This window comes from Anomaloglossus baeobatrachus, chromosome 4 (genome assembly GCF_048569485.1).
Source record: "Anomaloglossus baeobatrachus isolate aAnoBae1 chromosome 4, aAnoBae1.hap1, whole genome shotgun sequence".
NCBI classification, from domain to species: domain Eukaryota; kingdom Metazoa; phylum Chordata; class Amphibia; order Anura; family Aromobatidae; genus Anomaloglossus; species Anomaloglossus baeobatrachus.
The window spans coordinates 455652377-455796555 of record NC_134356.1 but is presented as its reverse complement, the minus strand read 5'-3'; the positions used below and the strand labels follow the sequence as shown (position 1 = coordinate 455796555).

The 144179-nt window shown below is 45.9% G+C and overlaps 1 protein-coding gene across 1 annotated transcript; it reads left to right on the top strand.

Moving 5' to 3' along the window:
- Positions 1–58043: 58043 nt before the first annotated feature.
- Positions 58044–106757, top strand: RBPMS2 (RNA binding protein, mRNA processing factor 2). Its single transcript, XM_075342687.1, has 8 exons — positions 58044–58393; positions 93951–94028; positions 95012–95050; positions 95134–95196; positions 97024–97174; positions 97944–98092; positions 105575–105651; positions 105833–106757. The coding sequence occupies exons 1-7, from the start codon at positions 58343–58345 to the stop codon at positions 105635–105637; spliced, it is 594 nt and encodes a 197-aa protein (XP_075198802.1). The 5' UTR covers positions 58044–58342; the 3' UTR covers positions 105638–105651; positions 105833–106757.
- Positions 106758–144179: the final 37422 nt, after the last annotated feature.

Here is a 144179-nt window from a genome sequence, read left to right as displayed (position 1 = left end):
TTAGGGTGTACTCATTTATGCTGATTACTAAATAATTTTTTTGATTTCAGGCAATTTGTTTTATACCATATCACCATCTATATTAAAAATAAATCTTTCAATGTCCATACTGGCCACTGGAGATTTTTCAGACTCCAACTTTTTGTTGTTTCAGGAAATAATGCATGGGCTTTAACCAAAATGAAAAGACTCTGACACCATTTTTCATATTGAAGCATCTAATGGGCAAAGATTATTGTGAAGGGAGGAGGAGAAGGGTCAGACTTATTGTGATTAGTGGATTTGTTATTATCATCTGTATATAGAGGTGTTACCTGCCAGGATAATACTCCCCCTGCAGATAAGGAGTCTGCTGATAAAGAACCTACTGAAACTCTTCCTGAAATCACAGAATGGAAGGTCCTTGGAGGGGATAACGGAAGGGGCCACATGGGATTGTGGCACCTAAATGAGTATGAGTGTGACGCCCTGGACTAGCCAGGTTGTCACAGGTAGTCCCATACACACACGCCCCCTCCCCTTAGTTAGGTGACAGCAGCCAAACTACAAAACCCTTGTCACCTCCCTCCGGGTTTGATGTTCGCACCAGGGGAGCGGAGCCAGGCAGTTGGCTCTGCCCACCAAGGAGTTCACAGGCCCGGAGGCGGGAAAAACGTTAGTTAGAGTTGAGCTTTGACAGTGGAGTGAAGTGGAGTCAAGTTCAAGGGCAGACCTGTGCCCAGGCCTGCCAAAGTCTACACCAGGTGTCTGGGTTGGAGCCCAGTCACCTCTGGCAAGGAGGCAAACGGTGGTGGCCGCCTGCAGGAGCTGGGATTACAGCCGGTGGAACCGTAGGGACCGGGGACGGGCGGTGGCCCGCCAGTACCAAAGTGGGGAACCGATTGGAAACCGGAGCACCAGGAGGGGTACTTAGACCCAGTACGAGGCCCAGAAACAATCGGGCTGAGTCAAATCAACTGATTGAGGACTGGACTTTAGGACCTGTCCCACCTAAGACCCGACTGAAGACAACAGCCCAACCATAGGGGTAAAGCCACCGCCAAGGCATAGAGACCCGAGGGGCCAGCGTCTGCGGGCAAAAAGGGCTCTCCCGACACATCAAACCGGGGAGCGGACTACCGTTGCTCAGGCATAGGAGTCGTGATTTCTACATAGTGAGGTGCAGGAGAAAGGCGGAAACCATCAACTTGCTAAGGGGGAAAACTGCAGCCGGCTGCGGGCACCGTTCACCATCTTGTTTGGTTTACCAGAGACTCTAGCGTGATTGTAATAATGAGTACAACAGTGCCTTCGGGCTGCGCCACACCGCACCGACATCCCAGCACGCATCCATTCCCCTGCCTCAGCACCTCCCTTGGGCCCCTGGGACCATTATCCCCCCTACCCACGGAGGGGGTCAACACCAATCTGTGCAACACCGTCCCCGGGAGCCTAGTCAATGGCAGCGGTGGTGTCCATCCATTCACCACAACCCGTGGGTGGCGTCACGAACTTAAATCACCTACAAACAACCGTGGCTCCGGCCATGGACCTCCCCACCGAAGTCCTTACGTGTAGCGCCAACCCCCTTTCAGAGCGACGTGACCCCCGGGTCCGTGAAGAGCTCGAGCCACCCACCGACGAGCACGGATCCAAGTGGCTCGGCAGCCGGCCGAGCCCCGGGGCGGTACACATCGATTCCTCTGGTGTCACGAACAAGATTGAACTCATCCACTTACCTGTGGAAGTGCGCCTTAAAGTTATCGTCAGCGGAGTCCCCGTTGAAAAATTGCAGAATCCGCCATCTTGTCACTATCCAGTGGCGCGAAGTTTCCCGCCCAAGCCGTCTTCTCCAAGCAAAAAGGGCGCGAAAGTGAAGCCCCGCTCCCTGAGAGCAGAGCGGTGCAGAAAGCGAGCAGAGTGCCCCGAAAAGACCAAGAGGGGACGGAGGAAAGATGCCCGTACCTACCGAAGATGGCGAAGGGGCGTCAGCCGTGGGAGTGGCGGCACCCGAAGACGGGAACGTGGTGGCCCTCGCTCTGGTCGCAAGAGCGGGGGAGGCCGCGGGTCCAGCGGTCACCCAGGTAATGCCGATCTCCTTGCTCTACGTGCCCGGTGCTACCTGGCTACCACAGTACGATGGGAGGCCTGATGCCTTGCAGGTGTTCCGGAAAAAGATAAACACGATCCTTGACTTGTATGCCATGACTGGCAGACAGCGTACAACGGTAGGGCTAAGGCAGCTGACCGGCGCGGCCGAGCAGGAGACGGAGACCTGGGCAGACGCGGACCGGGCCTTGGTGACCACTATCTTTGAGAAACTCCAGACCGCCTTTGAAACCCGCACCAAGGCTGAGTTGCGGATGCAGTTCTACCAATGTCGGCAACGGCACGCGGACAGTATACGAGACTATGCCTTGCGCCTGCAGACAGCCCTCCGGACGCTGAGGCCGACAGCAACAAGATGCTAGTGGAGCAGTTCTTGCAGGGACTGAAGTCTGCCGAAGATCACAAACAGCTGTTGTTATGGACTTTGGAGCACGCCGACCTAGACTTTACAGTACTAAAGGAGCGGGCCATTAAGGCCCTGCAATCACCAACCGTTGGCTCTCCTGATGCGACCCCTTGGCCGGCCGAAACCGCTCCCGTCTCGGTAGCGCCCGACCCTTGGCTCTACCGGCCCCTGCCGCACCCATCGGGATGATGGAAGCGCTGGCCTCACAGGTCCGACGCATGAACGAAGACCTCACCCGGATCCTCGCCGCACTCCAGCTACCAACGAGAGCCAAGCCCCAGGAGAAGATCCAGCTCACCGACAGTCCGGAGGATGTCCCTTGGATGCAGCGGAGGAAGAACAACGACCCGCGGTATGGGCCACCTGTTTGCTACAAGTGCAACAAGCCTGGCCATTACTCTAGGCGATGCCCATTAAACGAGCAACCCCTGAGGCCAAGGGCCAATCCTCAGGAGTAGATCCTCATGGCCCGACTGATTGGCGAGACTGGTACGTTGGAGGTCGCCCCACATCTCCCTGGCAGTGGATGGCGTCCCGACCATGGCCCTGTTGGACACCAGATCGCAGGTAACGACTATGCCTTTTTCATTTTACCAGCGATACTGGGCCGATAGTGAACTTGCCCCTCCCGATGATAGCATGACCATTATTGCGGCCAATGGGCTCCCTATGACCCAGTTGGGATTCAAAGAGGTGACCCTGACTGTGAGATGGACCCAGCTGAAACGCCAAGGGATGATTGTGGTGCTGAATGAGTCCAGTGACCGTAACCCGAAAGTGGTCCTAGGGACCAACGTGATTAAGCACTGTATGGGAGAAGTGTTGAGCCTGTTGCAGCAGCTGTCTGCCACTGCAAGAGGGGGTCGGCAGAGGGCATTTCAGCATGAGATCCGGGCCCTCCTGCATCGGCAGCAAGTGAACCTGACGGGTGGAGAGATTGGTGGAGTGCGGGTGATGGACGCAGCCCCTTTAGTGGTCCCACCAAGGAGCGAGATGATGATTTGGTGCAGGGCAGCAGTAGGCTCCCAGGGACGAGATTACCCGGCGTTGGTGGAACCCTCGCCTATAGAGCACTGGCCCACAGTAATGGCAGCCAGGGGGTGATTGACGTCAAGAGGGGGAGAGTGCCTGTGAGAGTGCTGAATTGCAGGGACGAAGAGGTTAGGCTCCCCGCTACGCCACCATAGCTAAGCTGTACACCATAGACGCCTACTCCATCCATGAAACCACCCCCACTACCCCTGCACCCAACATGAGCAGTGACACCCCATCCATGCAGATAGAGAAGTGGTGCCGGGAGTTACATGTCGGCACTGAGTCTACCCCGATACACCACAAAGACGGGGTATACAGGGTGGTACAGGAGTATGGGCAGGTTTTCAGCAAGCACCCTTTAGACTTCGGGAGGATTAAGGGGGTTCAACATCATATCCCCACAGGCACGCATCCACCCATTAAAGAAAGGTATAGGCCGATCCCACCAGCACACTATCAATGCGCCAAAGACATGTTGATGAACATGAAGGAGACAGGGGTCATCCAGGATAGTTGTAGTCCCTGGGCAGCTCCATTGGTGCTGGTAAAGAAGAAGGATGGTACCATGAGAATGTGTGTGGATTACCGGAAGATCAATCAGATCATGCATAAAGATGCCTACCATCTCCCCCGCATCGAAGAGTCGCTGGCTGCATTAAAAACTGCTAATTATTTCTCTACCCTTGACCTTACCAGTGGATACTGGCAGGTAGCGGTTGCACAAGAAGATCGTGACAAGACCACATTTGCTACCCCCATGGGACTCTGCGAGTTCAACAGCATGCCGTTCGGGCTGTGCAATGCCCCCGGGACCTTCCAACGGCTCATGGATTGCTACTTGGGGCATCTCAACTTCGAGACTGTTCTACTGTATTTGGATGACGTGATCGTATATTCCAAGACGTACGAAGCCCACCTGGAGCACCTGGCAGACGTGTTCGCGGCCCTTTCCAAGTACGGGATGAAGCTGAAGCCCTCCAAGTGCCATCTGCTGAAACCCAAGGTGCAGTACCGCGGACACGTAGTGAGCGCAGAAGGTGTAGCCCCGGATCCTGAAAAGGTTGCCGCTATCCAGAGCTGGCCACGACCGACCACGGTAAGGGAGGTAAGGCAGTTCCTGGGCCTGGTGGGCTACTACCGCCGTTTCATGAAGGGGTACACGAAGATGGCCGCACCCATGCAAGACCTCCTTGTGGGACAGACCAAGAACGGGAGAGCCCCTGGGCCCCCGTTTGTCTGGGGCGAGAAGCACAAGGAGTCTTTTCACCAGATGAAGTTAGCCCTGACAGGGGAAGAGATCTTGGCCTACCCCGATTATGGCCTCCTGTTCGTCCTCTACACCGACGCCAGCAATGTGGACTTGGGTGCGGTTCTGTCCCAGGTACAGGACGGGAAGGAGAAAGTGATCGCCTACGCTAGCAGAAAACTCCGGCCAACGGAAAGGAACCCCGAAAATTACAGCTCCTTCAAGCTTGAGTTCTTAGCCCTCGTGTGGGCAATAACCGAAAGGTTCAAGCACTACCTCGTGGCGGCGAAGTTTACTGCCTACACGGACAACAATCCGTTGTGACACATCTGGATACAGCTAAGCTGGGCGCCCTAGAGCAGCGGTGGATGACTCAACTGTCCAACTACGATTTCACCATCAAGTACAGGGCTGGTCGCAAGAACACCAACGAGGATGCGCTATCACGGATGCCGTACCTACCTGACGAAGGGGTGGAGGGCGACAACCTTGAGGAAATTGAGTTAACTGCGTTCCATCGCCCACGGGATAAGAAGCCCTGCATTAACCAACAGCAGGTGAACCTTGATCCGCTGCCCAGCCAAGGGTTGCAAGAAGCTCAGGACCAAGAACCTGCAGTCCAACTGGTCAAAACGATGATTGCGCAGGGCTCTTCCAGGATGGACCCCGCAGCCCCCTCAGAAGCTCAGCGGTTGTGGAAGGAGAGAGACTGGCTGTACTTACATCAAGGGAAGCTGTATATGGAGCTGATCAACCCGAAAACCCATGAGAAGGTTCGCCAGCTGGTGGTCCCCCAGGCCAGCGGGCCCAAGGTCCTGCAGGCCTACCATGATGGCGCAGGGCACAAACTTAAATCACCTACAAACAACCGCGGCTCCGGCCGTGGACCTCCCCACCTAAGTCCCTACGTGTAGCGCCAACCCCCTTTCAGAGCGACGTGACCCCCGGGTCCGTGAAGAGCTCGAGCCACCCACCGACGAGCACGGATCTGAGCGGCTCGGCAGCCGGGTGAATCCCGAGGCGGTACATGAGTTTTATGGATTAGGATCCCTAGTTAGTATAATTGTCACAGTTTTTTATCCCATTAGGTGTAATGTTTGTGAGGTAATTTCTGCTGGTCACTCAAGGGGGCTCGGCCTTAACCTTAATAGCAGTGGCTCGTAATCCTTGATTGACTAAGTGTAAGTTCACACAGTGCGTTTTTCGCGGCGTTTTTGCGCGTTTTTCGGGTGCGTTTTTGCTCAGAAAACGCTGTGACATTGCTTCACCAGCAAAGTCTATGAGTTTTCATTTTTGCTGTCTGCACACAGCGGGTTTTTTTAGCTGCGTTTTTGTGGTGCCCACAAAAACGCAGCATGTCAGTTATTTTTGCGTTTTTCGCTGCGTTTTGCACCCATTGAGTTCAATGAGATGTTCAAAAACGCAATGAAAAATGCAAATTGCAAATATAGCTGCGTTTTAGTGCGTTTCTATGACTAAAAACGCAGCTATAAACGCAAGGGGTGGCTAGTAAAGGGACATGTACAGGAAGAGGATTCCTTCTGTCAGTAAATACAGAAGCGTGAATCCTCCCGGTACCGTCACCGCCGCTTCCACCTCCAGTCCTGTGCATGTCTGCTGCCGTGCGGCGCCATGTCTGGGCGGCAGGTGGAGGCAGCTGCGAAAACACAAGTGAACAGTAGAAAAAAAAATGTCATACTCACCTGTCAGCAGACTCCCGGTGCCATGCCCGCTCCCAGCTCCTCTCCCGGTACCGCCGCTCCGGCTGTGTGATCTCAGGCACGTCCGATGGCTGCAGGACCTGGCGGTGGATCACCTGATGCGGTCATCTGACGCATCAGCTGATCGTAAGTCTCGCGGTGACGCCGGCGCCCGGCCGGCTTAACCTATCAGCTGATTCTGCCGTCAGGAGACTTCATCACTGATTACCGGCAGCTCCTGCAGCGATCAGACGGGATCAGACTCCGCTCCAGGAGCTGCCGGTAATCAGCACATGAGTATTTTTTATTTTTTTTTTGCACTGATGCATCAGCTGATTGTATAAACGGCTTTTATACAATCAGCTGATGTGTGATGTGATTCACGTCCTTGAACCTGACACATTATCTGATCGCTTTGAATTCCAGCAAATCGATCAGATGATATTGGATCCGGATTGGACGGCGCAGGACCCTTGACCCAGGATTACTGCGGAGGGGGGTTCTTTATTTCAATAAAGATGGAGTCACTAATTGTGTTGTGTTTTATTTCTAATAAAAATATTTTTCTGTGTGTTGTGTTTTTTTTTTATCTCTACTAGTAATTCATGGTGGCCATGCCTAATATTGGCGTGACACCATGAATTTCGGGCTTAGGGCCAGCTGATAATATACAGTTAGCCCTAACCCCATTATTACCCAGCGAGCCACCCGTCACCAGGGCAGCTAGAAAAGTTGGATACAGCGCCAGAAGATGGCGCTTCTATGAAAGCGCCATTTTCTGGGGTGGCTGCGGACTGCAATTCGCAGCGGGGGTGCCCAGAAAGCATGGGCACCCTGCACTGTGGATTCCAATTCCATTCCTGGCTGGACTCAAAAATTGGGCGAAGCCCACGTCATTTTTTTTTAATTATTTCATGAAATTCCTGAAATTAAAAATAAAAGGGCTTCCCTATATTTTTGGTTCCCAGCCGGGTACAAATAGGCAGCTGGGGGTTGGGGGCAGCCCGTACCTGCCTACTGTACCTGGCTAGCATACAAAAATATGGCGAAGCCCACGTAATTTTTTGGGGGGGCGAAAAACTCCTGCATACAGTCCTGGATGGAGGATGCTGAGCCTTGTAGTTCTGCAGCTGCTGTCTGCTCTCCTGCATACACTATTGCATGTAGTATGCTGAGCCTTCTAGTTCTGCTCCCCCTGCCTCTCCCTCCTGCATACAGTCCTGGATGGAGGATGCTGAGCCTTGCAGTTCTGCAGCTGTCTGCTCTCCTGCATACACTAGTGGAGAATGAAGAACATATTTAAGAAGGAAATGATATCAGACCTTTTTTTTTTTTTTTCAACAATCTTTAATGGCATTGTTCACGGAGAAAAAAAATGCATAAAGACGCAGTGAGCAAAAACGCAGCAAAAAACGCACCAAATCGTGGCAGAAACGCATGAGTTTGCCACATTTTTTGCCGCGGGTCCGTTTTTGTGCGTTTTTTGCGGCAAAAAAACGCATAAAACCGCAGCGTCAAAAAAACGCAGTGTGTGAACCTAGCCTTAGTCGTCTGACTGGAATTTGGTGCTGATTGGATGCTACTGTTTCGCCCGGGGACCAGGGGTACTCAGATCCGGGCCACAGAGTCACTTCAGCGGGTATCACGGTGGCGTGACCCGGTCTGTGATCCCAGGCTCCACAGTAAAAGGGGTATTTGGGTGTTGGGATATTGTCCGTGACGCCACCCACGGTTGTGGTGATGTGTAGCACCACCGCTGCTCAATACGGGGATCCCGGGGATGGTGAAGCGGAGCAGCTAGGTGTTGTGTTGCCCCTCCGTGGGTAGGGGTTGGTGATCCCGGGGCCCGGTGATGGGGTAAGCAGGGAGCAGGGCGCAGTGCTGCAGTGCGGTGCCCGAGGGCACGGGTGTACTCACAAGAAAGTCACACGGAGTCACTGGTAACTAGGAATTGCCGGTGTCCGCAGCCTTCGGTACGGGGGTGTTAGTGTCCCACACACGGTGCAGCAGCCCTTGTTGTTTCCTTCCCTGCAGCAAAGTGCCTTTTTCTCCTCTCTCTCTTCCTCTTTCTCCTCAGCCGGGAACGGGGAATCCTCTCCCCTGTAGTGATCCGGGTACCCAGGTACCGAGGGGCCACCGCCCGGCTCCGGCTACCTGTTCTGGCCCCTTCCTCACTACGGCCTGTCCCGGCCCTTTTGGAGAACGCTTCACTCCCAGCCTGGGAGCTAACTCCAGACCTCTCTCCTGTCTCCTCTCCACACACTGTCTGCTCCAGCCCCTCCCCTCTCCTCTGCTTTTCCCTTCACACTGGGGGCTGTGCTTGTCTGGCTGCACCGGTGTGAGATCAGATTACCAAGGAGGATTAACTCTTTCTGTGACAACCTGGCTATGCCAGGGCGTCACACACCCCCTTGGTAAAACACGGCCCGTCCTCGGGCCGGCTAGGCACCGACATTTATTAAAACTGGAAAAGAATAAAACATTTTAAACATTTTCAATCTTCCCACAGCGGGATGCACATTGCTCCAACGTTGCAACAACAAATAACACTTTTAATAATGTTAACGTAACGGGTCCTTTAGTCACCCACCCAAACAACCTAGCCTTGGTGCTGCCCCTAAAACCCAGGCAGCACCCCTTGACCCCAGTCCAGGAACGGCTCCAGATTGGTCAACGGGACCAGTACTTTGCTGCCGTTGCGGCCGGGCGGACTGCCGGAGCCGTCGTCATCTCCGTCGCGGCCGGGCGGACTGCCGGGGCCGGTGGCAGGGTGGTGACAAAGGTGAGGCCTGGGGACCCCAGGTCTGGGTCCTCCCCAACAAGCGCTGCGGGCTCCGCTACCGGTAACAGGGGTAACGGGTCGGTGCATCGCTGCGGCGGCCTCTCCAGGAACCAAACGTTGGCAGAGTCCTGGCGTCCCTGCCTTTACAGTCCTTGTCACATAAGCTGCGGTTCCTTCCTACTGCTCCCCCTTGGTACTCGGGAGCAGTCCTTCCAGCAACTTTAAAGTTTCTCTTTCGCTTCCGGTCCTCCGGAAGCTTCACTTCCGCCCGCGTTCTCAGGGGGCGGAGCCTCTTTTTCGCGCCCACCGCTTGGGGAAGAAGGCGCTGGGCGGGAGATTTTCGCGCCCAAAATGGCGGCAAAGATGGCGACTTTCAAGATTTTTGCAGCGGATCACCGCTGACAGTCCAGAATAAGGCGCACTTCCTCCAGGTAACTGGATGGGTTCGATCCTGTTCGTGACGCCAGATGTTTCGCCCGGGGACCAGGGGTACTCAGATCCGGGCCACAGAGTCACTTCAGCGGGTATCACGGTGGCGTGACCCGGTCTGTGATCCCAGGCTCCACAGTAAAAGGGGTATTTGGGTGTTGGGATATTGTCCGTGACGCCACCCACGGTTGTGGTGATGTGTAGCACCACCGCTGCTCAATACGGGGATCCCGGGGATGGTGAAGCGGAGCAGCTAGGTGTTGTGTTGCCCCTCCGTGGGTAGGGGTTGGTGATCCCGGGGCCCGGTGATGGGGTAAGCAGGGAGCAGGGCGCAGTGCTGCAGTGCGGTGCCCGAGGGCACGGGTGTACTCACAAGAAAGTCACACGGAGTCACTGGTAACTAGGAATTGCCGGTGTCCGCAGCCTTCGGTACGGGGGTGTTAGTGTCCCACACACGGTGCAGCAGCCCTTGTTGTTTCCTTCCCTGCAGCAAAGTGCCTTTTTCTCCTCTCTCTCTTCCTCTTTCTCCTCAGCCGGGAACGGGGAATCCTCTCCCCTGTAGTGATCCGGGTACCCAGGTACCGAGGGGCCACCGCCCGGCTCCGGCTACCTGTTCTGGCCCCTTCCTCACTACGGCCTGTCCCGGCCCTTTTGGAGAACGCTTCACTCCCAGCCTGGGAGCTAACTCCAGACCTCTCTCCTGTCTCCTCTCCACACACTGTCTGCTCCAGCCCCTCCCCTCTCCTCTGCTTTTCCCTTCACACTGGGGGCTGTGCTTGTCTGGCTGCACCGGTGTGAGATCAGATTACCAAGGAGGATTAACTCTTTCTGTGACAACCTGGCTATGCCAGGGCGTCACACTATTCTGGCAGCAAAGTGAATTAGTTATACCCCCTCATGGGTTTGGATCACCTCAGAAGCTGTTTATCACCTGGAAGAGACACACCCACCCGCCCGCGCCTTTGTGTATTTTCAGTTCATCTTTTTATATCATCTGGTTTTATTGGAGGGACCCATGTTTTGGGGTGTTTTTTGTAATTATTTTGTTTAGTCAAGTCTTCGGCTAAACTGATTGAGTTGTCTAAGGTGTTTCAATTAATAAAGAGTATTTTTAGGATATATACAGTAGGTAACTCTCAATAAAGCCTTACAGCCATCTCACACCAAAGCATTGTCTTTAGTCTTTATTATGGCTGTTTAGAGTTAAGTTCTAAAATGGGGTCTACAATCCCATGTATGAGTCTGGAAAAAGCCTTAAGGGCACTTTACACACAGCGACATAGCTAGCGATGACGCTGGTGAAAGCACCCGCCCCCGTCGGTTGTGCGTCACAGGCAAATCGCTGCCCGTGGCGCACAACATCGCTAACAGCCGTCACACGTACTTACCTGCCTAGCGCCGTCGCTGTTTCCGGCGAACCGCCTCTTTTCTAAGGGGGCGGTCCGTGTGGCGTCACAGCGGCGTCACTAAGCGGCCGGCCAATTGAAGCGGAGGGGTGGAGATAAGCAGCCGTAACATCCCGCCCACCTGCTTCCTTCCTCATTGCCGGCGGCCACAGGGACGGTGATGTTCCTTGTTCCTGCGGTGTCACACATAGCGATGTGTGCTGCCACTGGAACGATCAACAACATCATACCTGCAGCAGCAACGATATTTGAGATTAGAACGACGTGTCAACGATCAACGATATGGTATTTTAGATCGTTAACGGTCGGTCCAGCGTTTCACACGCAACAACGTCGCTAACGAGGCCGAATGTGCGTCACGAATTACATGACCCCAACGACATCTCGTTAGCGATGTCGTTGCGTGTAAAGTGGCCTTTAGTGTGAAAATTTCAAGAATACTTATTTTGTATTTTAATAAAAACTGTAATATTATAGAAAAAACATTGCCACAGTTTTTTAATAAATAATTGTAATATAAAAACCAGATTTAAACAATAAGGCAATTTTCTGCCCCATGCAAGATAAAATGCATTATGTACAGAATGACAATGCTGTATTCGAATGTCTTTTCAAATATCAACAGCACCCAGTAAGCCGGCCTTCTTGAGTCTGTCCATATGTTCTCAGTTATTCACACACTTATAAGCCACCAACACGTCCCAGATCTCTTTCCACTTCCAGCTATGCTTCCAATGACTATTTAAGGCAAGTGTTATCAAGAAATGTTAAACAAAACACAGACCCTCTCATCCCTTATACTTAAAATAACTAGCCAGCCAAAAGCATGGATAAACAGATATAAATCAGACAGTGTGGTTCTATTGAATTAAATTTATAGAAACAGACCTGTTCAATCTTTCTATAAACTCAAGGTATACTAGCCCCGTGCCAATGACGTAATTGCCTTTGCTTTCATAGGATGTTCTATGGCACATGGTAGACCTGAATGTATATGGTTAGGAAAAGAGACGGAGCTATCTTGGGAATTAAGATGAACTGATATGCACACAGAAGTAGGTGAAAAACCAGACCAAAACATGGAGGGAGTGATGTGCCACATTTGGAATCTCATAATTATTAGTAGTGATGGGATTGGCATTCACTGATTATCAGGGTAATAACACCCACTAGTGACATGGCCAGAAACCCCTCTCTGGCCAGCAGTTGTTTCAGTGAAGAATGCTTTGCAATATAAAGTTTTACGATTACATAAGCAATCAACTGGTGTTCAAGTCCCCAAGTGAAACAAAAAGGGACATTATTTCAGTCATGTTTAAATTCACGTTGTGTCGATTTTACAATCTGATTAAAGTTTATTCCAATAGAAATTGTATTTTTCTTTTCCAAGTAAAATTGTATTTTCTTATGCTCTCCTCAACCAATTCCAGATTTCATCCTTTTGTTGTTGTGTTGAAGGGGTTGTCCAGCTAAAAAAAATACATAAAATTGGTTATTATAATTAAAATGTAACTTTTATTTTAAGTATTTTATATATATTTTATAATATTATATTTTAAATTCTAAGTATATATACAGGCATGACAGAAAGTGTTGGCACCCTTGAAATTGTTCAAGAAAATTATTATTATTATTATTTATTATTAAAGCGCCATTTATTCCATGGTGCTTTACATGTGAAAGGGGTATACATAATAGGGACAAGTACAATAATCAGAAACAATACAAGGCACAGACAGGTATAGGAGGAGAGAGGTCCCTGCCCGTGAGGGCTCACAGTCTACAAGGGATGGGTGAGGATACAGTAGGTGATGATAGAGCTGGTCGTGCGGCGCTATATCAGACTTAAGCCTGCTTTACACGATTCAATCTATCGTGCGATAGCACGAGCGATCGTACCCGCCCCCGTCATTTTTGAGTCACGGGCAAATCGCTGCCCGTGGCGCACAAACTCGTTTAATCCCCGTCACACGTACCTTCCGGACGACCTCGCTGTGGGCGACGAACATCCACTTCTTGAAGTGGGAGGGACGTCACATGGCAGCCGGACAATAGAAGCGGAGGGGCGGAGATGAGTGGGATTTAAACATCTCACCCACCTCCTTCCTTCCACATAGCTGGCGGGTGCCACGGGACGCAGGTAAGCTGTGTTCATCATTCCCGTGGTGTCACACGGAGCAAACTTGTGATGCCACGGAAATGATGAACAACCGGCGCCATTTTAATTAAACAATTTTATGAAACCTAGTGACGAGTACACGACTCACGATCTGTGAGTGATCCTGCGTCGCTAGGAGGTGTTACACAAGACGACATCGTGTACGATGCCGGATGTGCGTCACGAAAACCGTGACCCCGACGATGCATCGCACGATTGGTCGTCTCGTGTAAAGCCCGCATAAGAGGGTTACTGCAGGTTGTAGGATTGTCGGAAGAGGTGAGTCTTCAGGTTCCCTTTCAAGCTTGTCAAGTTAGGCGGGAGTCTGATATGTTGTGGCAGAGCATTCTAGAGTATAGGGGAGGCACAGGAGAAATCTTGGATGCGATGGTGGGAAGAGATGATGAGAGGGGAGTAGAGAAGGAGATCTGTGCCACCAGTGCAGCGGTCGAACCGCTCGGATCTGGGATTGCTGTGGCTCGAGGGTCTTTGGACCTGGTGGCTTGCGGCCACTCAAATGTAAAGGGGGCTATTTACAGGGGAATAAGGCGGGCTTTGCACGTTGCAACATCGGTAACAATGTGTTACCGATGCTGCAGCGATAGTCCCGCCCCCGTCGCACGTTCGATATATAGTGAAAGCTGCCGTAGCGATTATTATCGCTACGGCAGCTTTACACGCACATACCTGCCGTGCGACGTCCCTCTGGCCGGCGACCCGCCTCCTTCCTTAGGGGGCGGGTCGTGCGGCGTCACAGTGACGTCACACGGCAGGCGGCCAATTGAAGTGGAGGGGCGGAGATGAGCAGGATGTAAACATCCCGCCCACCTCCGTCCTTCTCATTGCAGCCGGGAGGCAGGTAAGGTGAAGTTCCTCGCTCCTGCGGCTTCACACACAGCGATGTGTGCGGCCGCAGGAACGAGGAACTACATCGTACCTGTCGCTCCCCCGGCATTATGGAAATGTCGGAGGCTGCAGCGATGATACGATGACGACGATTTTGCGCTCGTTCATCGTATCATCTAGGATTTACACACTACGACATCGCAAGTGACGCCGGATGTGCGTCACGTTCGATTTGACCCCACCGACATCGCACCTGCGATGTCGTAGTGTGCAAAGCCCGCCTAAGAGTTTGTGACGCCATCTGTGGTTCACAGTAAGGGGCGTACCGCCACTGCCGATGGGAGTACCTGGGGGAGATGGAGCGGGGCAGCCAGATGACGTTCCCTGGGGTAGGGGACACCCCGGGACTCTGTATGGTGGGATGCTGGTTGCAGGGGAGCGCAGCCCTGGTTGGAAGCAGGGGAGGACCTTGTACTCACTCAGGCAGTATTGTGATGATGCGACTGCAAAGCAGACTCTGACAACAAGGTAAACCAAGTCTCTGGATGCCGCTGCCCTCTTGGGGGAGCCCGTCCGGTATCTGTCCCCTATAGTACTGCCGGGTGGTCCGGAGCCTGCCTCCGTGCACAAATTAGAATGGTGGCCCGTTGGTGTAAAGCTGCCCAGGCCTCGCTCCCTACTTGTTGTTAGTGGAGCTGCGCTCTCAAGGGCTCATACTTGGGATTTCTGTGGGCTGCGTGGGTTGGAAAGCCCTATCCCCCTCGCTGCGCTAGTGCCCCTGATCTCTGAGTTTCTTGGGGACAGTCCATGAATTCACTATCCTCCACAGGTTAATTGCTACTCCCTACTATTGCTACTAATTGAGTTGGAGAAATGAAAAAAAAGAAGTATTTCTCACAGAAACTTATTACACATTTGGTCATACGCACTTGTTTATTTCCTTTGTGTGTATTGGGATAGGAAAAAAAAAAACAGAGAAATAACGTTGAATTGGACATAATTTCACACAAAACCCAAAAATGGGATGTACAAAATTGTTGGCAGTCGCAATTTAATATGGGGTTGCATACCCTTTGGAATAAATAACTGCAATCAATCGGTTCCTATAATCATCAACAAGCTTCTTATGGAATGTTGGACCACCCTTCGTTTGCAAACTGCTACAGGTCTCTCATATTTGATGGGTACCTTCCGCTCACAGCAATTTTAAGATCTCTCCACAGGTGTTCAATGGGATTTTGATCCAGACTTCATAACTGAATAATAGACTAAGTGCCCGCTGCGAGGCAGACGCTAAGTGCCACTCCCACGGCAGTGACCGTGACTGTGGCAGCTGAACCCCAGGGCAGAGAAGGACACAGCACAAACGGGTCAAAGTCTAGTGTGGCAAGGACCACCGGTGTAGCTGAGGCAGATGGCACGGCTGAGGTGGATGGACACAGTCACTAGTAAAGTTGGGACCACCGGGGTAGCTGAGACACTGCCATGCTATGTGTAACACTCGCCACTGCAGATGGTAAAGCAGCGAGTAGGAGTGAACTCACTATATCACAGGGGAACCCCAGGCTTACTCTTTAGTGGGAGGAGCTTGAGTAAGTGCCTGCTGCGAGACAGACACCAGGTGCCACTTCCAGGGCAGTGACTGGGACTATGGCAGCTGAACCCCAGGGCAGAGACGGACACAGCATAAACGGGGCAGAGTCCAGTGTGGCAAGGACCACCAGTCTAGCTGAAGCAAATGGCACAGCTGAGGTGGACAGACACAGTCACTAGTAAAGCTGGGATGACCACTGAGGTAGCTGAGACAGATGGCCCAGCCAGGGTGGATGGACATAATCACCGGTAAAGTTGGGACCACCAGAGTAGCTGAGGCAGATAGCATGGCCGGAGTGGATGTACACAGTCACTGGTAAAGCTGGGACCACCGGAGTAGCTGAGGCAAAACACACAGTCTTAGTGGATGGACACAGTCACTGGTAAAGCTGGGACTACCAGAGTAGCTAAGGCGGGAAACACCGCCAGGGTGGACGGACACTGGAATACCATTGGGACTAGGAGACCGGCAAGGACACTGAACACTGTAACGGGGATGCACATCAGGCAAGGGGTCCTGACAACTAGCTTGCTATGAAACAAACCACTAAGTAATAACGTTGATCAAGCACCTCCCCTTTTGGGAGAGTGCCTTAAAGGGGTTCTCCCTTCTTCAAGTTCCTATTAAAATATGAAGTAGGTATAATAATAATAGCAAATACCTCCAATTAGAAATGTAGTATAGTTCTTTTAAATCACTATGTCATTTACCTCATGTGCAGGGCATTACAGGACCTTAGTTCTCCATGGTTATGACCATAAGTATGTAACTAACGGTGACTATATATGTAGTTGTAACCATGGATACCTAAGGTCCTGTAATGCAGTGAACATGAGAAAAGCAACATATTGATTCAGGAGAACAATGCTACATTTCTAATTGGAGGTATTTCGTAATATTATTATTATTACACCTACTACATATTAGGATAGGATCTTGGAGATGGGAATAAGCCTTTAAGCACTCTGTGCCTCTCAACGATAAGCTGAGAGGCACTCCCAGGGAATGACATGCTGGCCCTTTAAGAGAATGGCAGCAATGCGCGTACACACCCTTGGAGCACTCCCGGAGGGCGTATGGGGCGTTTACAGGTTCAATGGAAGAGAAACAGGAAACACCTACCTGGAAGACGGCAAGGAAGCTATGCACCATGGGGCGGGCTGGCCGCGGTGGTGAGTGAGTGGACATGCCTATAGGGAGGAGGATGAGTGGTACATGGATGACAGTGCTACACTATGATGGAAGTTCTGCCACTGATAAGAAAACCTAAACCTGAGTCATAATGTCTAATTTGAGGCTCCTGTGTCTATTTTATTTTGTATTCTGGTCTTGAGTCTGAACCAATTTAAAGGCCTGGTGTAGCAACTGAACTTATTTTGGAATATGAGCCGTTTTGAGGTGTTTTAATAAATTTTTGGGTCTGGTCATAGCACATCAACTATTCAACATCTATTCAATCCTCTTTATGCCCATTCAATCCCATTTTTCAGGACACAGGCTAGTTAGTTTAAAATCAGAGCTTCACAGATGAAGCTATCTTATTTTTGGATGTATATAATGTAAATTATTTTCTTCTTGATTCATCAAAATACACAATTGTTTTCAAAAAAACGTATGTCAATGACACCTGGGCTTTTCTAGGACCTGATAGTATGGCAGAGGAGGGTCATTGTGGTTCTGGGAGGCAACTAGTGAAACAAGTATTTTCATCGCTGCTCCTGTACAGGTTTCGGGGGGTGACTCCTTCACAGGGGTCTGTTCTCTTATGGGCCAGTCCAAGCCTGGGGGGGAGGGTGGTTACATGGCTGGCCTGTCTTTTCCTTTTATATTGTTTCTGTCAGTCCATATCTGTCTTTTCTTTTTTCCTTCTTTAAAACCAGGTCAATTTCCAAGTGCTTTTCACTTCTCACATATTCTCACCTAATGTAACTCAACTGCTCCCTCACATGCTTCCTTCTTTCATCTTGAGATCTTCCAATCAATACAGTAACCTCTTTCAGGACCATGCTTCATTTCCCTCCTGATCAGACTCCACCTCACTAAATCCTTCTCGTTATTCGCCTGGATGAGCAGCAGTCAGCAGACTCTATCAACCGAGAGCTCAGAAAATGTCTAATCCATCCTCTATATATATGGCATACAAGGCAGATGTCGTCTTTTCAACTGAATATGAAGAAATTATGCTTATTACACTCCAACACCACTCCAGATATTTTCATCCTTCTATTTATTGGTGATGTTGTCCTAGCAGGATCTCTACATCAGTAATTTTTGTCACAACTTTTTGTTATTTTTGTAATCATTGCCAATCTGCACCATTTTTTTTTTTAACAAACTACCCCACAAAGACTTTTAGAGAACAGGATTGTTTTTTATCAATCTTTATATATCAGTTTCTTATATTTTAGGTGTGATATAATCTATGTTTAAACTCATTTATCTATGCCTTGTTATAGTGCACAAATGTGTTGAAATCTAAAGAAGATGCCAAATAACTGCATGAAATATGACTGTCTCCAAGAATAGAGATGTTCTATTATTGCATAAATTTGGCAGCAGGAGCGAAGCAAAAATGTTTATTAAACTGTGCACTTGTACAACTTAATAGGGTAAGAGCTGTCGTTTTCCTAGAGCCAAACAAAAAATTAAATCTTCATTTTAGTATTCCATTTATCTCTACGCTTGACATCATGCAGAGTTATTTTGCAGACTTTTTTTCATGTATTTTTTCATTCCTTCGTGGTGTTTTTTATGCACCCCTTTTATTTATTCAAAAGTCTTTGCGAAAATGAGTGAAAATAACCCTATTAATAGAATATACTGCATTTGGAAAATAAGACCAGACAGCCAAAAGTGTTTAAAAAAATACCACATAACAGGAATGTTGTAGAGAAATTCATATTGTTTTGTGGAATTACAGCCCAGATGACACATTTTACAAAAAAGACCTGGGTAAAGTGCTGGGATTGTCACTGCTAATGGAATCAGTAATCTCGGGCGGCTGCAGGTTGCTATTTTTAGAATGGGGGTCCTCCTAGTCTGAGAATACCAGCCCCCAGCTGTAGGGCTTTATCATGGCTGAGTATCAAAATTAAGGGGGGGACCGCACACTTTTTTTATTATTGATTATTTTTACTGTACTTTAATGGCACATACACATACGCTGTCACATAGGCTGGGGGCGTGTCTGACAGCAAACAATCACAGACACTGGTGGGCGGGGAAAGCAGTGCATGTGTAATGAATGTAATGGGCAGCCCCTAGTACTACACAAGTATTACCTGAGTGGTGGATCCGGATCAATACCCGGAATTCCCTGAGAATTCCGGGACCGAGCCCGGCACTTGGATACCTTTGAACCCGCACGGGTCGAGATTCTTACAGTCCGGGTCCAACCATCACTATTTTTAGCTCACAGCTGCCACTAAGCCCTAGATTAGTAATGCAAAACGTCTATAAGACCTACCCCATTACTAATCTGTAAGTGAAAAGAAATAAACACAAACACCAAAAAAATATTTTATTTGAAATAAAAGACAAAAAAACACCCAGTCATAGAACAATGACCACCCGCTGTGAGCTTCAGGCAAAGAATGAGCTGCTCAATGAGTGGTGATGTCACTCAGGTTATTTCCAGTCACAGCTGGAGGTTCCCACGGTCCTCCACCTGTAATCGTAGGTTACCTGACCTCAGGTGACCTAAGTAAAGTCACAGACCTGCATCATGCGGTTTTAATGCGTTTTTTTGTATTTTTGGGCCAAGAGATACAAATTTGGTGATTACATTTTTACACCGCATCATACCACATGCAATTTTGATGCCTTGTTTGCCAGGAGGTGTAGACTGGGTGCATGAATATGGTGAAAAAATTTCATCACCAAATTTGCATATCTTGGCCCAAAATTACAAAAAAAGTTTTAATTTTCTGCCTGGAGGTGCAAATTTCGTGATGAAATATGGTGCAGACATTTCATCATCAAATTTGTACCTCCTGGCAGAATACTGCACCAAAACTATGTCAAAACCTTTTTTGTATTTTTGGACCAAGAGATTCAAATTTGGTGATGAAATTTTTAACCATATTCATGTGCCTAAGCTACACCTCCTGGCAAAAAAACGCATCAAAACCGCAGGCTGTATCATGCAATAGTGATGCGTTTTTGCCAGGAGGTGTAGATTGGATGTGTGGCACCCAGGGGGCAGGGGGTTAACCTTACTAGTCGCCAGGCCGGTGATGTCGGGTCCGAGATGTCACGGGTGGCCTTGCCCGGCTTCGTGCCCACAATAAAAGGGGGAAATGGAGATGGGATGATGTTTGTCACAGCGCCACCTGCGGTACTCGGCCAGATATTAGCCGCTGCAGCTGTTCCTGTCCTCTGGGGAGGATGGTAATAGCAGCCAAGATGGTATCGCTCCCCACAGGTGGAGCAGGCCCCGGTGAAATGGGGCGGTGGGGGCGGTTGGTGGTGCCGAAGCGCGGGGCGACGGCAATGACGAGGACGACACCGGGGCTGCAGTTCAAAGTTCTCTTTACTCACAGTTCATAAGATGCCTCGGTGGTGCCCCTCTCTGCCGCGATGGGCTCCAGCCAGTCCCGAGTAAATCAGAAGCAATCACCGGTGTCTGTGGAGTGTGAGACCTTCCTCCTCTGTGCTTACTTGTGGATTACCATGGCTTGAAGCAACTTAGGGACCCCGGTGTTCTTATAAAGGGTCCCGTCCCGTATGCAGATGGCGTGGATCCGCCATGGGGCCTGATCGTGATCTTGACCCCGGACCCTATGTGTCACTGTGCTCCAGGAAAATGGGTGGTGGGCGATGGGTCCAACGTGAAAAATGTCCCACCCCAGGGCTCTGAACCCTGCCTGCGCTGGCACTGTGGGAACGGTTAGGCTCGACCTCCAGCTACCATGTTCACCACTGTCTCACTAGCTCCACCGGTTGCCTCTCGCTCTTTTCTAGTCTTCCCAGTTCTAGCAAGAGAAGGTCTCAAGCACTCTCTCCTGCGACCGTGTTGTTCAGAGTTTCAGACTATTCTGAATTGAAACTGTTTGTGTGTTCCTACTCCCTTAGTGCAGCCCCCACCTTTCTGATAACTCACTAATGGTTGTCCCAGCAACCGTGAATTTCCCAGGCTTTTTGAGTTGTGTAACTGGCTGACTCACTGGCTGGATGTTATGTAAGTGAAAAGACACCAATGGTTAACTCGTTCATCACCTGAGATAAGCATTGCACCCTAAATGAGATGCAATACCCTGTGGCGCCTGAAGCAATCGCATCACTCCGGGGCTGCAAAACAAAATACAGAGTATACTGCAAATTTTTTTATACATATCAACAGGTTAAACATTCTTCCCTTTCTGGGAGGTCTATCCTATAATGTTTCAAACATCCTAACTTCTATCAGTTCTATAAATCCTTACACACTTTACACGAAAAGCGGAGAGAAGCAGTATTGAAAAAAAAATAGCAGGAAAGCAGAGCAAAATAGCATATCAAAACTCTATATCTGTACAGTAATAGCATCAAGCAAACATTCAGCCGTCAAGGCCCAGAAGCAGACAGCGGTGAGAATAAGAATGGGGGAACGGGCACAGGTGCCCGGCAGCTTGCGGACTAGTTCAAAATAGAGAGATAGGCCAAGAAATAGTACCCCAGAGAAAACAGCAGCAGAACAGTAGGAGTGAGGCTATGTCTGTCATAACAGTGAAAAGGAATATGTGTATGCCCTCTGTGTCTATTAAGGGGACCAGCTGCGGGGTGATGGACACAATCCAAAGAAAAAAGCAAGTGTCACACACCCCACTCGAAGACCTATACACACACTAACTCTCTTTGGTTAAGGAGTGTGGAGCTCTCACGTCCTAGCGTCTGTACCATCCTTCATATGTAAAGAAGGTGAATATTGCTAATGAATATGCCACTACTTACTGACAACCAAAATAAGACAGTTAGATGCAGATTATAGAACAAAAGCAGCATAGAGAAATATCCTGGCTGGTATTCCACTGACTGGTAGAAACTAACAGAAATATGGCTGGACTTCAAAATGAGACTATCATCAGCAGTAAATACCAGTGACGCTCCCCAGGACCTAGGGTACTCGGTTCCGGGCGTTGGATACAGGGGGGCAATGTCACTCAGGTGGACGGTGCCCGGTTCCGTGACCCCGGGGGTAGCTTGAAAAAAGAAGAGATCTTTACAAGGGAATATGTACAAAATGTCTGTGATGCCACTTGCGGTACGCAACCATTTAGGGGAAAGCAGCTTCTGCTTAATGTCCTCTGCTGGGGCTGTTGGTGTGGTGCAGCATAGATGTTGAACCCTCTGCAAGTAAGGTTAGGCCCCAGGGGTGGATGATGAGGAGAGTAGTTGTTTGCGCAGAAGATGTAGAAAGGACTCAGACAACACGGGTACTGCGGTTTAACTTTGTTTTTACTCACAGTTGCCTGGTTCAGCAACCCGCTTCTTGCTGGTTACGGGGTCCCGGGTGCCTTTGGTCCCTTTGCTGGTGTGGTGACCAAGTGAACTCCTCCTCCTTTCACCTTGTTAAATATGGGGGTCCCCGTGGCCTGGAACGTGTTAGGGTCCCTCCCTGGTCTTTCTGTCTCTCTTCTCTGCGAGTACGTATGGCGGGCAGCTTGAACATTTTAATGGGCTGGATCTCCATGTCCCATTCCCAGGTTCTCACTTCGCTACTGCGCCCCGTACTCTCTGGTGGTGATGGACCTTGATAGTCCCCGATCACCTTCAGGATTATCTGGTGGGCCTGAAGCTTCTGCACGAACTAGGGTCCTGCACCCCACCGTGCTCAATCCCAGGGGTGCTGGTTCAGTATTCCCCTCCGGCGACTGTTCTACCTTTTTAGTTCACCGGGGTCTTCTCCAGACCCCACACTCACCGACTGACTTCTCCAACCATCACTCTCTTTACCCTCACTCTAACTAACTGACAAACTGACCACTCTCACTGACCACTCCCCTCTCTTGACTTCTGGCTACCGGATTGGGCAGGTCCCAGCCATTGGGCAGCTACCCCTCTAAACCCGTTGCTAACCTGTTGCTTAGCCTGGGAAGCGGGCAATTTAAATGTATGTAGTGCGGTTGCCAGCATTAGTCTTCCAGGAACCCCGGGGCAATGCAGTCCTCTGCGGCACCTGTTATCTCAGGGTGCTGCACCACCAGAAGGAATATATTTAAAGCCACACCCAAAAGGTGATTGGGCAGACAACTGAGTAAATGAATACACTTGTTACCCTAATACAACCAAAGCATGGATAACTGAAACTAAACACTCAAGAAAAGGTGATTCTACTGTGGTCCGGCGGACAGAGAAGCTCACCACAAACTAAGGGGTTTGAATCCAAATGCATGACAGGGAAAAAACAAATAATTGTTACCCAGAGAACACAAACATAGCAAATTCCCAGGGCAAGGTGTTCCCTTTTTTTTTTTTTTTGCTGTATTGCTATGCAATCCTTCCCACCCAAAAAAGATATATGGCTTACTATTTTTCTTGTCCTCCACCTCCTCCTGCATATAAATAGGCTCATCATGAAGCCCTTGCAACAAATTTGCAAAGGCTCTCACTCATAATATCTTGAGGGCCATCACGCATCCCTCTTTCCTAAATTTTGGAGGCCATCAGACAACCTTCACTAAAACATTTTGAAGGGCCATTAGGCGGCCCCATAATTTTTAGAGGGCTATCGGACAGTCCTCCCTCATAATTATTATGAGGGTATCCCTGCTTGCCCAATACTAAATGCAGATAAGAGTGGTATTATTATAGAATACAAAAGATTTTTTTATATAGTAGCAGCAAGGTCTGCAAGGTTAGAATCCCTCTCTAAATACCTCTAATACACTAGCCCTTCTACAGCCGTTTGCCCTACACTAAATGCAGATACGAGAGATCAGTATTATTATAGAATAGAATAGATTTTGTACATAGCAGCAGCAAAGTCTGAAAGACTAGAATCCCTGCCTACATACCTCCTAATACACTATCAGAAACTGAAAAAAACTTTTTTTCGCTCACCAATTTAGAGGATGGTTGCCCGGAGTCCTGGACGTGCTCAGCTCACCACTTCGATATGTACAAAACATGAAAAGCTTCCAGCAACCAAAATCCTTAAAAGCTTGAATTTATTTAGAAAAATATATAAAACACAGCATTCAGTGTGCAGCATAAGCGCCGTCGGGCACCTGGTTAGCAGACATGTTTCGGACTCACTTGTCCTTAGTCTTTGCCTGAAAAAGACTTTATTTTCATAACCGCATGGATGCAGTCCTTCAAGCTCATGGAAGTCACACAAAATATTAAATATGGCTCTAATAGCACCACCACTTCATTCACCAATGTTATGCAACATATCTTTGTATTAGAAGTTATTTGTTTGAATTTCACATTACTTTCTGTGGGTGACAAAACTTTTATCTTGCCAAAATCTGACCTTTCTGTGTTCATTAAATGATCAATATTTCAGCTTTGCAGCAACTTTATTTTCATAACCTAAACCAAATTTGGGAGGGTTTCAGCTTTCAAAAGAGTAATTTATGAAACCAATGGATGAATTTAAAGTCAGGTTATAAGCTTTTATTTACATAACATGGATAAGCGACAGAACTTCTGTGGGGGACTTCATTTTTGAGTAAACTGTAAATTCTTCTTTTACTCTATAAACCACTGACAACTGATCTCTGAATTTCCAAGAAAAAAAATTGTATTTATTTTCTGAAAATAGTTGTTTATAGAATAAAATAACAATTTACATTTACTCAAAAATATACGTATAAAGAGAAAAATTAGAAAAACTGTAAATTTTGCAGTGGTCGCTTAATTTTTGCCAGAGCTGTATATATATATATATATATATATATATATATATATATATATGTACATGATATATAATTGTATAAAAATAAATAACTAATTATCAAAAATGATGCAGCGCTCCGCAGTATTTTTGATTCTCAGCGCAGATAAAGCGTACGGGCTGGGATTCTCAGCATGGTAAGACCCAAGCGTTCTGGGCCCCCCAGGCTAGAAACCGCAGCCTATAGCCACCCCTTGAAATGGCGCATTGTTTCTTAGTGCCATATCCAGGCACTTCACCCGGCTCGTCTAGCGGCCCTGATGGTAGTAGCACGCTCGGTAGTAAAGGGGTTAATACTAGCTTTGTATTCTCAGTTGGTACTAAGCCCAAAATTTATAATGCCATACCAAATTAGAAATGGCCACCATGAATTTCTAGTAAACAATAAAAATAAAGACAGAGAATTTTTTTTTATTAGAAATAAAACAAAAAAAAACATTTTGAGACTCCATCTTTATTATAAAAAATGCTTAGTCCAACGTAGTCCACAGGTAGAGCAATGTCAGCTCTGCTTCATCACTCTGTACATACAGAGTAAGGAGCAGGGTGACACTGAGGCCGTAGTTCCACTTGCGTATGACTCGTGCAGTCTCACATCGGCATCACCCTGCACGGACTGACACTCTCCGGACACGAGCACCTCAGCTGCATGGAAATACATGCAGCCGACCGCTCCTGCCAGGAGAGTGTGCAGCCGTACCGTGTGATGCCGATGTGTCAAAGTTCAGTTAACAGGACCTTCGATGGTGTCACAGCCAGGGGCGTACATAGAAATCATGGGGCCCCATAGCAAAAGTCTGAATGCCCCCCCCGAAGTAAAAAAAAAAAATACAAAAAAATAATCTAATAAACAGCCGATATGTTACTGGGGGGGCATACAAGTTACTGGGAAGCCAGTGGGGGGAGCATAAAAGTTACTGGGGGCGCATATACGCATTATGAATTGATCTTTATCCTAACCAGGCTATACATCTACCACTCCAGTAAGTAGACTATTACTGGGCGCAGCTTCGTCTGCAGCGCACCAGTCTAGGCAGTGATGTGTGCCCATGCTCCTGTCTTGAGACTGTGTACGATGCACTGAGCAGTGCAGGGCCTGACGGTCGCTGGCAGCACAGGGCCTGGCGGTCAGTAGGCAGCGCAAAGCCTGAAGGTTGCTGAGTAATGCTGCGACAAAATAGTCATACAGTCAATTACCAAATAACACATATTATATAGTGTTACTGAACAGAACCCATCATACCAAGACCAATACTACTATACATTGCAAAATAATGCCGCTACACCATCACCATGACCAAATATCATCAGCACATGGAGTCTAAATATAACCACCATCCTGTTACTGAGCAAAGGCCACTGCACAAAGACCAGTGGGTTCACACCGCAAATCCCCAAAAAATCTGCAGTATGTGAACTTGGCCTACAGTGGCGATATCCTCCTTCATGCCCCTCACCACACACGCACACACACACACACACACACACACTATAAATTTTCAGATGTCTCTCCCATATAATAGTAATAATTATGACATTCTTTTTTTGCCTTAGGTACCATAATAAATCACTGCACAGCACAGGGATAATACACACAGTGATGTCACAGCACAGGGATAATACACACAGTGATGTCACAGTACAGGGATAATACACAGTGATGTCACAGTACAGGGTTAACACTCACAGTGATGTCACAGTACAGGGTTAACACACACAGCAGTGATGTCACAGTACAGGGTTAACACACACAGTGATGTCACAGTACAGGGTTAACATACACACAGTGATGTCACATTCCAGGGTTAACATACACACAGTGATGTCACAGTACAGGGTTAACACACAGGGATGAGACAGAACACTTTCTCTCTATAGTGTTACAAGCAGACATTTGCACATTATTATACTAACCTGCTCCTACGATGTGAGAGATCATGATAGTGGCAGCCTCCAGCCTTCCTGTTGCATGCACTTCCTGTCAGTCGTCCTGGCTGTGCTCATATCCTGTGCTTTGCTTTTTCTTTCTATTCCTTCTGTTCTCGCTTCTCCTCGTTTTCTCTGTTCAATCTCCCTCTTTTCTATGCTTGCAATGCTCAGGTCTTTTGCTCCTTCTGCCCTGCTTAGCTCCATATTTTTAATCTCCCGCGCTGTACTGAACAAGCTCCACCGCCTCTCCTGATTGGCTGTTCTCCTCCTGGCATCTTTTACACCTCTCTGATTGGAAGAAGATGCTGTCTGTCCACTCCCTCCTCTTCATCAGAGAGCTGCGTGGTGTGCAGTGTGGGCGTGTCTGTTCCTCTTTGTTGCGATGGAGTACAGCTATACAAATAGTTCGGGCCCCCTGTGGCCTTAATCAGCTGCTTGGTGACCGGGTGGCCCGTGCTGGGAATGAGGAAAGTGAAATCGCAGACACAGCAGGCAGCCATCACAGGGCCCCTTTCAGGTCACGGGCCCCATAGCAGTGGCGTGGCCTGCCTCTATTGATGGTACGCCACTGCTCATAGCCATGTGACCAGTCTGTAAGCCAATGTCTGTACAACATTCACACCAGAATGGTCACATGGCTATGGCATCATGGAAGAGCCTTTATTCAGTGATGCTTACCGGGGGACACAGCAATAATCGGACGCGGAAGCAGAAGTGGCCGGGACATAGAGTCTGCAGGACGCGTCGTGGGACCTGTAAGTATAATTGTGCCGCCCCCATGTCAGCAGTCGGGCAGCTCGGATCCGGATCCGCGGTGGCTCGAGGGGTCTCCGGACCCGGGGGTCAGTGTCATGCGGCCACTCAAATAAAAGGGGGAGAATTTACATGGGGCTGTATGTTTAAAGTTTGTGACGCCACCCACGGTGTGTGGTAAGGTGGAATACCACCGCTGCTGTTGGAAGCTCCCGGTGGCGATGGAATGGCAGCCAGGTGTTTAACCCCTCTGTGGGTAGGGGGGAATGCCCCGGGGCTCTGTGATAGTAGGGGGAGCCGCGGGCTGTAGGCCTGGGAGACAGGGAGCAGAGAAACTCACAGATGGTAGTTGTGGTGCTGGATGAGGCTGTGCTGATTTGGAAGGTCAGTGAACACACAGACTGTGATTAAACCAAACGTCCTGCAGTACCGCTGCCGCTGAGGGGAGCACGTCCTGGTGACCGTTTCCTATGATGTTGCTTGGTGTGTTCCAGTCTATTCCGACCCTCCAGGAGCTTCTACCCCTCAGTCCCTCACTCTCTGAGGGCTGCTCTCTCACACTGTTCTGGGAGCTCCAACTCCCCAGTCTGCTCTCCTCCTGAGAGCTACATGAGAGGCACCACTCTCCTTGCTTCCCTGCCGATGACTGACTAGTCACCTCCCACCCAGTCTGCTTAACCCTTCGGTGGGCGGCCCTTTCCTCACTGGACCTGCCCCCTGGTTTTTGTGTGTGGAATTTGCATGCTGGTCTTAGCAACATTATTGGGTGGCACCTGGAACCAAGGAAGAGATGGATACTGCACGGAAAGGAAAATTGTGCAATACGCTGTGACGACCTGATAGGCCACGGCATCACATAATCATAATGTTTTTTAATGATGTGTTTTGTTTTTTTTACAGCCACTGGACCCGAACTGGACCTGAGCTGTAACACGGGTTTCCCAGGAAAGCTCGTGATCGGGATCATGTACATGATCACTATGTGTTCAGTGCAATCCTCAAACTTTACAGTTCAGGATTACCCATCACTAATGTTGAGGCATCTATCAGACACCTGACATTAATAACCCAGTCAGTAATAAAAAAAAAATAAAAAAGCCAAAAAATAAATTATTTGAAAAACCACTCCCCAACAAATTCCCTAAATTGGACAAAAAAATTTCAAGAAAAAAATCCCAATCTAGTCCACCATAATCCATTGATCCATTGTGGAGGTTCCATGACAACGGTCTTCCAGGATATGGGGGCCACGCTCATAGAAAGCATACCACATGTCCTGGAAGTGTAGGCACTCCATATGAGGAGTATGCCTGCAGTTACCTCAGTGAGATTACTGCAAGAACACTCCCCATGTCACACCAGGGTGCAGTAACCTCACACTGAGGTGCAGTAACTTCAGTGACATCATTGCACTGACGTCACAGTCTCACTGCTCGCAGAGATCCGGCTGAGAGCTCTCTGTGCATGAGCCTGACATTTTTTTCAAAAGAGGAAGAGGAGGGGCCGCTGGCGACTCAGCGCTAATGAAGGTACCAGAGGGGGACTAGGGAGGACAGTGGGTGATCTAGGGATACCTGGTAAGGACTTTTCTCTCCGATCTGACTGCTCAGACGGGAGAGAAATCAAAGGAGGATGATTGTGGAGGGTGCACAACTCATGCGCTTGCCATTTTAGAAGAGGAGGACTGGAGGGGGGATATTGGCCATACTGGGGGGGGGCAGGGGGAGGACATTTCTCTTCCATCTGACATGCTTGATCGTGTCAGATGGGAGAGAAATTACTTTTTTTACCGACGCTGCCTTCACTTTTACATGATCGCCATTATACGTTATTCACGTGATCACCAGTGTAGAACGGCAATCATGTGTGACCGGGGACCAAAAAAAAGGCCTGGATCATGATCTTCAGGGTCACAGCTACCCCCTCTAGTCTGAGACCCTTAAATAAAATTCTGAGTGACTAATTGCTTCCAGAAGTCACTTAGCTAGTAAATTGAGTACACCTATATGTAATTTACTCTCAGTGTATCAAAAGTTGTTCTGTGAAGGCCTCAGAGATTTGTTTGAGAACATTAGGGATCCAAGATCATCATGAAAATCAAGCAACACACTCTGGGATAAAGTTGTGGAGAAGTGAAAAGCAGGGTTAATATATAAGTAAATAGCCCAAGTACTGAATATCTCCTGCAGAACTGTTCAATTAATCATCTAAAAATGGAATGAAAATGCTATGAGTGGTGGAAAGCTAACATTGCACATCCCACTAAAAACATCATTCCCACCGTCAAACATGGTGATGACAGCATCATGCTGCGGGGAAGCTTTTCTTCAGCAGGGAAAGGGAACCTTTCAATTTTAGAATTATAGGGCTCCCAATTGTGTATGTCTGGCAGTGGGTTCCACTGAGTTCACTGAGAGTGTAACGTGGCTCGAGGTGGTAGTCAAGGGTGAGGTAATCATCTGACACAACCCCTCACACTACATAAAAATGAAGGCCCTGGCTGGGTGTGTGGTGTTGCACTCCGGAGGTGATATGTCTTTTCAGGCCACATGTTGCCGATGGTTTTGGCCAGCCAGAGCGTTATGTGAATAAAGAAAAAAAGAAGGTGACAACAGTGATGATGAACTGCGAAGGCTTGAAAAAGGTGAATCAAGTTCAGAACATGGGAAATTGTTGAAAGCCCATCCATCTGGGTTATTATCGATTACATGAAAGATTGAAAGTTTACACAGTATCCTGTATAATAATAACTTTCATGTAAACCTTCAATCTTTCATGTAAACGATAATAACCCTAACAGATGTGCTTTCAGCAATATCCCATGTTCTGAACTTGATTCATGTTTTTCACGCCTGCGGAGTTCATCATCACTGTGGTCACCTTCTTTTATTTTTGTTTTCTTTATTCACATAACGGTCACACATTTTAAAATAAATAAAACTTTTATAGATGTATTTTTTTCATTTTATTTTAGATCTCACAGATGAGGGCACATACTGTATATATATATATATATGTATAATATATATATATATATATATACTGTATATATTTAGCTAAATATTTATCTTTATTTATTTAATGAAAATGGAACTTTCATGTATTTTATACCTCATGAATAGATTATAACACATATATAACACACACACACTCACAATATAGTTTTTTTTATTTTTCTCCCAATCTTCATGATTTGTGGTCTGGTGTAAGACTATAATATCAATGCACAGTTTAAACATGTATAGTACACCAGGGTTCAAACCCATCCTTTTTCAGTTTTTAATATCCTACATAGTTTGGTGTCATCAGCAAAGATTGACACTTTACTATCTATCCCATCCACAAGATCCACAAGCTCATTAATAAAGAGATTAAAAAGAATTGGTCCTAGCACAGATCCCGGCGGCACCCCACTGCTGACTATAGCCCATTTAGAGAATGTACCATTTATGACTACTCTTTGCTTCCTATCTTTTAGCCAATTACTTACCCAGTTGGATATAGTTTTCCCTAGTCCTTGCTTATGGAGCTTTAGTATGAGGCTATTATGTGGTACAGTATGAAATGCCTTTGCAAAGTCCAAATAAATCACATCAGGTGCATTACCAATATCCAGATTTGCAGTTACCCCCTCATAGAACCCCAACAGGTTGGTTAGACATGACTTATCTTTCATGAATCCATGCTGTCTGTCAGTTGTTATATTATTTTCTGCAATATATTTTTGCATGTCATCACTTAAAATGCCCTCAAAAATTTTGCATACTACTGATGTCAGACTTACTGGACGGAAGTTGCCTGGATCCACCTTCTTACCTTTCTTAAATATCGTTACCACATCAGCAATCCTCCAATCCCGAGGCACCAACCCTGTTACAAGTAAGTCTAAAAAGATAAGATACAGTGGTCTGTCGATTATGGCGCTAAATTCCCTCGATATTCATGGATGAATGCCATCTGGCCAGGGGGATTTGTCAGTGTTTAATTTAATCAGACTCAGGTGTACTTCTTCTTGTGTTAAATTAATAATATCAGGTGGTGAACTTTGATTTTTCACTTGTTGAATGATCCCTGGAACAGTCAGTTCCTTGGTGAGCACGGATGAGAAGTGCCTATTTAATATCTCAGTCTTTTGTTTGTCTTCTATAACTAACTTGTTTTTATATTTTAAGGGGCCAATACTATCTTTTGTTTTCCTTTTGGCATTAATCTAATATATAAAGCTGAATGTGTGTGTGTGAGTGTGTGTGTGTGTGTGTGTGTGTGTGTGTGTGTGTGTGCGTGTGTGTGTGTGTGTGTGTATGTCTGGGATTGGCATCTGCACCGTTGCAGATACAGCCACAAAATTTTGCACACTCACACGTCTGGACCCCGAGAGCGTCATAGGCTATGTTTTGAGGGGAAATTTTAACCCTGCACTTTACAGTTATTCGCCAAAAAACCTGCCTCCATTAAAGCGAATGGAGCTGGGAGCCACAGTGCAGCCAGAACTTCAGAAGAATGCACAGCCATGCCCTTATATGGAATGTTGGCGTGTCACAATGCAGCTAGGGAAAGAGACAGACACAGACAGGGAAAGAGGCAGACACAGACTGGGTAAGAAACAGACATAGACAGGGTAAGAGACAGACACAAAGAGACAGACACAGAAAAAGAGACAGACTGACAGGGAAAGAGACAGACAGGGAAAGAGAGAGACAGGTTAAGAGACAGACACAGACAGACACAGACAGGTAAAGAGACAGACACAGACAAAGAGACAGAGACAGACACAGGGAAAGAGACAGACAGGGAAAGAGACAGACAGGGTAAGAGACAGACAAAGACAGGTAAAGAGACAGATAAAGAGACAGACACAGGGAAAGAGACAGAGGGAAAGAGGGAAAGAGACAGACAGGGAAAGAGAGGGAAAGAGACAGACAGGGAAAGAGAGGGAAAGAGAGGGAAAGAGACAGACAGGGAAAGTGACAGAGATAGATAGACAGACAGGGAAAGAGATAGATAGACAGACAGGGAAAGAGATTGAGACAGACGGAGAAAGAGACAGAGACAGTCAGAGACAGACAGGGAAAGAGACAGACAGACAAAGAGATAGAGAGAGAGACAGAGAGATATATACAGAGGGGGAGACAGACAGAGAATGGGAGAGAAACAGAGAGACAGTTACTATCCCGGGCGTTAATACATTCTATTTATAGATTCTATCCCGGGAATGTTAAAACATTCTATTTTGTTAACAATAGTTATTAACCCGGGAGAAGCCGGGTAGTACAGCTAGTGTCTTTATAAAAGATTTTTGGGATTTATTTTAATGTCCTTGGCGATTTTTGTTTCATTAGCTAATTTTGCTTTCTTGGTTTCTTTTTACATTTCCTATATATATCTTTATACTTCTGAAATGCTATTTCTGTATTCTCAGCCTTAAAGATTTTAAACACTCTTTGTTTTATTATACTTTAATCTGTCTTATTTATCCATAGTGATTTCTTTTTATTCCTGGACATTTTATTACCAGAGGGTATAAGTTTTTTACAGGACTCTAGGAGTATATCCTTAAACTTACCCAATTTATGTTCGGTATCCCCAGTTACCATGACTTTGTCCCAATCTACACATTTAAGCTGTTCCCTTAATTTGTTGAAATCCCTAAAATTCCAGGTTTTAGCATTTCCCCTTTTAAATGTTCTATTGAATATTACTTTGAAGCTTATCATATTATGATCGCTGGTGCCAAAGTGCTCCTGGACCTGTACATCTGAAATTGTATCTGGTTTATTTGACAGATGAAGGCCAAAGGGGTGACCCTATCAGCCATAGCAAGTGAAGTTGGTCGTTCCAAGTCTGTAATTTTGTAAACACTCAAGTGTGGGAGGGCACCAGATGCAAATAGCATATAAGAATCAAAGAGGGATCAAAAAAACCACTAGCACATTTTGGGGAAACCGTGAGCAAAAAAAGAGAAAAGAAAAGTGCAAGAAGTGGGATCACCAATATAACAAATATTGTTTATTTGACACAAAAAAACAAGACATGGACATATATTAAAAGCAATTAAAAAAGCACAAGCTTATATGAATACATATACTTGGTGTCAATGGTGTATGGCACCAAAAACACCCCACACCCTCAACAAGCCAAATAACCCAATGAGGAGAACGTAGCCTGGCATAAAGGTTCAAACAATTACAATAGAATAAGGCAGGTGAGTAAAATACAATGCCAAGAAAATGCCCAGACATAAATAGAGTAAGTAACTAGCCAGCAATGCATTGCAATAAATAACACAAATAGGCTGAGATACAACAATCACCTGTCACAAAAAAGTATGTTGAACCAGAAAGATGCAAGGGCAAACGCCAGTGAAAATGAGGGCTGGTGGCGAGAAAAGTACAGAAGAGGGGGTGGGGTGATGACCCCACGCGTATCGCTACAGCAAAGTGTAGCTTCCTCAGGGGAAAGTGAGGAATGCCATGAATAGTGTGTCTTAAATACAAACATTAATTGATTAATAAATTGCTTACCAGCATGGAAATAGGAGGCAGAGAGGAATCACCATGCATACCAAGGGACGCCGATAGACGCCGCCATGTTCACCACGTGATCTGGTCAGGTGGACTCGTGACATAAGGGTACCATATATTGCGCATGCGCTGGATCAATAACGTTCGTAATCAAGGAGCCTCACATGCGCATGCGCGACGCTACAGGCGGAAGGAGCGCACGTAATTCAATCACATGACTACGGACCGTGTATCACGTCATTCATCAAGTGCGCATGCGTTGGCACAATCGTATTACATAAAGTACAAGTTCCTATAGAACATCAGATGCATATAAGCAAAGAGAAGTACGCATGCGAACACATGATATACAGCGCTGTCCATGCCATAATGTCACCAACAACATCATGTAGGTAAATCACTATCCAACGCATGCGCAGAAGCGGCGGCACTCATCACATCAAGAATGAACTCATTGAAATAACCAGAGATCTGGACTCTGGATGCGGCAAATAACACCGTATAAGGCATGATTCACATGAAAGCCGTGGAAATGTCAACATGATGACATTATGGCAGAATAGAACAACCAAATCACAGATAGACCACATAAGTGAAAAATACATCCATATGAGGGGTATGAACCACAAGATGCAGATGTTCACAATTGTCGCCTGGGAGTACATAAAAATGAATGGAGGGCCCCGTACAGGGTAAACCTATCCCAAAAAACCACGGAAGGCATATGACGCAAACAAAGAAAAGTGCGCGTGTGAACACGTGACATACAGCACTATCCATGCCGTAATATCGCAAACATCATATAGGTAAATCATTATCCAGCGTATGCGCAAAACCAGCGGCACTCATCACATAAACTCATAGGGTTATTGAAATAACCAGAGATCTAGACTCTAGATACAACAAGTAGAATGGTGTAAGGCTTGACACACATAAAAGCAGTCAAAAATATAGACATGATGACATTATGGCGGAATAGACCAACTGAATCACAGATGGACCACATACGTGATAACAATTAAAGTCCTTAAACCTGAGAAGGGCAGAAAAAATCTCTGTGGAGAAGAGAACCTTTCTTTGTGGGGCATAGTTCTTAATGAGACACACGAAATTTTGTGGGATTCTTGGATAAAAGACAGGAGGATGTCAAAGTGATATGGGAAATCCGTAGATCCAAAAGGGCTTGATGAAACCCACAGCCAGAGACGAACAGGTGAAACCATAGATGGACCAAAAGTCATCACTTAGAGAGTGTTCCAACATCAGATAGGATTCTTCAAACGTGGGAGATAATTTCGCACACTGTTCCATCGCAGGGGATCAGACTCATCCAGGTATATAATCCCACCTGCAAGTAAAGGGAAAACCCACAAATGAATAAACCAGTAAGGGAATAAGCCCCCCAAGAAAACCCCCAAGAAAGGGATTCACTGGGGGGGGGAGGGAAATTCAGACAGAGTGACCCACAAACCAGGCAGGTGTCAGGCCAGCGAGGAAAGTTCAACTGAGCCCCACAAAAGAAAGAGAGTATCCTCGAGAAGGTCCATAGCTGGACCCAGATCGGGCCCTCATTTCTTATAGAAGCCTGTGAACAGTAATTCCTCGTTAAGGCCATTAGGAGAAAAGCTCTGTAGTTGGTAAATCCACCTGGCTTCCCTTCTCAACAATTCGTCGGACATCCTGCCCCCCCAAATATTAAGGGGGACAGATTCAAGCACCAGGATCCGGACCTTGCGAAACGAACCATTATGTGCATCAAGGAAATGTTTAGCCACAGATGTAATGGGCTTACCTTGGGCTTGATCTTTATTTGCCCGTCCAATGTCCGAGAAGTGGTGCTGGATCCGACGCCGGAGCTCCTGTGTGGTCTGTCCAACATATAAATTGGGACAGTCGCAAATCAAAAGGTACACAACATTTTTGGTACGACAGTTGGAATAGACCCTGGTTGTGATAGTCCCTGGAAAGATAGAAATTTGGACAGACCTATCAGCAGCAAGAAAAGGACAGATGGAACAGATGGAAGTCTGTAATTTTGAGAATATTGCATGTTTACAACATCACAAACGCTTTCAAGTCCCCCAAGAAGGCTTTTTATCTTTAAAAGACAAATGGAAGAGAGGACAGGAAAATGCAGAGAATCTCCATGAGTAATCATTTCAACACTTCAGCTGGAATTGGTCGCCAGTTCAGCACTGAACAGGGTAAAGATCTGTCTCACCATAGAGTGTCACATCATTTAAGAGCATTTGGACTGAAAACCCACTCTGCAGTGACCAAACGTCTCATTAGCAGAAAGAATTAAAAGGCTAGACTCACCTTTGGTGAGGAGCATGTTGTGTGGACAGAGCAGAAGTGGTCCACAGTTCATTTTAGTGATGAAAGCAAGTTTAATTTATTTGGGTCTGATGGGAAACATGTTCATCAACAAACTGGTTAAAGACTGAACCCAAAGGGTGTTAAGAAGTCAGAGAAAGGTGGTGGAGGAAGTGTCATATTTTGGGGAATGTTTTATGCAACAGGAGTTGGATCTCTCATACAGTTACATGGCAGAGTGAATGCAAGTGTGTATCAGAACCTTCTTCAACAACACGTGGCTCCTTACTTGCATTCTTCACTCAATCAGCCAGCAATTTTCATGCAGGACAATGCCCACTGTCACACAGCAAAAAGGGTAAAGCAGTTCCTTCAAACAAAAAATGTTCAAACAATGAAATTGCCAGCCCAGAATCCAGATCTAAACCCAATAGAAAGCTTCTGGAAAATCCTTGGTGACAAAGTTATGGCCAAGAAACCCAAAACAGTCAAACAACTGTGGAAGAGACTGGAAAAAGAGTGGACCAAAATCACACAACAGCAGTGTGAGAGACTAGTGATGTAGTGTCGCCGCAGATGTGCTGAAGTCATTTACAGCAAAGACCTGTACACTTCCTACTGATTGGTGACTACTGTTATCTTCAGAAAATTTAGTTATCTTTCTCTGTGCTACAGTCATTGTTGTTCTCTAATTATGATCATCATGTTTTGGGCAAAATAAAGGTTTTATGTTGGTTGATAAACTTTGGATCTTTTGTAAAATTCTGCTCTAGTGGCATGGTGTAAGGCGGCCTTTGCACGTTGCGACATCGCAAGCCGATGCTGCGATGTCGCACGCGATAGTCCCCGCCCCCGTCGCAGGTACAATATCTTGTAAAAGCTGGTGTAGCGAAAATTATCGCTACTCCGGCTTCACATGCACTCACCTGCCCTGCGACCGTCGCTCTGGCCGGCGGCCCGCCTCCTTATTAAGGGGGGCGGGTCGTGCGGCGTCACACGGCAGGCGGCCAATAGGAGCGAAGCGGCGGAGATGAGCAGGATGTAAACATCCCGCCCACCTCCTTCCTTCCACATAACCTACGGAAGCCGCGGTGACGCCGGTAGGAGATGTTCCTCGCTCCTGCGACTTCACACACAGCAATGTGTGCTGCCGCAGGAGCGAAGAACATCGGACCGTCGCATCAGCGTAATTATGGATTACGCCGACGCTGCACCGATGATACGATTACGACGCTTTTGCGCTCGTTAATCGTATCATCTAGGCTTTACACACTGCGATGTCGCAGGCGATGCCGGATGTGCGTCACTTTCCATTTGACCCCACCGACATCGCACCTGCGATGTCGTAGTGTGCAAAGCCCGCCTAACCCTTACAAATGGTGTATAATCCTTCAAATTTTGATCAATGTAGATTACATTATTTCTAAAAAATAAAGCAAGGGTCATATATTGTTTTCCAATTTTGATCTTTTGTATACACAGTATGGCAGCCGGTTTGTACATGAAAGATTTAATAAATAAATAACAAATACCATATCCTAACTTTATAATAGTAATGCATCCATGAAAAACACATGACATACGGATGGTAACCGTTTTGACTTACAATGGTCTAAGTGATTCTGATGAGGAATAAGAAATAGGATGAAAGTAATGCATGCTGCAAGTCTTTACACTGACTTGCATTGGTTAGTGTGTTCTTCCGTTCTGCATATAGACAGCATACGGACATTTAATACGTTCATCTGAACAAGCCTTAGTAGCACATACTGTACTTAACAGACCTCATTGGGTATCAGCAAGTTACTGTGTGAAAACAATCCACCCCCCCCTAATGTCATCATGTCTGTGACAGTGTGTCTTTATGTCTTTGCAGGATTAAATAGCTTGAATAAATGAACCCATCCTACTGATGCCATAGATGTATGCAAAGATGTATGCAAGTAAATAAGAAGGAGAAGACTCTTACTTCATATACAAAAAATATTATATAACAATAAAAATGAGATGGCAGTGACTGTAATAGTTCTCAACATTTCTGTATGGTTTCCTGTATTATCTTCCATTCCCCTCCCTGTGCCTCCTTCCAAATTCTGCCCTTCCTTTCCCAGACCCCATGGCTTGTCTCCCACACACATCTTTCCTTGTCTCACGCTCCCAATATTCCTTCCTCTCACTAACTCCATCCATACCTCCTCTGGAGTATTCACTCCATCACGAGAATTCTTATATTTCGTGCTTGGGACACTACTGAGACCAGTTTTATTGGTAGTCTGCATTGTTGTTTTGAGCATTTGACTTTGTTAAAGTCTCATGATTTCCTTTTCTGTAGGTCGATAATACTCCATGTCAGCAATGGCACTTTCCATATACAGAGCTGAAGGTTCACTATTTCTCTTACAGTAACTATAACATGGACAATACACATATGCACATACTGCTCTAAGATATACAGTTAGGTCCAGAAATATTTGGACAGTGACACAAGTTTTGTTATTTTAGCTGTTTACAAAAACATGTTCAGAAATACAATTATATATATAATATGGGCTGAAAGTGCACACTCCCAGCTGCAATATGAGAGTTTTCACATCCAAATCAGAGAAAGGGTTTAGGAATCATAGCTCTGTAATGCATAGCCTCCTCTTTTTAAAGGGACCAAAACTAATTGGACAAGGGACTCTAAGGGCTGCAATTAACTCTGAAGGCGTCTCCCTTGTTAACCTGTAATCAATGAAGTAGTTAAAAGGTCTGGGGTTTATTACAGGTGTGTGGTTTTGCATTTGGAAGCTGTTGCTGTGACCAGACAACATGCGGTCTAAGGAACTCTCAATTGAGGTGAAGCAGAACATCCTGAGGCTGAAAAAAAAGAAAAAATCCATCAGAGAGATAGCAGACATGCTTGGAGTAGCAAAATCAACAGTCGGGTACATTCTGAGAAAAAAGGAATTGACTGGTGAGCTTGGGAACTCAAAAAGGCCTGGGCGTCCACGGATGACAACAGTGGTGGATGATCGCCGCATACTTTCTTTGGTGAAGAAGAACCCGTTCACAACATCAACCGAAGTCCAGAACACTCTCAGTGAAGTAGGTGTATCTGTCTCTAAGTCAACAGTAAAGAGAAGACTCCATGAAAGTAAATACAAAGGGTTCACATCTAGATGCAAACCATTCATCAATTACAAAAATAGACAGGCCAGAGTTAAATTTGCTGAAAAACACCTCATGAAGCCAGCTCAGTTCTGGAAAAGTATTCTATGGACAGATGAGACAAAGATCAACCTGTACCAGAATGATGGGAAGAAAAAAGTTTGGAGAAGAAAGGGAACGGCACATGATCCAAGGCACACCACATCCTCTGTAAAACATGGTGGAGGCAACGTGATGGCATGGGCATGCATGGCTTTCAATGGCACTGGGTCACTTGTGTTTATTGATGACATAACAGCAGAGAAGAGTAGCCGGATGAATTCTGAAGTGTACCGGGATATACTTTCAGCCCAGATTCAGCCAAATGCCGCAAAGTTGATCGGACAGCGCTTCATAGTACAGATGGACAATGACCCCAAGCATACAGCCAAAGCTACCCAGGAGTTCATGAGTGCAAAAAAGTGGAACATTCTGCAATGGCCAAGTCAATCACCAGATCTTAACCCAATTGAGCATGCATTTCACTTGCTCAAATCCAGACTTAAGACGGAAAGACCCACAAACAAGCAAGACCTGAAGGCTGCGGCTGTAAAGGCCTGGCAAAGCATTAAGAAGGAGGAAACCCAGCGTTTGGTGATGTCCATGGGTTCCAGACTTAAGGCAGTGATTGCCTCCAAAGGATTCGCAACAAAATATTGAAAATAAAAATATTTTGTTTGGGTTTGGTTTATTTGTCCAATTACTTTTGACCTCCTAAAATGTGGAGTGTTTGTAAAGAAATGTGTAGAATTCCTACAATTTCTATCAGATATTTTTGTTCAAACCTTCAAATTAAACGTTACAATCTGCACTTGAATTCCGTTGTAGAGGTTTCATTTCAAATCCAATGTGGTGGCATGCAGAGCCCAACTCGCGAAAATTGTGTCACTGTCCAAATATTTCTGGACCTAACTGTATGTTAAAGGGAACTTATCACCAGGTTTTTCCTTTATGAGCTGCGGCCACCATCGATGAGCTCTTATATACAGCATTCCAGGATACTGTATATAAGAGCCCAGGATGCTCTGTAGATCCGAAAAAAGGGAGTAAAAAGTGGAAAAATAAAAATAAAATAAATAAATGAGATTTTGACTACGCCACTTCCGAGTTGCGGCTATTTTGTGGGAGCCGCCGCTGCATGATCTTGCTGGGGCTGGTAGTATAATGCAGCTCAGGTGTTCTGGTCCTCCGCAAGTAGGGCTAGGCCCCAGCAGTAGATGATGGGGGTAGTAGTGCTATGCAATGGGACTTGTGGGGGCATGTAGAGGGGAATAATCCAGACCACACAGGAACTGCAGTTTAAGTTGTTTACTCACTATGCTGGTTCAGTGCCCGCTTGGTGCTGGTTCTCAGGCGTTCCCTCATCCTTTGTTCCCAGTGTACCTGTAGAGTTGACCTCCATGCACAACTTCAGTTTTGGTGGGTTCTCGTGGTTTTGAATTTCTTGGGATCCCCTCTGTTTCTCACTGTCTTGGTGTTACGTCACCACTGGAGTCTGCTCCAGCGACTTCTGCTCCGATCGCCAGGCAACGCCATGTTCCTGTCGTGGATGGTGCTGGTGAGGGGAGAGGAGTCAATGCCAGCGGCACCGGTGGGCGCAGGATCCGATCATCCACTGGGCTGGGTTATCTTGGGATCTGCAGTACCGCTGGCTGACTGTGGGTGGCGTGGGTCTTCCAGCTGAAGTTGCCAGCATTCAGCTACAGCCAATGGGAAGACACCACACCCTTCTTATTCCCCCTCCTGTCACATGACCACTGCCAGAGATAGTTCTGATTTCCTGGCTCCTGATCCGCCCTATTCTGTTTTGGGATTCCTGTGTGCTGACTTCTGTGTGTTTTCTGACTACCCATGTACCTGCTGTTTTTGTACCTCGCTGCCCGATCCGGATTTGACCTCTGCTCTGTTTTCTGATTACGTCCTTGTCTGTCGATTCTGTCCCTGTTCTGTTATTCCTGGTTTGACCCTTCCTGACAACTACTCTCATCGGACTGCAGCCTTCCACAGGTAGTGATCTCCAGGGCCCTGTGTAATTCCAAATCCCTGCATAGGGGTTAAAGGGTTTCAGGGTTCTGGGGGTCAAGCTTGGTGAGTGGCTTCCCTCTAGTCTGTCCATTACATCCCATCTGAGTCTGTTGATCCAGGCAGGCATTACACTTGGTCCGTATAGCAGGCAGTCTGGACAATTTTAATGGGCTGGACTCCTGTCCCTGTCCCCAGGTTCCCTCTTTGCTGCTTTGATCCGGACACTCAGATTGGTGAGGGACCCTGATGATCCTCTCACCTGGCAGATTTAACAGGTAGCTTGATGTGTACTCCCGTTCAAGGGTGCTGCACCCCTCCTGTGTTGAGTTCTGTGAGCACTGGTCCAGCACTCCTCGGCAACCTTCAGTTCCTTAAGTGCCAGCACCTTACTCCACAGCAACTCTTCTCCTTTTTCAACTCTTGTTGGTTTCTCAGGTTTTCCACCTAAACACTTTGCTTTCTCCACACTTTTACTAGTCCTGACTGGACCTCACTCCTTCACTCTACTAATGTCCTCTCAAGCTTAACTCCTCCCTCCAACTGACTCCAGTTCCCGCCTGCTTTTCACCTCACCACATCACTAACCCCGCCCCTTTTCTGGGTCTCTCCTTAGCAGATTGGATGCTTACCAACCTATGAGAGTTCATCCCTCTAATCTGTTACTAGGCAGTCTCCCAGGCTGGGTTTTGTGTGTGTCTGATGGTGCTGGTGTGTTTACTGGCACTGGTATTCCAGGGTTTCCAAACAACGTAATTTTGGAGTTTGGAAATTTTTTTGTGCAGCTATGCTGTTTACTGATCAGGTTAATTGATTTTATATTTGGATAGATCGGGCATTTCTGAATGTGGCGATACCAAATATGTGTATATTTTTTTAACTTTTTTATTTTCAATGGGGCGAATGGGGGGGTGATTTGAACTTTTAGGGTTTTTTATATTTTAAATCTTTAAAACTTTTTTTTTACTTTTTTTTATAGTCCCCCTGGGGAACTATAAGGATCAGCAGTCTGATTGCTGATTCATTATTCTTGATCAGAGCTGCACAGCTCAGAACAGGAGAAATGCTCATCTTCTGTAACAGTGGCTGCTCTGCCGAGTGTTACAGGAAGTGAGTAATGTGAGCTACAGGAGTCATCACATGTGACTACCATGGCAACCATCGGCTCACAGTGATCACGTCACGGGGCCTCTGATGGTGTCGGGGAAAGGCAATTTCCCCCCTGCAGCTATTTAAATCGCACTGTCACATTTTGACAGCTTCGATCTAAGGGGTTAACAGACGCGGGTGGATCGTGGTTCCACCTGCACCTGTTAGTTACATGTCTGCTGTTCAAATCAGCAGACATGTGCAGGGATCGCTGCTGGCTCACCAAACCAGCCGGCGGTGATTACCCCTTTATGATTTAGATCATACCAGTACATCCTCGGTCATGAAGGGGTTAAATCCATCAGTCTAAGAGTGGCTTTACATGCTGCGATATCCGGCCCGATATCGCTAGCATGAGACCAGCCCCCATCGTTTGTGCGCGACGGGCATATCGCTGTCCGTCGCGCACAAAAACACGCACCCCCATCACACGTACTTACATGGCCTTCGACGTCGCTGTGACCGGCGACCCGCCTCCTTTCTAAGGGGGCGGTCCGCTTGGCGTCACAGCAACGTCACTAAGTGGCCGCCCAATTATACCGGAGGGGCGGAGGTGAGCGGGACGTAACATCCCGCCCACCTCCTTCCTTCCGCATTGTGGCCGGAGGCAGGTAAGGAGATGATCCTCGTTCCTGCGGCGTCACACGTAGCGATGTGTGCTGCCGCAGGGATGAGGATCAACTTCGCCTCAGCGACAGCAGCGATAATTGGGAGCGGACCCCCATGTCAACGAGGAGCGATTTTGGACGTTTTTGCAACGATCCAAAATTGCTCCTAGGAGTCACACGCTACGACATCGCTACAGCGGCCGGATGTGCGTCACAAAATCCGTGACCCCAACGAGATCGCTGTAGCGAAATCGTAGTGTGTAAAGCCCGCTTAAGTCCTTGTGAGAAAGCCACAAGCAAAAGCCACAGAAAAAGGAATTTAAATCCCCCCCTCAAAATTCAAATAATAAAGGGAACCTGTCAGGTTCCCTATGCCCTCTAACCCAGCAGCATTCATACCTGTATGCCAAAATTCCCTCCCTAACCAGCCCTGTATAATGTTATTCACTAATATGAATGTTTTAAAAAATGACTTATAAACTGTGCTATTCTTATGCTAATTAGTGCATTGACTAGCCAAAGGGGCGTTAGTTCCCCAGACTACTTGGCCTTTTTTCTGTGTTCCTGTGAGCATGATAACATGATTTCCATGAGCTGGCATCACCGCCAGCTAGCGGAAATCTTGCCGTGACAGTGCGCATCAGAGGCAGGGTGCATGACTGTGACACTCTCCACCAGGGCCTGGGGGCACTTGGAACCTGGCCGGGTCTGTTGTGGGATGATGTCACGGCAGCAGTGCCCGACTCCGTGACCCTGGCGATGTAGTTTTAAATGATATGGGGGATATTTACAGGGGATACGTTGTGCCGCCACCCATGGTATGCGGCAAGATATAGGCCGCCGCTGCGATTCAGTTCCCCTGAGGTCGGTGGTGATGCAGCTGAGTTGGTATAGCTCTCAGGTAGATCTGGGCCCCAGGGCTGTTAGTGGTGTATGATGGGAGTAGTAGTAGTCTTTCAAAGGGACAGCTCGGGGCTGGCAGAGTAGTTAAAGACTCCAAAACACAGGGGAATGCAATCACCAGTTCTTTACTCACAGTTGTCAGCTCCAGGTTGTTACAACCAATAAGAGGCTGCTCTTAAGGCCACTTTACACGCTACGACATCGCTAGCAATTGCTAGCGATGTCGAGCGTGAAAGCACCCGCCCACATCGTACATGCGATATCGTGTGATCGCTGCCATAGCAAACATTATCGCCACGGCAGCGTCACACACACATGCCTGCTCTGCAACGTCACTGTGACCGGCGAACCGCCAACTTTCTAAGGGGGCGGTTCGTTCAGCGTCACAGCAGCGTCACTGAACCGCCGCACAATAGAAGCGGAGGGGTGGAGATGAGCGGGACGTAACATCCCACCCACCCCTTCCTTCCTCATTGCGGCCGGCCGCAGGTAAAGTGAGGTTTTTCGTTCCTGCGGTGTCACACATAGCGATGTGTGCTGCCGCAGGAGCGACAAACTACTTTGTACACCGAGCAGCAGTGATATTCGAGAATAGGGGGGCATGTCACCGATGTGTGATTTTGACCGTTTTTGCGACGATTCAAAATCACTTATAGGTGTCACACGCAAAGACATCGCTAAATCGACCGGATGTACGTCACAAATTCCGTGACCCCAACGAGATCGCTTGAGCGATGTCGCAGCGTGTAAAGCGGCCTTAAGAGAGCCAAGTCCTGCTGTGATGGGATCCAGCCGATCCCAGGTAATTCGGAGGCCTAAAGGCCACTTTACACACAGAGATAAATCTGCGGCAGATCTGTGATTGCAGTGAAATTGTGGACAATCAGTGCCAGGTTTGTGGCTGTGTACAAATGGAACAATATGTCCATGATTTCACTGCAACCACAGATCTGCCAAAGATTTATCTCTGTGTGTAAATTGGCCTTAAGACCAATGTTCCTTTCTGTATAAACCTTCCCAGGTCATCTTCCTGTGCTGGCTTCGCCCTCCTGCCCTGCACCCTCACACACAGAGTCTGAGCCGGTGTCCACAGACCCTGTTATGGGTGGCTTGTTTGTCTTATCCCTTGGCCCTCTGTGGTCACCTTTTCACTGGATGCATGTGGATGTGGCTTCAGCACTTGAAGTTGCCGTAGCCTCCGGTTTGCTAGCGGAGCCTGATTGTTCTTCACTAGTCTAGGGGCCAGTCCCCTTTGCGGCCTACTCCCTCCACAATGGTACAATGGCTGTGAATGCGAGCCCACAGGTGGATTTCTCACTTCCCATGGCTCTGACTCTTTCTTCCTTTCCTCCTACACCTTTGCGGTTCCTTGGATGAGCTCCTGGAGCTCCAGCCCTCAGGACTGCTCTCTTCCACCTCTCCTTCGTTCTGCTCCCATTGTTCTCAGTCTCCACCCCCTAACTAACCCCACCTCCATACTAGTTCTGGGATTGTGCTCTCCCAAGGGAGCAACTCGCCTTCCCCACGGCCTGATGGAGTGTAGCTAAATCAGGAGTGTGTGCGTGCAATAGTCTGTGACCTCCTCCTTACCAGAGAATGGGGTCCCACACCTCTGAATGAGGTGCAGGACCTCTGTGGCGACTGAACCCTCAGCGGCGCCACAACTGGAAGTTCAGAAGACGGCTCACGTACACATCATCTGAACTTCCAGCCATGTGTGTATAATGAAGCCAGAAAGTGCACACCCGGCTTCAAAGGTGCACTGACAAGGCTGAAGAATTCCAGGAGCTGCCGGTGACCCCGGCTCGTGGAAATCATATCCCAACCACAGGAATTGTGATAACACGAAAAAAAAAGCCGATTAGTCTGGGGAAACAACGCCCTTCGACTAGTCACAGGCCTATTTAGCATAGGGAAAGTGAGCTTTATACAGTGCCTACAAGTAGTATTCAACCCCCTGCAGATTTAGCAGGTTTGATAAGATGCAAATAAGTTAGAGCCTGCAAACTTCAAACAAGAGCAGGATTTATTAACAGATGCCTAAATCTTACAAACCAACAAGTTATGTTGCTCAGTTAAATTTTAATAAATTTTCAACATAAAAGTGTGGGTCAATTATTATTCAACCCCTAGGTTTAATATTTTGTGGAATAACCCTTGTTTGCAATTACAGCTAATAATCGTCTTTTATAAGACCTGATCAGGCCGGCACAGGTCTCTGGAGTTATCTTGGCCCACTCCTCCATGCAGATCTTCTCCAAGTTATCTAGGTTCTTTGGGTGTCTCATGTGGACTTTAATCTTGAGCTCCTTCCACAAGTTTTCAATTGGGTTAAGGTCAGGAGACTGACTAGGCCACTGCAACACCTTGATTTTCTCCCTCTTGAACCAGGCCTTGGTTTTCTTGGCTGTGTGCTTTGGGTCGTTGTCTTGTTGGAAGATGAAATGACAACCCATCTTAAGATCCTTGATGGAGGAGCGGAGGTTCTTGCCCAAAATCTCCAGGTAGGCCGTGCTATCCATCTTCCCATGGATGCGGACCAGATTCTCAGGCCCCTTGGCTGAGAAACCGCCCCACAGCATGATGGTGCCACCACCATGCTTGACTGTAGGGATGGTATTCTTGGGGTCGTATGCAGTGCCATCCAGTCTCCAAACGTCACGTGTGTGGTTAGCACCAAAGATCTCGATCTTGGTCTCATCAGACCAGAGAACCTTGAACCAGTCTGTCTCAGAGTCCTCCAAGTGATCATGAGCAAACTGTAGACGAGCCTTGACATGACGCTTTGAAAGTAAAAGGTACCTTACGGGCTCGTCTGACACGGAGACCATTGTGGTGGAGTACGTTACTTATGGTATTGACTGAAACCAATGTCCCCACTGCCATGAGATCTTCCCGGAGCTCCTTCCTTGTTGTCCTTGGGTTAGTTTTGACTCTTCGGACAAGCGTGGCCCTCGGCACGGGTGGAAACTTTCAAAGGCTGTCCAGGCCGTGGAAGGCTAACAGTAGTTCCATAAGCCTTCCACTTTCGGATGATGCTCCAAACAGTGGAGACAGGTAGGCCCAACTCCTTGGAAAGGGTTTTGTACCCCTTGCCAGCCTTGTGACCCTCCACGATCTTGTCTCTGATGGCCTTGGAATGCTCCTTTGTCTTTCCCATGTTGACCAAGTATGAGTGCTGTTCACAAGTTTGGGGAGGGTCTTAATTAGTCAGAAAAGGCTGGAAAAAGAGATAATTAATCCAAACATGTGAAGCTCATTGTTCTTTGTGCCTGAAATACTTCTTAATACTTTAGGGGAACCAAACAGAATTCTGGTGGTTTGAGGGGTTGAATAATAAATGACCCTCTGAATAAACGTTTCACAATTTAAAAAAAAAAGAAATAACATTCTTTTTTGCTGCAGTGCATTTCACACTTTCAGGCTGATCTACAGTCCAAATGTCACAATGCCAAATTAATTCCGAATGTGTAAACCTGCTAAATCTGCAGGGGGTTGTATGAACGCTGCTGGGTTGGAGGGCATAGGGGATCCAACAGGTTCCCTTTAACACGGCATAAAAGGGCAACAGTATTTACCTGGGCCTGTAAATACTGTTGCCCTTGTCTAGCTGTTTTGATCTCGACAGGTCTTCGAGCATCTGGTCACTTCACTCACTGGAAAGACAGTTATAAGTTATTAACATACATGTTCCTGTTAATATTTTGGGCAAGTGATTTGTTTTGGTTACATTAAAAATTAGGCATTTCATGGAAACTAAGCACAACCAAAAAATATTGTATCCTGGATAAACATTTGTACTGTATGAAAACATACATGTATTATGGTCACAGGCGGATTAAATTTGGGTCTCTACCGAGATTAAACTTACATTAGTGGATATCTCTTGCCATGTACACATAGATTTTTGGGGGAGTTGTGGGACAAGAAGAAAGTAGGGCACAAACACATATGATAATGAGGGCACCATTATTGTGGCATGAATATTATGAGGTGGCAGTGTGCAGATGTGTTTCTTTACTCAATAAAAGAGGTCAGTTTGTGGTTGCTGCATTATGGTTGGCTAAGTGTGTGGGGTTTCAAATTTACATATCTAACATGTTTCTGTGACGCCCTGGCCTATCAGGTCGTCACAGGGTATTGTGCAATCTGCCCTTCTGCACAATATCCACCCTCCTAGGTTACAAATCCTAGTCCTTTGGTGTTAACAGCTTGGCCAGTCAAAACCCTAGGGACACTTCCCACTTGAACCTACCAGACACACCATTGGGGGGCCTGAAGGAAATAGGGCCGCCCATATGGGGGGTTGGTGAAGAGAACGTGAGGACAGTGACAGTTGAGAGTTTGGAGTTGAGAGGAGAGAGGAGGTGAAGTGGCTCTCGAGAGGAGAGGCCACGGAGGAGAGCTCCTGTGTACTAGGTGGCAGTTGTTGGTCTGGGCCTGGTAGGCGCTGGAACCCCGGTCGCAGGGAACAGTGTCAAGGGGCACGGACTGCCGAGGAGGGCAGCCGGCGGCCTTGAGCTATCACCGGGCAGGGGCCAGGGCACGACGGGGTACGTTGACCCCAGGCCGGAAAGTAGCTTCACGCAATCCGGTAATTTACCCGATGGGGGTGAAGACTTTAAGTGTCCTCCCCAACCCTCTCCAAAGTCGGGGTACTAGCGCACCAATGGGATAGGACTTTCCCACTACAGTCCAAAGAAATCCTACGCGTGAAGTCTGAGAGCAAGCTCACTCCGTTAGCCATACGGGTGAGCGGGACCTGGAGAGTTCCAAACCAACAGGTCCAATTGAAACTAAGGTGCCAGGGACAGTGCAACAGGGCAACAGACCAACAACAACTCCCCGCAGGCTACAGAGGTGTTCAGAATTCTGGTTTACAAGCTGTCGGTGTGGTTATTCTGGGACTGAGTGAGTACCTTGGAAACCCCTGTTCCTATCCCCCCACGGCACCTGAACATCATTCCAACCATCAACGGGCCCTGGGACAAAAAAACCCTACCCACGGAGGGGTTAAACATCAGGCTGCCGCACCATCGTCACCGGGCTCCCCAACGGCAGCGGTGGTCCCTCACATTACCACGCACCATGGGTGGTGTCACAAACTTTGAAAAAAAAACATTGTACATATCTCCCCCCTCTTCTTTTAATCGAGTGGCCCAGCAACCTCCAGGTCCGGAGACCCCTCGAGCCACTGTGGATCCGGATCCGAGCGGCAGCAGCCCGGCTGCTTGCCCGGGGGCGGTACATTTCCTTTGAAGAACATACAGTTTTTATGTTTATTATTATTACAACAGTATACAAGAGCAAAATAAGAACATTAAATTCCACAACAAAATTATTATAGCAATAGTAACTTCTTAGGCTGCTTTCACACATCCGGCTTGAGCTGTGCGGCAGAATCCGGCTGTGCAAGCAATGCAACGGATGCGGTGAAAACACCGCATCCTTTGCATAAGTTTTTCCCATGCGGCCCGTCCGGTTTTTGCCGCTTGCGGCATGCTACTGAGCATGCGCAGTGGCAAAAACCGCATGCGGCAGCCGGATGCGGTTTTTGCCGCATCGCGCCGCATCCGGCCGCCATAGGCATGCATTGAAAAATGCGCCGCATCGGCCGAATGCGGCGCGATGTGGGTTTTTTTGCCGCACAAAAAAACGTGCCAGGCAAGTTCCATCCGGCCGCCGCATCGGCTAAATCTGCCGCATGAGGCAAAAACCGGACCGAACGCGAGCCCATGCGGCACAATGCGGCACTAATTAAAGTCTATGCAGAAAAAACGCAACCGGCAGCAAAAAAAAACGGTTGCGATTTTCCTGCAAAGTGCCGTATTGTGCCGCATTGCAGAAACCGGAGGTGTGAAAGCAGCCTTAGCTATCTTGGTCAAGAGAGACGTGTGTTAGAGAAAAAGAAATATGCAGTACAAGCACACCTCCTTGGCTTGTTATAATCAACTTAACAATATCCTATATTCTACTCAATACATACAGTCATATGAAAAAGTTTGGGCACCCCTATTAATGTTAACCTTTTTCCTTTATAACAATTTGGGTTTTTGCAACAGCTATTTCAGTTTCATATATCTAATAACTGATGGACTCAGTAATATTTCTGGATTGAAATGAGGTTTATTGTACTAACAGAAAATGTGCAATCCGCATTTAAACAAAATTTGATCGGTGCAAAAGTATGGGCACCTCAACATAAAAGTGACATTAATATTTTGTAGCTCCTCCTTTTGCAAAAATAACAGCCTCTAGTTGCTTCCTGTAGCTTTTAATGAATTCCTGGATCCTGGATAAAGGTATATTTTACCATTCCTGTTTACAAAACAATTTCAGTTCAGTTAAGTTTGATGGTCGCCGAGCATGGACAGCACGCTTCAAATCATCCCACAGATATTCAATGATATTCAGGTCTGGGGACTGGGATGGCCATTCCAGAACATTGTAATCGTTCCTCTGCATGAATGCCTGAGTAGATTTGGAGCAGTGTTTTGGATCATTGTCTTGCTGAAATATCCATCCCCTGTGTAACTTCAACTTCGTCACTGATTCTTGCACATTATTGTCAAGAATCTGCTGATACTGAGTTGAATCCATGTGACCCTCAACTTTAACAAGATTCCCAGTGCCGGCATTGGCCACACAGCCCCAAAGCATGATGGAACCTACACCAAATTTTACTGTGGCTAGCAAGTGCTTTTCTTGGAATGCTGTGTTTTTTTGCCTCCATGCATAACGCCTTTTTGAATGACCAAACAACTCAATTTTTGTTTCATCAGTCCACAGGATCTTCTTCCAAAATGTAAATGGCTTGTCCAAATGTGCTTTTGCATACCTCGGGCGACTGTTTGTGGCGTGCTTGCAGAAATGGCTTCTTTCGCATCACTCTCCCATACAGCTTCTCCTTGTGCAAAGTGCGCTGTATTGTTGACCCATGCACATTGACACCATCTGCAGCAAGATGATGCTGCAGGTCTTTGGAGGTGGTCTGTGGATTGTCATTGACTGTTCTCACCATTCTTCGTCTCTGCCTTTCTAATATTTTTCTTGGCCTGCCACTTCTGGGCTTAACAAAAACTGTACCTGTGCTCTTCCATTTCCTTACTATGTTCCTCACAGTGGAAACTGACAGTTTAAATCTCTGAAACGACTTTTTGTATCCTTCCTCTGAACAACTCTGTTAAATAATCTTTGTTTTCAGATCATTTGAGAGTTGTTTTGAGGAGCCCATGATGCCACTCTTCATAGGAGATTCAAATAGGAGAACGACTTGCAAGTGGCCACCTTAAAAACCTTTTCTCATGATTGGATACACCTACCTATGAAGTTCAAAGCTCAATGAGGTTAAAAAACCAATTTAGTGCTTTATTAAGTCAGTAAAAAGTAGTTAGGAGTGTTCAAATCAAGAAATTGATAAGGGTGCCCATACTTTTGCGCCGGTCAAATTTTGTTTAAATGCGGATTGCACATTTTCTGTTAGTACAATAAATCTCATTTTAATCCAGAAATATTACTGAGTCCATCAGTTATTAGATATATGAAACTGAAATAGCTGTTGCAAAAACCCAAAGTCTTATAAAGAAAAAAGGTTAACATTAATAGGGGTGCCCAAACTTTATCATATGACTGTATGGCCTCAACCAGATGTAACGACCACTTGCAATTCATACTATAGAAGCTTATTAGGAGTAGATGGGAACAAATTAAAGCAAAGGTAGTTATATGGTGTGGAAATGTCCCTAATATTCAAGAATTACAGAAGGGGAAGTGAAGAATAAAGCAAGAAAGTTAGAAAAAGTACAAGTGTGAAAAGAGAGAGAAGTGTAAAGGAAGAGGTAGAGAAAGGAACTGGTATGCCACAATGCATCAAGTTCTTACCCAAAGGCCTTGAATAACCTCAAGGTATAAGGTTGCCCTAAGTCAGCGAGATCTGAAATTGCCGTTATTCTTTAAATTGTAGCCATTGATACCAAGTAGCCAAATATGTCGAGTCTGTCCTGTCATCAAATGCCCTCAATTCCTCTAGGCGCTGCAATATATCCATCGCCCCCACCCAGTCCACCTTTCCAGGGGTATATGAGGATCTCCAATGCCTAGATATAATTTGGCAAATTGAAATCACAAAATAAGATAACAGGTCTTTCCTAACCTTAGAAATTGATCCTGGGAACATTGATAGCAGGTCAATCTTGGGGGAGGGCACCACTTTGGTGTGAAGTAGAAGATTATAGAAGGTGAAAATATCCTCCCATAATGCTTTAATTCCGGGGCAGGTCCACCAGATGTTAAGCACTGAACCAGATGACGATTGGTACCTCCAACAAAAGTCCAAGATCTCTGAGTAGATCCTATGTAATTTTACGGGTGTCCTATAGCATCTGGATAGTATCTTAAAATTTAATTCCTGCGCACTGCATGAGATTGATAGTTTGTGTGTTAGTATGAACGATCTCAGCCACTGTTCCCAGGGGAAAACCCGACTCAGGTTCCTCTGCCAATGCACAATATAGTTAGGTAGACTCTCTCTTGTTCCCGGAGACACAACCAGGCCATATATCACAGATACAGCATAGACTGGTGATGCTTGTGATATACATAGTCGTTCGAAGGAGGTCAGTCCCTCTTCTGCTTCAGATCCCGGAGTCAGGTAATCTATAAAACTATGAAGTTGTAAATATTGGAACCAATGCCCTGGTTCTGTTCCTCTGTTCCCCAATAGGGAAGCCATAGGTTTACTGCCCGAATGCAAAACCACATCCCTGATTCTTGGTACCCCTCCCAAGAACACAGAAACCAGGATAGGGTAAGAATAACTCAGCCAGCAGGGAAACTGGGGGTTACCAACCAGTGGAGTAAGAGGCCCCTGTACTTTGGGTCAGGCCAAAACACCTATTGACATTCCTTCAGGTGAGAGCTAATCATAAACGTTTTGGACACACCAAGTTTCTCTAGATTCTCTGTAGGGGACAGCCAAAAAATTCTGCTATAGTCGGAGCCAGATCATGCTCTATCTCCACCCATAGGTTATTGTCTTTATTATGTAAAAGGTCTAGGATACAGTTATCCACCATTGCTGCGTGATATGCCTTGAAATCTGGAAGCCCCGTCCCCCCTCCCACCGGGGTTTAGTTAGCAGTGAATGCTTCAACCTTGATTTGTTACCGTGCCATACAAAATTCTTCACCATCCTTTAGAACATACAGTATTTAAATGCACAAATACTTTGTGTTATGGCAAAAACAGTAAGTTCAAAATGTATTAGGAAGAATCCCTTGTGAAAGTTCGACTTCCCTTAGAAGACATACATTTTCAAATAATCTGGATCCTGCAAGACAATTTCATTGTAGAGGTGTAACCTGTGGAATTGTAATATGAGTCTGTATGTCAGTGATATAATTAGCTTATAAATTGTCAAATCCTTATACAACATAACATTTATGATATTTTAATATATTTTTAGTTTATTAAATTGCTAACTGGCAGTTCTCGCACAGTATTTTGTCTTGTGGATGGACAGGTTAAAAGGAATCAGTCGGCAGGTTTTTGCTATGTACTCTATCCTGGTATATTTAGTCTCATCCTGCTCTATAATTCCCCATTCTGGTACATATGTCGCAATTCTGGTATATATGTCCCCATCCTGGGCCAATCCTGGTATACATTGTTTGTCCTCATTCTACTCCCCATCCTGGTATATATATTTCCCATGCTGGTATATATGTCCTCATCCTGGTATATATGTCCTTATCCTGGGTCGCTTTCAGTTATATACAGTACCGTTCTGTCTCTAATGCATAAAAAAAAAAAAACTCTACTCACCTCCCTCCGCTCCCACGTTGTTCAGCGTCCTCTGTAGACAGCATGCAGTGGCCGGCTACTGACATCGAAGTGCGCACCATGGCACATGACATCAGTATCATGTACCTCCAGTCACGGTACCAATAACGGTAGCTGTCAGTCGGCAGCTTGCATTGCAGAGCACAGTCAGCTGAAGCATGCACTGGGATAGGTGTGTCCCTGTACCCCTAGGCGTGGTCACTACCTGTGGGACCGCAATCGTTATGCCCCTGCATACAAAAGTATACACATGCCCTCACACAGACCCACTCATGTTACCAATGGTTCATGAGTGGTCTGATAATGCCAATAAATATGTGAACCCCCTTAAAGATAATTCAGACAGTCAGGACTTGTTTGTTTTGTGGATTGCAGGAGTGGACATATCATTGGTGAAACGTGTGGCCGCACAAGGGCTCAAGAGGTATAAGGGCCAATTTATTGTTAATGCACAAGGGTCCTTTTCTGTCTGTGTCTGCCAGAGGTGGCTTTTACAAATATATAAGCCCCGTGTTCTGTTGTTGTGTCTCTCAGTAATCACACAGTGGAGATCTTCAGGCTTTTTATTAGGTGGTATTGTCAGCCATTGCATCTCTCCCTGCTGCCTGCACTCTGTCTGCTGTACCAGCGAGTTCCAACTTGCTTGTAAACACATACAAGAAGAGAGACCCCTAGAGGCCCCTAGGGGGCATACAGCATATACATATTGCTACATCCTTTCTCTTTAAACAAGAAGAACAATCAAACTTAATAAACACAAGTTACTCTGACCAAGTAAAAGAGAATTACAATATATACAGTTAGATATAATCCTTGAGGTGCGCAGGCTTTCTGATCATTCTGCCCGCCCTAGTAACATAAGAAGAGTTAATGTCCACCTCTGGTAGTTGTTCTGATTCTGGTAATGTGCCTTCTGATATTGCCTGTCTCTGGTTAACAGTCTCACCCTGATGGTCAGCAGTCACTGTTGGTACTTGGCTTGGACTTGCTGCCTCGTTATCTTGGGTATCAGGATATTGTTCAAAAGGCCAAGAATCATCTTGTTCTTGTGTTTTCCTCAAATATCTCCTATTTCTCCTTAGGCTTCTAGCATGTACATATTGCTACACCCCGCTGGGTTTGCCATTTGTGTATTTCTTGCTTTGAAAGGCTACACTATCATGTCTGTATTTTCAGTCCAAGCTCTATCCGTGGAAAAACCGTCAACACTGGGACAAATGTTATTCACTAGGGCTGTTCAGATGATCACTTTTCTTTAGGCCAAAAAACACACTTCCGCATAAAAAACGTACGTGTCTCACGTTTTTCGGGTCCGTGTTCCGTTTTTTAGGGGCGTTTCTCCCGTACGTATGACATCCGTGTGATGGCGTATGCTCTCCGTGTGTACGTGTGGAATGTCCGTATTGGCATAAAATACGTACGTATGCAATCCGTGTGCCGTCCGTTTTTAGAGGTCCACATTCTTACCCAAATAACGTTGTTAATCCTTCATCATGAGATCCTGGTGTTGTTAATTGGTCAATTTCCGGCCCTCATCGGTGGATAAGGTTTAAAAACATTTCAAATCATTGTTTTTAGGCTCTTCCACTCAATAGACTGACTCCAAAATGTCTCTCTCCAATGAACCAACCATGTATTTGCTATGGTTGATATCTAGGAGATTTGGGGCTAGGAGACATATGCTTGAATATGAACCACCTATTGAAAAAAGGATGTGGATCCACCCCCTTGTCAAGCTAAGGAAGACACATGGCCATTTTAATATTCTTTATGGAGAAATGTGCAAATTTCCACCTAAATTTCAAGCATACTGCCATATAACCATAACGTCCTTTGACAACATCCTTGGCCTTGTGCATCACCAATTGAAACATCAGGACATTTGACAATTTGACAATTGACCTGATAGATTCGAAACAAGTGTTGCTGATGTTTGGATTAAAAACGCACATGGACGATACGTGCTGAACATGGACATGCTACGTGTGCCGTCCATGCAGGCACGGACCCATAGACTTTAGCGGGTCCGTGCCTGCGTGCTGACGGTCAAAAACGGACATGTCGTCCGTGCAGGAAAACGCAGAAATATACTTACCACACGGACACACATTCCGTGTGATTTTACGCGTGTGTGCCATCACCCATAGGGTAACATTGGTCAACGTGTCTCCGGTACGTGCAAAAACGTACCAAACACGTACCGGAGGCACGGATGTGTGTTGCGGGCCTTACAGACTGAATATCTGTGTGAAAAAAGAAAGCATTCAGTAGTCTTCTCCATGTATCCTATGAGACTCACCCATTCAAGTCTATTGGTGGGCAGAAAAAGTTAGATCCCATACAAATCAATCGTATAACATCCGATTTTTAAGGAAACAATTACCCCAATTCATTAAGACTGGTGATCTTCATGGCCGTCTTGAGGAGGAGACAGGGTGGAATGCGGGGCTCCTAATTCATTAAGGCTGCTTTCACACCTCCGGTTTCTGCAATGCGGCACAATCCGGCACTTTGCAAGAAAATCGCAACCGTTTTTTTTTTTGCTGCCGGTTGCGTTTTTCCTGCATAGACTTTAATTAGTGCCGCATTGTGCCGCATGGCCTTGCGTTCCATCCAATTTTTGCCGCATGCGGCAGATTTAGCCGATGCGGCGGCTGGATGGAACGTTGCCTGGTACGTTTTTTCGTGCGGCTAAAAAAAACGCGTCGCACCGCACCCGGCCGATGCGGCGCATTTTTCAATGCTGCCTATGGCGGCCGGATGCGGCGCGATGCGGCAAAAAACGCATCCGGCCGCCGCATGCGGTTTTTGCCACTGCGCATGCTCAGTAAAAACCGGACGGGCCGCATGGGAAAAGCTTATGCAAAGGATGCGGTGTTTTCACCGCATCCGTTGCATAGATTGCACAGCCGGATTGAGCCGCACAGCTCAAGCCGGATGTGTGAAAGCAGCCTAAGAGACACACATCTCTTAGGGCTCATGCGCACGTAACTGCAGAATTTTCTGCAGCGATTTGACAGCACATGTGCGCGTCAAATAGCTGCAGAAACACTGCCTAATGAAAGCAGTTTTTTGTGAAAAAAAGCCGATTTCATGCGCTCCGGCTGCTGCCTCCACCATAGACAGAGTGGGAGCTGCATCCAAAACGCACGGAATAATTGACATGCTGCTTTTATGAACGCATGGATTTAGGTCAAAATTTTAGCACCCAAATCGCTGCGTTCATAAAAGCACTGTGCTCACGTGTCATGCACAATCTTCATAGATTGTGCAGGGGACGCAGGACGCATGCATTTGTTCTGCAGTGCAATACGCAGTGTAAATGCATGTGAGTACGCAACGTGCGCATGAACCCTCTCTGAATCCAGAGCACCTTACGTGTGGTCGACGCCTCGCCATAGATCTTACTCTAGTCCCTGCTGGAGTAGGATTTGTGATGTAGCGCACGCTGATGCTCATGACATTGATGAGCGGTGGTCGCCATACCCTCGTCCCTCCTCAGCACCTCACACTGCCAACCAAGCAGAAAATGTCGCAGAAACACCAAAAATCATAAACATTTAGCACTGCCTCGAGGCGCGACAACATTTTGCGACTTTTTAAAGCTTTGCTGAATCGGGCCCATTGCTGTTAACAAAGGGAACTGTGTTTGGTCTTATACATTTGATGTATAAAAAACATGGATGGTATATATGTGACAAATGGACAAAAGGATGGATTGCATACGGGTGACCATATAGATAAAAACGGCCATTTTGCCTGAACGTTTTCTTTTTCTGCGCTTGTGTGAATGACGCCTCAGAGAAACAAAAGGACATGCAGGATTCATAGGTGTATAATCTCCTCATGCTCCACAGTCACCCGTGTACACTTCTGTGGAGACCACTACACTGTTTTGTGAGGCCACGGTCCTGTCACTCGTGTTTTCTCCCTCACCGTACACCATGACTGACCCCTCCTGTGACATCAGCTGCCCTCTCCTCATAAAGCCCAGCAACTTTCTCCCCTTCTTCCCCAACATTACTGCAAGTTTATCAAAAGTTACAGTAAAGTTTGTACTTTCTCTTTTTTTTGTAAAGGAAAAAAAAAAATCCCACAGCAGCCCAGAGGGTGATGATCGGGACAGGATTGGCTGTTCCCTCATGGAGGAGGACAAGCAGCTGATCCCACTCTGTGCATCACTGGGCTCAGCCCTCCTCCCTCCCAGGCTGAGGAACTTTAATTGATGAACCTCCATGCTCGTCCTGCAGCTCACTCCCCCTCCTTAATGAAGCTCTCAGGAAGGGCTGCTATAAAGGGCGCCCACCCGCCGCACTTCTCCTGCACTCTCCACCTCAGCACAGACACCTCCACCGCAGACATACCTGGCACTGGGCACCTACACACCACATGAAAGTTGGGCACAACTTCTCCCGACTGAAGCCGCTGACACCACAAGTTGTGCAGCACAGGGGCAACAAGGGGGCACATTCTTTAGTATAGCAGGGACCCCACCATCAGCAACCGTGGACTCTGCAGAGGAATCAGCTGTCGGTCTGTACGCCATGAGTACCCTGAAGGCGGACACTGAGCACAACAACAATCTGGAGGAAGAGGTGAGTGCTGCCACCTCCATGGCTGCGCCCATTGTAAAGCCTGTCTCCTTCCAGCTGCCTTTCATCTTTTCTTTCATGACTTTCTCAGTTCTGACTCCTTGGATCTTTTAGCAACTTAAGTTTTCTTGTAAATTAGTTGCTCAGCTGCATTTCCCACAGCTGAATGCCTACATACAGCGCCATATAGCTGGGGAATAGCTCACTTGCAGTCCCATGTAAAACTACTTTTCTAAGCTTACTCATGAGTTTTCTGTGAATTCCTTACTCCCTTCTAAGATGTTGTGCAGACACTGAGGATTAATTCTGTGTAAACTGTATCTCGCCTCTGGTTTCTCCCTAATGTCACTGTTATATTGATGTCCTTACAGCAGGCCTATGCTGTCACTGGTGAGGTAAGCCATGCCTCTGGATGAGCCGTACCGTGTATTTGATGGCTCATTCTGATGGTGGTGGCTGGATATTATTATTATTATTATTATTTATATATATATATATATATATATATATATATATATATATATATATATATATTATTGGGAGTGGGTGTCTTATATCAAAGTGAATTCTCCCAAAATAATTGAATCTCAATTTGTTCCACAACCCAAAAATATTTACTGTATTTATACATGTATTACAAATGTACTGTGTTCATATAAAACGATTACAGTACACTAATACAAAATACTGTACTGTAGGTAACATAACACAAACTTAAACTGCACGTTATCTTACAATAGAATTGTTGGTGTGCGGGAGATGCAATACTGGCTCCACAAATGCAAATTGATAGACATGCTATATAGTATATACTGTACAATGGTATAGTGTGTGTTACAGTACAGAACGTTGCCTCCAGAGTGGGTCAGTGTGGTGACAGGACAGAACTGAAAGTGTACACTGAGTATTTGCTCTTATTGCAAATCATAGCTCTTAGACCAAGTTACCAATTTCTAGAAAGCTTTGCTTATCTTGCAAAATGCTCTCAAATCAAGTTACTCTTAATCTAGTGTAACAAATTCTTCTTGCATGAAATAAACCAATGCTTCTGGTATCAAAGCCATATAATTAAAAAGAAAACATGTAAATGGCTTCTGAGCATTGTGTAGAGATTTATATATTCCTTTAGAAACGTCTACTTTGTGCAAACTCATGGGTCAGTGGGGGATAAAAATAGATGGCAAGTTTTGATCCATGATTCTAACCAAAAGTGGACATGTTCAAAGAAAAACAATTATGGAAACACCACTAAGCCATTTGGTGTCCATTTTTTACTGATATCAGTATATTATCTGATTAAGGAGGAGTATCTGGTTGCAGAATCTTATGTACCAAATCTGAATCTTCTAGGAGGAACTTGTTTTTTTTTTTTTTTTTTTTTTTTTACATCACCTTTTGGTCTGTGGATCTGGTCTGAATCGGACATGTCCTACTTTAGTACCAACCACTTATCTGAACAGCCCCATAGATCATAATGGGTACAAATTTTATCCATGGAATACTGTTAGGGCTCGTATTTGGACAAATGAGATATAACTGGATTTTGGCTTAACCTGAATATCAATAGTGGCAGCTGAACCTGTCCACCTATTTACATTTTCTTGTTTAAGTGTTAAATATTATGAAAAGGATGTGTAATATTTATATTTCTCTACTTTCCGGCACTTCTGTAATACGTCATATAAACCATGACGTTGTTTGCCGATACAGATGCATGTAACATAAATATAAGATTATGGATTGGACTATTCTTGGTAGTGACGTCTAAATGCATGGACAATGTCTTCCACTGTGACAAATGGGGCTTTAGGGCAATTACGCACTTTGCGTTCTCCTACTTGCAGTTCTAAACGCATGTTTTGCGCTTAATTGATTTGACCAAAGTTGCCTTTTCCAGAACTTTAGCGTTGAAAACTCATGCGTATTTACCGCTTTTTTGATGCGTTTTCAGCGCTTCTTACCTGCTTTATCTGCATTTTGACAGATGCGTTTTGAACATCAAGACACTGCTAAATAAAGTTTAAGCAGTCAAACATAGAAAAAAACGGGACAAATCTATATTAATGGAAAAATAATAAATAGATATATTTCATAAAATTATAGCGGTAATATACATTTTATCACTAAAAAAAATAAATGCATATTTTTCTTAAATTAAATTGTCGGATTATGTGTGTAAAGGGACATATGAAATCATTATTTTGATGTCCAAAAAGCATGCATTTTGGAAGTCCAAAACGCATGTTTTCTGCACTGAAAAAGCAGGTAAAATGCAGGAATTTGAAGGAATCTTGGTTTTTGCCATTTCTGACTTCAATATTAGCAAAATGCGCCTAAAATGGCAAAAACAATTGACATGCTGCTTCTTTGAGCGCATGGTTTTTGCCACAAAATATGCAAATTAAGCGTTTTAAAACGCAAAGTGCGGTCTGAAAATCAACAGTTTCCATTGACTTTGCTGGAAAATCAAAACTGATGCATTTAGGCAGAAAAAAGGTGTTTCTCAAAAGGACCAAAAAATCAGTGGAAACGCAAAGTGCGTGCTTGCCCTTAATTTGGAAACTTTATTGCATTAGTTTGGGGAGGGATAAAGGGCTCAGATCTGACCTGTTTTGCCTATATTGGGGGCATAAACTTAATTCTTGCGTGCACAGCATCCAAACATGGTATTTTAATTCTCACCACTTGTTTGTCAACTTCATGACGTCATTCTGATCACATCAGCAGGCATTTTACCCCATATGTGCAGTATTTGCTGTTTTAAAAAAAACTTGTGAAATGCAAATTATTCAAATTTATGGGGGGGGGGGGAGGGGAATTGAGAATTGACATGGCGAACCAAAACAGCTTCACATCTGAAGGGAAAATAAGCAGCACGAGACTACAGAATCCTCATTCATGTTGCCGATTCTGTGAATTGCAGTATTTTGGTGTTGAAATTTCTGCTGCAAATTTAGTGTGAACATGTTTTTTGGCAGGGTTTTTTTTTTTTTGTTTTGGTTTTTATTTTTACATTTTCAAGAAATCCAAAATTGATGGATCTGTGATTCCAATTAACTTTGCCAACATAGATCTCAATTGGATCACAATGGAAATTCATATGCTGCGGGCCTCTGGTGTTGGATAATTCTTGAATTGTGTATTGGAAACGTGTTTATTGAAGATGTAAATCTCCTTCCTCCTTGTAATATCAACAATTGAGGTGTTCAGCCATTTAGAATAAACAGTCCCAACAACCAGACCTACCAATGTTTGAGCTGTCGCTATAAACAATTGTTTCTGTAAACCCTCAGTGGCTCATCACTGGAGGTGGACCAAGTATTTGCTGTAATGGTATGTAACATTTTATTACAGAACATATACAGTACATACCTACTCTTTACAACTTAAGATGAGTTATTTAAACAATGTATAGCTTATGCCCCTACATGGTGCACTTAATAAAAAAAAGCCCCTTAGGCTATGTGCGCACACTGCGTCTTTTTGACGCTGCGTTTTTGTGTGTTTTTGTCCGCTAAAAACGCACAAACGCACCTGCATCGAAAAAACGCATCAAAAAACGCATGCGTTTTTGGCTGCATTTTGCTGCGTTTTTGATCTCTGCGTTTTTCAAATGCATTGCATGGGCAGAAAACGCAGGAAAGAACTGACATGTCCATTTTTTTTTTTTTATTTTTTTTTTAACTCAAAAACGCAGGTAAAAACAGATGTGTGTGGACAGCAAAAATGAAAACTCATAGACTTTGCTGGGGAAGCAAAGTCCTGCAGTTTTGAGGGCAAAAACGCACCCGAAAAACGCGCAAAAACGCCACGAAAAACACAGTGCGCACATAGCCTTAGAAGCGTGAGATGGATACGTAGACTTTTTTTTTTCCCATTTGTATTGATTGTAATTGTCAAACTAAAGCTTTTTCAAGTAGAAACTAGATTTGACCTTTCTCTAAATCACCTCCCACCCTGCTTGAAAAACATTGCAATACAGTTCAATTTATACTAATGTAGGTCTTGCTTCCTCACAGGGGTCAATATGAAATGTTCTTTAATGGGGTTTTCCCATGAACAAGGTCCATTTTAATCTATAAACCTCAAAATAATTTACAGTTTTATGTTTAAAAAGTTCCTCTACGGAGAATGAAATAAAGTATGTCGCTGGTGTGCATTATGTAATGGGTGTGTCTGACTGTACAGGGACATGGCCTGATCATACTTGAGAAAGGAAGGTGATCCAGCTCAACTGGGGCAAGGTCCGGCATGTACAGATAACACTCTGGCAGTGCAAGGGTCCAATAGAAGAGGAGAAAATCCAGCTTCCGCCTTTCAGGCTTAACAAAGAATGCAGGCAGCGTTTGAAACGCATAGCCTTATGCCATATATGGGTTCCCTATTTTTGTCCTTGTCACATTAATTTTGACATCCTTCAATAAAATTTTGCAATAGTTTTCCTAAAACTCCAGAAGCTTTTTTTTTTTTTTTTTCTTCTATCTGATCATACTTCCCTGCGCAGGAGATGAAGGAAGCCAGAGTGTAAAGAAATAGTATGGGATCATAGCTAGTTCTTATTGTGAGGTAACATTTAACCCGATGTGTACTCTGGCTAGGAGTGCAGGGAGCTAACGCTAAGCGGTGTGTGCTGGTAACCAAGGTAAATATTGGGTTGGTTACCCAATATTTACCTTAGTTACCAAGCGCAGCACCGCTTCCACACGTCGCTGGGGGCTGGTCACTGGTTGCTGGTGAGATCTGCCTGTTTGACAGCTCACCAGCAACCCGTGTAGCGACGCTCCAGCGATCCCTGCCAGGTCAGGTTGCTGGAGGGATCGTTGGAGCGTTGCTTAGTGTGACGGTACCTTAAGCATGTTAATACACCCCTGTCCACCAACAGAAGGGGCTAGGCACCACCTGTAATTAAACAAAGCCATGTACCAAAACAGTAGAACCTAAAAGCCAAAGTTCATTCTCCTGATGAAGGCAGCTTGAGTGGTGCAACGCGTCGGGATTATACACTTTCACTCATTATCCTGTCATTTGGGCTCTGGTAATTTTTTTTTTTTTTTTTTTTTTTTTTTTTGAGGCTCTGGCTTCAGGCATCCACTTTTTTGGCTACCCAGCCTTCTCTATGCACTCCCCTTACTAGCCACAGGCCTAGCCTTGCTAAGACATCCTCACTTGCTTTATTTTATCCAGTTACAGGGCCATATGGCAATTTAATTATATATGGGATGCGTGATACAGGTTTATAATTTACCTCATGTGGTGACCTGCATACATTAGTTTTATACTGCTATTCCCATGTGGTATTCCATAGTTTATGGATTTGATCAATTGTGATGGAGTGGTTTGTTTTTTTTTGTTTTTTTTTTTAAGTGATAAAAAAAAAAAAAATGTGTCTGTTTGGCACTTTGCTATAAAATTCAGATATGTTTTGCACAATTAAGGTACGCCTTGGACATTATTGACTAATCACAAAGCCTGGTGCCTTACATGTACTTGTTTGTTTTTTCTGAGAATACACCCCTGTAACGAGGTGCTGGGGGCGCCTCAGGAGTCGCTGCGAGGGCCGCTTCATGTATCAGGCTAACCCCCGGCCCAGCCGTCATTATTGGGACAGGGGAATGTTTTGTGGGGCAGAGTGTGGATGGCAGGAGCACGCTGGCAGACTCAGGAAAACTCCGCAGACAGGCATCAGCTGAACCATTTTTTTTACACATATCTTCTAAACAGTCTCAGTACACAAATCTTGCAGTGTCAAATCACAATTCCTGCCGGGGAAAACTGTTCCTGTTTTCTCTGTTCAGGGGCCTTGCTCGGCTACTCTTGTTTCCTTCACCTAAGCTCACACTCCGGTTACTGCAGAATTGACCCACACACTTCTGCTTCGCCAGCTAAGCCTCTTCGGGTCCCACCTGTACACTGCTGGTTCCCGATCCGGACACTCTCCTTTTTCTCTCTCTCTGGCTAACTGCCACAATCGACCCCACACTCTGCCCCCGTTGCTCCTTCTCCCCCGTCCCAGCAGAAACTGACTTCTTCCTACAGCAACCTCTCACCCTCCCCCTAGACTGTCCGGCTCCTCCTCTCTCCTGTACTGTTCCTATGGGGACAGCCGTCCCACCCTGACATCTAGGGAGGGGAAACCTGTTAAAGATGTTAATGTTAATTGTGTTTTACAGTGTTAACTACCCCAGCGTGGGGTATCTTCAGGGGGGGAAAACTGCGCCTCCATGTAAGGGGTCCGTCCACCCCTTACACCCCTGTGGACATACTAACACGCTGTTCAATTCAGCATCACTAGCAGTGCTGTGTATCTCTGTTCACGTTTCTGAATGCAAGGCACTTTCAGTCATACGCAGTAGACTTCTGAAATCGGGATGCGTACACCCAGCTTTCATACTGCACGTGACTGGAAGAGCCCGAAATTCAGAAGCGCAGTCACAGCAAACAGGTACATGTGTCACTGATGGTGATGCTGAATTGAACAACATATTGTTGCACCCCCTGTGGGCGTACTGCCATGCTAAGACTTGACTTGTCAGTGGATATAACACCCTTGAGTAGCCCCACACTCATTAACATCAGATAAAAGATCTTTAGAAATACGTTTCCTAAAGGTCTTTATGCTACTAGATGCAGGGATTAGTAGTATGCACCCATAACTGCTCATTGCTCTGGGTGCATTTTGGACCTGACAGATTCACTTTCATAAAATTCTGTGCTGGCAAACAGGTGCTTGGTACATCATGGTGGGACAAATTAAGTACACTTTCTCATCTGCCCTTTCCCTCAATCAGTTTTAAAAAAAAAAAAAAAAATAATTTATTTTTTTTTGTGACAGCTCTTGTTTCATGGAGACAGATGGAAAACAAGCAGGTGAGAAGGTGTAGTTAAAGGATCTGTCCCACTAAGATGCACAAGTGCCTGTACTTGGTTTGAACAGGCATTTTGTGTTGACATCACTTCTAGTAACTTCTATGATGGAGGGAAGAGGAGGAACTCAGTAGCAGGGATTTGCAAGCACAAATGTATAACAAGATCTGGGTCTCCCATACATCAAAACTAGGGGTTCTTGACCTTGTTAAGCATACACTGGAGATCAAAATTAAAGAACAATGTATGCTCGCTTGCTTTTATTTAGAAATAACATAATCTGCATTGATCAATATCTGAAGGTTTTTGTTGTTTTTTTTGTAAGGGTTATACCCAGTGGCGTAACTAGAGTTTGATGGGCCCCGGTGCAAAGTTCAGATTTGGGGGCCCCCCTCCACATACACCGACACTTGGGGTACGGGATAATGACACTGACACTCGGAGTACAGGATAATGATGCTAACACTTGGCTCTTACCCTCAGCACCCAGATTTCCCATGATCTGAAATCACTCAGTACCCAGCTTTCCTATGTTCTGATATCCATCTTGTCCTCGCCACCCAGCTTCCCCATACTCTGCTATACATCATTCCCTCAGCACCCAGCTTTCCCATATCAGAGCATGGGGAAAGCTGGGTGCTGAGAAATGATGTATAGCAGAGCATGGGAAAGCTGGGTGCTGAGGGAAAGACTTTTTCCCTCAGCACAAAATGTTCCCATCCTCTGCTTGTATCTTTGTCCCCCCTTGTATATAGTTCTCCAAATACTATAATGGCCCCCACATTGCCTTCCAAATAGTATAAAGGGTCCCACATTACCCTTTATATATTAGAATACACTTCCATAGTCCTCCATGTATTATAATGCATTTCCCATAGTTCTCCATGTATTATAATTCACCCCATAGTACTTAATATATAATACTGCACCACATAGTCCTCCATATATTATAATGCAGCCCTATAGTCCTCCATGTATAAAGTAGCCCTCCAATTATTATAATGAATTTCTCATAGTTCTCCATATATTATACTACACCATAGTCCCCAATGTCTTATAATGCACCCCCATAGTCCATGTATAAGGTAGCCTCCATAGTCCTCCATATATTATATTATAATGTAGCCCCCATAGTCCTATATGTATTATAATGCAACCCCATAAAACTTCATATTGCATTATGCAATCCTCCATGCATAATGCACCCCTATATTCCATGTATAAGGTGTCCTTCATTTTGTATTATGCAGCCCCCCCAGACCTCCATATATAATAATGCAGCCAGCCTCCCCAGGCCTCCGTGTACAATGCAGCCAGCCTCCCCAGGCCTCCGTGTACAATGCAGCCAGCCTCCCCAGGCCTCCATATATAATGCAGCCAGCCTCCCCAGGCCTCCGTGTACAATGCAGCCAGCCTCCCCAGGCCTCCGTGTACAATGCAGCCAGCCTCCCCAGGCCTCCGTGTACAATGCAGCCAGCCTCCCCAGGCCTCCGTGTGCAATGCAGCCAGCCTCCCCAGGCCTCCGTGTGCAATGCAGCCAGCCTCCCCAGGCCTCCGTGTGCAATGCAGCCAGCCTCTCCAGGCCTCCGTGTGCAATGCAGCCAGCCTCTCCAGGCCTCCGTGTGCAATGCAGCCAGCCTCTCCAGGCCTCCGTGTGCAATGCAGCCAGCCTCTCCAGGCCTCCGTGTGCAATGCAGCCAGCCTCTCCAGGCCTCCGTGTGCAATGCAGCCAGCCTCTCCAGGCCTCCGTGTGCAATGCAGCCAGCCTCTCCAGGCCTCCGTGTGCAATGCAGCCAGCCTCTCCAGGCCTCCGTGTGCAATGCAGCCAGCCTCTCCAGGCCTCCGTGTGCAATGCAGCCAGCCTCTCCAGGCCTCCGTGTGCAATGCAGCCAGCCTCTCCAGGCCTCCGTGTGCAATGCAGCCAGCCTCTCCAGGCCTCCGTGTGCAATGCAGCCAGCCTCTCCAGGCCTCCGTGTGCAATGCAGCCAGCCTCTCCAGGCCTCCGTGTGCAATGCAGCCAGCCTCTCCAGGCCTCCGTGTGCAATGCAGCCAGCCTCTCCAGGCCTCCGTGTGCAATGCAGCCAGCCTCTCCAGGCCTCCGTGTGCAATGCAGCCAGCCTCTCCAGGCCTCCGTGTGCAATGCAGCCAGCCTCTCCAGGCCTCCGTGTGCAATGCAGCCAGCCTCTCCAGGCCTGCCTTCCAAAGCCTCGGGCCACCGTTTACTCACTTATATTAAAAAAAGTACTCGCCTTCTCTCTTCCTTCCACCGCTGCTGTCCTCCCCGCTGCTCGTTCTCCCGGTGCTGCGGTCGGCGTCCTCCCGTCCTCAGTCCTGCGCTTTGTGCACTCAGCACAGCAGTCGCTCGGGAGTGACGTCACCGCACAGGGGGGAATGGTGATGCATAGTGCGGCACCGGCCGCGCTATGCTTTATCACTACTGTGCGCGGTGACGGGAGACACCGCCGCTGCTGACACCAGGCAGGGGGTGTCTGCGGCGGCAGCGGGTAAAATAGTGGCCGCATGGTCTGACAGATCAGCGCAGCTCCTCTCACGCTGACAGGAGCTGGCTGCTGATCTGCCTGGCGGCTGCCGGGCCCCTACCCTCCCGGGCCCGGTCGCGATCGTGACCGCTGCGACCACAGTAGTTACACCACTGGTTATACCATGCTGCTAGAAGTGTTACAAAAAATTAAAGGTTTTATGTTAAACTTTGTATTTTTGCCAAAAATGTAGAGATCATAATTAGAGAACAATGACTGTTAGGTTCAGCAAATACATAAACAAAAAAGTGAGCCAGCATTGACTAAGTACCGTATGTTTATATGCACTATGCTTTTCTTCAGTTACAGGAGGGTAAACGTCCATATTTCTCTTTGGTTTAGCTTCAGAAAATGTAGTGATTAGAGTTGAGCGAGGTTCGCCAATTTCATGTTCGAGTGATTTTTGGGGGTGCTCGAGATCGAACGCGAACTTTATGCTTAAAGCTCGAGTTACGTTCGATAACAGGTCGATCAGCAAAAAGCCTAGCTATTTACTAGCTGGCTTTTCACTAATAGTGTGAGTCACTCTGTGATTCACACTATTATCTAATTTCAGCGTATAGTGTGCGGGGGCGGCGTGTTTAGATCAGTGCTGCTGGGATAATGGCGATCGCCATTTCCCCCCCCCTCCTCAAGCGCACGTGCAGTGGGGCGGGCCAATCCCAGACACAGCTAAGTGGCCACTTTGGCCAAACAAGCAAGGGCATGTGTCATAGGCTCTCCATGTCACATGTCCTTGCATTATAAATACGGGCATTTTTTTTTTCTCACGACGGCATTATCTGCTTTCTGCGTGTAGGTGACAGTCACCGCTCACGCAGCTCCTGGCGCCGCTCCGGCTGTATACGCTACACACAGCGCTCTACAGATTAGGGACAGAAGTTTTTCAGTCCTTCTCAGGGCTCATTTTCTCAGGCTCAGCGCCATAGGTGAGTCAGGTCCGTGGAAACGCTGTATACAGCTTCAGATAACAGCGTCTGTGTACCTAAGCTCAGGGAATTCCTTGCTGCATTTCACCATTAGGAGGGATAGAAAGTGAGGCTTCCTTTCCTGGCCACTGTACACACCTGCCCACTTTTGCCATGCTATTTTTATAGCAAACAGTGCTGAATAGAAGTGGCATCCAAACAGTGGCTGCTCTAATTTTGTCCCACTGGTGCCAAGCATTTTCCAGCACCTCTGCATTCAACCCTCATGCACATTTTGCTATGCTATTTTTATAGCAAACGGTGCTAAAAATTAGTGGCATCCAAACAGTGGCTGCTATACTCCATTGTTGTCCTACTGGTGCCAAGAAAGTCCCACCACCTCTGCTTTCTACCCTCCTGCACATTTTGCTACGCTACTTTTATAGCAAACAGTGCTGCCAGTTTTAGGGCCATAGTTGCATTGTCAGGGATGGTCAGTGTTGGTTCTTCAGCTGTCAATAAAGCTAGACCACCTCTGAAATCTACACTACCTCTCAATTTTTGCTACCACATTGTAAGTGACTAATCTTGTCGCTAACAAAATGAGTGACAAAAGGACAGATGCTGGTGAAAAGGGGAACAGGCGTGTTGGAAAAGGAAAAAAAGTTTGTGTCCGTGGGGAAGGTGACAAAGCTACGTTAACATCTGCTGCAGATGAGCTATCTTCCAGCAAAAGTAAGATGTCTACTATCCGTGGACAATCCATTGTACTTCCTTTTTTACAGACCCGAACTCTAAGGGTAGATGATGCACAAAAAAAACCATGCTTGCATGGATCTCAAATGCTCAAAGTGCCCTCTCCTCCACCTCAACTACCACATAAAAGTCCTCTGAGTTGTCATCCCAATCACAATTGCTTTCTCTCAACTATCAAGTCTCCACTCGCCCTGCACAGTATGGTGTACCAGAGATGGCTGAGTCTGCCGAGCTGTTCAGTCACACTATAGCCTGTGAATCAGAGGTCTGCTCCCAAGCGACAGTGAGTACAGACCAGGAAATGGTCTGCAGTGATGCCCAGAACCTTTGTGACTCAGATTCAGGCCCCGATGACCAACTTTCTGAGCATAATGTAGACCATCATTCCCAAACTGTAACACCTGTTGGAGACAATGAGGAACATACTGATGATGATGAGATGCAGATACCAGATTGGGATGACAACTTAATGTTTGGTTAGGGCAGGAAGAGGCTAGGTCTGAGGGCGAGGGAAGTGCAAACAAAACTCTTGATGATTACGTTCTAGATCCCACTTACTGTCAACCCACAGTCAGGCGGTGGAGGAGGATGCAACTGACGACGTTACCTTGTGCCTTCCTGGACAGTCGGAGTACTGGTAGCACGTCTACAACTGCATCCTCAGCCACCACTCTGCCTCTGAGCACAAGTCGTGGTGGCTCTGCAGGTCGCATGTCCTCTAAGCCTTGCCTGGTCCTTTTTTGACCTAGCAAAGGATCTCCCAAATCATGTGATCTGTAAAATTTGTTGTGAATCTATAAGTAGAGGCAAAAAGCTCACCAGTTTAACAAATTCTTCCATGAATACCAAGCATAATTCCCAGTGGGAAGCTCACTGTGCTGCAATGCAGCCTAGCGTAGTGGGCCAACCACCGCCTGCCCCTTCCAGTGCATCCGCGCGCTCTTCATCTTCTATTACTGGGGGGGACAGCTGTCACACCTGGTTTTCCCACACACACCTTCCACCACTGTAACCGCAACAGGCAGTTTGCTTGTTAGGTCGTCAGTTGGTTTGGAAGGGGAAACAAGTGCGTGTACAGCTGACATCGATAGCACCAACGTTGGATGAAGGCAACATGTCTACGACTGCACTTTCCTCACAAACCTGCATTTTTCCAGGGACACCCTACTAAACCCCGTCTACACACAGCAGCCAGATCTGTCCCTCAGATAGGGACAAATAAAAGGCCATTTCCTGCGACCCATGACAAAGCTAAGAGGTTGACTTTATCCCTCTGTAAGCTCTTGGCTACCGAAATGCTGCCTTTTCGCCTGGTGGACACACAGGATTTTCGAGACCTTATGTCTGTCGCAGTGCCCCAGTACCAGATGCCCAGTCGCCACTACTTCTCCAAGAAAGGTATGCCTGCGCTACACCAGCATGTCGCACACAACATCACCGCTTCTTTGACAAACTTGTGTGTGAGCGGGTGCATTTCACCACCGATACTTGGACCAGTAAGCATGGACAGGGACGTTACATGTCGCTGACTGGGCACTGGGTAACTATGGTGATAGCTGGAGAAGGGTCTGCTGAACAGGTCTTGCCGTCCCCACGACTTGTGCGTCAATCCTCTGTGTATAAGTTCCTCCAACGCTTCTGCCTCCTCAACCCTATCTGGGTCCTCCACCTCAAGCCTGCCTGGTCAGGCCACCAGCGTTGTAACTGCGCACAAGGAAACACGCACACCTCCTTACTATGCTGGCAGCAGAGCGCAACCGCATCAGGCTGTCTTTAGCTTGAAATGTTTTGGAAATAAGTTACACATTGGCTGAGTTGTGGGCAGTTCTGCTGTCCACTCCATTCAGCCTGCAGCCAGGTAAGGCCGTGTGCGGCAATTCTGCAAACCTGGGTATGGCCCTTCGCCTGGGCAAGGTGACACACGTGCCTTGTATGGCTCACGTGTTGAACCTTGTTGTCCAGCAATTAACACACTATCCCGGCCTAGATGACCTTCTGCACAGGGCACGAAAGCTGTCTGCTCACTTCCGCCGTTCAACCGCCACAGCTGAGCGACTTGCATCGCTCCAGAAGGCTTTCAGGCCTGCCGGTTCATCGCCTGAAATGCGATGTGCCGACACGCTGGAATTCGACTCTACACATGTTAAAGCGACTGGCAGCACCGCCGAGCACTGGTGCAATACGTCATGACTTATAGCCTGGGCCAATGAGATGCAGAGGTGGGGCAGATCACCCTGATGGAGTGGTCTCAGATCAAGGACCTTTGCACCCTTCTGCACAGTTTCGACATGGCGACGAATGTTTAGCGCTGACAATGCCATTATCAGCATGACCATTCCAGTCATTTTCATGCTGGAGCACATGCTAAACACTTCGGAGTCAGGGGGTGGTTCAACAGGAAGGGGAGGAGGTACATGAGTATTCATATGCACAAGGGATAACATCACCAAGGTCCAGACGTTCATCATCACCAAGGCGGCAGGCATGGGACGGTGGGGGAGAGGGATTAACAAGGGCGCATGGTAGCAGGCAAAATGAGGGTGCAGGAGAACATGAAGAAATGGACTAACTGTCCATGGACATGGAAGACTCAGCAGATGAGGGAGACCTTGGTCACATTTCAGTTGAAAGAGGTTGGGGGGTGAGATGTCAGAGGAAGAACGGTTAGCACCTCTATGCCACAAACACAGCAAGGACTTGGTCCGCATGGAAGCGCAAGACATATGAGCGCCTTCTTGCTGAACTACCTACAACATGACCCTCGGGTTGTCAAAATTAGAAGTGATGATGATGACTACTGGGTTGCCACACTTAGATCCCCGGTATAAGTCCAAATTTTGTGAAATAATTCCAGCCATAGAAAGGGACACACGTATGCAGGAGTATCAGCAAAAGCTGTTACTCGCTCTTAACTCTGCTTTTCCACCAACCACTGTGGTGCACGGAGTGAATCTCCCAGTTGTAACTTGACAAACATGGGACAGTCTTGTCAATAGTCTAACCATACCAGCAGCACCGTATCTGGTGCTGATAACAGCAATTTTATTGAATAGTTTTTTTTTTTGTTTTTTATAGACCCTCCTTTGCAAGGCCAACAGACAAGAAGTCTGACACATAGTCAACGGCTGCAGAGGATGATACAGGAGTATCTTCAAATGAACATTGATGCCATGATTTTGCAACTGGAGCCTTGCTCATTTTGGGCTTCAAATCTTGAAAAATGGCCTGAGCTCGCCACTTACGCCTTGGAGATCTTGTCGTGTCCAGCTCCCAGCGTTGTCTCTGAACTTGTCTTCAGTGCTGCTGGGTGTGTGCTGAAAGATAAGCGCACGCGTCTGTCCAGTGACAATGTGGACAGACTAACGTTCATCAAAATGAACAAGTCATGGATCCACAAGGAATTTACTACCACTGTGTCATCCTGGGGAGAGTAAATGCTTGTGGATTTGGAATGTGCTTGATGCAAATCTACCTGTCCATTTTGCAACTGGGGCACAAGTGCTGCCACTGAAGTGGTCTGTGGGGCCCAATTTTTGGAAAAAAAGGGAGTCTGCTTGGAGTTCCCTTGCTGTGTTTTACTTGTTTTAGAAGGGCATGCCTATATCTCTCCTCCTCTTTTTTTTTTTTTTTTTTTTTTTCCCCTCGTCCAGCTGTTTAGTTTTCGCATGAGTATGTCCTTGTCACTTTCCCATGTGTTTGTTGTCTTGGGAGTTGTTTGGCACCTTTTAGACAACTTTGAGGGTGTTTTCCAATTGTTTTTGATTGCCTCCCATTGTTTCCTATGGGGTTCGAGAGTTCGACGAATGGCTTGTCCAACGGGGCACCGTTTGACTAACTCTAGGGGGGTGGCTCTCTGCTACAGTCACCAATCAGTAGGAGGTATACAGGCCTTTGCTGTGAATGACATCAGCACATCTGCTGCCACAGGACTTGACTAGTCTCTCACTGCTCTGGTGTGGTGGTTTTTGTTTTTTTCTTATCCACTCTTCTTGGACTGTGGGTTTCTTGACCATTTGTCATAAAAGATTTTAAGAGTATCTCTATTGTGGTTAGATTAGGACTCTGGGTTAGACACTTAATTGCTTCAAGGAACTGCTTTACCCGTTTTGCTGTGACAGGTGGCATTGTCCTGCATGAAAATTGCTGGCTGAGTAATGAAGGCAAGTAAGGAGCCACATGGTGTTGGCGGTTCTGATACAACCATGTAGCTGTAAGGCTGTGCCCACGGGGACAGTGTCCTGCGGATATATCCGCAGGACATTCCGCAGGTGCTCCCAGGAAACAGCACCACAACTTGTCTGTTTCCATGCTGCGGAATGTCCTGCGGGTATTCTGCATTGAGGATACAGTACCATGGCTTCGGCACTGCATCCTCAATGTAGAACAAGTACTGCAGTGATCGGGGGAATTCATACTTGCCTCCATCATGCAGCACCTCACTTTCCGGCAGCCAGGTCACTCTCTCAGCGTCTTCAGGAGAAGGTGGGCGGGCCTGAACTAGCTCCGGCTGTCACATGATTAGAGCTCGTGCAGGCTCCGCCCACCTCTTCCTTCCTGTACCTGGATTCACCACGCTCCTGTACACTGGACGGAGGAAGTGACTCGGGTGAGGCAGGTAAGTATCTGGAACACTGCGGAGAAATCCGCAACAATAGACATGCAGCAGATTTTTCCGCACGATTTCCGCTGCGGAAAAATCCGCAGCGTGGGCACAGCATTTCCCAAATGCCATAGAAATGCCTGGGGAGTAGCTGTGCTGCAGATTTCTGGAAAATCTGCGGCTTTTCTGCGAAAAATCCATGGCAAAATCCGTGCATTTTCCGCAGCGTGGGCACATAGCCTAAGAGGGGTCCAACTCATGCTGCAGAAAACATTCCCCAAACATGACACTTCCTCCACTACCTTTCACTGACTTCTTAAAGGGAACTTGTCAGGTGCAACATGCGCCCAGAACTACGAACAGTTTTGGGTGCATATTAGTAAACTGCCTAACATCCCTGTATACACTAGCATAAATAGATCTTTAGAAAGTGTTTCTAAAGATCATATATGCTTATTAGCAAGGGGACTAGTCCTGAGGAAATTTGTTCTTAGCTAGCTGGCCCACATAGCATGGTAGCACACCCCTGTGGGCGTACTAATATGCTAATGAATGCGCAGCAGCATACCTCACTGTTCATGGCGGCTGGAGGATGGATGCGTTCTGCTCATGATCTGGATTACCTGAGGCTTCCGATCATGTGCACTAAACTGATTCCGGGTGTAAGCTTCCCGGCTTCAGTGAGGTACAGTGCAGATGAGCAGAAGTGCTGAGGACTCCGGATCATGCGCAGAGCACATCCATCCTCCACTGGCCACCACGAAGAATAAGGTATGTGCGGAGTAGCTTCGCTTTCATTAGCATGCTAGTATGCCCACAGGAGCGTGCTAACATGCTATGTGGGCCAACTAGCTAAGGGAATAAATTCCCTCAAGACTAGTCCCTACGCTTATTAGCATATACGATCTTTAGGAATTACTCTTCTAAAGATCTGTTTATTTATGCTAGGGTGTGCAGGGACTGCTAGGCGGGAATCACTAATTTGTACAAAGAGCAGTTCTGAGTGCATATTGCACCTGACAGGTTCCCTTTAACAGAGTTCAGTCTTTACCCAGTTTGAACATATTTCCCATCGGACCCAAATAAATTAAACTTTCTTTTATCAGTAAAATGAACTGTGGACCTTTTTCTCCAGCCACAAAACATGCTCTTCAGTGATTCTAGCATTTTGATTCTTTCTGCTAATGAGAGGTTTGGTCACTGCAGAGTGGGCTTTCAGTCCAAATACTCTTAAACGTTGACACTGTATGATGAGACAGATCCTTAACCTTTTCAGTGCTGAACTGGTGAGCAATTCTAGCTGTATTGTTGAAACAATTACCCATGGAGGTTCTCCGCATTATCATGTCCTCTCTTGCATTTGTCTTTCGAGGGTGACCAGTCTTGGACTTAAGAGTTTGATGTAAAAATGCAACTTTCTCAATCGGACGTGGAATGACCAATTTCTCTTACTATGGCTGATAGGGTCACCCCCTTTTGGTCTTCATTTGGACAACCTGCTGCCAGAGGGTTTCAGTCACTGCAAAAAATGGTGTGCTGTTCCAAAGTCAGTGCAAACTGGAAAGTTAGGCTGCCAGTTAAATGGAGTTTGTCCAATATTTAAGAAAATTGGTGCCAGAAACGCCAATAACTTGCAGGTATCTGAAAGTGTTTAATTTTTATCAGTGTTCTTTTTCATTTCTCATTTGAATTTATTGTAAATCACAAAAGTGTAATGTATGAAATAAGCTTAAAAACTGCTAGTTTTCATGTTGGGATATACTCATAGGACTACACAATTACCTTTAACATTTATGAAATTATCTAACTTTCACCTAGTACATCTTAGACATTTAGGGGTACTTCACACACAGCGAGATCGCTACTGAGATCGCTGCTGAGTCACGTTTTTTGTGACCTCATTAGCGATCTTGCTGTGTGTGTCACTGAGCAGCGATCTGGCCCCTGCTGTGAGATCGCTGCTCGTTACACACAGCGCTGGTTCGTTTTTTTTTATTGTTGCTCTCCCGCTAAGCACACATCGCTGTGTGTGACAGCGAGAGAGCAACAATCCTGAATGTGCAGGGAGCAGGAGCCGGCGTCTGACAGCCTGCGGTAAGCTGTAAACATCGGGTAACCAAGGTGGTTACCCGATATTTACCTTCGTTACCAGCCTCCGCAGCTCTCACGCTGCCAGTGCCGGCTCCTGCTCCCTGCACACGCTAAGTTAAGCGGTGTGAGCTGGTAACTAAGGTAAACATCGGGTAACCATACCCGATGTTTACCTTAGTTACCAGTGTCCGCAGCTTCCAGACGCCGGCTCCGTGCAAGCGCAGCGTCGCTTGCACGTCGCTGCTGGCTGGGGGCTGGTCGCTGGTGAGATCTGCCAGTTTGACAGCTCACCAGTGACTATATGTAGCAATGCAGCAGCGATCCTGACCAGGTCAGATCGCTGGTCGGATCGCTGCTGCATCGCTAAAGTGTGAAGGTACCCTTATGGTACCTAATTTTGGCCCCAGAAAACATAGGTTGAACCATGACTTGCTTTTTAGGGCAATGAGGGGTTAATGTAGTATTAGGTTGTGGGGGTCAATAGTTTAAAGGGGCTGATAAAAGGGATAGGGGGTGCTCAGGTTTGAATGGGGTATATAGGATCAGGAGGGGGGCAGTAAATTAGTCTAGCAGAAAAGGTCCTGCCCTGTGTGAAGCTGGGATATGGTTTAGCAGGAGATGCATCAGGCTGATGGTAAACACCCCCCCCCCCTTTTTTCTTTGGAATGGTAACTATCTGGTGTACTCTTGCTCATTTTAAAAGTTTAAAGGGAACCGGTCATCAGTTTGAGGGCCTATAAGCTGCAGCCACCACCAGTGGGCTCTTACAGCATGTTAGAATGTTGTATACAAGAGCCCAGGCCTCTGGAACGTAAAAATTGCCTTATAATAATCACCTAAACTGTCGCTGCAGTGGAGTTGGGTCATATGGGCGTCTGTTTTCCGTTGCCAGCGCCTCCTCTTTCGGCTATCTTGTCCTTCTGAAGCCGGGGTGCATGACGCGTCCTAAGTCATCCACACTCACCGGCATTGAGGTCCGACTGGCGAATGTGACGTAGAACACATCAGGCACACAGGATTCAGAAGATGGTTGAAAGAGGAGGCAGACGCACCTGAGAGAGATGCCCATATGGCCCAACTTAACCACTGCAACTGTTTTTAGGTATTATAAAGTGGGGTTTTTTTTTTAACGTTTTACACAGCAGCCTGGGCTCTTGTATACAGCATGTTAGAATGCTGTATATAAGAGCCCGGTGGTTGGTGGCCAAAGCTTTGGCACCAAAACTGGTGAAAGGTTCCTTTTTAACAGTTATATTTGAAGGGCTATTTGGCAAATTCATCAAAGGTGCTGTTTATTTGACGGTTAATATGTGAGAAAGGGGATGTTCAGATGTGGTCGGTGGGGTTGGCAGAGCATTTGGGTAGGAAGAATAGAAGTCTAGTCAAGGCTGTAGACATGGTCTATGCCATGGATTTTAAGGAAATATCTGGTGCAGATTAATAAAACACCTGAAATGTTTAGACCTGTAGTGACTGAAATGCAGCATAGTCTTTTTTAGTATACCCTTTTAAAAAAAAATTGTCAATTGCTAATCTTTAACATACAGCATGTTAATAGGGGGTTTTGGTAGCTGCAAACCTGATTGGTTTTGGGGTCCATTTACACATAGATTCTTGGCTCTTATCACCAAGAAATAAAGCCCATGTAAAGCAGTTTCTACCTGACTAGCATAGTCCACATGATGTATTCCACATGTATCCCAATCACTGGAAGTATTACTCTAAGCAGCTTTACAATGCATGATGCTTAGAGCCTTATAAGTACTGTGTTCTTGTTTAACTGCATCATAACATTCCATCTGACTTCAGTCAGCCTCTGCTGTATCTTGGTGTACATGTAATGTGGCTCACTGCCACCAAATGTAAGACATTCAGTTTTGATGGGGCAGTTCCTTCTGAGGGTACCATGAAATAAAGTGCCTGCATCTGATAACCTTGAAGTAAAAGAACACTAAAGAGACAAATTAGAATTAAAATCTCAGTAACTTCATCCTTAAAGGTGCTGTCCAGGCTTCCAACCCTGACTGGAGACTTGTGACTCCTCAAGGAGCAGGCAATCTGCGTACTTCCAGCCATAGTCAAACCAGACGTCCAGCCTTGCTCAACTCTCATGTAGAGCGAGGCAACGCTCATCTAAACGGCACTTGACCGCAATTATAAAAATGGCGTCTACCTCTGCACAAGAGGTGTTACTATTCACTCCTATCCAGAAAAGCTCCCTGATGTGTAGGGAGACTGGAGCACGCCACCAATGGATCGATATGTGAGGGGTTTTTGGTAGCTATATATAAATAGCTCCCCCCTCTGAAGATCCTATATTCACCAGGAAATCTAACATGAGATACCAGTGAGATCTTTCTAATTTTATGCCTTTTCACAGGGTTTTCATTGGCACCCTTACTTTGAGCCCCTGTATTGGTTTAGTGGGCTTTTTTGTGTTTACACTGATACAGGTCAGTTGACCTTACGACCTCTGATAATCGCATTGAGTATCGGTTATGTTATGTTTTAACATTACCCTGCGGTTACACCCATTTCTTTCTACTGGGTAATTGCTCTTGCTATTACAAATGACATACTTGTGGTCACATGCCTGCTCTCCCCTGGCATTGGCCATTTGTGACTGCTGTTGAAGTCTTAAATCTACAGACCAACCCACTTAAGGATACTTTCACACTTGCGTGGTTTTCCTTCAGTCGTAATCCGCCCTTTTGGAAAACAGCAGAATCCGTTAATGGATTGGTGGGGCTTTGCATCAGTTTGGGGGGGGGGGTTAAATCCAGGTTCTCAACCACTCAAATCCTGATGGGGGATTTTAGATTGAGCCCCAATGGGGATAGTTGTGATCACATCTGTAAAGCGCTGTGGATTTAATAGCTCCATATGAGAAGAATATACAGGATGGTTTGGACTAAAGAGGAGCAGATTAATTCACAGGACAGTGGTCCTGCATCCAGGTCAGTGATGATCAGCATCTAGATGGGAGGTCATTGTGAAGCTTTTGATATTTCAGGGCTGGTGTAAAATCTTTCATGCTAGTGTTTTGGTTTTTTTTGTGTGTGTTTTTTTTTTTTTTTTTTTTTTTTTTTTTTTTTTCCTTGCGTTTCACAAATCTCCAAGGAAAAAGCAATGGATTAGGTCTTTTAACCTCATCCACTTTGCTTAGGCAGTTAAACAGCAGACATATTGCAAAAGCAATATTTGTGCTATAGGTGCGCATTGCCAAAATGTCCAAATTAGTTGTGACTTCAAAAAATCTCCCTCTTGTGCATCTAAAGACTGCTTAAGTGGAGGGTTTGTGTTTTTTTTTATTGGTTTTTCATAAATTTGATAGGAACAATTTTATTTCTTTACCTTTATGATAGACATGGAGAAACTCAAAGGAAAAAAAACTCCAGCTCCACGGTTAAGGGGAGGGGGGAAATGAGAGGCTTTATTGCAAACAACTCTAAAATCGCAAAAATCCAAAAAACAGGGAACAGATCCATTTCCCAGTAGGTAAAAAAATTGACCATGCACAGTAGCCCAAATAGCTAAGTGTTTCAAAACCCTATTTAGACTAGTCTAAAATACGTAGCTGTGCATGCTACGTGTTTTGGATTTATTTATTTTAACGAGTTGTTGGCAATAAATACTCTTGATTTTCATTCCCATCCTCCAGAGTTGTAAATTTTTTTTTTTTTTTTTTTTTTTTTTCAGCTACATTGGCCAGGGTGCTTATCAATGCTCCATATCAGGGAGCAGCCCAAATGTAGAGGAGCTGACTTATTTCATTTTTATTTTTTCAATTTTTTTTTTAGGGGTACTTTTCACATAGCGAGATCGCTGCTGAGTCACGGTTTTTGTGAATAATCAGTGACCTCATTAGCCTGTTTAGACCTCAAAGCGGTTTGCATATTAACCTGATGTGTCCCGATGTGTACTCTGGCTATGAGTGCAGGGAGCCAGCGCTAAGCGGTGTGCGCTGGCAACCAAGATAAATATCGGGTAACCAAGCGCTTGGTTTCCCGATATTTAACTTAGTTACCAAGCACAGCATCGCTTCCACGCGTTGCTGGTCGCTGGTGAGATCTGGCTGACAGCTCACCAGTGGCTATGTAGTGACGCACCAGCTATCCTGACCAGGTCAGAACGCTGGTGGGATCGCTGGAGCGTCACTAAAGTGACTGTACCCTAAGACTAGTTTTAGTTTCACTACAAATTTTGCTCATTAGTTTATACAGGCAGTTTCCAATCAGTCAACTACTTGTTTGGCGCTGATGGCACGGCCGGACATAATTTCTAGAAGTAAAGTAAGCATGGGCTTTTGGACTTTAATTTGCACCCCTTGGCTGACTAAATCAGTGGTCCTCAATGCTACCCATTTCTTAGTGTTTCAAAAGTTCTTCAATGGCATATATTGAAATCACCAGTCTGCTTTTGAAGGCTTTACTTGTGATAGACTTGGATGCAATATATCCTTCCTATTGTGGTTGATTTTTGCAAATTACCTATGATGTGAAGCTCTTCTACAACCTCACCTTTTTGTTGCAGTTTTGCTGTTTCACCAAGTTTAAGCATGAAACAGATGTTTGACTTTAAACCTACGTATGAAAATGACAGTTATCTGTTTGGTATAATTGTATATACATACAACTAATCATTAAATAAAAAAAAGCCAACTTTGCAATTGCGCAAAAGAAAAAATAGTCTTGATGGAGAGGGTGGTCACACCAAATGTTAATTTGATATCATTTTTTACGCTGTCAATAAAAATGCATACTATATCGAAGTTTAACTATCAGGAGGGTGTTGACTAAGATATGGGTACAACATAACGTGAATAAATGTTCTAAACATGTTTGAGTTTTTTGTTTTGTGTGGTTTGTTGTTTTTTGTTTTTTTTTTGTTTTTTCCTGCCAGGAGATCTAAACTTCTGCAACTTGTGCATAGCCTAAAGCCATGTTGACATGTTACTTTTATTTCTGAAGGTAAAACCTGTTCTCTTGGCAGTAAAGCAGCAGGTTTACGGCATCTTGGGGTACTTCCACACTTGCGTTGTTTGGCATCCATCGCAATCCGCCGCTTTGGGAAACAGCACGGTCCGATAACTGATGTGTGCTGTTTCCCATTGACTTGTATTGATGATGCAATGCGACGGATGATGTTGCGTTGTATCCGTCGGACGATGCTGTGTGGCACCCGCCGGGTGGAAAGAACGCAGCATGTAGTTTTTTTTGCTGTTCTTCCCCCCCCCCCCCCCCCCCCCCCCCAGTGTCAAACGCGCAATGTGCTGGATTCCGTCGGCGTTCGTCATTTTTATAATGGAAGCCTATGGTGGCGGAATCTGTCATTTGACGAATACATGTGACTGATCTGTCTTTACACAACTGCGCATGCTCAGTTGAGTAAATATCGGGGGGGGAAAAAAAAAAAACTACAACAGATTCCGTTTTGCAGGATTCGTCACATCAGTTGTGCCACTATATGCAACGCATCCGTTACATATGTCATGCAATGCGACGGATGCTGCACAATGAAAGTGTGAAACTAGCCTTATTTAGAATGCTTTCTTTGGTAAATATACTGTCCACAGAACATTTTAGCAGTTCTATTCACCAAAAATGCAAAAAAAGTCTGCCACATTTTTGCACTCATTGCTTCCTATGAAGCCAAGAATTGACATGCTGCAGTTTTCCAAGTCAGTCAGGAATAAAAAATAGTTCACACGATACTTTCTGAAATCTCATGGCTTTTGGTGGTACTGTAAGGGAATGTGTGCCGCCTCCCCAGCCCCCCCCCCCCCCACGTCGCCAGCCTGCCGCTGCTGCTCGGATCCGCGGTGGCTTGAGGGGTCTCTAGACCCGGGGTCAGGGTCGCGTGGCCACTCGGAATAAAGGGGGTTATTTACAGGGGATTGTATGGACAGTTCGTGATGCCACCCATGGTGCGTGGTAAAATGGAGTACCACCGCTGCAATGGGGAGTACCCGGTGGCAATGGTGTGGGCAGCCAGATGTTTAGCCCCTCCACGAGTAGGGGGGATGCCCCAGGACTTGGTGTAGGTGACGGAGGTGCCGTTGGGACTGTCAGGGATTACTTTAGTACTCAGTCCAAGAACGCTGACACTGACAACCGTGGTAAACCAAAGTTCTTTATCGCTTCAGCAGGGAGGGAGCACGCCTGGATCCCGTGCCAATTGGTGTTGCTTGTTAGCCTGTGGCCTTTTCCGTGGCACCTTCTAACTGGTCCCTTTAGCATAGAACTATCTGGTGCCACTCACCAGTATGGCTAACTGGATGAACTTGCTCTCAGGGTTCACGCTTGGGATATTCTGGACTATGTGTATTGTATTCTTCCCTCGTTGCGCTAGTACCCCGGATTTTGCAGCGGGTGGAGATCGGATCTTGAAGGCTCCGTCCTCAGGTAAATTGCCAGGACGCCTGAAGCTCCTTCCTGACCTAGGGTCCACGTACCCCGTCGTGCCCAGGCCCCTGCCTGGTGATGGCACAAGACCACCGGCTGTCCTCGACAGTCTGTGCCCCTTGTCATGATCCCCCTGCGATCGGGGTCCAGCTCCTACCAGGCCCAGACCGTCTGCCACCTAGTAGCCGAGCTCCTGACCTCTCCTTAACCAACCCCCCCCCCCCTCCTCCCAAATAAGGATCCCTATTCCCTTCCAGTCAGCCACTGGTGGGTGTGGTGCAGTGTGTTCCTAGGATTTTGATTAGCTTTTCTTGGCAACACCAAAGGTCAGGGATCTATAACAAAGGAGGAGGTGGATATTGCACAGAAGGGCAGATTGCAAAATACCCTGTGATGACCTGATAGGCCAAGGCGTCACACGTGCGCACGCTGTGTTCTGGTTTGTCAACAAAACCGCACCCTCTGGCAGACTTGACAAATGTAAATATTGTGCTTGACATCAGTAAACGCATGCATTTTTGGCCACATTCTGGACAGTGTTTTCATATTGAGAAGTCAAAGGGTGGAAAATATTAACACACAATGAATTAACTTTTTTTTTTTTTGTCAAGATTTTGACCTACAGTTTTGACTGTTTTGTCAAATATAACGTGCGCATGGAAATTGCGATTTCTCTGACTTTGCTGGGGAAGCAAAAGCATGCGGTTTGTTATTGACACAGGAGTTTAAAACAAGAAAAAATGCAACGTGTATAGCTTAAGCCACTTTATGCAAACAAGTGTGAGCATGGCTCAAGGCAGATTTGTAGGTTTTCTTGCAATTTCACTGCGTTTGTAGCTTTGAATGAAACATTAACTTTAATGTAATAAAAAAATAACCATAGGGGGCAGTTAGAATTCTTAATGTAAATTTAAAAATAAAAGCAGCCTTTAAGGGAACATGTCAGGTCCAATATGCACCCAGAACTGAGCAGTTCTGTGCATATTGATGATCCCTGCCTAACTGTCCCTGTATACACTAGTATAGCTAGATCTTTAGAAAGTATTTCTAAAGAACTTATATCGTATCCTAATGAGCGCAGGGACTAGTGTTCCCCCTTGCTAGTCAGCTCCATTAGCATGTTAGTACACCCCCTGTGGGTGTGCCAACATGCTAATTGTGCAGCATCAGAGGATGATTTCACTCACCTCTCTGCTGCCATAGCATCTGACGCTGGATCCTAGCTCAGAGCGCATGACCCTGGAGTTTTGGTCATGTGCACTAGGAAGCCGGGTATACGTGTCCTGGCTTCAAACTGAAGTAGTGCACATGACCGGTAAGTATGGGGTAATGTGCACTGAGCCGAAATTCAGCATTGGACGCAATGACAGTGGAGAGGTGAGTGACCTTGCCTCTGACGCTGCACATTCATTAGCATGCCCACAGGTGTACTAACAGACTAATGCAGCCAGCTAGCCAAGGGAGCTAATGCCCAGGGGACTAGTCTCCTCGCTCATTACCATATAATAAAAGATCTTTAGAAATGGATCTCTAGATAATGTATGCTACTAGATGCAGGGATTAGCAATATGCAGCCAGAACTATTCATGGTTCTGGATGCATATTGGACCTGACAGGTTCCTTTTTAAAATCATCTTCCAGAAAGCAGTGTTAACCCCCAAGTCTAGATCTATGTAGTTTGCAATTGCTACTGTACCAGTCTGCATCAAGAACCATTTAAACAGCTGACCTTCAAAGCTCAGTGTTTGAGGTTTGTTTTTCTCCACATGTGAGGCCTGAGGGCATGAGTATTGAAAGCTGTGGCAGTCATTGGCTGTCTGCTGCACCCACCGCTAGAATATAGCCCCCAACAGTTCTGGGAACCAATACTAAACTCCTTGAAGTGGCTTATCCCCCAAGCAAACTAAAGGATTGGCTGCTGGAATTCAACATGCTGATCCCCCTCCTTCCCAACATCTGCCAGGAGGCTCTATAGACATTGACTGTCAAATATCAGCAGTTTGCTCAACTTTAACTAAAGGACACATAGACCTACTGTGCAGGTTCTGAATGGACATTTCCAGCTGAATGGAGTGGCTGTTTCCAGAGTTCTGCAGCAAATTACATTAATCTGTTTCTTCAGTATCAAAGCCTGAAGGTCTCCCAACTTGTTCTCTAGAATCTATTGTAGCAAGCCAGCTTTATTCTCAATTCATTCTACAGTGCACAAGATTGCCTTCTGTTGTGGGAACAGTGCAAACCCAAATGAAAAATTGGTCAAAACTCAAACTGCCCTGAAGGTCTTTATCCTTTACTTCTTTAATTTTGATAAAGATTACTTAATTAAAAGCAGGAATACTCATCCTTGTGTATAGCATTACTAGGACAGATGCAGAAGACACTAGCTTCACTCGTTAGCACAAATAATCCCAGTGATGCCTACCAGTGCATATTGGACATGATTAGACATAACTGGTAAATATTTTAAAGGTTATAGGAGCATTTGGTTCTGATGTGGAGTGTCTTGTCTCTTGCACAGAAAATATCCCTGGTGGCTGAAATAAGTGAGCTGCTAACATGGGTGGAAGTAAGCACAGATGACAGATGGGAGGAAGCAAGTGCAGCTGATGGCCATACTGTTACATTTTTATGTATATATATTTATTTATTTATTTATTTTTTACAAACCCAGGTATAAGTCTGCAGACTCTATTTTATTGCAAAATCTGCATGTTGAATTGTACTGGATTTACAGAAGACTTCAGACTATGCAATGCTGAGAACAAAATCTGTCAGTGGAAGTGGTAGCTTTAAAATCCACAAGATGTGACTTTATAACAAATTCATCCCAGGCTACATTAAAAAAATCACATGTAATCATATGAATCAGATTTCAAATTTTGACACATTTTCATGTGAATTTATCCTAAAAGTTGATTAACAGCACTTTAAGTAATAACTTAATACTTCCCAACTTTTGAAGTCCCGAAAGATGGGCAAACTATGGCAAATTTTACCATGGCCTTGCCACATCCATTTGGTAGTGAAGGACATTCAGCAATGCCCCAGACTGCATTCATAGTCGTAGCAGCCACCACTTTCTCATCTTCATGTAGATTAACCAACATCTTGCTTTTTGGTGTCTAACTACAAAAACACTATTCATCTGCACTACACACCAAAACCTTTCAAGATTGTAATTGTGGTGCAAACACCAGGGGGAAAAACATGCAGTATAAGAAACGTAGCATTTGCAGCTTAACCTTTTTATAATCTCTAAATCCATAAACACCCTTATGCTATTTACTGATCACTGTGGGCTGTTACAATTACAGGGACACCAAATATGATGATGTTTATCACTAATGCACATATACAACAAGAGATCACCAGCAATTGAAACTTTTTTTATATTTTTTTTTTCTAATTTTGTCACAGGTAGAGATCTAGAAACACAATGTATAGTACATGGCACTGTAGCTCTATGTAACAGTGTAAATCTGCCTGTGCAGTTAGCCTGCACTTCAGATGAAGTATAGAAAATTCTCCCACTGACCTCACCAATAAATATTCTGATTAGGGATCAACAAGTGGGACACAACTGTGAAGGTGAATATTTATTTTTTTACAAAAATGTAAAATAAGCAATAAACTGAATTGGGGCATGCAATATTCGTCCCCTTTTACTTTCAGTGCAGCAAATTCACTCCAGAAGTTCATTGAGGATCTCTGAATGATCCAATGTTTTCCTAAAGACTGATAAATATAATCCACCTGTGCAATCATGTCTATATAAATGCACCTGCTCTATGATGGTCTCACTGTTCTGTTTAAAGCACATTGACCATCATGAAAACCAAGGAACACAACAGGCAGGTTTGTGATATTGTTGTGGAGAAGTTTAAAACCAGATTTGGTTACAAAAAGATTTCCACAACTTTAAAACGTCCCAAGAGGCACTGCAAGTGATCATATTGAAATGGAAGGAGTATCATACCACTGCAAATCTACAAAGACCCGGCCGTCCATCCAAATTTTCATCTCAAACAAGACTGATCAGAGATGCAGCCAAGAGGCCCATGATCACTCTGGATGAACTGCAGAGATCTATAGCTGAGGTGGGAGAGTGTCCATAGGACAACAGTCATACACTGCACAAATCTGGCCTTTATGGAAGAGTGGCAAGAAAAAAGCCATTTCTCAAAGATATCCATAAAGTGTTTAAAATTTGCAACAAGCCACCTGGGAGACACACCAAACATGTGGAAGGTGCTCTGGTCAGATGAATCCAAAATCTAACTTTTTGGACACAATGCCAAACTATGTGTAGCATAAAAGCAACACAGCTAATCACCCTGCACACACCATCCCCACTGTCAAACATGGTGGTGGCAGCATCATGGTTTTGACCTGCTTTTCTTCAGCAGGGACAGGGAAGATGGTTAAGATGGACGGAGCTAAATAGACCATTCTTGAAAACCTATTGGAGTCTGCAAAAGACCTGACAGGAACGGAGACTTTTCTTTCAACAAGACAATGACTTGGCCTAACACCTGGATACGTTTATTTGTAAACCATTCCATTGTAGATTTTGCTTTAAGATCAAAGTCCAGACCTGAATCCAATCAAGAATCTGTGTAAAGAGCTGAAAACTGCTGTTCAAATGCTCTCCATCCAACCTCACTGAGCTCAAGATTTTGCAAAGAATGGGCAGGAATTTCAGTCTCTCGATGTGCAAAACTGATCGACATACCCCAAGCGACTTGCAGCTGTAATCGCAGGAAAAGGTGGCGCTACAAAGTGTTAACTTAAAGGGGCTGAATAATATTGCACGCCCCAATTTTCAGGTTTGTGGGTTTTTTTTGTTTAATTTTTGTAAAAAAAAAAAAAAAAAAGCAATAAATATCGTTCACCTTCACAATTCTCACTTGTTTCTTCACCATAAAATTTTAAATTTATTGTTGAAGCCTGAAATGTAAAAGGTTTACAAATTCAAGGGGCCTGAATACTTTCGCAAGGCACTGTGTTGGGGTATTTTTTCTTTTTTCTTTTTTGAATGTTGGTTCCCAAATGCTGAAGCAGTGAAATGTGGACTTCTACATATTTTAGTGTCCATTCAATGACACAGTAAACACCACCACTTTTAATGAGTCAGACTGAGGGGCATAGTCACTCTACAGCTTTCCTTCCTTGCTCCATCTATATTGGACATGCCTGTTCTCTTTAGTCATATTAAAGTTTTCTTTAAGCATGTAGCTTTGAAGACCCTTTACTTTCTGGCTTCTAGCAGGGTGGAATCTCCTCGAGTGATGCTGAATTGAACTGTAGTATTAGCAGAAATATAAATCCCAGCACAAATTCTGCTAGAACACATTCAACTATTGGTGGTTTGACCTGGAATCTATTATCCCTATAATTACAGATGGCGATAATGGGGCATTTAACCCTAGAACGCATACCTGGGGCCTTGCAGGCCTGCTAGGTTACTTGTTTACTATTGTAGATTTCTATGGTTGTGTTCTAGGGTTAAACAACTTTGACAGTGCTGAAATTAGATCTACTATGGCAGAAGCTGATGAGGACTCTAGATTTTGTAAGATTATAGTGGCTTTATAGCTTTTCTAATCTCCCCCTTCAAACCCCCAGCTGCTAACTGTATAGAAAATAGGCTGGAGAAAAGGTGGCTGAAGTATTGAGTCTAAATGCCACTCTACACACTGACTTTCTAGCGATCCCAACTTGGCCGGGATCGCTATAAAGTCTCTGAGCTGTCAAACAGGCAAACCTGGCCAACGACGCAGTAGCGATACGGACCTGCAGAATGACCTCGCTGGTCATTGGGGAGGTGTCAAAGCAGCTATTTGAAAGGGAAGTCTGTCGTAACTGTTTCAAACACAATGATGCATGCTGCGCAGCGGGAAACAACGGACCAAAAAGTTCCTGAGATGTGTAGCGATCAGCGACCTCACAGCGTGGGCCAGGTTGCTGATGCGTTTCACCTTGCAATGTCACTGGGGAGGTCTCATTACATCACAATCAGTGACGTTACAGCAATATCGCTAGCTATGTTGCAGTGTGTAAAGGGACCTTAATGTAACTACAGTCACACTTGTCCAGGGTCTGGGTGGATACTAGTGTCTAAGATCAATGGAAGCCTTATGTATGCTATAAAGGATAAGTGTCACTGCAGGAGAACGACTGACAGCAGATAGTCAATTGCAAACCTGCTTATTTTACATGCTGTTCTAATCAATTTATGAACTAGAACACCCTTTAAGGGCACCCTTTGATAAATCAAAGCTTAAATTTCTCATACTGTAAAGAACAAGCTGTTAATCACCTATGTTCTGGGGCCTAATTTCAAAATCTGTACTAATAAAGTACAACTGGGACATGTTCATATATGGTTATATAATTAAAACTTGCATGATTTCTGCAAATGTGCATTGGCAATCTGCTGTTGTGGATTTATGCAGAGTGACTAGTTTGGGGTTCATGGATATCTAACCTCCGCCTGCATTCCCCCACCCCCTTCCCCCTCCTTACATCAAATGGTAAAGGATGTGCAAACATTACAATTTGAGGCTACACTGGAAGAGGGTGTGTTAGAAATAAAACTCTACAGTTTGGGGTTTGAATAAACTGCATGATATACTGGTAGTCTCAGGTCAATGAGATTTCTACAGCTCCTTGAAACCACTGGCATTGCTGTAAAGGCTCCCCCATATGCTTGGCCAAGAGTTCATGTTTGTGGTAAGCCAGATTAGAGCTACTAGTGAACACTTGTTCAGCTAGCAGACAGCTGAGGGCTGAAAACTCTGGCCTGCAAGCCACACCACACTCTACTGGCTGTCTGCCCAATGTAAACACGATTTGGATCTTTGAGATGCAGATGATGTTTAATACATTAAAGGAGGGGCCACAGTCTCCTTCCACAAATCAGCACATGAGACAACAAACATGACATCACATCAGCATGTCTTATGTGCAGAGGATTAGTGCTGTGGGAATAGGTGAGATAGATGGTATACTTGGCTATGCACAACCACTGAGGCTTCAAGCATACAGGATCAAATCCTATGATTTACATCAGTTTCAGTAACACACCCATGTGTGGGGAAATAATGGTTAACTGCCACAGGGGTAAGACTAATTAAACTTTAGTGATCTTAATTCAATAGTGTACCATGATGTCTAGGAGTCGCCCACCACGGCGCTGCAGTGGGACACTGCAGGGACTTCTCTGTAGGGACCCTTCTGGCAAAAGGTATGTCAGGTTCACTTTCATAGTAGTCGTGACACCACTCTGTTTTGCGGTCAGGGTGATGGGGGTCCACCACTGCAGTTTAGGCTAAGTTCACATTTCCGCTAAAATCTATCAGTCACAATCCGCTGCTCTTGTAAACAGCGGAATCCGTTTAGCGGATTCCGCTGCTCCCATAGACTTGTATGAGCAGCGGATTGTGACTGATGATGCTGCGTTGCACCCTCCGCCCGACTGATCAGTCGTGGAACGACTGACCGCCGGGCGGGAGGAACGCAGCATGTAACGTTTTTTGAGCAGCGAGATCCGTCGGATTTCGCTGCGCATGCTCTCTGGCTCCCTGCACACGTCACCAGCTTTGGTTGGTTACCCGATATTTACCCTGGTTACGGTGCAAGGAGCCAGCGCTAAGCGGTGTAGGCCCGTAACCAAGGTAAATATCGGGTAACCAAGGTAAACATCGGGTGCTTTGCTGTTACCCGATATTTAGGCTGGTTACGTGTGCAGGGAGGCCGACACTTCCCCGCTCGGCCCCGCCCCCTCCCGCACTCCGCACATGTATGTACACACACACACACACACACACACACACACACACACACACACACACACACACACACACACACACACACACACACACACACACACACACACACACACACACACACACACACACACACACACACCTGTCCCCAGCCATGCAGACAAGCACTGCCACTGACACCCTCGTCTGGCCCCGCCCCCCGCTCGGCTCCACCCCCTCCCACACTTTGCATGTGCACATACATACATACATACATACATACATACATACATACATACATACATACATACATACATACATACATACATACATACATACATACATACATACATGCACATACACACACTCACAGATACACTCACCTGTCCCCAGCCATGCAGACCGCAGCACTTCCACTGACATCCTCAGCGCCTGGCCCCGCCCCCTCCCACACTTTGCATGTGCACATACACACATACACACATACACACATACATACATACATACATACATACATACATACATACATACATACATACATACATACATGCACATACACTCACTCACAGATACACTCACCTGTCCCCAGCCATGCAGACCGCAGCACTTCCACTGACATCCTCAGCGCCTGGCCCCGCCCCCTCCCACACTTTGCATGTGCACATACACACATACATACACACATACATACATACATACATACATACATACATACATACATACATACATACATGCACATACACACACTCACTCACAGATACTCACCTGTCCCCAGCCATGCAGACCGCAGCACTTCCACTGACATCCTCAGCGCCTGGCCCCGCCCCCTCCCACACTTTGCATGTGCACATACATACATACATACATACATACATACATACATACATACATACATACATACATACATGCACATACACACACTCACTCACAGATACTCACCTGTCCCCAGCCATGCAGACCGCAGCACTTCCACTGACATCCTCAGCGCCTGGCCCCGCCCCCCGCTCGGCTCTGCCCCCGAACTCCGCCCCCCGCACACAACGGAATCCGACAAAGAATTCTGTTCTTTGTCATCCGTTGTACAGCGCATCAGTCACATGCGTCAAGCGACGCATGTGACTGATACAAATCAACGGAAATGTGAACTTAGCCTTAGCGAGCGTCTTGGGCTGATGGTACTTGTAGTTAGATGGTGTGGCCTCCCGAGAGGCTGGCCCCAGGGGCTCAGGTGTATGTGTGTGGAACAGGTCGCAGAAGAACTCCGTCTCAGTCATAAATGTCTTTCAATTGTTGACTCTCTTTCTGTGGTAGTGAGGCAACCTGGGCGATGCTGAGATGAACCAGAGAACCAGGTATCCTTCAGGCTGATATAGGGGTGACTGCTGACTTGCCTTCCTAGCACTTTTTGTTTCGGACAACCCCTGACTTAAAGTACCGTGGGTTTCATCCAGGGAAGTCGCAGCTGCCTTTTCTCCCCTTTCTGACCAGTTTGCGGGCAGCGTGGACCAAGATGGATAGCTTTAGGCTCAATCCTCCTTATCGGCCCCCTCGTTGCTGCTGATGCTCGGGCTCTGTGTTGGTTGGTGTGGAACCTCTAGCCCCCCCCACCTGCAGGATTTAGCATCCAACTAAATGGATGTCTGGTTATAGGGACCTGTTCCCCGTGAGTGCTTTCATTACCAGAAGTCCTCGTACTCAACTCCTTACTGCTCTCGTCAGGTGTCTTTTAGACTGGTAATGTCCTCCCTTGCCAGCAGCACAACATGTGCAGGGTCTGATTGGTGTTCCCGCTCTTGTGTCTCCACTTGACTCGGCTGCTCCACTCCTCCTACTCCTTCGACTGTCACTGCAACTCGTTTCCAGCCCCACGACCGCACCACTAGCTGATATGTGGAGGCGACGCCCCCTCCTGGGTCTGCCCAGGGGTCCCCGTGTGTGTCCTGGTTACAATGTGCCTGTGCGTACACGCCCTACTCAGCCTTTGGGATTACCTGTTTGTACTCACCCAGCATGGGTGTAGTACTGTGGTGCCTGACCAGGTCAGGGGCGCCACATCTACAGTAGATAATGTAAACAAGCAGTAACCACTCCCCAACATGAAGAATTCTCCCAGGCATAACCTGACAATCAGCAAAAGCAAATTGGAAATATTACCTGTAGACAGCCTGGAGAACAAGAATTGGGGAGCGGAGAAATAATGTTGCACTGCTCCAGCAGCTTAATCAGGTGTGGCCTAGCACTGGTAGTGAGTTCTTAAATACTGGCGCCACAAGATGTGGCAAATTGGTGCACACTAATGCCAGGCCACTGCCAGCGTTCAGAGATGGGAAGGGGGATATACTTAATTAATAACCACAATTTCTACAACTGGTGCAGGGTAGGCAGTGCATGAGCATGGCATATCTTTGCCTTGGCTTGACTTGCTCCACTGCTTAATGGTACAGGACATGTCCACAAGGGACAAGGTGTCAACTGAGTATTTGGGTACTGTCATCGCTCCTGGCTGACACTGGTGAATCTTCAGTTCATGCAATGTCACAATTCTACAGACTGGGTTTAAGCCAGACAACCTGTTAAAGGAAATATCTAAGCAACTGGGATTCGGGTTAGAAGTTTTAATTTGATAAAACAGTGCCTTATCACTAATGTTATGCAGTAAGATCTAATGTTTATGTATATACAGCTTTTAAAAGACTTTAATGTTTAACCTTTTGTTGATTTGGGTGATGGGAGAAGGGGCAGAGAGTGGTTTAATAAACTTTAATTTTCTAACAAATGTAAATTTTTACCTGTCTCAACTCCAATGTTTTCACCTCCTGAGAAGAATTGTATCCAGTAAAGATGGGAATAAATTATTGATCTGGCATTGTGCCCTATGTATGAAGGGTCTTAAGCTTATGCCATAGCTATTGAGGAAAAATGCTTTCCCTTTTTTTTTTTTTTTTCTACTATGAAACTTGGATTTAACAACCATAATTATTGCCTGTAAACACCTGAACAGCAGAATCTTGTATTGAGAATTGCCCCAGAGACCAGTATGCAATTAAAAATATTGCAAATTCTTATGTTTTTAATCAGGTTTGTTGAATACTTGGTGACATATTGCTAAAATCAATAAATGACTCTGGATGGAAAGATCTACATGGTGAGGTCAGTGATGTAGTCTCATCCTGACCGGTAAGACCACAAGTTTTTTATGGTTGGGCCTCACCACTTTAAAAGATGATTTAAACTCAAATGTTTACTTTGTCTTGAACGTAACATTAATTTAAGACAATGCACTCTAAATTATAGCTGTAAAGCAGATCTATAAAATCTACTTTTTCATGGCTGCCTCAACTGGTTGGAGGCCCTCTATGCTAAGTCTAACCTGTTTGAGAAGCACTGCTGTAGCCTTTCTGGATGTCTAGCACTTGTTCAATCGTTATCTTAAAGACTTATTTAAAAAAAATTAAATAAATAAATAAACCCTCAAGCAACAGGAATAAAATGAGCTAAAACTGGACTTTTGACCTTTTTGTAGATGTCATTTTAATAGTGGTAACTGTTAGCTAACTTGCACTTCCAATTGTAGAATGAATGGTGCTTGATGGTTTTCATTTTCTTTCTCCTCCCACTTTCCCATCTCCAGGTCAGAACGCTCTTCGTCAGCGGCCTTCCAATAGATATCAAACCCAGGGAACTTTACTTGCTATTCCGTCCATTTAAGGTAGGAAGTGCATCAACTGTTAGCTGAACTGTTTTAGAGCAAGTGATTAAAATTTAGTTTTTTCCCTAACTATTTTTACCCAAAGGCTGGCATTAAACCATCTGTGATTTAAAGCCTCTAGTACTAGTACATGTGGCTCTGTAGGCAAAGGAACCTCTCAGCTGGCAAGTGGTGGACAATGTTCTTTGCATGGAGACAATTACTTCCTTACAGGTTCTCCAAAGCTATGAAATTGTTCTCAAACCAGGTGGTGGTTTCATCTGAAAGGTTTCCTTATGAAATGGGTCAATGAAAAGTAAGCTAAATTTTAGAGCTTTGCTTAGCCAACTTGCGCAAGGACTAATTGAAATTTCAAACTATAATACAACATGGGGTTGTCTCCCAGTGTTTAATGCTACATGGCTGCCATCCCTTAGTTCTAAAAGAGGTAACTGGTTTATTTTTCTCTTCCCTTCTTTGCCTGAACTGGGGGTCTTACTACAGTGAAAGGTACCATTTCAGATTCCACCACTCTGCCACTATACATGAATCAAATGATGGGCAAAATTGACTTGGATTTTTACACTTTAAAATAAACTTCATTGTTTTAGTATTGCAGAATAGACACAAGTCTGTACGTTGGATACAGTACTGGTGTCCAATACAGCATTTTAAAGTTTTTGTATGTCCATGTCAATTTCTCAATCCCATCAGTCAAATTGCACAGCGTAAGCACAAATTTCCACACTGACAGAGCACAGCCTTAGGCACTGCTGAGAAGTTATGGGTACCACTTCAATTCTGCTATTTGGGACCACAGCACCACCTCATGGCAGAGGGTGCAGATACACTCCCTCTGCAGCTTGTCACTGCTGTCCCTGATTAGTCGTGCAGATCTACCCTTCCTAGTGTCCAGCACATCCACTTCCCAATGCTGCAATAACACCAAGCTTTTTCCTTTTTTTCTAAAACCAAATCTTTATAATTTGTCTTCTAACTTCTAGGGTTATGAAGGATCACTGATAAAGCTAACCTCAAAACAGGTAACCTTTTTACTCTCAATGTTTTTTGTTTTTTTTTTGTTTTTTTTCTTACATCAGTGTTTTATGCTTTCTTATTTCTTTAGCCTGTAGGGTTCGTCACCTTTGATAACAGGGCTGGTGCAGAAGCTGCAAAGAATGCCTTAAACGTAAGTGGCTTTTTCTCCACTTAAAATAACTTTAAAATTGTGTCTAGGATAGAAGTGGAGAAAGTATTGCATTAAAAAAATGGAAGTCTGACTGTATGCATTGGTCATTGAAACCTTGTATAGAGTCTAATCTTGCATTCATGGCAGATCCTGTGGTTTTTGATACAAATTAAATGCTGAGACTTGCTTATATCTTGAACTGGGCTTCATCATCCCGATGGCTTATTTTTGAGCTCTGGAAATTCCTGAGCAAGTGGAGTCTTCATTGACAAAACTTTACTGCAGTTTGAGGATTTCTATTACAGAATCGGTTACAAATCCACATCAGTTACTTGTGAATTTCATTGCAAATATCTATCTTCTCAATTTACTAAACATTGACTAGGGTTCCAATCCATATGAATGCTGCAGATTTGAAATCCACAAATGCTTAAGTTTTCATGTGGAATTTTTTTTCTCCACGATGTGACTGATTTTGAAAACAATTTACTTGTAAGTTGCTGCAGACTTGCAGTACACTTTGCAAATTCAAGAGATGTGATCTTGGTCTAAGACTATGACCGCACTTTGCGTCATGCTAGTTGCAGTTCAGAACGCACGTTTTGGCATTGATTTAGGCAAAGTTGCCTTAAGAAATTTGGCTCTAAAAACGCATGCGTATTTACTGCATTTTAGATGCGTTTTCAGCACTTTTTAAATTTTCCCTTGCGTTTTGACAGATGCGTTTTGAACATCAAGACACTGCTAAATAAAGATTAAATAGTCAAACAGAATGAAAAGAGAAAAACAAAACATATATATTTTTTGATTTAATAAAGAAAATAGTAATTCATGAAATTATAGCTTTTTTATAATTGCTAAAATAGCAATAAAATCATACTTTTCATTAATTTGTCACTGTGTAAAGGGACATATTATTCCATTATTTTAATGTCTGAAAAGCATGTGTTTTGAAGTCAAACAGTTTCTGCACCAAAAAAACATGTAAAACGCTGTAATTTTGATGGATGTTTCTTTTTGATGCTTCTCATTGACTTCAATGTTAGCAAAACGCTGCAGAAATGGCAAAAACAATTGACATGCTGCTTCTTTGAACGCATGGTTTTTGCCACAAATTATGCAAATGAAACACAGCGTTTTGAAATGCAAAGTGCAGTCAGGTAATCTTCATTTTCCATAGACTATCATGGAAAATCAAAACGCATGCCTTTTGGCATGAAAAAGGTGGACTTCAAAACGGACCTAAACAGCTGAAACGCAGGTGGAAACGCAAAGTGTGGTCATAGCCTAACACTTGATGATGGAGCCTTGCGTGTCTTGGCTTTGTTCACCTAGACTTGGTACTGTGTAGTTGTAAATTCAATGTCATTATTCAGAAATATCTAATGGACATAGCCTTACCTCTGCACTTTATAAGAAAGACCATGTGCCCATGTTGCATTGTGTCCCTGCAGAAATTTCAGCAGCAATTTGACAGCAAATCGCTGCAGAAACACTGCATAATGAATGCAGTGAAAGACCATTTCATGCGCTCTGGATGCAGCCCCCACCATAGAGCAGGACCTGCATCCAAAGTTAACAGAATAAGTGACATGTTTCTTTTTAGAATGCAGCGACATGGCAGCATGCAAATCACTGTTCTAAAACGCAACGTGCGCATGGCTTATGCACAATCTTAGATTGTGCTGGGGACACAGGACGCATGCATTTACGCTGCAGTGCTATACGCAGCGTAACTGCACGCAAATACACAACGTGGGCACAGCCTAAATGTTGTATTTAAAGTTTGTGCTTAAAGACTTTCAATTTGGCTCTTACTTTCCTTAGGGTATCCGTTTTGATCCAGAAAACCCACAAACCTTAAGACTAGAATTTGCAAAGGCCAACACAAAGATGGCTAAGAACAAATTAATGGCTACACCTAACCCCACAAACCTCCACCCTGCACTTGGAGCACACTTCATTGCACGAGATCCTTGTAAGTTCTTTCACTACTTTTGTAAAGAGCTTGTTAATTTTCTGTTGTATTCTAGGAGACACTTGAGGTTTAACTATATCTTTAATTATTGATTTTCAACTTTCTAATACCAGCTAAGATTTCTGTTTAAGGATCTGCTTGATATAAAGATTGCTACATTGACTCTAAAGACTTTATTGTGACCAGGACAACGCATGTCCAGGTTCTATAGCTAAATGCTAGTGTGGATAATCTGTTCATTAAAGGCTTAGCTATAGGTTGAATTAACTTTCACTGTCAAAATGAGGCATTCTGATTTTAAACTGAAAAAAATAAATGGCTACCCAGTTTTTGTTTTAATGGCTAACTGAAAAGATGGCATCGACCACTAAAATCTCACTTTTACTTTTTTTTTTTTTTTTTTTTTTTTGTTTAACCTAGGACAAATTTTTAACTTTCAGCTCTTAAATCTTTAGCCTGCACTTGACACTAGTTGCTTTGCTTGATACTGGCAGCACCAGACTTTCATCCCTCTAAAATGATTACATGCATGGTAAATGAAGGCACAACACAATTTAATGGTGTGGCATGTTTGAAAATTAGGCCATTGTTTAATTATAGTATTTCAGCAATCTGTCATTAACAATCCTGTATATTAAAGTCTGTCAGTTTGTTTAGATGGTTTGCAAGGTCCTTCATAACCAACATTTCAGGGCACTACTGACTGCTTACAATTGTCTGGAACTAGGCATAAAAATAATTTGTATCTCCAATCCCTTTTTATGTGTAGACGACCTAACAGGTGCTGCACTAATCCCAGCCTCACCAGAAGCTTGGTCTCCCTATCCACTGTACACCACAGAGCTGGCCCCAGCAATTCCTCATGCTGCGTTTACATATCCGGCAGCAGCCGCCGCAGCAGCAGCGCTCCATGCACAGGTAGGTAACTTTAATGTTCATACTGACCTAGAAGGTAGTACTTGTTTCATGGTGTAACTGTTCCTATCCCCCCCCCCCCCCCCCCTTCCTCTTATTAGTACAACTCTTGGTATGGGCGACTTAAACCATTAGTTCTTATCTTCATATAATTGGTCCACTGATGGTCCTCCACTCCCACCTTACGTATTTGTAGAAGGCAGGCAAGTGCAGAGATCAAGTGTTCTCAGTCTAGAGGTGGCACAACTTTTGTGGGGGGTGGATTTCTTAAAGGGGTTGGGTATTTACCCTCTTGCTCCCCTACCCATTCCCCAGGAAGAGATCTTGTACCATAGATAAGATGGGGCAGCGGCTCATGTTGACCAACAAATCAAGGGCAGTATGCCACCAGAGCCAGCTTGTGTCCCACAGTGCATTTTTTTTAATCAATATAGTTCTTGTAATTCCACTAAATGTTTGTTTGTGTTTTTGTTTAAAAAAAAAAAAACAAACATTGTCCTGAATCTTTTATAAATGTGCTCCTGTGACTTACTGTCTAATACATGTCTGACCATACTGGAAAATGGTCTGAACATATGACAGGTCCTGGGGTGAAAACAAAAGTATGCAGCCATGACTGCATGGGATCAGATACGGCTTTCTGTGAGGTAAAAGCTTTAAAAGCAAAATGGCTCACCTCACACACTTAACTGATCTCAAGATGTCCTGTCTGTATATTCTTGTCACCACATCTCCTAGGCCAGGAAGGAATCAATGTTCCTGCATGGTGCTGGGAATCATTCTTTTAAACACATCCAATTGTGGAACTTGGTACATATTAAATCAATACATCTTGACATTTGTTGGGAAACACTTAACTTCACTCTGCAGAGCAAGTGTATGACAGTCAGCATGAGTCTGCCTTTTGTATGTGGTCAGAAAGGGGCAGTGGTACTTCAATCACTGCAATGTAATGCATCTTGACATGGTTCTATTTCTATGATCACAATTCCAAGAAACTGCAACTTTGATGCATAACTGTAGCAATACCACAACACTCTGCCACAGCATTTATGACCATGGGACCCAACATTTCTGGGTCCTGGAGAGCATGTGCATGCAAAATCTGTTTACATGAAATTGCTCCACTAGGCCCTTTGATAAATTTTGTCTAATTTCTAAGTAAATGGCCAATGATCTACTTGAAGCAGGAAAATAAGACGAGAATGCTTCTGAAGGTAAATAGTTTACTTATTTGTTCTATATAGTTAAACATTACTTTCACCTACTAACCTAAGACTGTTGTGAAATTGCTCTAAGCAGTCTAAGTCCTAAGGTTTATTTAGTCATCTATTAAGCTGAGGCCTTTGCTATATCAATTTTAGTATAACTTCAAAAAACAGCTGACAGTCACTCGTGGGTATACAGTTTGACCCAGAAAGTTGTGACCTACATTCAGAACAGGTCCAGTCATCTAAATGATGATTCCCCTCCCCCTTTCACAATCTCAGATCAGGATCCACTTAACCTTCCCCCATTTACAACACCTTTCTGGCATATGAACCAATCTTGACTTGTTTATGCCTTCCTTCAGTTGCATTTCTCTCCCTCCCACTATCAATATTGTAATAGCGCCATGGAATTACGGTTTAATTCCTCCCCACGCACCAGCAGTGGCTAGACCACCATGTGCATATGCTTTAGACAGCTTGCATATTCAAGTAGGTGAAGGAACACAGCAGAGGTTATTTCAAGAAACCATTAGTACCTTCAGAATGTGTATGCCTCTGCTCAAATATAAAGTAATGTAGTGCCTTCCATTTGATAGGAATACTGTGAAAATGGGTTGAGTTGGGTTATGCAGTAAATTATATGGCAAATCTGTTTTCCTACCTTCCTCCTGTCCTAATGTGCTGAGGTGGAAACATAGGAACTACTATGATGTGCCATGAGAACTTTTCTTTTTCAGGTCTAAATCCTCATGCTGTAGCTACTACAAATCAGAGCTGAATGTATATTTAGCGTTAATACATCCCATTCAAATTTGGGAAGAGAACTTCTTGCCCAGCCTATAAGCAAGAAATGGAATCTAGTATTGCAGACCTACCAGAGTTCTGATGATCTTCAGAGTTCTAGAAACAGTACATGCTAGACTTATCACAGGTCTTAAAACCATTTTAAGGAGGGCTTTACAGCACTCTGCCTGCTTCAACGCAGGAGGCAATTACCGTATTTTCCAGATAAGACACACTTCACCTCCCCCCCCCCCCCCCCCCCCCAAAAAAAAACTGGGGGGAAAATGGAGGTGCGTCTTATAATCCAGATATGCCTTACCAGGGTGGCAGTGGTAGAGCAGGGTCTGTGATGGTGGTGGGCTCTACTGAACTGCCAGCGCTTGATGCTATGGACTTCACAAAAAATGGCCACAGAAGCTAATCTGCACACACTGCCTCCATGGTCATTTTCTTGAAGTTCATTGTGTCAACCGCCAGCAGTTCAATGGAATGCACAACACGCTGGTAGATAAATGCCGCCTACCGCAATACCCTCAAGCCCGCAGTATCACTGACCCTCCTGAGCCACGACACCCCCTCCAAGCCCGCAGAATCGCCGACCCTACCGCCTGTGATCCTCCTGAGCCGTTCCTTCCACTCGACCCCCTACCCCCCCCCCACTGCCACTCCCCTCTGAGCTATTATAAGGCATACTAGGATTATAAGATGGACACCCAATTTTAATTTTTTTTTTATTTTCCTCCTCTAAATTTTGGGTGGGTCTTATAATCCAGTGGCTCTTATAAAACTAAATACTGTAGTTACATTCCAAAACCAGAATATTTATGATCCTCATGGGTCATTGTATAACATGTACTAACCAGTAGTAGGTGCAGGAGTCACTTAGGCCCAGACATAGGTGCTGAGCGGTGGTATGGCTTTTCTGCAGTGTTGTGCAGTTTGTCAGTGCTCCTACCTGGTTCCTGGCGCTCAAAACCCTTTCCCAGGGTACATCTAGATGGGGTAGGAATAAGGCAGACCACATCTTTTGGTATGAATAGTTCATGCTTTTTACACACAATGATGGTTTACATTTTTGGTACTTTACATTAAGTCCTCCTTGAAAAACCACTCAACTCAAGCGTGGCTTCTCTAAACTGCCAACTGTCAAATCTTCCTGGCTACCATAGAGGATATTGACCAGACAACCTCCAATGTAGTCCCTTGCCAACACATACCACCACCTGCTGGCCTGCATTTTGATGAGATCTTGGGCTGCAAAGGGCCCATATTTCTTGCACAGGGTTTTGGTGTTTTTTTTTTTTTTTTTTTCCATGTCACCATTGCAAAGGCACTGTCTACAAAAGCAATACACACCTGTATCTTAAGCATACCCCTGCCTCTAGCATTGAATGTGATCTGAGCACAGTCTATACTTGGGTCTAAATATCAACTGGAACAAACAGCTACCTCCTATGCAGTCCTCACTTCTATCTTTAAAATGAGGAGATGGCTCTTGCTAAATAGAATATATAAAACTTCAATAACCTAAACCTTCTCCCTTATTTCTTAAGCATACAAGCAGAGAAGAGCTTACCCTGCTATAGCTCCAATCAGTTGCCACAAGTATTATATATTCTTAGCCTCCAATATATGAAAACTTGCATATATTAAATAAGCTCCCCTCCAGTTTTTAATTTGGCAGGGTCTGAGCCAAGACCTGTTGTCATATAATGCAATATACTTGAAGGGTCTGGTGGGGCAACCTTACTAGACGGTAGACTAAAGGCCCCGTCACACTAAGCAACATCGCTAGCAACATCGCTGGTAACGAACAACTTTTGTGACGTTGCTAGCGATGTTGCTGTGTGTGACATCCAGCAACAACCTGGCCCCTGCTGTGAGGTCGTTGGTTGTTGCTGAATGTCCTGGGCCATTTTTTAGTTGTTGCTGTCCCGCTGTGAAGCACACATCGCTGTGTGTGACAGCGAGACAGCAACAACTAATGTGCAGTGAGCAGGGAGCCAGCTTCTGCTGAGGCTGGTAACCAATGTAAACATTGGGTAACCAAGAAGCCCTGTCCTTGGTTACCCGATATTTACCTTTGATACCAGCCTCCTCCGCTCTCACTGTCAGTGCCGGCTCCTGCTCTGTGCACATGTAGCTGCAGCACACATCAGGTAATTAACCCGATGTGTGCTGTAACTAGGAGAGCAAGGAGCCAGCGCTAAGCATTGTGCGCTGCTCCCTGCTCTGTGCACATTTAGCTGCAGCACACATCTGGTTAATTAACCTGATGTGTGCTGTAACTAGGAGACTGGGGGCTGGTCACTGGTTGCTGGTGAGCTCACCAGCAACTCGTGTAGCCACGCTCCAGCGATCCCTGCCAGGTCAGGTTGCTGGTGGGATCGCTGGAGCGTCGCAGTGTGACAGCTCACCAGCAACCTCCTAGCAACTTACCAGTGATCCCTATCGTTGTTGGGATCGCTGGTAAGTTGCTTAGTGTGACTGGACCTTAATACCTGGCAGGCCAATCTTTGCCATATGTAGGTGGAATGGGAGGACTTCATGAGAGCTCTTATGGCAACTTGTCTGATCCAGGAATTTCGCACATTTCATATATATTATATATTATATATTATATATTATATATTATATATTATATATTATATATTATATATTATATTTTTCATCCTTTCACAGGGAGCAAGTGCATAACTGATTCTTGACACTCAGTCAGGCTGTTTTTGGTCTGGGTAGTGGTCCACAGTTATCTATACTAAACTCTGGCACAAGACTTTCTGGAGTGGGGACCTTTTGTGGGTTTGGTCTACCTAGATAGGGTCTATGCAGCCATAGTTCAGAAGGGAAAGTTCATCCTTGGGGCCTAAAATTGTACCCTACCACTTCTACCTCTGGCATGCCCTGCACACCTAGTTCCTGGCTCTTCCCTGACCTGGGTGCTATTAGACTCCTCCCAGCCAAGAGCTGGCCAGTAGTGACGCATGTACATATGTATGACAGGAATAGGGCTTCCTATGAGCAGGCAACACCATATTAGTGACACAAGCCTCATATTTGATTGGTAGCTAATATTGTAGGGGTCTGGGAATGAATTTTTTACCTCCTTCAGTGGAGTTTTCCATTAATTGGGAGATGGTGGTCTCAGGTTAGATTTCTATATAACAGTATGGTGATGCCTGTCTGAGGACCCTGGTACCTGAATTTTTCATCCTGAACAGTAATCAAAAAGATCACCACTTCTACTTGATTCTTTGTTTATTTGTACTCTGATATTAATTTATGCAACAATTCAATACTGGATGTTATGGATCTATCTCTAGTTTTGTTGTACACTGATCAATCCTAGTATACTGTAAATAAGCTTCCTAATATGCTGTACTTCATCCTGTAATTTCTTTAAAAGTTTAATATATACATAAATGAGTCTCTTAATGAGGGTGTTCCCACTTCCAACATCAATTAATCATTGTGTAGACACCTTTTTAAATGGAACAATGGTTGTTACATGAAATATAAAGTTTTTCATCCTGACTAGTAAGTTCAGACTTCTATGTAAAGTGGAGTGCAGTTTTAAATTCCTTTTCACCCCCTCCTGCTGATACATAGACATAACCTTAGATTCTGTCTGCGAATGGAGGACACATGGTAGCTTGGTGTGCTCAGTGGCCTCAGGTAGCCAGATCCTGGAGATCACTAGATTGACAAGTTTATACTCTAGCAAAATTGTATCTCTTATGTATTCTAGTTTAAGGCCCTGACCCATATAATGTGGTTTTGCTTTTAGCTATTTAGTTGCTTATTACGCTTCACATTTTAAAATCCAGATCTTACATTATCTTTCCTTGACTGTTTCCCCCAAAAAACATTGCCTACATTTTGTAGTTTCACCCTTGACGTAGTTTAGCTCTTAAAATGATGCTTTGTAATGGAATGTTATCTGCTGCTCCCTCCCCCTCTTCTATTGCCACAAACAGACCGAACAGAAAACATCTGTCTGAAAATGGCTAATGAGTAGTTGTGTAATATCCTCAATTGCTTATTTTACAAACCAAGACTATTTTGTTCTGCATAGTTTACATAGGTCATCTGTGCATGCCTAAAACAGTAACTTGGGCTCTTAACAATGGCTATAGTGAGGCTACTTCACATAACCATGTAGCAAAAATTTAATCCAGCTACAAAATAGCTGACACTTTAAAAACTCTCAAATTGCTGAAGAATCAAAACTTGCAACAGTGGAATCTGTACTGACTTATAATTTCTCATTCTTGCATGGATTATGATCTAGGGTGACACATGTCACATGAAGGTCCCCTGTTTCCACTGTGACCCACATGGAAGCATGAAACTAGAATATCCATACGTTTTTGGTCCATAAAATGCCCTCAGTCATGTCTGCTTCTGCACTCATGTCCCTCCCCCACAGATATAAGCTTTTATAATTGCATCAGCATCCCAAGGTAAATTCGTGTCATACAGTATAACAGTTTTGGTATACTTTGCTTGTGTAGAGTAGCCATACAAAATTCAGAAGTGTGCTGCTGCTCTCAGAACACGTGCACAATGGTAAAACCACCACATGGCTGAGTTATACTATGATGTATAGTCTTGGCCTATAGGCTCGAAATTAAGCAACGTGACAGCTACATTGGACCTGTAAAAATATCTAGTGTTCAAATGAAGGTGTGGCACACCTATCGGTGTAGTTTAAAAAAGGATATTGGCAGGCATGTGCCCAGGTGTAAATGACACCTGTCATGTCCTTTAGTGTAATCAGTACTTCTGCACCAGCTGAGGCTACTAATCTCCCACATTGGTCAGGCTGCTATAAATGATGCAGTGTTAATCCCCTTTCTAGCTTTCTCAACCAGAAAAATTTGCAGGTTTCACTTATTCAGTCCTTTGGCATGTATATGTATTGGATCAGAACTTCAGACTTGCTCAATCACTGTACATACTCTTACAAGTAAAATATATATATTTGTACAGTGTTAGCCAGTAGAGAGATACTTACAAACATTCTGCACAATGTACAGTATTTGCTACTTCTGTTGGGTGTCGTGATTCTCAGCTACTGAAACAGGGCCCCCTAGTGGCCACAGCAAATCATAAAAAAAGTGTGGTTTAAAGGGAAACAATCAACAGGATTTTCGTATAGAAGCTACAACCAGGGCTATGCTGTCACGGTCAGGCTGATTCTCTAAATCGGAGGTATGTAAAGGCTTTGAAATCCAAAAAAGAATCGGCCTTATAGTGCCAGTATAGCCCTGGCTTTAGCTTATATGCAAACATCCTGGTGATTAGTGTTCCTTGGGATTTAAAGGGAACCAGAGACCATTCAGTTGCAGTGTAAATGCAGCCTTGCACTCAAGACTTATGACTAGTGACTGTTGGAGGTGAGACTGGATATGGGAATGGCCTACTGAATATAGGCAGTCACATATTCACAACAATACATTGAGGTGACTTGTACATGTTTGTTTCTCAGATGCGTTGGTATCCACCGTCTGACGCAACCCAGCAAGGATGGAAATCTCGCCAGTTTTGCTAATGGCTCTTGAGAAGGTAAAATGCTGAATTGTCCTATACGGTGTCTCCCATATTCTGGAAAATTCTAGACATGCTTCCTTTGCATTTGATTTTTAGTATTTCATCTGAACCTAGTATGTGAGAAGCACTAAAACTTCATTGTATAAGACATGCTGAAACTTTGATCTAAATATATAATAATTTTATTTATCCATAGGATTGAAGCCCAGCACCTCAACTTTTTTTTTTTTTTTTTCTCTCCACCCCCTCTGAAGTGGTGATCCAGACATGAACAATGGTGTTCGCTGAACATTGTATTTCTCCTTTTGCATCTGAATGTTTTGGTCCTGATCTCCTATCATTAAGTATTCAAGTCAAACCCCCTACATTAAGTAACAAGTCTTTTCTGTGGAATCTTATCCATCAAGCTGGGTACCTTGATTAACGTGGTCTAAATGAAGCAACCTAATGACTCTTGAAACTGTGGTAGACCAAAGCATAGCTGAAGCCAGGCCATGCTTTGCTCATTTCTGTAATGCTACAATCTTCCTTTTATTGCATGTTGCGTTTTCTGGCATGAATTTACTATTTAAGTGTGTGGTAAAGACCTATTGCTTGTGTACCGGTGTCTGAAGGCCTGCCTTGTGACCTTTCGATCTAGTCATGCGTCTAATCTGCTGCTCATGCCATCACCTCAAATGCAGTCAATCTTCTATCCTGGTCTCAAACTTATACAATTTCATTGGAAAGTCTGTTTTTTGCCAAATAATGCAACCGTCTGGGGGAAACTAAGCAAAATAACATTATTTTTGTAACTTGTTAAATAAGGAAATATTTATGCATCATATGTATTTGTTTTTTGTGTGGTATTAATTATTAAAAATATATTAATCTGTCATAAGTTAATGTTCAGTTAAAAGAGCTCATTCTGTATGGGCTGTCTACTGTACGCTATGAACAATTGTGCAATTTTGTTTTGCTGCAGACTTCTGCTTGGTATTGATGTGTTCAGTATTATGAAAGGTCTCCTGCTTGTATGGAGAAATTGTTTCAACAATGTTTCTATGAGAATGTGATGCTAGATAAAATGTAAAATATTTAAGAATTGTGTGAATTTCAAATTTCTGATCCATTAAAGCAATTAAAAAAAAAAAAATATCTGGATTGTTCTGTACTAAATGCACTTAAACAGCAGCTTGTCTTCAAGCAGAGGACGTGTGAAGTTTCTCAGGCCACTGGCTCTCAGCAGTTGGGAAGTTGCACTGGGATTCACAACTTGACTTTACAGGATTTAGTTAAATAAAAACTTAATGCACAATTAAAAATTAGCCTCTCCATACACTTTTACTCTTCTAATGTATGCACATCTGGCTTTGCACACTGCATAGAAGGTTCACATATCTAAGCATGTAACACCCTTCCATTACAAAGGATTGTAGATCCTATCAAAACATTTTGTTGCTGACATTTCTGTAACAAATCTTATGTGAACAAACTTCTTGGTTTTGCCAAGATGTCACATGGCCAAACTTCAATGACATCGTTAAAGGGAACCAGTCAGGATTAGAAATGTACACCTAGAACTGATTGTGGTTCTGGGTGCGTATTGAACCTAATCACTGCCTAACTGTCTCTGTATCACGGAAAAAACTGTGGAAAAACAAGCGCATAGGGTCTTACCCCAATATGTGAGGGGTGGGGGTGGGGGAGTAAAACTACTCACCAGATGTAGTTGTGAGAAGCCACAACTACTATAATCGCATGTATCACACAATCCAAGGCTGCAGCCACCAAAACGGTAGATAACAGAGAGCACAAGAGAGTGGTGTTTAATGCCGCGCCAATAGATCACTTCAGATGATGTTCAGACCAGTGTTACTTTATTGTTTTCCAGGTCAACGCGTTTCTGGGGCATCTGCCCCCTTCATCAGGACCACCAAAGAAACAGATAACATCCAATCACTGATCACAAGATTGGATGTTATCTGTTTCTTTGGTGGTCCTGATGAAGGGGGCAGATGCCCCAGAAACGCGTTGACCTGGAAAACAATAAAGTAACACTGGTCTGAACATCATCTGAAGTGATCTATTGGCGCGGCATTAAACACCACTCTCTTGTGCTCTCTGTTAACTAACTGTCTCTGTATACACTAGCATATAGATCTTTAGAAAGTGTTTCTAAAGATTTTTTTTTTATGCTAATGAGCAAGGGGACTAGCCCCAAGAGCATTATATCACCCAACTAGTCTGCCCTCTTAGCATGTGGGTGTACCAACATGCAATTCAATTCAGCATCACCAGCAGGGTCATGTGTACCTGTGTTCGCAGTCAGATTCTGAATGCTGGGCACTTCAAGTCATGCGCAGTTTGGAGCTGGGTGTAGGCGTCCAGTCTTCAGAGGTCTACTGACAATGACCGGAAGTGCCCAGCATTCAGAAGACCAGTCACAGCAGTGACAGGTACACCTGGTACAGCTGGTGACTACACGCTCACAGCGGTATGCCAACATTCTAATCAATGCAAAGAGGAATCTAGTAGGATATAACACCTTTTGAGACTAATCCCTGTACTTATTGGCATAAGAAAAGATCTTTATAAATATTCTAAAGATCTCTATGCTAGTGTATACAGGGACAGTTGGGCAGGGATTAGCAATATGTACCCAGAACTGCTCGTGGTTCTGGGTGTAAATTGCACCAGACAGGTTCCCTTTTTAAGAACAAATCTTCCTCTTGTGGTAAATTGTCCCAGATGGGTAATCTATATATTTTATTTATTTTATTTATTTATTTATTTATTTATTTATTTATTTTTTTTTTTTTTTTTTTTTTAAGGGAATCTGTCACCAGGGTTTTGCCACCTAATCTGAGAGCAGCATAGCAAAGGGGGCAGACTGGATCACAATTCCAGCAGTTTTTTACATAAGCCTTTTTCACACTACGTTGTAATGTAAACTTAGTGGTCCTGTGACGCCCTGGAGTCACAGTACACTAACACCATACACACACCCCCTTCCCCTGGTTAGGTGACACCAGTCAAACAAAATCCTTGTTGCCACCCTTCAGGATTGATGTCCACACCAGGTGGGGCGGAGCCAGGTGGTTGACCCCGCCCACCAAGGAGTTCACAGGCCTGGAGGTGGGAAAAAGTAGTGAGTTGAGTTCAGGAGTGGAGAGTGGAAGTGTGAGGAGTAAAACTGTGCCTGGGCTCCAACCCAATCAGCAAGGTCAGCAGACGGTGGTGGCCATCTGCAGGAGTTGGTGGAGGTCAGTGGAACCGTAGGACCGGGGTCGGGCGGTGGCCGCCAGTACCAAACCAGGGAGCAGATTAAAGCAAAGCACCAAGGCAGGGTACTCAGACCCCCGACTAGGCACCGCTGAAGGTCATTCTCTGATTGCAGTCTGGACCTCAGGGGTTCATTCCCACCCAAGTCCCGTCAAAAGGCAACAGCCCAACCCGTGCCACCACCAAGGGCCAAAGATCCAAGGGCCAGCGCCTGCGGGCAAAACGGGCTCTCCCGACACATACACACCGGGGAGAGGACTACCTGTGGGAAGCCATAGGAGTCAAACACACATACACAGGTGCAGGAAAACTACAGCCACCATCAACCCGTCCGGGGAGAGCGAGAACACCGCAGCCGGCTGCGGGCCCCGTCCATCCAGCCGTTTGGTTTACCAAAGACTGTCCTTCTGTGTCTGAGTAAAACAGTGCCATCCGGCACCACGCTGCAACGTTGCGCCCACGCTGCCTCCCCGCATCGGCACCTGCACTTATACCTCCTCCCTACTCCCCAACCGGGGCCCAGGGACCAACAGCCCCTACCCACGGAGGGGTTGACACCTTAGCTGCTCTCTGCCATTGCTCCCGGGATCCCCCATAACCAGCAGCGGTGGTGCCCACCATCACCACAACCAGTGGGTGGCGTCACAAGACAACCCACCACAAACCTCCCCTTTTTCACTCGTGGGCAAGGCGCTGCTCGAGCCCCAGGTCCAGCCCCGTGCTCTAGTAACAGAAGCACCGGACCAGAGTGCCAGCGATCCCAGACGAGCGGCGTTCCCAACCCCTCTGCCCGCGACAGTCCCATAGGGGCTTCCATCCATATCCCCCCTGCAAAATGGGTGTTAGACACATGCACTGATATAGGGGGGGGAAAGAGGACGGCAATGACTAGTGGTGCAGCACTGATATGGGGGGGGGGCTGGACGGCAATGACTAGTGGTGCAGACTAAGTCAGTGTACTCTGTAGTGCGCAGTTTTCGGGAGAATACACTTTCTGGAGGTGGACACCCAGAAAAAAGTAGCAGACGTGGGCACCTGTCTCCATTCCCCCACACTTTCCACTGCTGTCCACTTCTGGACCTTGACTGCTGTGTAGTCGTATAACTTCTGTGACCCTGCCAGGGGTGAGGCAAAGGTTACCTCAGGGTTCCCTTACTGGCACTGTGCCATATTTTCATTCCTCAAACCCCTTTTGCAGAACTCTCCTCAAAAGGCCCATCCCTCAAACTAACACACTGGCTATCTGTCACTCCTCCCCCATCTTATCTAACATCTAATCTACTACTGCTCTTATCCGACAGTTTGGTAGTGCCAGTCACTATAGTCCCAGCTCTCCTGCATCAGGGACCTGTACTTCACGATAAGTAATTTTTCCAAATATATTTACAACACACTTGGTACCTAAACCACATTGTTGCAACACAGACAAATGCCATAAAACCTTGATTTTGTTTTGTTGTTTTTGTTCCCTGCTGCCACTATTGTCCGTGCACATGCCCATTCTTAGCAGGATGAGAAACAGTCTCACATCTGCAGGGGGTAGTAGGAAAGAAATAGAGGACCCTGATCGAAGTCCCTGATGTACAATACTGTACCAGTGCACTGGGTGTGGTTAGAATACCTTGGGGACGAGTCTTTACCATTGCCCATTTGTAACAAAGTCATGCATTCCTTGTGCAACCAGCACAACTGAGGGAGTGTTCAGATTCAGCAATTGACACAATCAGGGCTGTCCGTAGACCCAGTCGGTATTTGATTTGGCCATGTGGGCCCCCCTGGGCAACATTTTTGGCTGTCCATAACGCAGCAGAGCAGAGGGAGATCACCCCCCTCCCCCCCATCTTTGTGGAGCTCACGGCATATGCTGTGTGCTGCACTTTCCCCCTTATCACCCACTGGGATGGTTGAGCATTGGCACAGAGCAGCTACCCTGACTCCCCCTTACCCCCTCATGGCCCTCCTCCCCCAACTCCGATGTGCTCACCTCAGGCCACTGCTCCTATGGAATACAGCAGAGCACGGTATGTGGCGGAGCACTGGATGCATGCCAGTGTGCATGCGGCATTGCAAGCGTACGTGTGGCAGAGCATTGCAGATGGACATGGGTGTACAGAGTGCTATGTGGGGAGCACTATGCAGCGGTCCTCGGTGACACTTAAGACATTAGGATCACTTTTCGGTCACCAACAATATGACTCTGCACAGTGATCCTAAGTTTCATCTTCCCTTATCTTTTTGGAAACACCCAGATTGGAAGGGGAGCTGTGACATCACACAAAGGGGAGCAGATTCCACCCACTTTTACTGCTGCTGTAATGTGAGCTAGTTCTACAGTAGCTCTACAGCAGGATTTCAACAGCTGCTCCCCCTATTGTTTAAAAGCAGAAAATATCAAACTTAAAATTTGTTTAAATATTTGTTTTTAATTGAGAAATATGAAAACAAAACATTAATACTTTTTTTTTTTTGTTATTGATTTTATTTTTTTTTTTAAACTCCTTACCTTTTTGAAACACTTGTTTTGAAAGTCCAAAACAGAGCTTGGTGACAATATGGGTGCATTTGGGGTTTTTGTCCCTACATCATGCTTTTCTGAGATGCAAAGGAATCTAACTGTTTTTGGCACATAAAGGGACCAATAATATATTCTCATAGGTTATGTACTATGGGGAGGTTGGGTCAGTTTGTTCAACCTCCCCTCCCCTGAACCACTAGAGACAGACCTAATTATGACAAACTTTGTTTCAATGTTATTGCCTAATGGGAATAGTCTCTCAAGCTGCTGCCAGTCTACTTTCCTGCCTCAGCACAGGCAGCAATTTAAGTTAAGAGACCAAACTAACAGCAATTTTATAGGGGTTGTCTAAAACTGCCCACTTCTACATAGCACTGCTGATGTCTGACCATACCGGTCAGGATTAGAGCTGATCGAACGGCCAATAATCTGGGGCCGGCGGATCACAAAGATTTAAAAAAAATAATCCGATCTGCTGTGGAATCCGGTGCCCATATAAGTCAATGGGGACCGGAATCCGGAGGTTAAAACGTTTGTGGTGGGGGGCTAGGAGCGAGCGCGGCATACTCACTGAGGTGCTGTCATGGGGGCACACTCCTTCCGGGTCACGCGGTTTCCTTCCGGAGCCGACAATTCAATATTCATGGTTTCCCCGCCCACCAGCTCGTGTTGGTTGCAGCTAGACACGCCCCATCCTGAGTGGCAGCGTACTGCAACCAATCACAGGACGGCCGGTGGGCGGAGAAAGCAGTACAGTCTGTCTATTCACAGTAGTAAACACTCGGCAGCACAGTTATAGCGCTCTGCCCCAGCTGTCGCGCTGTATCTGTGCTGTGTATCCAGTACCCTCACACGTGCGAGGCTGCCGGGTGCTGCCATGGAAGACTCACGTGAGCCCCTCCCACGTGTGACTCCGGTGAAAGTAAATAAAAAAAAAAATGCGGTTCCCACCTAATCTTCACATCCAGCCATAACGCCGGCCGGGGGCTGGTACATCCTCAGCCCGCAGCCGTCTGGTATGTCGCATCTGTTAGATGCTATATACGGATAAGGCTGCACATCAAACTTAGATAATAGTATAATGCCTCAAGCATATGGACAAATATTGGAATATACAATGAAAAATGCTACTTGCTAATTTGAACATGTGAATAATGAATTGCATACCTGCTATGAATATTAGGAAAAAGGAGATATTTAGCAATCGCATTGATCAATGTAACTGAGCCCCAAGGCCTCGTCAATGCATATCTCTATATTGGGGTCCCTAGCTCTGTGACCCTAACTGTGTGTCATCTCATTGCAATTAAAAACTGCTATGGGTGGAGAGGGGTAACTAAGGACTTTCTTATATAGGAGATGGAAAAAACATGGCCGAAAGGGGCGGAGCTGTGTTCACATTCAGAAAAAAAATTACATATAACTGAATAGGATAACTGAAGTGAGCACTAATATATATATTATGAGTGCAAGCCAAAAATTACATACTATATACGGATAAGGCTGCACATCAAACTTAGATAATAGTATAATGCCTCAAGCATATGGACAAATATTGGAATATACAATGAAAAATGCTACTTGCTAATTTGAACATGTGAATAATGAATTGCATACCTGCCATGAATATTAGGAAAAAGGAGATATTTAGCAATCGCATTGATCAATGTAACTGAGCCCCAAGGCCTCGTCAAGGCATATCTCTATATTGGGGTCCCTAGCTCTGTGACCCTTAAGTTAAAAACTGCTATGGGTGGAGAGGGGTAACTAAGGACTTTCTTATATAGGAGATGGAAAAAACATGGCCGAAAGGGTCACAGAGCTAGGGACCCCAATATAGAGATATGCCTTTACGAGGCCTTGGGGCTCAGTTACATTGATGTGCAGCCTTATCCGTATATAGTATGTAATTTTTGGCTTGCACTCATAATATATATATTAGTGCTCACTTCAGTTATCCTATTCAGTTATATGTAATTTTTTTTCTGAATGTGAACACAGCTCCACCCCTTTCGGCCATGTTTTTTCCATCTCCTATATAAGAAAGTCCTTAGTTACCCCTCTCCACCCATAGCAGTTTTTAATTGCAATGAGATGACACACAGTTAGGGTCACAGAGCTAGGGACCCCAATATAGAGATATGCCTTGACGAGGCCTTGGGGCTCAGTTACATTGATCAATGCGATTGCTAAATATCTCCTTTTTCCTAATATTCATGGCAGGTATGCAATTCATTATTCACATGTTCAAATTAGCAAGTAGCATTTTTCATTGTATATTCCAATATTTGTCCATATGCTTGAGGCATTATACTATTATCTAAGTTTGATGTGCAGCCTTATCCGTATATAGTATGTAATTTTTGGCTTGCACTCATAATATATATATTAGTGCTCACTTCAGTTATCCTATTCAGTTATATGTAATTTTTTTTCTGAATGTGAACACAGCTCCGCCCCTTTCGGCCATGTTTTTTCCATCTCCTATATAAGAAAGTCCTTAGTTACCCCTCTCCACCCATAGCAGTTTTTAATTGCAATGAGATGACACACAGATAGGGTCACAGAGCTAGGGACCCCAATATAGAGATATGCCTTGACGAGGCCTTGGGGCTCAGTTACATTGATCAATGCGATTGCTAAATATCTCCTTTTTCCTAATATTCATGGCAGGTATGCAATTCATTATTCACATGTTCAAATTAGCAAGTAGCATTTTTTATTGTATATTCCAATATTTGTCCATATGCTTGAGGCATTATACTATTATCTAAGTTTGATGTGCAGCCTTATCCGTATATAGTATGTAATTTTTGGCTTGCACTCATAATATATATATTAGTGCTCACTTCAGTTATCCTATTCAGGCATCTGTTAGATGCGACATATCGGTGTGAATACCGGCTCTTCCCGCTGGCGTGATGCGGTGCCAGTCGTGGTAATAGCAGGGTTAATAGCGGCACATAGCTGCTACTAAACCCTAGCTTTGTGTGATGGCACAGGCGTCTGTCAGATACCTGCATCACACAAACCTGTAAGTGACAGTAAAACACAAACACAGAACAATATTTGGAATAAAGTACAAAACACTCCTCCTTCACCTTTATTAACCCCCAAATACCCTGCAGCTCCGACGTAATCCACAGAAGTCCCACGCCGCTTCAGCTCTGCTACATCTGAATATCGGAGAGCGGCACGACCGACCGCTCTGAGCTCCAGAGAATGAATGAGCTGAGCATTGAGCGGTGACGTCACTCAGGTCATTTGCGGTCACAGCTGGAAGTTCCCACGGTCCATCTGTGATCGCAGGTAACTTGACCTCAGGTGGAGGTCACGGAGTTCAGACCTGCATCTCCTAGCAGAAAAAGTGCAGTTTTTTTTGGCATAGATGCAGATTTTGTGATGAAATTTTTATACCATATTCTTGCATCCAATCTATACCTCCTGGCAAAAAATCACGGTGTTTTGATGCAATTTTTATGCCGCGGTTATATTTCCGTGATTTTTTGCTGCGGTTTTTTGCCAGGAGGTGCACATTTGGTGCTGAAATCTTCTGCACTAGCTTTCAGCACCAAATTTCCACCTGTCTAATTTTTTTTTTTGTTTTTATTTTTGGGGGCCAAAGGATGCAAATTTGATGCTGTTTTTTTTTTTTTTTTTTTTTTTTTTACAGCATATTTCTGTATCCAATCTACACCTCCTGGCTAAACATCGCGGTGTTTTGACGCCTGTCTGAACATGAGCGTGCATGTACCTAGAAACTCATGCACGCTCCTGTCAGAAGTGTGCAGCTGCGTCAGTGATGCGCTGTCAGACTCGTGCGGGTCTCACATCACCCGTTACAGCCTGCCGTTGTCTGAACATGAGCGTGCATGTACCTAGAAACACATGCACGCTCCTGTCAGATGTGTGTGTGTGTCTGTCTGTGCTGCGATGTCACACTTGTGGGAGTCCCTCACTGTGACTGCTGCCTAAGATAAACCACATGCGGTTTTTTGTTTTTAAATTTAAATAAATAATTTTAAAAAGACGTGCGGTCCCCCCCAATTTTCATTCCCAGCCATAACGCTGGCCGGGGGCTGGTATATCCTCAGCCCGCAGCCGCCCAGTATGGTCGCATCTGTTAGATGTGACCATTCCGGTGCGATATCTGCTCATCTTGATTGCCACCGCACCAGGGCAATCAAGGTAATAGCAGGGGTTAATAACAGCGCATGGCTGCTATTAAACCCCAGGTTTGTGATCGTACGGACGGCTGAGATACCTGCATCACAAACCTGTAAATTACAGTAAATAAGACACACAGAAATCCTTTATTTGGAATAAAGTACAAATGCAGCCTCCTCCTTCACCACTTTATTATCCCAACACAGCCCTCCGGCGTAATCTACACGAGATCCAGCGGCGACACATCCAGCTCTGCTACATGTCAGAGCGAGCAGCCATAGAGCACGGCTGCCCGCTCTGAGTGCAGCCTATTACTGAGCTGCGATGACCGCACGGCAGAGCTGTCACAGGCTGGGGGCGCGTCAGCCAGGAACCAATCACAGCTGAGAGGACGGCCGGTGGGCGGCGAAAGCACGGAAAGCTGTGTGACTGCGTGCACAGCACAGGAAGTGAAAGCGCGACCCGGAAGAAAGTGTGCCGCCATGACAGAGTCTGGTAAGCATGAAACGCTCTATTTATTTATTTTTAACATTTTTGTTAATTGCCGATTCCGGATCATGCAGCTGGAGTCACGCGCCCAGGTCCGGCCCGGGGATAGCGCTGAAACCACGTGGATCCGGACGTTTACAGTCCGGGTCCGCTCAACACTAGTCAGGATATGTGCACAATCAGCAGCTATCATGCATAGTTATAGATTGCTACAGTGTGTGCACTCAGACATGACCCATTACCACCCTCCATGCAGAAGAGGGCAGCGTTTGAAATGGTCCAATCACCAAGGGACATATTTATATCCACAACAATGCTATTTATTAATCCACAGAAACCTGGAGGGTTAGAAACTAAGTAGGTCATCACCTGTAAGGGCAGTTCACAATAAGAGTAATCTAAATTATACACCACACATCAGTGTCTGTAGAGTATTGTGTACATTGTGCGTAACAAATCCAAAGAAATTAAAAACATCTGATTTAGCAAATGCTGCTGTAGATATGTCCACTATTGACAAATAAGGTGCCCTGAGAAATGGTCACACCTTTTGGAACTTGCAACAAAAGACAGCCCATGTAAGACCTAAATAAAATGCATGTTATATATCTATACAGACGAAGTTCATAGTGTATATTTTAAGTCAAATGGTGTAAGCAGGGCCGGATTATAGGCGGGGCAGGCGGGGCTTCAGCCCCGGGGCCCCCACCAAAAGAGCTTCCAAGGGGGCCCCCACCACCAGGGCCATACTTGCCACCCGTCAGCAATTTTTTTTCTTTTCTTCACACCCGGTCCCCCTCCGTAAAGACAGTCTAAATCAGCTGTGTTGGGGGGGGGGGGGGGGCACCTACATTTATTTGTATCTGCGTCTCTAAGACGCAAAAACAAACTGCGGGCGCAGGACGCTGATTGACCTCGGAAGTACCATTGCCTGTACTTCCGGGGTCAGAGGTGTGCCTGCTCCCTGCTCTGCTGCGGCGTCCAATGCTGCGGACGTCACAGCAGGACGCCGCGGAGGAGAAGACCCACGCGCGCGGCCGCGGAGGAGAAGACCCACGCGCGCGGCCGCGGAGGAAAAGACCCACGCGCGCGGCCGCGGAGGAAAAGACCCACGCGCGCGGCCGCGGAGGAAAAGACCCACGCGCGCGGCCGCGGAGGAAAAGACCCACGCGCGCGGCCGCGGAGGAAAAGACCCACGCGCGCGGCCGCGGAGGAAAAGACCCACGCGCGCGGCCGCGGAGGAAAAGACCCACGCGCGCGGCCGCGGAGGAAAAGACCCACGCGCGCGGCCGCGGAGGAAAAGACCCACGCGCGCGGCCGCGGAGGAAAAGACCCACGCGCGCGGCCGCGGAGGAAAAGACCCACGCGCGCGGCCGCGGAGGAAAAGACCCACGCGCGCGGCCGCGGAGGAAAAGACCCACGCGCGCGGCCGCGGAGGAAAAGACCCACGCGCGCGGCCGCGGAGGAAAAGACCCACGCGCGCGGCCGCGGAGGGAAAGACCCACGCGCGCGGCCGCGGAGGGAAAGACCCACGCGCGCGGCCGCGGAGGGAAAGACCCACGCGCGCGGCCGCGGAGGGAAAGACCCACGCGCGCGGCCGCGGGGGAAAAGACCCACGCGCGCGGCCGCGGGGGAAAAGACCCACGCGCGCGGCCGCGGGGGAAAAGACCCACGCGCGCGGCCGCGGGGGAAAAGACCCACGCGCGCGGCCGCGGGGGAAAAGACCCACGCGCGCGGCCGCGGAGGAGAAGACTAACCGGAGCAGGAGGATGGCCGCGGCACCGGAACAGCAGCAGGAGGATGGCGGCCTATACCGGAGCAGCAGGAGGATGGCGGCCTATACCGGAGCAGCAGGAGGATGGCGGCCTATACCGGAGCAGCAGGAGGATGGCATCAGAGCAGGTAGGGGCAGAGCTGAAGAAAGATGTGTGGTGTGAAGCAGAGCTGTGTGTGTGGTGTGATGCAGAGCTGTGTGTGTGTGAGTGTGTGAGAAGCAGAGCTGTGTGTGTGTGTGTGTGTGAAGCAGAGCTGAAGAAAGATGTGTGGTGTGATGCAGAGCTGTGTGTGTGAGTGTGTGTGAAGCAGAGCTGAAGAAAGATGTGTGGTGTGATGCAGAGCTGTGTGTGTGAGTGTGTGAGAAGCAGAGCTGTGTGTGTGGTGTGATGCAGAGCTGTGTGTGTGTGTGAGAAGCAGAGCTGAAGAAAGATGTGTGGTGTGATGCAGAGCTGTGTGTGTGAGTGTGTGAGAAGCAGAGCTGTGTGTGTGTGTGTGTGTGTGTGTGTGTGTGTGAAGCAGAGCTGAAGAAAGATGTGTGGTGTGATGCAGAGCTGTGTGTGAGAAGCAGAGCTGAAGAAAGATGTGTGGTGTGAAGCAGAGCTGTGTGTGTGTGTGAAGCAGAGCCGTGTGTGTGTGTGAAGCAGAGCTGAAGAAAGATGTGTGTGTGTGTGAAGGAGAGCTGTGTGTGTGAAGCAGAGCTGTGTGTGTGTAAGAAGCAGAGCTGTGTGTGTGAGAAGCAGAGCTGTGTGTGTGAAGCAGAGCTGAAGAAAGATGTGTGGTGTGAAGCAGGGCTGTGTGTGTGTGTGTGTGTGTGAAGCAGAGCTGTGTGTGTGTGAAGCAGAGCTGTGTGTGAGAAGCAGAGCTGTGTGTGTGAGAAGCAGAGCTGTGTGTGTGTGAAGCAGAGCTGAAGAAAGATGTGTGGTGTGAAGCAGAGCTGTGTGTGTGTGTGAAGCAGAGCTGTGTGTGTGTGAAGCAGAGCTGTGTGTGTGTGTGAAGCAGAGCTGTGTGTGTGTGTGTGTGTGTGTGAAGCAGAGCTGAAGAAAGATGTGTGGTGTGAAGCAGAGCTGTGTGTGTGTGTGTGAAGCAGAGCTGTGTGTGTGTGTGTGTGTGTGAAGCAGAGCTGAAGAAAGATGTGTGGTGTGAAGCAGAGCTGTGTGTGTGTGCGTGTGTGTGTGTGTGAAGCAGAGCTGTGTGTGTGTGTGTGTGTGTGAAGCAGAGCTGAAGAAAGATGTGTGTGTGTGAAGCAGAGCTGTGTGTGAAGCAGAGCTGTGTGTGTGTGAAGCAGAGCTGTGTGTGTGAGAAGCAGAGCTGTGTGTGTGAGAAGCAGAGCTGTGTGTGTGAAGCAGAGCTGAAGAAAGATGTGTGGTGTGAAGCAGAGCTGTGTGTGTGTGTGAAGCAGAGCTGTGTGTGTGTGTGTGTGTGTGTGTGTGAAGCAGAGCTGTGTGTGTGTGTGTGTGTGTGTGTGTGTGTGTGAAGCAGAGCTGAAGAAAGATGTGTGTGTGAAGCAGAGCTGTGTGTGTGAGAAGCAGAGCTGTGTGTGTGAGAAGCAGATCTGTGTGTGTGAGAAGCAGAGCTGTGTGTGTGAAGCAGAGCTGAAGAAAGATGTGTGGTGTGAAGCAGAGCTGTGTGTGTGAAGCAGAGCCGTGTGTGTGTGTGTGTGTGTGTGTGAAGCAGAGCTGTGTGTGTGTGAAGCAGAGCTGTGTGTGTGTGAGAAGCAGAGCTGTGTGTGTGAAGCAGAGCTGAAGAAAGATGTGTGGTGTGAAGCACAGCTGTGTGTGTGTGTGTGTGTGTGTGTGTGTGTGTGTGTGTGTGAAGCAGAGCTGTGTATGTGTGTGAAGCAGAGCTGAAGAAAGATGTGTGGTGTGAAGCAGAGCTGTGTGTGTGTGTGTGAAGCAGAGCTGTGTGTGTGTATATATGAATCAGAGCAGTCTATGCGGCACCCCAGAACTATATGGGTCCCCCAGAGTGCTAAGCCACCCATCCCAGTAATGTGTACGCCACCAGAGCTATTTGCCACTCCAGTAACGTCTATGCCCCCCCCAGTAATGTCTATGCCCCCTGCCCCTCCTATAATGTATATATTGTAGGCCCCAGCCCCTCCTGTGATGTATATACAGCAGTGCTGTATCAGTGTGCATGGTGTGCAGTCATGTCTGTTATTGATGGCCATCATGCAACACAGCCACATGTCCTGGAGGAGCTGGAAACAAGCGGGGGAGGTGAGTGAGGCTGCTTGTGACTTCTCCATATTAACACCTATAATGCGTCTGTGTCTGCATGTATGTCAGTGTATATGACTGTGCATATATTTGTCTGTTTAAATGTATTTTTGTGAATTTGTCTTCAAATATGTATATGTACGTATGCCTGTATGTGTATGTGCGTGTATGTGTGTGGATGGGGCCCACTGAGACTCAACCGGGGACCACAAAAACCTGGAGCCGACCCTGACTGCCCTAACATTGGGATCAATTAAAAATATGTGAGTAACTCTACTTTCTGTGTATAAGTGACGGCTGTGAGTGATACTGGGCTGTATCTGTATTGTACTGTGTGTATGTATAAGTGACGGCTGTGAGTGATCCTGGACTGTATCTGTATTGTACTGTGTGTATGTATAAGTGACGGCTGTGAGTGATCCTGGACTGTATCTGTATTGTACTGTGTGTATAAGTGACGGCTGTGAGTGATCCTGGGCTGTATCTGTATTGTACTGTGTGTATAAGTGACTGCTGTGAGTGATCCTGGACTGTATCTGTATTGTACTGTGTGTATAAGTGACGGCTGTGAGTGATCCTGGACTGTATCTGTATTGTACTGTGTGTATAAGTGACGGCTGTGAGTGATCCTGGGCTGTATCTGTATTGTACTGTGTGTATAAGTGACTGCTGTGAGTGATCCTGGACTGTATCTGTATTGTACTGTGTGTATAAGTGACGGCTGTGAGTGATCCTGACTGTATCTGTATTGTACTGTGTGTATAAGTGACTGCTGTGAGTGATCCTGGGCTGTATCTGTATTGTACTGTGTGTATAAGTGACGGCTGTGAGTGATCCTGGACTGTATCTGTATTGTACTGTGTGTAAGTGACGGCTGTGAGTGATCCTGGACTGTATCTGTATTGTACTGTGTGTATAAGTGACGGCTGTGAGTGATCCTGGACTGTATCTGTATTGTACTGTGTGTATAAGTGACGGCTGTGAGTGATCCTGACTGTATCTGTATTGTACTGTGTGTATAAGTGACTGCTGTGAGTGATCCTGGGCTGTATCTGTATTGTACTGTGTGTATAAGTGACGGCTGTGAGTGATCCTGACTGTATCTGTATTGTACTGTGTGTAAGTGACGGCTGTGAGTGATCCTGGACTGTATCTGTATTGTAGTACTGTAAATCTGAATGTGGCAGAACAGGGTAAGATACATGTTCATTGGATTTATATCTAAATGCTGCAGTTCGTGCTCTACTGTTATGGCTAAAAATGTTAACGTTTATGGGGCCCCCACCAGATTTTCTGCCCAGGGGCCCCCACCAACCTTAATCCGGCCCTGGGTGTAAGGGGTGTATAGACTAACCCAATAAACGTTGGGTAAATGAATCTAAAGTTCTCTGTCCTTCTCCCAGTATTTCTTTACCATTATCTGTCTGATTGTGAACCATATAGGAACCACAGTACTGATGAGACTTAGTCAGTATTACAAACCTTTACATTCAGGTACCTTTTATAGACTGTTATCTCTGATTTGAGTAGTTCTTACTTTTCTTCATATTGTACAGATGCCATGATTACTTTTTTACATCCACAGCTCATCTCTGCAGACTTCCATATTCTCTGGTTTGCTGCAGCACATACCCACACAATGCAATATAAAAATAGCATAGTGATTATAATAAAAAATAAAAAAAACTTCCCTATGCTGTGCTCATAAATAATTGCCCCTGTTTCCTGCACAAAATAACCCACACACTGTCCCTCTTATGGTACATGCCTTCCACACTGCTCTTTCCTTTCCATACTGGGCCCCCTTTCACAATGTCCCCTCAGTGTCTTCTCTATACTGACCAAGCTTTATACTGTGCTCTCTCAACAGACTGCCACCCCCTCTGCATACTGTCCCCTCCAAGCTGTGCATATACACTGTTTTCCTCAGGCTACCCCCCCCCCCCTTACTATACCATCACACGCACACTACAAAGTCTATATTCTGTGACCCCCACACTATTCTCCCCCCCCACATGGTCTCCTCACACTATTCCCCCCCCATATGGTCTCCTCACACTATTCCCCACCCACTAACCATACTATCGCCTCACATATTTACCGTTACACTTTCCACACGATCTCACACTGTGCCTGCACCCATTCTATCCCCCTTGCTCCCTATACTTTGTACATCTCCCTCACCCCAGCTCCTCATGTTTATTCCTCAAATTTGTTCCACCCCACTCACCATGCTGTGACTGCATATTACAGTATGAGTAAGGTGGGGGCTGCCTTACTTATACTGTTTTCTCTTACATCTCCCCCCCCCCCCTCACTGTACATACTGTTTCTACACCCACCTCCACTCTGCCCATACTGTTTCTATACTCATCCGCTCCCTTACTCTCGCCATACTGTCTGTAACCATTCTCCCTCCCATACGTTTCCTCATACATGCTCCCTGTGGCTCTCTCCCCATAGTATATCTGCTCCAGTCATCACCTCAATCATCACCTTATACTGTTTCTGCATACATCCCCCCCCCGCCTCATACTGTGTCCTCAAATGTCTCCCCCTTGCTCACCCTACTGTGTCTGTACCAATCTCTCCAACCTCACTTCCTCAATTGTGTCCTCAAATCCCCCCCCCCTTCCTACATTATAATAAATCTTTGGTGTCTTCAGCTCCACTTGAGTACCTACCACCCTTGTTGTTTGTGCCTCCATTAGCTGATAACACTGCTGACGTTGTCCTGATTCGGAAGTTCTAGCAGTCAGTGTCTATTGCACAATTGATTTCTGGGAGCTGGTGTGCTGCATGTCCACTGAGCCGACTGTCAACTGGAAAACCACCAAATGCCAGTCTGGGGACAGGAAAATACAGCCACTTGGATGACACCTTGGACCACCGCTGCTGGCTGTGCTCAGGATATATGCTCCTTGTTCAAAAAAATCAGTGGCTGTGGCTTGTGATTTGCAGCTTTTGGGGTTGTGGATGAATGGCTATCAGGGATTTCTATCAAAATACGGCTATTACAATTGGTTCCAACTAGTGATGGCGCAGACATCCCTCGTATATTAAATCATAACCCAAGAAGGAAGGAATTTAGAAATAAAAACATTGTACTGCACAAAAAAAAATGAGAGCCAATTAACCAATTAGTCTCTCCCTTTTCTGAAAGGTTTTAAGCCATACACTTAGCATATTTTTTGGACTATAAGACACACTCTTTTCCCCCCCAAATGTTGGGGGAAAGTGGACGGGGTGCGTCTTATAGTCTGAATGTAGGGCTGTGGTAGGGAATGAGGGTGCTGCGGTGGCGTGGTTCATTGGGAGCACGAGCAGGCTGTAGCAGCGCCTGCCCATGCTCACGTTGACTCACTCATTTAATATGCACGCCCATCATCTCTCAGCACTGAAGCTGGCGAAGACAGGTGGGTGGGATGATGGGCGATGGATAAACAGCCGGCCCGCGTGATCACCCCTGGCAACTACAGCCTGAGTGATCATGTGCGGCTGATTTCACTGCCCCCTGCGCATCATCATCAGCGCGGGGTGCAGTCAATCAGTATACTCACTGGCCACGATCCCTGCAGCACTGCAATGTCGTCCTGTCTGTGCTGGCGGCAGCTGTGTGTAGAGACTAGCGGTGCACACAGCGATGACGTCATCGCTGTGCGCACGTGTCCACACTCAGCCGCCGGCACAGACAGGAGGACATCACGATGCTGTAGGGATCGTGGCCGGCTCCACACAGGTCAGTGGCGCTGCTGCAGGGAGTGAGGTAAGGTGAGTATGAACGTTTATTTTTGTGTGCCACAGGATGCGGGCCGTATAGCAGGATGGGGGTGTATAGCAGGATGAGGGTATATTATGAGCAGGATGGGGGTATATAGCAGGATGGGGGTATATAGCAGGATGGGTTATATAGCAGGATGGGGCCATATGCCAGAATGACTGTATATACCAGTATGTGGGCTTTAACAGGATGAGACATATACTGTATATACAAGGCAGGAGGATCATTACCAGGATGGGGTACCTTAGTAGAGTATTTGGGGACATTACCCCTATAGGTGTCAGCAGCAGATCCTCGCCCCATAACAGTGTGTCATGACCACATTTTTTGCTTAAAATTTTATTTTCCTCCTCTAAAACCAGGGTGCGTCTTATGGTCCAAAAAATATGGTATACAGATAGGATTTGATGACAAGTGGACCCAGTTTTGTGCAATCTTGCACAGAGCATTTTTGAGGGTAATGTTATTTGAAATGTCAAAAGTTCCTTGAGTAAACGAGTAAAGAACTTTCATTTGACTACACGGAATTTTCTATAGTGACGAGTTATTCAATTACTTATGCAGTTAGTTTAGTTAAAGATTAAGAGATTTCAAAAAAGGAAATGTCTAAACGACACAGGCTCCAAATTCCAGTTTACAATCTGAAACATTTAAGAAACATAGTGACCAAAGTGTACAAATTGATGTTGGGATAGGCTGGTATTTTAAAAGGGAACACAGATCTATATAGATGGATATGTGTCACACAGTGATTACCAGGGTTCTGCCAGGTACATAGGAACCCCCAGCGAGCGCTGCAACACACAGTACACGATACGACGGTGGGCCCCGACACTAGCGAAAGGGGACCAGGGTCACCTCCTAAACTCACCTGAGGCTGATCCCTGCACTCCCTATGCACATACATACACTGACAAGAAAAAGGGTAACAACATTTTGAACGTTTGACATTCAGGCTCCATATCTCACCATCCACTACAGCTTTGAGCATGAGACTACCTTTATTTTATAGACAATCACCTTGGCTATTTCATACATAAACTTGACTTGTAACTATTTAACATATCATAAGTTACGCAGATTCTTGTCATGTGACTGCATTGTTACTGTTTTGCTCCTAAAAATTTTAATTTTTATTATTTTGTTAGTATTTTGTAAACCCACCTTTCGGCTTTCAATACTGCCTGAATTCTTCTGGGCATGCTCTCGATTAGATTCAAGCATATCTAGTCTGAAATCTGATGCTGATGCAGGTCTCTTCTACACATTCCCAATGTTGGTACATATTAGTCGACATATATTTGGATATGTATACAGCTTTTTCTTCAACTCTACCCACAAGTGTTCGATTGGGATGAGGTCTGAGGACTGTGGGGGCAATCCAGCACCTCTACTAAATTGTCCTTGAACCATTTCTTTGCCAATCTCTGCAATCTCTTTCCTTCAAAGAAAACAATATTCTGAACGGGAGTTTCCTACACCCTTCTACAAAGACTCAGCTCATTACTGAATATATTTATAACAGCAGTTATTGAGTAAAAAAACTTAACTTATATTAAAAAGTATTATAAGTTTACCTCTATAATAACTACGTAAATTGTGCACACAAGGTACAAAGTGATTTCACCTATGGTCAGCACACATAAAACAAATACCAAATAATACTGGCAGTGACAGACTCTCAATGGGGGTTGTCAAAATACTAGTATCCATGGATAACAGGGCTTACCGACAGTAATAATTACATAGATCCATCAATATAAACTGGATAAACTATAGTACTCTCAGCCATCCAGTGAATCCCAAGGAGTCATCATAATGGCATCAATATTCTGACACCTCCTTTTGCCAGGTCATAATGGTGAAGAAGGTTTACCCTAAAGGACCCTAAATTTGTCTGGCTCTGATACCCCCATAAGCTCCTGCCCTGACACGGGTAGTTGTGACGCCCTGGCCTATCAGGTCGTCACAGGATATTGTGCAATCTGCCTGTTACGGGTCCCTAAAGCCCACTTTACACGTTGCAATTAGTTGTACAATCGCATTTGCGATGTGACACGCCCAGGTTGCATATGGGATCTTATGAGATTTCACGTTGGTCGTTCATTTGCTGTCACACGAGCGTTAGTAGTCTATGTTAAATTGATCAATGTTATGTGCGATCCTTTAGATCATGTGATCTGTGACGTATGCATTGGGCACCTTTTTTTTTTTTTATTTATTGACTTGCCAAGCGTGTGTAATGTGTAGGGATGTGTTTTTACTATGTCATCTGCCATTCAGCTCTGCTACATGGCCGCTGACAGCAGACACAGACAGACATGTAGCAGAGCTGAATGGCAGATGACAGCAGACACAGACAGAGCCACACTGTCAGAATGAACTCGGGTGAACTTCACCCGACTTCATTGTCATGCTGCGGCTCTGTCTGTGTCGCGTCCTGATTAGCGGTCACCAGTGAATGACTCACCGGTGACCGCTAATCTAAATTACTGAAGTTAGCAGCCCTCTCTCATACTCACCAATCCCCGGCACTGCACGGCATTCACACTGCTCCGGCGGCTTTTACTGTTTTGAAAAAGCCGGCCGCCCATTAAACAATTTCGTATTCCCTGCTTTACCCGCCCACCGGCGCCTATGATTGGTTACAGTGAGACACGCCCCCACTCTGAGTGACAGGTGTCACACTGCACCCAATCACAGCAGCCGGTGGGCGGGTCTATACTGTTTAGTGAAATAAATAATTAAATAATTAAAAAAAACGGCGTGTGGTTCCCCCCCAATTTTAAAACCAGCCAGATAAAGCCATACGGCTGAAGGCTGGTATTCTCAGGATGGGGAGCTCCACGTTATGGGGAGCCCCCCAGCCTAACAATATCAGCCAACAGCCGCCCAGAATTGCCGCATACATTATATGCGACAGTTCTGGGACTGTACCCGGCTCTTCCCGATTTGCCCTGGTGCGTTGGCAAATCGGGGTAATAAGGAGTTATTGGCAGCCCATAGCTGCCAATAAGTCCTAGATTAATCATGTCAGGCGTCTATGAGACACCCTCCATGATTAATCTGTAAATTACAGTAAATAAACACACACACCCGAAAAAATCCTTTATTAGAAATAAAAACACAAACATATACCCTGGTTCACCACTTTAATCAGCCCCAAAAAGCCCTCCTTGTCCGGCGTACTCCAGGATGCTCCAGCGTCGCTTCCAGCGCTGCTGCATGGAGGTGACCGGAGCTGCAGCAGACACAGCCGCTCTGGTCACCTCCACGCAGGTAATGAAGACAGCCGTGCGATCAGCTGCTGTCACTGAGGTTACCCGCTGTCACTGGATCCAGCGGTGGCCGCGGGTAACCTCAGTGACAGCTCAGCTGATCGCGCTACTCACCGCCTCTCCTATCACCTCCACGCAGCAACTGAGGTGAGTAGCGCGATCAGCTGAACTGTCACTGAGGTTACCCGCGGCCACCGCTGGATCCAGTGACAGCGGGTAACCTCGGTGACAGCAGCTGATCGCGTGGCTGTCTTCATTACCTGCGTGGAGGTGACCGGAGCGGCTGTGTCTGCTGCAGCTCCGGTCACCTCCATGCAGCAGCGCTGGAAGCGACGCTGGAGCATCCTGGAGTACGCCGGACAAGGAGGGCTTTTTGGGGCTGATTAAAGTGGTGAACCAGGGTATATGTTTGTGTTTTTATTTCTAATAAAGGATTTTTTCGGGTGTGTGTGTTTATTTACTGTAATTTACAGATTAATCATGGAGGGTGTCTCATAGACGCCTGACATGATTAATCTAGGACTTATTGGCAGCTATGGGCTGCCAATAACTCCTTATTACCCCGATTTGCCAACGCACCAGGGCAAATCGGGAAGAGCCGGGTACAGTCCCAGAACTGTCGCATATAATGTATGCGGCAATTCTGGGCGGCTGTTGGCTGATATTGTTAGGCTGGGGGGCTCCCCATAACGTGGAGCTCCCCATCCTGAGAATACCAGCCTTCAGCCGTATGGCTTTATCTGGCTGGTTTTAAAATTGGGGGGAACCGCACGCCGTTTTTTTTAATTATTTAATTATTTATTTCACTACACAGTATAGACCCGCCCACCGGCTGCTGTGATTGGGTGCAGTGTGACACCTGTCACTCAGCGTGGGGGCGTGTCTCACTGCAACCAATCATAGGCGCCGGTGGGCGGGTAAAGCAGGGAATACGAGATTGTTTAATGGGCGGCCGGCTTTTTCAAAACAGTAAAAGCCGCCGGAGCAGTGTGAACGCCGTGCAACGCCGGGGATCGGGGATCGGTGAGTATATGAGAAAGGGGGATAGACTGACATGGACAGAGAGTGAGGGACAGAGATAGTGACCGACTGACAGAGATTAGTGACTGACAGACATTGTGAGGCGCTTCAGAACGCAGCTTTTCAGCTGCGCTCTGAAGCAGACCTTTTTTAAGCTGCGGTGCAGAGCGCACACCTGCGCACATAGCATCAGACACCAAAATCGTATGAGGGATGTCACACGTTACAATTGACTAGGTTCGTGCAACAAAACGCTCAATTCTAGAGAATGATACGATGTGTTTGCGATCAATGGTTTTGCGTTCAATCCTGATCGCAAGTAGATGTCACACGCAGATACCTCACAAACGATGCCGGATGTGCGTCACTTACAACTTGACCCCAACGACAGATTGTGAGATATATTGAAGCGTGTGTAGCGGGCTTAACATTTGGTGTTGCCAAGACCAGCTAATCAAAATCCTAGGAACACTCTGCACCACACCCTCCAGACACACCAGTGGACGGCCTGAGTGGAATAGGATCACCCACTTGGGGGGTTGGTTAAGAGGAGGTCAGGAGTAGGCCAGTGTAGAGTTGGAGGTGAAAGTGAGAGGAGGTCAGGAGCTGGGCTCTTGGGAACTACTAGGTAGCAGACGTTGGTCTGAGCCTGGTAGGAGCTGGACCCCCGGTCGCAGGGGATCGTGAGAAGAGGCATTGTCGTGGAGGACAGCCGGCGGCTTTGTACCATCACCGGGCTGGGACCAGGGCACGACGGCATACGTGGACCTAAGGTCAGGGAGTAGCTTCAGGCAACCTGACAATTCGCCTGACTACAACGGAGCCTTCAAAATCCGCTCTCCACCTGCTCCAAAATCGGGGTACTAGCGCAACAAGAGGGATAGGACTTTCCACAAATACGGTCCAAGGAATCCCAAGCGTGAACCCTGAGAGCAAGCTCCCTCAGTTAACCATACTGGGGAGCGGGACCTGACTAGTTTTAGGCTACAGGGACCAACCAGAAAGTAACAAGGTGCCACGGGAAAAGGTAACAGATTAACAGGCAACATCATCAGAAACGGGACCCAAACCTGCTCCCCCTCAGCGGCAGCGGTGTCCAGAACTTTGGTTTACTGAAGATTTCAGTGTCAGCATTATTGGACTGAGTGAGTATGCAAGTGGCCCTTACGTCCCCAACGGCACATCCCTGTCACCATCACTGTGTCCCGGGGCATTCCCCCTACCCGTGGAGGGGTTAAACACCTGGCTGTCCATTCCATCGCCACCGGGTACTCCCAGCCGCAGCGGTGGTACTCCATCTTACCACACACCACAGGTGGCGTCACAAACTCTCAATATACCATACCCCCTGTAAATACCCCCTTTCATTCGAGTGGCCGCGAGACTCCAGGGTCCAGACGCCACTTGAGCCACCGCGGATCCGGATCCGAGTAGCTCGGCTGCTGACACGGGGGCGGTACATAGTCTACATCCAGCTCTATTGACTGGGTGATCCTGAACTGTCCCTAACCGTGCCACCAGATATGTTTCATCTCAAAAGAGAGTCATCAGGAAATGGCACTCCAGTAATTTACCAACTGAATAGAGCTACATCCCAGTTTGAGGTCGTGCACTATAGAGCACCGTATACCAAACATTATATGTGGTTGTATACTACTGCTTGAACACATGGCAGGGGTCGGATGGGAAGGAGCGCTACTTGGCTTTTTGATCGCAGATTTGTTTGGAATAGATTGTGAACGCCATTAGACGAGCCCCTGAGATGCCAAATCATCAGAAATTCCCACAAGTGACCCAGTATTAGAAACTTCACCAGTTAAGCAATTCAACTAGGGGTGTAGTGAATATTTTGAACCCTCACACAATTCTAAAAAATTGGGATGTGGAATAAAACATTTTAGTGGTAAAAATGTATTTTTTATTAGCTGCAAACTTGTGAGTTAGTCAAAGATTCAGAGGTGAAACTGGATCCCGCAATTTATTGAGCAATTTCTCCCAAATGCGGTGATTCCCTATATGCCATGAGAAATTATTACCGTATTTTGCCACAGGTAAGGCTGAACAGGAAGGAGCACTTTTTGGCTTTTGGAGCACATCATTTGCTAGTATTATTTGCAGGAAACATTTGCAGAGCCCTGAAGATGCCAGAACAGCAGAGAAAAAAAACTAAAGTGACCCATTGTAGAAATTGCAGCTCTCAATGAATTAATCTACAATTCCATTTGACTATTTTGTAACATCCACGCCATGCTTCTTTTTGTAGACAATACCAAATATGCTAATTTAGTGCCAATACATTGTGCCTAGCTTGTGCTTTTGGTGATATGCACCCCATCAATTGTTAATTAGGCTCTCCCCACTATAATAGCAACACACATGTGGTCGCTCACTGCAGATTAGGCGCATTGCGGCTTCAGGAGGGGGGCATGTGGATTTGGGAGCGGAGACTTCACTGGATTTTATTTGAGGGGTGGGAGCCATCACTTTTCCAAACTTTTTGTTCTACCAGTAACATGGGAGCCCCCTACAGATGACAGACCCAAGTGGAGGCTGTTGTTTTTGCATTTTGTTAGGGGTTTTATTGGTTACATTTTGGGATACAGAACATTTTTTGATCACTTTCAGTTTAAGGGTTCGCTCCCATTAGCAGTTAACTTGGTCAAGTGCAATGCAAGGACTCTGGAGGATGCTCAGGAAGATCTGTCCCTGGGCAAAGAGCCTTTAATTTATTTTTCTTGGTTTTCCATCTTCCTCTTTTCCTAGTCACTTTTGTTCTCTTTCTGCTCCCTAGGCCGTGTCTTTGTTTCTTTTCCATTTCTTCTATTCCCTTCTCACCTACTTAGTGCTGTACTAGGATGTCGACAGTCCATACATCCGAGTTAAGGCTATGTGCACACTAGAAAAGTCATTTTTCTTAAGAAAATTCTGGGAGTTGAAGATTACTGCACTTGCGGTAAAAAACCGCACCTAAACCGCAGGAAAAATGCATGCGTTTTTGCCGCGTTTTTTCCGCAGGTTGGTCCCTGCGTTTTTTATGCTGTAACTGCAATAAATAATATAGATAATAGATAGATAATCGATAGATAGACAGACAGATAATGGATAGAGGAAAAGATGGATAGATGAATAGATAGATAGATAGATAGATAGATAGATAGATAATAGATGATAAAGACCTATATAATGTCCCACCCCCCTGCATATTCTAAGCTGGCACCCTTTAGTGACTTTCATGTGGCACTAAAAGGTGCCTAGCCTTGTATTTAGCCAAATAATAAATAAAAAAAAAACGACGTGAGGGCCCCTCTATCTTTTGTAGCCAGCTAGGGTAAAGCAGATGGCTGCAGCCTGCAGACCACAGCTGGCAGCTTTACCTTGGCTGGTAATCCAAAACAGAGGGCACCCCACGCTGTTGTTTTACATTAAATAAATAATTTAAAACAAAAAATGTAGGGTCCCCCCCAAATTGGATCACCAGCCAAGGTAAAGCGGACAGCTGTGGTCTGGTATTCTCAGACTAGGGACGTCCACTCTTACTGGACACTCCCCAATCTAGAAATAGTAGGCCACGGCCGCCCCAGAAGTGGCGCATCCATTAGATGTGCCAATCCTGGTGTTTCGCCCCAACTCATCCTGTTGCCCTGGTGCGGTGACAAACGAGGTAATATATGGGGTTGATGCCAGATGTGTAATGTCACCTGGCATCAAGCCCTGGGGTTAGTGATGTCACGGCGTCTATCAGATACCTGACATCACTAACCCAGTCAGTAAGAAATAAAAAAATAGACAACAAAAAAAGTTTTATTTGAAAAAACACTCCCCAAAACATTCCCTCTTTCACCAATTTATTGAAAAGAACAATCAATTCCAGGTCCGCTGTAATCCAATAAGGGGGTCCCATGATTATCCATACCATAGTCACTGTCCCAGTCAATGAAGAACAGAATGTTCCCCATTGGCTGGGAGAGCAGTGCACTGACATGACCTTACATCAATAGGTCAGCCCAGGTCACTGCAGGGGATGACTAGTGCTGCCATCAGGAGGTTAGATGAGATCATTACCTGCTGTGACGATCTCCTACACTGCTGATGTCAGTGCTGTCACTGCCTTCTATGCCCGCCGCGTTCTCAGCAGTATCGCGAGAGCCCGTGACGTCACTGCTAGTGACAGTCTCGGACCGTCCGCGAGACGGGCATAGAAAGCAGTGACAGCGGTGACGTCAGCAGTGCAGGAGATCGTCACTGCAGGTAATGATCTCTGCTAACCTCCTGAAGTCAGCACTGCAGTGTGAGAAGCTGCTGATGCTGCGGGCAGACACTGACACACTGCAGTGCAGGCAGCCGCGGGGCTGGAGCGGGACACAGAGTGCACGGGCACCCGATGGAGGTCACACGGAAGTGCTTCTGTGCGGCGTCCAGGGAGTGTGATGTGTGTGTGTTTACTCTGCTCCGCTTCCTCTTCCTGTCATAATGACATCACTTCCCTGCAAAACGCAGGCAGTCATAAACATTGCTGCAGGTAAACTGCGGCTATACCGAGGGTATACCGCACATCATTTGCTACCTGCGGTATACCCGCGGTATTTCGCGATTACATTACAGTGAATGGAGTGAGATACCGCAGGTACCTGCGGAAAAGAAGTGACATATACATTTTCTTTTTTGTAATAATAAAATATAACAAGTTTATTGTTCACTATCACTATCAAGACTTCGCTTAATGCACCATATAATACTAGCACATGTAATCAATATGTAAAGCATATACTAAATTATACACAAATCCAATACAGGAAAACACCAGTAAATATCTTCACAAATACACAATTAAACCCACAATTACATAACTTCCACTTTGACTATAGCACTCACGCCATATCAGCCAACCCAACACTTAATACTATCTATCCTTTTACGAAATGATACTCAGCCATGTTGGTCACACGTTATGCTGCTCCTTGAGTGCGGAAAGAAGAGAGAAGAGGAAACAGGGGAAGATAAGAAGAGACCTCACGGGATATCAGGTCAGGTTATATAGGGGCACTTGACCAAGATTCATTTCCCCTATCATTGGCTGTAAACTGTGATGTCATGGGGCATGAAGGCAAAGCTACAGAAATCTCTTGACACATACTTTGCTGTAAACTCTTTTGAGGAACTAGACCCCTGTAACGTGTCGGAGGCATATAAGTGAATGATTATGGGTTTCTATTTAAATCTGGGGCACGTGTAAAATGAGAATGTGCAAGATCGCTTGCCTACTGGGGGAGATTGGAGACTTCAAAAGATTGCACAAACGATCTCCTATTGATGAAATAAGGAAATCTTTTCAAATTAAATGAGTCCCTCTTGTAGCAATATGTCACATGGCAGGGGTGGGGAACCTCCGGCCCGCAGGCCGTATGCGGCCCGCCATTACTTTTTACGCGGCCCCTGGGCACATGCCCAGGGACCGCAGTACTCTGGCGGCAGCCACGGTTGTCAGCTGCCAGCCCTTTAAATCACAATGTGTGGTGCTGATACAATTAGATCCTCAGCATGCTGAAACAGGCTTTGTGGGCAGGGTAAGCACGAGATTCACGCAGCTCCCATCCCACAGAAGGAGCAGCAGATTTACTGATCTCCCTGCTGTACTTGCCTCACGCTGCTGTGAGCCTTCTGCCACTGTTAGCCTCTCGCTTCCTTGATCCTCCTGCTGTTGTGAGTCTCCCGCTGCTGTGGGCCTCCTGCCTTCCGCTGCTGTGGGCCTCCTGCCTTCCGCTGCTGTGGGCCTCCTGCATCCCGCTGCTGTGAGCCTCCTGCCTCCCCCTGCTGTACTTGCCTCTCGCTGCTGTGAGCCTCCTGCCTCCCCCTGCTGTAAGCCTCCTGCCTCCCCCTGCTGAAATTGCCTCTCGCTGGTGTGAGCCTCCTGCCTCCCGCTGGTATGAGTTTCCTGCCACTGTGAGCCTCCTGCCTCCCGCTGCTGTGAGCCTCCTGCCTGCCGCTGCTGTGAGCCTCCTGCTGGTGTGTATCCCCTTAATAATGTTTACCCCCCACCAGTGCTGTGTGCCACCAACCCAGTGCTGTTTGCCACAAGCCCAGTGCTCTGTGCCCCCCCCCCCCCAGTGCTGTCTGTGCCCCTATGGTGACGTCTGTGCTCCCTCAGTCTTGTCCATGTGCCCCATTCCTGTTCGTGCCACTCTAGTGCTGTCCATGCCCGGCAGTACTGTCTGTGCCCCCCAATAATGTTCGCGCCCCAGCCTCTCCTGTGCTGTGTATATATATCTCCAGCCCCAACTGTGATGTATAGATACATATACTGTATATATATATACATATATATATATATATATATATATATATATATATATATACAGTCATATGAAAAAGTTTGGGCACCCCTATTAATGTTAACCTTTTTTTTTTATAACAATTTGGGTTTTTGTAACAGCTATTTCAGTTTCATATATATAATAACTGATGGACTGAGTAATATTTCTGGATTGAAGTGAGGTTTATTGTACTAACAGAAAATGTGCAAATCGCATTTAAACAAAATTTGACCGGTGCAAAAGTATGGGCACCTCAACATAAAAGTGAAATTAATATTTTGTAGATCCTCCTTTTGCAAAAATAACAGCCTCTGGTCACTTCCTGTAGCTTTTAATGAGTTCCTGGATCCTGGATGAAGGTATATTTGACCATTCCTGTTTACAAAATAATTCCAGTTCAGTTAAGTTTGATGGTCGCCGAGCATGGACAGCACGCTTAAAATCGCCCCACAGATTTTCAATGATATTCACGTCTGGGGACTGGGATGGCCATTCCAGAGCATTGTAATTGTTCCTCTGCATGAATGCCTGAGTAGATTTGGAGCGGTGTTTTGTATCATTGTCTTGCTGAAATATCCATCCCCTGCGTAACTTCAACTTCGTCACTGATTCTTGCACATTATTATCAAGAATCTGCTGATACTGAGTTGAATCCATGCGACCCTCAATTTTAACAAGATACCCGGTGCCGGTATTGGCTACACAGCCCCAAAGCATGATGGAACCTCCACCAAATTTTACTGTGGGTAGCGAGTGCTTTTCTTGGAATGCCGTGTTTTTTTGCCTCCATGCATAATGCCTTTTTGTATGACCAAACAACTCAATCTTTGTTTCATCAGTCCACAGGACCTTCTTCCAAAATGTAACTGGCTTATCCAAATGTGCTTTTGCATACTTCAGGCGACTGTTTGTGGCGTGCTTGCAGAAACGGTTTCTTTCGCATCACTCTCCCATACAGCTTCTCTTTGTGCAACGTGCGCTGTATTGTTGACCGATGCACATTGACACCATCTGCAGCAAGATGAAGCTGCAGGTCTTTGGAGGTGGTCTGTGGATTGTCCTTGACTGTTCTCACCATTCTTCTTCTCTGCCTTTCTGATATTTTTCTTGGTCTGCCACTTCTGGGCTTAACAAGAACAGTACCGGTGTTCTTCCATTTTCTTACTATGTTCCTCACAGTTGAAACTGACAGTTTAAATCTCTGAGACAATTTTTTGTATCCTTCCCCTGAACAACTATGTTGAATAATCTTTGTTTTCAGATCATTTGAGAGTTGTTTTGAGGAGCCCATGATGCCACTCTTCATAGGAGATTCAAGTAGGAGAACAACTTGCAATTGGCCACCTTAAATACCTTTTCTCATGATTGGATACACCTGCCTATGAAGTTCAAAGCTCAATGAGGTTACAAAACCAATTTAGTGCTTTAGTAGGTCAGTAAAAAGTAGTTAGAAGTGTTCAAATCAAGAAATTAAGAAGGGTGCCCATAATTTTGCACCGGTCAAATTTTGTTTAAATGCGGATTGCACATTTTCTGTTAGTACAATAAACCTCATTTCAATCCAGAAATATTACTCAGTCCATCAGTTATTAGATATATGAAACTGAAATAGCTGTTGCAAAAACCCAAATTGTTATAAAGAAAAAAGGTTAACATTAATAGGGGTGCCCAGACTTTTTCATATGACTATATATATATATATATATACACAAAATATATATATATATATATATATATATATATATATATACAGTTAGGTCCAGAAATATTTGGACAGTGACACAAGTTTTGTTATTTTAGCTGTTTACAAAAACATGTTCAGAAATACAATTATATATATAATATGGGCTGAAAGTGCACACTCCCAGCTGCAATATGAGAGTTTTCACATCCAAATCGGAGAAAGGGTTTAGGAATCATAGCTCTGTAATGCATAGCCTCCTCTTTTTCAAGGGACCAAAAGTAATTGGACAAGGGACTCTATGGGCTGCAATTAACTCTGAAGGCGTCTCCCTCGTTAACCTGTAATCAATAAAGTAGTTAAAAGGTCTGGGGTTGATTACAGGTGTGTGGTTTTGCATTTGCAAGCTGTTGCTGTGACCAGACAACATGCGGTCTAAGGAACTCTCAATTGAGGTGAAGCAAAACATCCTGAGGCTGAAAAAAAAGAAAAAATTCATCAGAGAGATAGCAGACATGCTTGGAGTAGCAAAATCAACAGTCGGGTACATTCTGAGAAAAAAGGAATTGACTGGTGAGCTTGGGAACTCAAAAAGGCCTGGGCGTCCACGGATGACAACAATGGTGGATGATCGCCGCATACTTTCTTTGGTGAAGAAGAACCCGTTCACAACATCAACTGAAGTCCAGAACACTCTCAGTGAAGTAGGCGTATCTGTCTCTAAGTCAACAGTAAAGAGAAGACTCCATGAAAGTAAATACAAAGGGTTCACATCTAGATGCAAACCATTCATCAATTCCAAAAATAGACAGGCCAGAGTTAAATTTGCTGAAAAACACCTCATGAAGCCAGCTCAGTTCTGGAAAAGTATTCTATGGACAGATGAGACAAAGATCAACCTGTACCAGAATGATGGGAAGAAAAAAGTTTGGAGAAGAAAGGGAACGGCACATGATCCAAGGCACACCACATCCTCTGTAAAACATGGTGGAGGCAACGTGATGGCATGGGCATGCATGGCTTTCAATGGCACTGGGTCACTTGTGTTTATTGATGACATAACAGCAGACAAGAGTAGCCGGATGAATTCTGAAGTGTACCGGGATATACTTTCAGCCCAGATTCAGCCAAATGCCGCAAAGTTGATCGGACGGCGCTTCATAGTACAGATGGACAATGACCCCAAGCATACAGCCAAAGCTACCCAGGAGTTCATGAGTGCTAAAAAGTGGAACATTCTGCAATGGCCAAGTCAATCACCAGATCTTAACCCAATTGAGCATGCATTTCACTTGCTCAAATCCAGACTTAAGACGGAAAGACGCACAAACAAGCAAGACCTGAAGGCTGCGGCTGTAAAGGTCTGGCAAAGCATTAAGAAGGAGGAAACCCAGCGTTTGGTGATGTCCATGGGTTCCAGACTTAAGGCAGTGATTGCCTCCAAAGGATTCGCAACAAAATATTGAAAATAAAAATATTTTGTTTGGGTTTGGTTTATTTGTCCAATTACTTTTGACCTCCTAAAATGTGGAGTGTTTGTAAAGAAATGTGTACAATTCCTACAATTTCTATCAGATATTTTTGTTCAAACCTTCAAATTAAACGTTACAATCTGCACTTGAATTCTGTTGTAGAGGTTTCATTTCAAATCCAATGTGGTGGCATGCAGAGCCCAACTCGCGAAAATTGTGTCACTGTCCAAATATTTCTGGACCTAACTGTATATATATACAGTATATATAATATATATATATATATATACATATATATATATATATATATATATATATATATACAGTGCCAACAAGTAGTATTCAACCCACTGCAGATTTAGCAGGTTTGATAAGATGCAAATATGTTAGAGCCTGCAAACTTGAAACAAGAGCAGGATTTATTAACAGATGCCTAAATCTTACAAACCAACAAGTTATGTTGCTCAGTTAAATTTTAATAAATTTTCAACATAAAAGTGTGGGTCAATTATTATTCAACCCCTAGGTTTAATATTTTGTGGAATAACCCTTGCTTGCAATTACAGCTAATAATCGTCTTTTATAAGACCTGATCAGGCCGGCACAGGTCTCTGGAGTTATCTTGGCCCACTCCTCCATGCAGATCTTCTCCAAGTTATCTAGGTTCTTTGGGTGTCTCATGTGGACTTTAATCTTGAGCTCCTTCCACATGTTTTCAATTGGGTTAAGGTCAGGAGACTGACTAGGCCACTGCAACACCTTGATTTTTTCCCTCTTGAACCAGGCCTTGGTTTTCTTGGCTGTGTGCTTTGGGTCGTTGTCTTGTTGGAAGATGAAATGACGACCCATCTTAAGATCCTTGATGGAGGAGCGGAGGTTCTTGGCCAAAATCTCCAGGTAGGCCGTGCTATTCATCTTCCCATGGATGCGGAACAGATGGCCAGGCCCCTTGGCTGAGAAACAGCCCCACAGCATGATGCTGCCACCACCATGCTTGACTGTAGGGATGGTATTCTTGGGGTCGTATGCAGTGCCATCCAGTCTCCAAACGTCACGTGTGTGGTTGGCACCAAAGATCTCGATCTTGGTCTCATCAGACCAGAGAACCTTGAACCAGTCTGTCTCAGAGTCCTCCAAGTGATCATGAGCAAACTGTAGACGAGCCTTGACATGACACTTTGAAAGTAAAGGTACCTTACGGGCTCGTCTGGAACGGAGACCATTGCGGTGGAGTACGTTACTTATGGTATTGACTGAAACCAATGTCCCCACTACCATGAGATCTTCCCGGAGCTCCTTCCTTGTTGTCCTTGGGTTAGCCTTGACTCTTCGGACAAGCCTGGCCTCGGCACGGGTGGAAACTTTCAAAGGCTGTCCAGGCCGTGGAAGGCTAACAGTAGTTCCATAAGCCTTCCACTTCCGGATGATGCTCCCAACAGTGGAGACAGGTAGGCCCAACTCCTTGGAAAGGGTTTTGTACCCCTTGCCAGCCTTGTGACCCTCCACGATCTTCTCTGATTGCCTTGGAATGCTCCTTTGTCTTTCCCATGTTGACCAAGTATGAGTGCTGTTCACAAGTTTGGGGAGGGTCTTAATTAGTCAGAAAAGGCTGTAAAAAGAGATAATTAATCAAACATGTGAAGCTGGTGAGGTCATGCACAGTGCCGATGTCACCAGCGCCATGCTCATACCCACCCATAATCTCGCGCCTGTGCATTTAGCTCACCGGCGCAAGCTAGGGCAGCTGAGTTTTCAGCTCTGGCTGCGATATGGTAGACGAACTGCGCCTGCGCGAGCAGACCTAACTGCACAGGTGCGAGATTTAAAAATGTGACGAGGAGGATAATGGAGGCGTCATCCCGTCAATCAAGGAAGGAGGACGGCAATCAGCAGCAGGAGGGGGAGACAAGAGGAGAAAATGAGCACGCCCATCTGGCCAACCAAGGTAATTAGCATACTTAACGGCCAAGTTTTATGAAGTTATTTTTGGGGTCTGGAAGGGGAGTCAGGGCCAAGGTACACTTTCATAGAATGCAGCCCAGGAGCTGCAGAAGGTGATACTTTTAGTTTAATAGGTAAAAATCTGATAACAGGTTTCCTTTAATAAAGAACCAGAAGATCTCCACTTAGTGTGATTGAGGAGAGACACAGCAAACAGAACACCTATGTTCATTATTTTTACATAAATTAAATTTAAATTAAATTAAATTTTTCTACATGAATATGTTAATAAGAGTGCGGAAGTCACTAGCTAGGACCTTTAGGGGTACTTTCCACACTATGATATCGCAAGCTGATGGTAGCGATGCCGAGCGCGATAGTCCCCGCCCCCGTCGCAGCTGCGATATCTTGTGATAGCTGCCGTAGCGAACATTATCGCTACGGCAGCTTCACATGCACTTACCTGCCCTGCGACGTCGCTCTGGCCAGCGAACCGCCTCCTTCCTAAGGGGGTGGGTCGTGCGGCGTCACAGCAACGTCACACGGCAGGCGGCCAATAGAAGCAGAGGGGCGGAGATGAGCGGGACGTAAACATCCCGCCCACCTCCGTCCTTTAGCATAGCCAGCGTGAGCCGCGGGACGCAGGTAAGGAGATGTTCCTCGCTCCTGCGGCTTCACACACAGCGATGTGTGCTGCCGCAGGAACGAGGAACAACATCGTAACATCGGCCCTTCCAAAATTATGGAAATGACCGACGCTACACCGATCATACGATTTCGACACTTTTGCACTCTTTAATCGTAGTAAAAAGGATTCACATACTCCGATGTCGACAGCAACGCCGGATGTGCGTCACTTTCGATTTGACCCCACGGACATCGCAGCTGCGATGTCATAGTGTGCAAAGTACCCCTTAGGATACAGAGATTTCACAACAATGTGTAACGAGACGAACAACTCTCACTGTGTTGTGGCTGAAAAAGACATGGAGATTGACATTACACAGGATGGTGCTGCCACCTTGTGGACAAGTGCTGAAATTGCTCGAGGGGCGGATGCTGTAAAATCTGATCCCCCTCCCACAGGGACGGGTTGTACAGGAAAAAAGTGCGGGAAAAAAGACACTGAGCTACTGGAGCTGTACCTGAACAGATCTGCCTCGGACTGCCCTCATCGCTGACGTGTGAGGGATTGCCAGAACTGCTGCAGAGGTGATCCTGGACTCAAGGGACCTCTGGACCGTCTCCTTCCTCCATAACAAGAGACTGTATGCTAGTCCTCTGGTGAGAGGGCTGAAGATTTCCCCATCTCTGCTCCTTGGAGTCGCCGCTGTTTACCCGGAGTCCAGGCCTGCTACGTGGGAGCCCTCCCTCCTTGTGTTTTGGACTGGTAATATAACCCATAGGGCAAGTCAGGGACAGAATTCTTGTTTACCATTGCTGTTTTTTTTGTGTTCTGTGCCGTGTGTCCGAAGTTAGAGACCCGTATAGCAAACTCTGATTATGTGTGCTGCTAAGCCAGCTGCATGTTATTGAAATGTTTACCAGTAAAGAAATGTACCCTTGCATAAAGTCTGAGCGTGGGGATTTTGTTGGCGCAGATTATGGGAACTCAGCCGCGGTCAGACCTGCGGCCAATTCATCTGGCGTAGTCGGCAGGATCTGTGACCAGCAAAATCCCCTTCCGGTGGTAGCTTATAGTCAGAAAGCTCCTCCGGCGTCTATTGTAAATCAAGTGAGAAAGTTTAATGGACGGAATTACCCTGTACCTGAATGGGCGGAACAACTTAGGATAGTGGGGGAAATGTATAATGTTGATCCTAAGACCTTAGCAGAAATGGCTATGCTGACGCTGGAGGGGAAGGCATGGACGACGGTCAGACTGGAGACGGTTAGGGGCCAGCGTACATTAGATGACTTGGTGCGGGTGCTAGAGAACACCTATGGGCCGACCAGATACCTGGGAACTCTGCGCTACATGTTCTTCCAGCTCGAGTGGGAGGACATTCCCCGATATGCGAACACCCTCCAAGTACTGCTGGAACAAGCCTGCAAAAATTGAGAAAATCTAGCTGGTACATCCTCCCGCGACCTGGTGCTGAGGGACCAATTCGTAATAGGACTGAGAGATTTGTATCTCAACCGCTCATTGCAGGACTTACTCCGGATAAATCCAGCCCTTACGTTTGCTGAGGTTAAACAAGAAGCCATAGAACGTTCTAGGGGACCTGTTATGGGAACAGAGACTTATACCGCTACTTGCAGATCCATGTACAGTACAAATACTCCGAACAGCGACACAGGAACTGAAGCAGATGGTGGCGGATTTACAGAAGCAGGTGCTGCAGCTCACATTAGACCAACAGGCGGATAGGCAAGTGAGACGGCAACCTAGCCGGCCTATGGGAAAGTGCTTGACATGTGGTGACCCCCGTCACAGAGCAAACCGTTGCCCCTAGAACTCCTTCCAACCCGACCCGCAGCCGTTCCATCGAATGGACTCTCAAACACCCCAGCAAGCGGAGTTTCACTCGAAACAGCGGATGGAACCCCAGGCCTATTCACTAGAACCGCCAAGCCGTGCCTCTCAACAGCGGGCACCTTTAAACTAGACACCCCGGCTGAGGAGGCTCACTCGACCGGGAAGACCACGGAGAAAAGGAGCCAACAAAGGAGCAAGCTTGCATCAAACAGCCCTACACTGAAAGTAATGCTAGAGGGGGTTGCCGTGCAAGGACTAATGGATACTGGATCCCAGGTGTCCACCATCTCAGAACAGTTTTACGAGAAATATCTACAACCACGGGCTGCTTATGACCCGAGTACCGTCATCAAGATCAAAGCGGCCAATAATCTACCCATTCCAGTAACGGGAGTAGCTTGGATGAGCACCGAAATGTGTGGACAGGACCTCGGGAAGAGGGGGATAATCGTGGTCAAAGAAGGCTTCGGTTCGGAAACACCCATGATTATTGGGATGAACATCCTGAAAGACCTGGACCTGGTATTATTTACCAAGCGGGGACCCAAGTACTGGCAGGAAGTTACCACACACGGGGCCACCCGCCGAGCATTCCGAAGAGTGGTTCGGGCCTGCAGCCTACAGCAAATGGCAGAGGAACAACGGCCCATAGCCACTATCACCGTGCCTCGCCACACTAGGATCACCTTACCGGCTGAAAAGGAGACAATTATCTCGCTACCCCTTAGCACCACAAGACCGCTTGAAGGCGTGGAGGTACTGATTGAGCCGCAAACCCCAAGGGAGGGAAAACTGAACCCATTAGTCGCTCGCACTCTGGCTGTCATGAAGAGGGGAAGGATCCCTGTCCGTATGAGCAATACGGCTAGTGTAGGCGTCGACCTAGAAGCGGGGACACAGCTCGCCAGAGTCTACGCCCTACCTACAGAGGTGAATCCCAGGGGCCCCCTCCAGTTTGCCCCATCGACAGAGGGAGACTGGACAGTGACTGTCTCCGCCATGGCCACCACCACAGATGACACTGAAGCTGGAAACGAGCTGCTAGAGAAGTGTCAGCTGGATACATCCCAATACTCTAAACAGGAAGTGTCACAGGTGGAAAAACTACTACAGGAACACCAGGCGTGCTTTGCCCGGCATGACACCGACTTTGGATGCACCACCAGTATCCAACATGAGATCCCTATGGGTAACGCTTCTCCTATCCGTGAGAGATACCGGCAGATACCACCCCAGTAATACCAAGAAGTGAAAAGCCTCCTGAATTCCATGCTCCATGCCGGAGTGGTACGAGAGAGCCAGAGCCCCTGGGCTGCACCGGTGGTAATAGTTAAAAAAGAAAGACGGATCCCTGAGGTTCTGTGTGGACTACCGACGCCTGAATGCTTGCACCACCCGGGACTCATACCCTTTGCCGAGGATCGAAGAATCCCTGACGGCTCTGAAGAAAGCCAAGTACTTTTCCTCCCTGGATCTGGCCAGCGGCTATTGGCAGGTACCCATGAGCGAAAAGGACAGGGAAAAGACCGCTTTCATCCTACCCATGGGCCTGTACGAGTTTGACAGGATGCCCTTCGGCCTGAACAACGCGCCGGGAACTTTCCAGAGGCTGATGGAGCGCTGCTTGGGAGACTTCAATTTCGACTTCACCCTCATCTACCTTGATGACATTGTGGTCTATTCAGCCACGTTCGAAGAACATCTACAGAAGCTGGGCCGCGTGTTCCAGAGGTTAAGGGAACATGGCTTGAAGTTGAAACCCAGCAAGTGCCGTCTTCTACAGCAGGAGATCGATTATCTGGGCCACAGGTTCTCGGCCGAAGGTGTACAACCATCGCCGGAGAAAATAGCCGCCGTACGGGACTGGCCCCAGCCCACAACTGTCAAGGAGGTCAGGGCTTTCCTGGGACTGGCATGCTACTACCGTCGGTTTGTCAAGAACTTCGCCCGGCTTGCCGCACCACTGCACGACCTGCTTCGAGGGACCACCAACAGTCCCAGAGGATGCCGCATCAATTGGGGGCCTACCCAAGAAGAGTCCTTCCAAGCTCTAAAGGGTGCCTTGACGTCATCCCCCATCCTGGCATATGCAGATTACACCCTGCCCTTTCAATTACATACTGACGCCAGCCTACAGGGTATGGGGG

Excerpts from the sequence above, each read along its gene's own strand:
- RBPMS2 (XM_075342687.1), top strand. The coding sequence starts at position 58,343 with ATGAGTACCCTGAAGGCGGACACTGAGCACAACAACAATCTGGAGGAA. Across the intron at positions 95,051-95,133 it reads TAAAGCTAACCTCAAAACAG|CCTGTAGGGTTCGTCACCTT; the intron begins GTAACCTTTTTA and ends TTATTTCTTTAG. Across the intron at positions 98,093-105,574 it reads CAGCAGCGCTCCATGCACAG|ATGCGTTGGTATCCACCGTC; the intron begins GTAGGTAACTTT and ends TTTGTTTCTCAG.